This window comes from Gopherus evgoodei, chromosome 15 (assembly GCF_007399415.2).
Source record: "Gopherus evgoodei ecotype Sinaloan lineage chromosome 15, rGopEvg1_v1.p, whole genome shotgun sequence".
Lineage (NCBI taxonomy): Eukaryota > Metazoa > Chordata > Testudines > Testudinidae > Gopherus > Gopherus evgoodei.
Window position 1 is genome coordinate 12,806,497 of NC_044336.1, and position 131,814 is coordinate 12,938,310.

General features: G+C 47.6%; 3 protein-coding genes and 1 long non-coding RNA gene across 9 annotated transcripts; all 4 read left to right on the top strand.

Moving 5' to 3' along the window:
• Positions 1 to 7,647: 7,647 nt before the first annotated feature.
• On the top strand, positions 7,648 to 60,454 carry MXRA7 (matrix remodeling associated 7). Of its 3 annotated transcripts, none has more exons than XM_030534566.1 (4): positions 7,648 to 8,394; positions 30,881 to 30,941; positions 38,430 to 38,526; positions 58,746 to 60,454. In XM_030534566.1, the coding sequence occupies exons 1-4, from the start codon at positions 7,897 to 7,899 to the stop codon at positions 58,858 to 58,860; spliced, it is 771 nt and encodes a 256-aa protein (XP_030390426.1). In that variant the 5' UTR covers positions 7,648 to 7,896; the 3' UTR covers positions 58,861 to 60,454. The 3 variants fall into 3 exon arrangements, with proteins under 3 accessions (XP_030390426.1, XP_030390425.1, XP_030390427.1); XM_030534565.1 differs by having other exon boundaries at positions 7,651 to 8,394; positions 38,427 to 38,526; positions 58,746 to 60,453; XM_030534567.1 differs by lacking the exon at positions 58,746 to 60,454 and adding an exon at positions 52,244 to 53,633 and having other exon boundaries at positions 7,658 to 8,394; positions 38,427 to 38,526.
• A 2,838-nt stretch (positions 60,455 to 63,292) lies between these two features.
• LOC115635630 lies at positions 63,293 to 69,397 on the top strand. Of its 4 annotated transcripts, XM_030534668.1 has the most exons (4): positions 63,293 to 63,372; positions 63,462 to 63,883; positions 63,932 to 64,844; positions 67,418 to 69,397. In XM_030534668.1, exons 1-4 carry the CDS (start codon positions 63,303 to 63,305, stop codon positions 68,020 to 68,022), a joined length of 2,010 nt encoding a protein of 669 aa, XP_030390528.1. In that variant the 5' UTR covers positions 63,293 to 63,302; the 3' UTR covers positions 68,023 to 69,397. The 4 variants fall into 4 exon arrangements, with proteins under 4 accessions (XP_030390528.1, XP_030390527.1, XP_030390531.1 ...); XM_030534667.1 differs by having other exon boundaries at positions 63,462 to 64,844; XM_030534670.1 differs by lacking the exon at positions 63,293 to 63,372 and having other exon boundaries at positions 63,809 to 63,835; positions 63,884 to 64,844.
• Positions 69,398 to 69,456: 59 nt separating this feature from the next.
• On the top strand, positions 69,457 to 75,228 carry LOC115635583. The gene is made up of 2 exons (XR_003996639.1): positions 69,457 to 73,582; positions 74,197 to 75,228. It is a non-coding gene; the product is annotated as an uncharacterized LOC115635583 (long non-coding RNA).
• Positions 75,229 to 101,324: 26,096 nt separating this feature from the next.
• Positions 101,325 to 126,166, top strand: LOC115635548 (alpha-N-acetylgalactosaminide alpha-2,6-sialyltransferase 1-like). The gene is made up of 9 exons (XM_030534474.1): positions 101,325 to 101,474; positions 106,992 to 107,541; positions 116,679 to 116,847; positions 118,391 to 118,562; positions 119,472 to 119,607; positions 121,722 to 121,825; positions 122,840 to 122,929; positions 125,202 to 125,301; positions 125,919 to 126,166. Exons 1-9 carry the CDS (start codon positions 101,344 to 101,346, stop codon positions 126,087 to 126,089), a joined length of 1,623 nt encoding a protein of 540 aa, XP_030390334.1. The 5' UTR covers positions 101,325 to 101,343; the 3' UTR covers positions 126,090 to 126,166.
• Positions 126,167 to 131,814: the final 5,648 nt, after the last annotated feature.

The following is a 131,814-nucleotide window of genomic DNA, read 5'->3' on the forward strand; positions in this document are numbered from 1 at the left end:
CTTGTTTTCCAGCTAGCCTGACTCAGGACTGTTGGGTTTTCTTCTTAAGTCCACCACTTTCATCCTGTGTGATCTTGGCCAAATAGCTTAGCCTCTCTGTGTATTTGATGTTCTAGCTATCAAATGGCAATAATACGTAGCTTGCAGGGATGTTGTGAGGCTACTTTGAATTAATGGTTGTACAACACCTTTGATCCTTCTGCAAAAGGTGTTACAAATGACTGAATATGGTTAAGCCCCTATTAAGCAGGCTAGACACTGCTTTCTAAACTGGCTCTAGCTCCTCCCACTAACATGCTACAGTCAAAGGTTCAGTGCTTCTGGGCACTTGCTCAGCGATAACTTCAGAAGTGCCCACTTCAAAACCAGTTCACCCTACGTGAACTGTGCCAAATGTAGGGGTAGGTTTTATTGAGCTCTGGGATGAAAATATTGGTGCCTAAACTTGCTCTATTAGTATCCCAGGTTTGCTACTGCATGTCAGCTTTGCTGTCCTCTTTGGCCAATGAACATCTGAGATCAGGCACTGCTTTTCTACCCGTTTAGCAGCTGATGTGAATCAGTTGTATCCTAAGTTCACCTCTTCCCTTGTTACAGGTTAAAGGGACTGACTGGTGAAATCTTGTCAGTAACATAGCTACAGTTCATAGGATGCATGTTTCTTTGAAGATACCTGCTCCATACACATAGGGCAGGGAGAGCCTGTGGCTTCATAGAAGCTAGTAGTAGTCTCCCTTCCTCCTTTATCTAACTGTGGTCAGACTAATGCCAACTTCTCCCAACTGCTTATTAGAGAGATGGGCCTCTCAATCTTGCCAGAGGCAGACTTTTCCTTCCTGAATTCCCAGCCATCCTGTGGGGACAGATGGGTGGCACTGTGAAACCTCTCTGCGGGCTGGACTCTCAGAGACAGTGCTGTGTGCCCCTTTTGGGAGGGGGGCGGTGGAGCCTGCTGATTCATTGGACAGTTCAAGCCCTATCACTGCCACTAACTTATCCGTCCTCCGCCGGGCAGAGCTGCAGTGCTCTGAATTTTGTCTAGATGATGATTGCGGTTTTTTGCTTTTTATTTTAAATAAAATGATTATTTTGGATTACTCTATTTGTCATGTATTCTTTTTTATCTAGCAATCTGGAAAAACTTCATGGCTAGCAGGTGCCTCTGTCATCTGTTGTGCTGTAGCAGCAGACAGATTAGTTACAGTAGCAGTTAAGAGGAGCCTCCATCATTGAAGTGTGTGGGGCGGAAGTGTCAGTCTCTTTATCTCACAGTATCCCTGCTACTGCCTGTGGTCTCAGTCATAGCCCTGTGCAGCATGCTCATATCCGATGAGGACAGCACATGTTTTGGAGGCTTGTGTCACCATGGAAAGCTACTGGGGACATGATGGTGGCCCGGAGAGGGACCCTCATATCTAATCATTATCAGACTGCAATCAGTGGGAGGGAGGGGGACAAAAAGGTGAATTGCTGGAAACTTGCCTCCCGCTGCATGTCTCCCTTGTCACAAAACAGCGGTGGGACAGATGGGGTTGTGTTGGAGCCAATACAGCTGACACACGCAGTGTAGAAGATGACCAGGAAAGGTTAAATTCAAAGTGCAGTGCAGTGATTTGCCCCCCTCTGCTTCTTGTTAAGTGCTTTTTTTTTTTTTTTTTGTGGTGGACTAATGGAGTAGTCCTTCCTGGAGGACACTGGACTATCCTAGTTGTCACTGGCAGAAACTACACGGAACTCATCTATATGTTAAGCCTGCCCATACACATGTGCATGTATTGGAACAACATTTGGAACTTATCACAGGATTTGTTAAGTTTTATCACGGGCCTTTTAGGAAACCAGATTCCTAGGGTCAACAAGTTAACACAAAGCACATGTCAGCAGCAAGGGAGAGAGAGCCCTGAGAAATCTAAGAAACTTCTTTTTAAAATATTCCAGAAATTGTGGAAAGAAAAAAATCTGAAGGGGAAATGAATGTGTGGCGACGCCGGACAAGAATGTTGCTGACTTGTGCCTCAGGCTTGGTCCATTCCTATGCAGTTTGCACCTCTCCCTGCCGAGGATTGATTTGAAAAACAAACTTTCTATTCCTTTTCCCTGAGTGGAGCTCTTGCAATGCAAGAGATGCACAATTGCTCTCGCTTCCCTTGCCTGCTGGAACTAAACAGTGAACCAACAGCAACCCATTGTTAAATAAATCCAGGCCCCCAGCACATGCCTTTCGGGAGAGTTAACATCTTGATGGAGCGATTGAAATGCTAACATTGTTAAGAGTTGCAGTTTCGGTTAATGCTGAGCTGCAGACGTTATTTTTGCAATCATTCTGCTTTTCATCCCTAGAATTCCCATGATATATGCTTTCATATGTCCCCAAATGTAGGCTGTCTGCTGTTGTAGCCTGGAAGGACTGCTAAGGCCCTGCTCTGGTCTTCCTCAGATTTCTTTTATCCTTTTAGTGCAACTGCACCACAGCTCCTCCCTCTAGCATAGAGGATGGGCACATTGATCCTTTGTTTAATTGCTGCTAATGAGGTTACATCAGTTGGAATGTAAAGCTGTAATTACCATGTGACAGTCTGCCTAGCTCTGCCATCTTTCCACTATTCGCCTCAATTAGAGGCACACTTGCCAAATAAGGTAAAAGTGGCTCCCTCCTTACAGGGTCTGATGTACAGTGAATGTTGTCATGGACCTCCGAAAGACTGTTAGAAACAATGATGTTTCACAGTGAATCTGGAATGCAGCATGTGCAGTACCCTCACAACAGTATGCTAGAATGGCAGTGTTCCCACACAGCTGCTTAGCAAGGGCCGCCTGAACACCACTAAATACAACGTGGCTGCTATGGTTGGGTTGGGAAAATCCCTGTTATTAAAATAATATAGTGCACAACAGGCCCTTCCATGCAGGGTTCTTACAGTGCTTTACAAGGCACCACCCATAGCGCACAGCTGCACCTGGCTTGTAGATTTTGGACAAGGGCAAACTAAGGCATGTCTGGCCACTGTTTTCCATGGACTTTGTGAGTTTGGGGTACCCAGCATGAGACTCCTGGTGCCTGATTTTCAGTGAAGCAGAAGCTGGACTCTCATAACTCCTACTGATGTCAATTGGAGCCATGGGTGCTTAGTAGCATGAGAATCAAAAATGAAGGCACCCAGAATGGGTGGACATTTGAAAATGGTGGCTTGAGTGTCTTGCCAAAGTTTATACAGTGAGTTGGTGAAGTAAGCACAGAATCTGCTGTGAGCTGAGACAGATGATAGGGTGGAGATGCTCTGGTGCAAGAGCAGAGTAGGAGAATTTCAAAAGCACCTCTGGGCAGACCCAATCTAGGGCCTTTTCTTTGGCAATAGATGGGGCCAAATTCCTCTCATTGCTTGTTACAGAAAGCAAGACAGGCCCCCAAATTATAAGTCAGTTTGATTCTGTCCCCAAAGGGAAGGCTAATCTATTAATTTATTTTAAATTGTGCAGCAAATAACTATAGTTCAGGATCCTGTGCTAGCAAAACTACTATGTTGGAAGATGATGTTATAACAATGTATGGCTGGGACTGCTATCTGTCCTCATCAGAAAACAAGTGCTAGAACTCTCTCAGCATCAGCCATGGGAATTCACCCAGAGTTGGGGGTAGGGATGACTGTCCACTGCCATTGCATCCATCAGCCCAGACTCAAACTATTTTCAACCCTCACCTGAGAAAAGGAAGGGTTGCTGGTGGGGAGGGGCTGTGGTTGACACCTAGGTCATTTCTCTACTACAAGGGCCTCCTCTGAAGATGTCCCTCGGCTTCCAGGAGGCCACATCAATCCTTACGCACTGTTATCTGTAAGGTAGGAAACTGACATGGCCCTGGTGGACTGATTAGATAAACTTACCTCTTTTCAGAACAGTGTATGCAACTGTTGCAGGCAGCCTTGCTAACAATGGTGTTGAAGCATGGCATTTGCTAGCAGTTTCCTTGGCTAGCAGGATATTGTTCCCATCCATGCAGGGAAGATTTTCAAGCATGACCCAACCCCCACCCCAATGTGGCAGTTTTGAGAATATAGAGCCCTTAAGTAGGGTTGTTGCTAGAACAGTTTTCATCCCACGTGGGCAGTAATCCATCTGATGTATTGAGCCAGGATTATACCTGAATAGAGCAGGATCTTGTCTCGCTAGAGTGAGATGAAACTGTGCCAGGTTGCTTTAGCTTTACTGTGAATGGGTGTGCCCTTCTGTGCCAGAGGCTCCTGAGGGGACAAGTAGATCTAATTCCTCTGCCCAGGAACTGAATATATAGCATTGGGAGACTAGCAGCGGGTCAAATTCTTAAGCACCTCAAATGGATGTTCTGTTCCTGGGGAAATGCCCTTTAAGTCATCTCCTTTTGGCTTTTCTCTTCCGCTTTTGTTAGTTAAAAATACCTCCAGCTTTTTTCAGCCCCTGATTAGATCTATCTACAGATAGTTGGCAGAGATGGCTCCTCTTAGTCTGATGATTGCTATGCTTTTACAAAGCCACTGTCTGCCTTTCGGTGTCAGCTAGCCCTTTTCCATGGATTATGTCATACCCCTGTTGACAGCTGAGTGTCTGGTGTAGAGCCAACCTTTTCCCAGTAGAGGGTAGCATGCTCTTCAAAGATGGCTCACAAATATATGGCGGCTTTCTCAAAAGCTAGCCCTGCCCATTGAAAAAGAGCTGTACCCATTAACAAACAATATTTTAAAATGAGGGGCAGTCTTAGCGAGTGAAGTCCTGGGTGATATATGTCACCAGAGCATTAAATACCATCATGGTTAGCAGTACCTGATCCCTTGGCGCTGGCAATGGCAGCAGAGAAGTCAAAGATTGAATGGACGCACACAGAGTGAGGGTAAGACGGTTGATTGGCCAACTGTGTTGCACCCTTGAATACCCATGCTGCCAAGCCTGGCAAGGGCCCTGCTGAGTCTTTTTACATGGTGAGCAGGAGCAGAGCTAGAGCAGGGCAACAATCAACAGGGATGGGAACCTGAATGGCTAATTTGACAGATAACGTGAAGATCAGCCACGTTCAGCAAGCTGAGTGGTTCCAGCCTGTGTTTTTGCTATGTGAATTCTTGGCTTCCTGACCCTTAGTCTGCTGCAGGCAAGACAAGAGCCAGGGGCATTAATCCTGCTGCTGGCTTGGAATTCCCCCTCTTCTTGGTCTCCAAAGGCACAGGAAGATCTCCCCCAGCGGCCGTCCTCCTTAGGGATCCAGGAAAGGAGGTCCCTATGAGCCTAGAACTTCAGGGAGGTCAGTGGAAGAAACAGCTGGTTACGTGAGCTAGGTTTTTCAGGGGCTTAGTGCATCCTCAGTTTAAGGGACAGAATTTGTTAGGAGGAGATGAGGGAGCTTGGTAGACCCCCCAGCCTGTCCTCCCCACCCAAAAAAAATGCATGCCCCTTGAGAAAAACAGAGAAGAAGGGAGGGTCACCAGCTATCCTCAGCAAATGGGTAAATGTGTGTGGTGTATTCAGGGCTCATTGTGGGAGATTGTTATTCGAAGGTGGAGGGAAATTATATTCAGGAGACCAAAGAGCATCTGAAGGGTAGAGGGGGAGAGCAATGTCTAGTGGTTAGAGCCAGAGGCTGGACTCAGGAGATCTGAGCTCTGTTGCTGCTCTACTGCTGACTCACTGGGTGGGCTTGGGCAATTGCATTGGGTGACATTTTCAAAGATGTTACCATTACCATTATTGGGTGCCAAACTTTTAAGACCTCTAGCTGGTTTTTCAGAGGTGGTGAGCCCCTGCAGCTCCCACTGACATTAGCTGGAGTTGGGGTGCATGACATCTCTGAAAATCAGGTTCCAGGTGTCTACAGTTGGGCACCTGAAAATTGAGGCTCTCACATCAGAGGCTGCTATTGAACAATTTGGCCTTTAACTGCTTTGTGCCTCAGTTTTCCCTTCTGTAAAATAGGAACAATGTCCCTGGATCACTGTGGGTTGTGAGGCTCAGCTCATTTGTAGTGATGTAAGATCCTGGGATGCAAAGTGCTAATTGAGGCATGACCTCTGCCTAGGAATATCAGCCAGAGCCGAAGAGTGGGGTATTCGCCATGCCCTAATAATCAATATTCTATTCAGTGCCAAAAAGGGAGCTGACAGAAGTCAGACTCTCAGCCTGGCAAGGCCCACCTGGGGAACAATGGGCCATTATAACAGGAGACAGCTTGAGAAAGAGGTAGCCTCCACCACCTATAGCCCACAAGGACAACTGAGATGATGGAGGATTCATTCTATGGCATATCACATTCTTTTCCCATTACCTCTATTTAATGAGTCAAAATTTCTGATGCTCATAACATTACCAGCCTCAAGAGTGGAGGGGAGAGGTAACAAAAAAATGTGTTTGAGAGGCCTGAGATGCTGCATTGAATCTCTAAATCCCACCTAGTAGCTGTAAATCATTCGTTATTGTTCAGGTTGAGCTGTAGTGTGGCTATGATGATCTCCCATGAAACCTAAAGCACACAGAGAAGAAGATTAAGTGCTGTGGTTGTTTGTTACTAAGAATACTATTATCCATAGGCTAATGAGCTCCTGTTTGATAGGATTACCTAGAGCAGCAAGAATCAGCTCCAGTCCATTTCTCCCCTCCCTTGGGATTTAATTTGGATGAGGGGAAAGGGGGCTATTTTTTAGTCAATTAATAAACTGCCCACTCACATATGCAACCACAGAATGTTTACTGGGGTAGATTTGGGAGCCATTCCCATGTCTGCTCCCCTGATGCTCCACTGTGGCAACAATAATTAGCACTTATAGAGCACCTTCTATTTTCAGACTGTTTTACAAACCTTAACTGAGCCTCCCACAGGCAGGGAATCCTGGATGGCAGAGACTTAAAAGTCCTGACAAATCACCCTGTCCAAGCTGGGTCCCCAGGAGGCATTTGCCCCAGTCTAGCTTTAAAATGTTTCACGCAGTGTCCCATCACTCCCTTCAGGTGACCATTCCACAGCCTAAGTATAACCAGCCCCATTTGACAGATGGGAGTAATACAGGCATCCAATTTCCCCTACTAGTCCTTTTTATCCTTGCAAAGGGTGGCCTGGCCAGTCCACAAACAAGGGCTTCCTGTCACTTCCAGCATGGAGGGAGGGAGGAAGAGGAGGCATTCTGGAGCTCTGGCATCCTCTTACCTCCAGATCCACCTTTCCCATAAGCAGCCCTTCCATTACCGAACAAAGGGACAATATGGTGCAAACTATTCACTACAGGGTCCCCCAATCCTGCAGTCAGATCCAAGCCAGTAGGTGCCATGCAGTGAATGTAACTGGGCTCCAGGAGGGAGAGGGAGGGGCTGAGTGCCAGGTACCCTACAGAGAAGGACAAAGGCGCTGCCTCAACACTGCTACAATCAAAACAAGGCTCGTTTAAATCAATAACTCGATGAGTCCCCGGAACTTTCTGGAAAGAGCCTTTTGGCCACAGCCCGCTTCTAGCAGAGCTGATCATGTGCAGCTCGCTTGGCTGTTCCCAGCATCACCTCCCCCCCCGGAGGGCGAAAAGCCCCCTTTCCCAGGGGAGTGGAGACATGGTACTCAATGCTCGGGGAGGGGGGCTGGGCCTGGGCTGAGAACACCCTGAAGGAGAAAGGGGGAGAGAGAAAACCTCATAACTTGGGCTGCCTGCGCGGTGGAATGGCAGCTGTGGGCAGGGCCCTGGGAAATGACGCTGCTGCTGTGTGTGTTGTGAAACCCTATCCAGCTTTAGCAGAGCCGGGATTTCGCTAACAGCTGCGGGCAGATTGCGCTGCCCGTTGAAATTAACCAGAGCTGGTCAGCTGTTCCAGGCAGCAGCAGCAGCAGCCGCCGCGCAGGGGAGCCAGACAAAAAAACAAGCAACGCCCTTAGTCCATTGCAACTCGGCTCCAGAGATGGATGTGGCCGTGGATCTGTACCTGGCGGTGCCGCTGCTGTTCACAGTCCTGGCCGTGATCCTGGCTTCGGTCTTTGTGAAGCTGAGAGCGACTGAAGGGGACAAAGCTGCCGAGACAGCCAAGGGGGCAGGGTCACAGGGCAAGGAGGCAACCGAGCAGGGGGAGGAAAGGAAGCAGGGCGAGGGGGAAGGGAAGGAGGGAGACGCGCTGAAGGAGGAGGGGATCCCCAAGGGGGAGAAGGACGAGGAAGGAGCGAAGGACGAGGGGAGAAAGATTCCGGTGGAGGAGATTGAGGCTGAAGAGGGGAAGGCGAAGAGAGCTGGGGAGAATGAAGAGCAGCAGCCCAAGGAGGAGGCGGTGGCAGTGGCAGCGGCAGCCAGGACTGCAAAAGCAGACAAGCAGAGTCAGCCTCAGGAGATGAGCATCCCCCGCCAGGCTGCTGAGGCGGTGGAGGAAGAAGAAGAGGAGGAGGAGGACGATGACGACGAGAGCAAGGTAAGAGTGGGGGGCTCCGGACAGCTCGTCTTCCTTGTGCAACTTTGGGAAGTTGGGTTGGATCCTGCTGCCTGGCCCTGTGGGGTAGGTGCTGGAAGTAGGGGAGCTGCAGCACCCCCTGGCTTGAAGCGGTTTCCATTATACAAGGTGTACAGTTTAGTTCCACGGCTTTCAGCACACACACACCCCCAAATTGTGCCAGCCCTCCTGCCTGTGGGAATGACGTCTGTGCAACTCCTCACCTAGAAATTGTGTTGCTGGGGTGTGTGGGTGTGTGTGTCGGCAGCAGCAAATGGTGTTTGTCATAACTCCCGTCAGTCCAGGCACACCCATACAGTGCTGAGTGCACAGAACTGTGCAGTTACTTCTGTGCTGGGATCTCACGCACTTTGCACAGACATGTCTCTAACCAGCCAGTTTTGTTTCTCTTTGTGGCCCTCCAGATCATCCCACCCTGTCCCAAACCTCAGATCTATTTAATCTCTCTCCTTCCCACCTCCTCTGATCTAATGAGTTATGACAAGCTTGTTGCTTCTCAGAGTGTGAGAACAAAATGCTGCTTCATGTTGCTCCACTGAAATTTTGATTTAGGATTTTAACTCCCAACCGTCCAGTCCCCCTGGCCTGCCCCACTCTGCCCCGCCTGTATCTCTTCTAAAAAAAAAAAAAATAGATTCTGAGAATTGAATGCAAGTCAGATTAATCTTTGCTTGAGTGGACCTGAGTCTGCAAATCTGGTTTGTGAGGCTCCTCCCTCTCTATCACTGGCCTCACTAATCAAGATAAGGAGAAGGGGTTCAGAGGGTTCCCCCTCAGTCTCCTTTTTGCACCCTTTATCTAGATGTCTCTGGTAGAAGCTGGCTTCTTGCAGCTTTGAATATAATGGGGATGAACCCTTGTGAGGCAGCCTACAGTGCCCTTCCTCCCCCATGCCAAGGAAGGATAGATCTGAACGTGCTGCCCGGCAGTCTCAGCATGAGATGACTCTCAAAGTCTAGACTCAGTGTCCAGTAGCCCTGAAAAGTGCCCTGGGTATCTCCAGTGTGTGTGGCAGTCACCCAGTGTCATGCAGCAAAAGTAAATCCTCCCACCGCACCAAATCTTGGCTGTTTAAAAATAAATGAGCAATGCAAGGTGCGTGAAGAGTTCATGCTTCATTGCTACCCCACCTCCAGCACAGCCAGGACTCCAGGGAGCCAGTTGCCAACGGATAGTAAACTTGGCCTGATGCTTCTCTCACAGTCTTTTAAACATGAATTGCCTGAACCTGCTGAATTGCAGTTACCAAAAGCTTTCCTCCAGGGTTTGTCTGGTGGTTATTTTCAAGGTTATTTTCTGTGGGTCATAGGGTGAGTAGTTTAAGGGTGGCTTTAAAAAAAAAAGTGTGTGTGGGGGTGTCTATTTAAAATCACACTCCAGATAGGATGCTCCAGTGGAGAGAGCACAGGCCTGGGGGCCAGATATGCCTGGTTATGTTGTTGTTAGCTTTACTTTTTAAATGTTCTGGCCGCGGTACAATAGACACAACAGAGCCAGCCAGTGCCCTGGAGAATTTACAATTCTTGGCTCACTATGTGACCTTGGCCAAGTCACACTATTCCTTCATTTCCCTACCTGTAAAATGAGATCAACAAGCTTTGAGCTCTATGAATGGAAATGTGCTAGATGATGTGCCAAGCCATATAAACTAGTATGGAAAGAAGACTGAAGCAGGCGTGGTGACTTTGACACATGAATGCAGGCCTATATTTTAACCATGCTCTTCCTGATCTGTAACATCTCTGTAGTGGGGCCTGGGCAGTATCCATGCTCAACTTTTTACTTAGCTTCTCACTTTCAGAGGTGCTGAGCTCCCATCACTCCTGAGTTCAGTGGGACTTACGCATGGGCAGCACCTCTGAAAATTGAACTACTCTTGCTTGGTCGTGTTGTTCCTGAGGTGATCCTTATCTCTTGTTCCATTGAGGATTGTCCATATTATTGGTCTCATAATGGGAGTACTTTGCCTCTGGAATAAACAGGATGATCCCTGGAGGCATAAGTTGGGGAGATACTAGCCCTGGTGGTAGCCACCCTGTTCACTAGGTTTGCTGTTGAAAAGCTTATTAGCCAGGTTTCTCTGCACTCCTCAGTCAGCTGCAGGGTCCAGTATGTGTCCCAGCTTTTCTGGCTGGAAACGGGCAGCATCCCATTAAAGCAGCTGACTTTATAGAGGATTCTCATTGGTACCCTTGGCTTCCATCCAGGCTTATTGCTGCTGTAGCATGGCTCTTGTTTGGAGGGCTTTTCATCCTCTCTCTCATACATATACATACCTCACCCCACACACAGTCCCTATTTCAGAGCTTCACTAACCAAAGCTGCTCAGATCCTTTTAAACAAACACGACTCTGTTGGGGTTGGATGCTCATGCTCAAACCAGTAACTCGGTCAGGGTGACCGTTACCATGCACCTTGGTTTGTACCATCCCCCAGCTTCCTCTGCATTCACTGCAGAACCTAGCTGGGTTTGGTCAGTGGGCGGAGAAGCTAGCCAGGATGTTTCCAGACAGAGTGACAGGAGCCTGCCGGTTTTACTCGCAAGGAAAGTGATTGCAGCTGAAGGCATTTCTTCATTGCTCAGCGATGGGGCTGGGCAAATGAGATGAGACCACCACCCACAGTAAAGGTGTCTCAACCAGCTTGTCTGATTTCCTTGCCCACTTGGCTTGTTGTCTCCACAGTTCTTTCTGGGCTCCATAGGCTTGTTGGCAGACTACAGTTATATTTCTCTGCCATTCTCCTCGACCCCATCTTCAAACAAGGGTTGTTTCCCCAAAACTTTTGTAACCCTTTCAGCACCTTGCACTCTTGAAGGATAGGAGCCCATAGGGTGGCATGGCTGCCTCCTTGTAAAGTATGTCCGGAGAGAAGGGGTGTTGTATGTGTCAGGTACTGGAGAGACCATAAAGCATGGGGCATATGTGGGTAGACTAGGGTAGTGGTTCTCCACCTGTTTTCATGAGTGGACCCCTAAAAAATTTCAAATGGAGGTGCGGACACCTTTGGAAATGTTAGACATAGTCTGCAGATCCCTAGGGGTCCATGGATTACAGGTTGAAAGCCACTAGACTAGGGTCCAGTGATGTGTAAACTGGAGATGTCTCCTATACAAACTGGCCTCTGACACGCTCTAGAGGGAGAGGCATGTGCAGGTGAGATGTGTAGAGTCAGTGAGGGGGAGTCTGTTTCGAACAGCAGGAGCTGCGGAGGAGAAAGCTCCTGCACCACCAGTGTTGAGCTTGTGGGAAAGGATAGAGCAGGGAGGCCGATTCTAGATGAGTGCCCAAGAACGGGGAGGACAGCAAGAGAAGGGCCATGAAGCAGGCAGAAGGCAATGGAGGGCTGGTCCCTGAAGCGATTTAGGCAGCCAGGGGGGTGGCTGATATGAATAATGCCATCTTGCAGGCCTACAGGTGGGCAGCTTGTGGTGCTGCTTGAAGGCTGGTGCACTTGGCTCCCCCAAAAGAGCCCACCTTGATGACTAATCAGTTAGAGGAGCACAGCTGGGACACTGACACCCGCCGCACAGCGCTTCCTTTGACAAACCACAGTGAGGGAAACTGCTCTGTGCCACCAGGAACCCTGCCCCAGGCCAGCCCCACCTGCCTCCAAGAGCAAAGCCCAGTTCCATGGCCAGCAAACTCCCAAGGGAAGCAAACTTGGGACAATAGCTTGGTTCCCTGCTCTGCTCCTTTCTCCTCCCCCTGCCCACCCTGCTCCTTGGCAGGGCCTCCATCACCCTCTGCCCCCCCCCCCCCGGTTTCCAAAGTGAGTTAAAATAGGCCCTCTCTGCCATGCAAGCATTGTTTTTTTCCCCCTGGGAAGAATGACTTCATTCAGATCACGCTCCAAACAGCCTCTCTCTGGTGGACCTAAGGCTGTGGACAGAGAGGGTGGGTGGGGGACATTTTTCTGTGCTGAGTGAATGAGTGTGTAAGAGAGAGAGATCTAGCTTGTGCTAGGACTCCTCTGAGCTGTCCGTTTAGTTTTACAACAAAGGCACTAGCTAAACAATCTGATTCAGCACAGTAGAGTGGAGGGAAGATGATGTGCCATCCCAAAGGGGCGTGTGTGTGTGTGTGTGGGGGGGGGAATGGGGGAGAAAGGGGGGATGGGGACTTCATACAAAACAGCTAATGACCCATCACTGTACTTCTTGGCAGCTGCTCACCTAGACAGAGAGGCGTCTTTCTCTGGCTACTGTAAGAACGACAAGGTCTCTGTTTTGTAGGGTGACCAGATAGCAAATGTGAAAAATCAGGACAGGAAGTGGGGCAGGGCCGCCCAGAGGATTCAGGAGGCCTGGGGTCTTTGGCGGCAGGGGGTCCTTCCGCTCTGGGACCCGCTGCGAAAGTGCCCTGAAGACCAGCGGCGGGAGCCCCCCGCTGCCGAATTACCTCAGAAGACCTGGCACTTCAACGGTGGATCCCACTTTGGCGGTAAGACCCAGAGCGGAAGAATCTTCAAAGGCCCAGGCCCTGCAAGAGTTTTCCGGGGCCCCCAGAGCGAGTGAAGGACCCCGCTCCAGGGGCCCCAAAAAACTCTTGTCCCTATAAAATTGAGACATCTGGTCACCCTACTGTCTTGGGGGAAGGTATTTAGCTCTCCCCACACCCCCTCTCTCAGAGGAATTTTCAGAACATGCTACATACCCCAAGGTCAGGGTGTAATTTTTGCCAGTGACTAGCCTCCCATCAGCAGACTGAGATTCTCCCATGAGCAGACTGTCAGAAGTGCAAGAGCTGTCATTGTCCTTGGGCTGCTAACCTCACCGTGCACCCCTGGAGGAGAGGGGCTGAGAGAAGAGCTGTAAGTCGGGGGGATGTCAGTTCTCGGTTGTATTTGTTGTTACAGCAGAGTCCGTACAGAAGAGGCTGGGAGCAGACCTAGGCAGTCATGTGCCCCATAACTTCTGTGTATCATAGAGGCTTTTAGTAGATGTGAAAGGTGCCCCAGGAATGGGCAGGGGAACTGGAGAGGTAGAATGGAGGTGAGCTAAGCTGGTGCTATCCAGACATCACTAAGGTTAGACTCTGGGGTGTGGAGCTGTCTCTGACCCTCAGTAAGGATCTGGGTCTAGATTCACGTCCAACATCCTGGCCACAGGCATCTTATGGGCAACTTCTGGTGCTGGTAGAAATGTGTCCTGTTCAATGGGGCCAGTCTAATCTGGAAAACTGCAGTCCCCCAAATGACTCAGCACACATGACTCCCAGATGCAGTCAGCTGGGCTGTCTGTTCCGTAGTAATGGCAGGGGTTTGCTATGTGGGCTGAGAGCTTTATAAATGAACCAGTACATCAGACTGGGGTGCGGGGGGTGTTCTGCAGTGCCAGCGTGGTTTTCTTCCCTTGAGCAGCAGATGTACTGCCTCGGAGTGGTCCAATTTCACTGCAGCCATTAACCAATCAACCAGAACATTGAGGGAGAAACGTTTTTCTGAGCAAGCAGCGCTGCCATGTCTTAGTCTTAGTCATGCATTCTGCTGGCTCCGATTATTTTTCCCTAGCATATGCTCATGCCATGCTGAGCTTTCCCTTAGTACTGCCAACCAGCAGCGTCTGTTTAACTGTCTCTGCTGCTCTTCCTCAGACAGCTTCAGAGCCATATGCAGTGGTGTAACTGTGTTGGTCCCAGGATAATAGAGAGACAAGGTGAGTGCGGTAGTATCTCTTTTACTGGAAGAAGCTGGTCCAATAAAAGAGATTACCTCACCCACTTTCTCTCGCTTCGGTGTACCGAGATGATATACGGTCTCCTGGCTAGAGCAGTGAAACTGGGCACCAGGACTCCTGGGTTCTGTGCTTGCCTCTGCCGCTTGCTTGCTTACTGTGTGAACTTGTGGAAGCCCCTTAGGAGTTCTGTGCCTTCGCTTCCCCTTTTGTGATATGGCTACAATAGGCCCCACCTTCTGGGGTTGCTATGAGGCTTAGCTAATGTCTGTAAATTACTTTTATATCATACGAAGGTCTGACAAAGAGATCTCTTTCCTTCCTCCCCCAAAGGATACCAAGACTGCCTGGCTTGTTTTTTTCACTTGTTTTGATCTATATAGTCTAGTAGGATGGAATGCGGTGACCCCTCACCCCATAGCAGAGGGAACATACAGCAATGGCTCGGGACCTCTGGTCTTGCTGGCTCTGGCTGCCGGGTGAGTTGGGGTAGGGGCCAGGTGGCCAGAGGGGCTTGCGTCAGTGCCTTACCGCCGGGTGAGCTGACTTGGGCTGGTTCAGAAGCAGTTCAAGCTTCCCAGCTGCTTGTCAAGCTGCAAAGCCTTGACGTGGAAGTAGTTTTAAAAGGGATCTAGCGCCTGGCCAATAACTGTCATGGATCAGACAAGAGGGGAGCTGCATCCTAGCAAAGAGTAGAAGAGACAAGGCCTAGGGTAGCTTGTTGCTAAGAAAGGCCACGCTCATCCTTTCCACACTAATGCCCCTTACAGACACCATCTCAGTTAATGCTAGCGGAAAGGAACAGACATTCAAAAGCTATTGGGGCTTTACAGGGTGCTCACCATCCCTAGATCCTCAAAGTGCTTTGGAAAGAAGGGTGGGGGAGAGGTATTCCTATCCCACAGAAAGCTGGGTAAGAGGGTAAGTGACTAGCTTAGTGGCAGATCTGGGAACAGAACCCAGGCCCCTGACGCCCAATCCAGGGCGCTTGCTACCGGACCCCCCCTTGCACGTGAGAATCTCCCTCTCCTTCTGATGACTTGAAGGTTATTACAGAGAGTTTGTCCGTATGTTGTTTTGTAAGTGAGCTCAGTGTGTGTTTTACGCACACACACACGCTCCCTGATGTTGCCTTCTCCAGGTGTTTCCAGCTGCAGGTGTGAAAATGTACAGGCTCTGGCCCAACTTCCTTGGGAAGATCCTAAACCAGAGCAGCTGAGGCCAGCACTGAGTGAACAAAAGGGATCAGATCCTTGCCAGCAGTGCAGATAACTGCTCCAAATGGTTTTATCATTTTGGCTGTCATAATCTGCTTTGCTGGCAGGATCCTGAGAGCTGGGACGTATAGGAAATGGGGGAGCAAACTGGCTCCGTTCTAAAGGAGATTCTTATGAGTTGCCCCATCCTGTAAGGTGCTGAACGTCCTCGAATCCTACTGAGGTCAATGGCAATGTGCAGTACTCAGCACCTTGCAGAATTCAGACCAAGGTGAACAGAATGCTCAGCACTTCCTTAGCACCTTTTGTGGAAGGATCTCAAAGCGTGTTCAGATTCATTTCACAGATGGGGACATCAGACTGAGGTGAAGTGACTTTCCTGAGCTCACAAAGCAAGTGAGTGGCACAGCTAGGGAAGAGAACCCAGGAGATCTGACTTCTTTAATCACCAGTAACACTTCCCCCTTCCTTGGATTAAAAACTGATCCTGCCAAAGTACTTGATTTTGATTGGTGTCTGATCATCTGCTCTCTGATAACCACCCACTGGTCAAGCTGTCAGCTCCATTAACACAAGATGAGTTTATATCATGAGTTCTTTCCAAGTGTGAGAACCAGACCAAGCCATCTTTGAAATTGACGAGTCTAGTTCCTGTGAGAAATTTAATCAGAAAATCCCAATTCTGTTCTTATTACAGTAGCCCCAACCGACATTGGGGATCATTGGTATGAGGTGCTGTACAAATACCTAGTGAGAGAGAGTTCCTGCCCTGGAGAGCTCATGATCCAAATAGACAAAGGGTGGGAAGGGAAACAGAGGCTGAGACGGGAAGTCAGTTGCCCAAATTCACCCAACAGGTCTGATGGCAGAGATGGTAATAAAGTCCAGGTCTCCTGACTCCCAATCCAGTGCCCTGGCCACTAGGGAATGCTCCTCCCCTGCCGTATGCCCTAAGGAAAGTCTCAGGGCCATCATCTGAGATGAGAGAGAAACATTACAAAGCACTGGTCCTCCCAGAAAAACTGCCCTTTGCAATTTTCCCATGCGAGCAGCCCTGGTAACAAAAGCCAAAATAGGGAAGGGGTGTGGGTGTGGGGGAAACAGATAACAACTCTGGCAGAACAGCCTTTTAAAGGGGTTGTTTTCCATGAAGCAGCAGAGAGGCTGTCTGAAAGTTTTTGGATAGGAGCCATCCCAGGACAGAAGTCTCCTGCATTTACAGATATGGGGAAGGTAAACAATCTCCTTTTCTGGGTACCTCTGCCTGAGGCTGGGCTCAGTGATCTCAAGTCAAGGGGAGTTTTTTTTTCCAGTGGGCTTTGGATCAGGCCCATCTTGTAGAGCGTTAACCAACAGTCCAAGTGCTGCTGCCTTGCACTAGAAACCGCCTGTCAGACCAAGCAATCAGAGCGAACAATAGCACTAGACTGCAGAGCAATGAGCAGCCTTGGGGTTCTTGCAGGGAGCCCAGGCTGTGAGAGGGCAGGCCACATGGAAGGTGAACTGTGCTAATACAAAGCTGGCCTTCTTTTCTGGATAAACTGACACTTCCCCATGCCAAGGCAGCTGGCCTCCCACCTGGGGTATCACTTTGCAGGCGGACAAGGCCTTGATTTATGGCTGGGGGTGGATATTAGCCCAGCTGCTCTGATGGCTCTGCTGTGTGGGTGGCTGGGAGTCAGTGATGGCTACCCTGGCATCAGCTGGGCATGGGGGTAGCTCTTCTGACTATCCACTTGGTACGCTAAGACCAGGATTTGAACAGGGCAAAGGGAGAGAAGTGGAGAGAAACTGTAAGGAGGGAGCAGAGTTTGTGTGCAGGGGAAATCCAGCTGCTGCTGAGTTTAAGCCTCAGGGCACAGATCAGCTTGCAGGACTCTGTGGAGCCCATCAGTTCAGCCTGCAGGATTGGGACCCAAGTTGCAGCAGCTTTGCAAAATAATAATGAAAACGTACCAGGTCAGGCACAAAATGGTCTTGTCCTGATGCTACCGCTAGGATAATGAAAGCACTGAAGAGATTTTTGTCTGCCTGTGAAGAAAATCCCTTCCCCTGTGAAGTGAGGTTTTGCAAGACTTTTTCCCCCCACAGCGTGCATCATGCCAGCATCTTTATTACCATGTGCATGCTCTGACCCACAATGCATTGCAGTTTTTATTTTCTTTGGATTCGCATGAAACATTGCAAAGCACTCATCCAAGGGCTCTGGATGCCTCTGACCTCTGGTATGTTTAAAAATACGATAAACCCAGCAGCTTCCCCCACACCAGGAAGTAGCCAATTCCTCCCACGAATACCAGCACTTGTCATGCTCCTCCCTTCCCGAGTACCTGGGGTGAGATCTCATCTCCCCGTCATATGTCTTATGAGACAGGCTTTAAATGGGTACCAGCAGCTCTTTTGGGGTGGATTTGGGTTCGTCCCATGTTGCTGAAGGAATATGGTGTCTGCCCTTCCATTCCATGCTCCTGATTCTGCCTGGCCTGGTGTGGACTTCTAAGGAAAACCACATTCAGCCTTTTCCTGTAGGATTCTAAATCAGAAGTTTGGGACATGAGCAGGACCTGAACGTTGCCTCCCCTTTGTGTGTGTCTGTCGCTTTCTCTTCTTTGTGTCCCTGTCTTTCCCCCAAATCTGGGATGTGCTTCTGAGAAGGTGCCGGTTCTGGGGACTCTAGAGCTGTTACTGTGTTGTTCACTGTAGCCACTTGGAACTTCCTGGAGACAGCTGTGGGGATAAAACTCTGATCCTCCTGCTCTAAGAAGCACAGGCCCCACCTTCTGAGGCTAAAGGAAAATCTTCATTAGCAGTATAGGGTCTATGATGCCCCATCAGACAGTTCCGATTCCATCCAGTAGAGGGCAGTGGTTCACAGAAACTAGCCAGTTCATGACACTACTATATAACTAATCCACTGGGCTGGGGTGGTGGGCTAACATATATAAGCTCCCTCCTCCCTTCCCAAATTCAATTTTGTTGCTAGCCACTTGCAAAGTTTTTGAATCTAGTTTGGCCATAGCAGTTGCAGATTTCCCTGGAGGAGGAGATATACTTTGCACTTACAGCCCCTTTCATCCAAAGATCGTCAAGTACTTTTAAATCAGTGGGTGAGGGTTATCCCAGCTTTACAGGTGGGGAAACTGAGGCATGGAAAAGTGCCTCAGACTTGCCTGTGCTCACACAGTGGGGACTAGAATCTGCTGACTACCAGTCCTGCCCTCTAACCACTAGAGACACAGCCTCCTTCAGTTTCTTAAACATGGTAGGGACATGTCAGTGCTGGCTGGCCAACCTGTGACTACACTGACTTAGCGAATTGCAGGGCGAATGTAGCCAGGGCCCTGATGCTGACCAGACACAAGACGTCCCAAGGAGATAGAGGAGTCTGACTGCAACGCTCACAAGGGAGATCGGAGACCTCAGGTAGGGAAGGGAATAAATAACCTGAGATTCTCACAGCCAGAAATCTGACTGTAAAGGAGCTGCCTGAGCGTGGTGCTGCCTTGGTGATAATTCCCCACCTGGGATACTGCAGGGGTCCCAGGTGCAGCCGGCAGGGCGTGTGACTAGCTCCTGAGAGTTGTGTTCCCCAGGGTTCCCAGTCTGCCCTGAGGGGAACAGTGTGTGCAGAGCGCTCACTGCTTAAAAAACAGGACAAGCTTCAGAAGGGCCTTCTGCGCTGAGCCATGGAGTCTCCCCTAGGTGGACCTGCCCCTTTGGCTGGTTCAGGATGCACCTTCGCTGTGAGCGCAAGGCCTTTGGCTGGCAGGCTGCAGCTGCTCCATGGCAGTAACTGGCGGGCGGGGAGGGGAGCAGCTGAGCCAGTTGTCCTGGAGGAAAAGGCTCTCGAAGGCAGGGAAATGTGTAATGGACACATGGCACCGGGGTGAGTGGGAGCTTGCTCGTGTTGTTGCTAGCTGAGCGCTGGGAAGCAGGGGAGGAGAGGTCAAGTGGGCCAGTGGTTTAATCAAGTGATTTACAAAGCAGATTGGCTAAAGCCGAGAGAGGGCTTTAGCATCTAGACTAGCATTTTTCTCCTGGCTCCACCCCTATTGCTCTAGTCATGGTGCTGCCCCACCGGTGCGAGCAGGGAGACTAGGACAGACCGGCTGCTGGTGTTTAGCCCCCATGCCCAGAGTTGATCTGCATGATGCTGGGGTTCAATCCCAGCAGCTGGTCTACACTAGCACTCCCAATGTTGCCACCAGCAGTACAACAGCCCAGAGGAAGGTGCTAATGCAGATGAGGCCTTAGGGGGACATGGAGGCTATTGAGGATTGGGGGTGCAAAGGAACAACAACCCAGCCGGGCAGTTGGACTCTCCCTAGAAATGTTTTATTAAACCTAGTAGGCAGGTGGGAGCTGGGCTAGGTCACCCAGCCATGGAGGGATTTACTCTCCAGAGAGGGTCAAGACCACTAAAGGCAGGGAAGTTCTCGCCAGCTTTCAAGTCTAAATCTGCAAGAGCCAGCACAGTGAGTGCCTGGCTTTCCCTGCTGCTGTGGGAAGGACTCACAGGATTGGGAGGCCACCGGCAGGGCTCTTCTGCCACAGGAATGTCTATAACAGGAGAACAAAAATAGGTCAATTCAAAACCACCCTGGCTTAGGGCTCAACCCCCATCCGGGAATGTGGCTCCTGCCTCCTTCCCAAAGGTATTTCCTGGCACCCTAAGCCGCAGTTCATTGCCCTTGCTTTGAGCACTTGGGCAAGGGGAAGAGGTGACTGAGCTGAGGATTAACCCCTCAGTTAATGCCTCTGCCCCCTGTCTCACACCCACAGCAGCACTGAATGTGGCTCAGAAGATAGTGTAAGTCCCCAGGTCTGGGCTTCACAAAGCTCTGGCCTCGTGGTCCTAGAAATGAGAGGTGGAAAAGAAACATCCAGTCATGGTGTCTTCTGCCAGCGTACGGTCCAGCCCAATGCTCCACCCTCTGTTACCTCAGGATCTAGCACAACAAAGTGCTGTCTTGGCTGAAGGGAATGGCTGGTGCAGTAGGAGAGCTGGCTGGCCCTGCCCTTTTGACTCCCTGGTGGCCCGCTGACTCTGTCTCATGCCACCACAGCTGTGAATAGCTTTGGCAGGTGGGGAAGGCATGGAGAGTGACCCACTAGCGCTATCTGCACTTCTGCTCCCCCCTCTGAAATAATTGACAGCTCCCCCGGGCCAGGTTTTGAAAGCACCAAGCTGGAGAACGCTGCCCTGTCCAAAACGGCCACTCAGCCCCTGGCCCGAGAGGCCCTGCTCCCCTCAAACGCTCAAATTCACCTGCTCTCCAGCCACGTCCATGATTTCCACTTGGAAGAGCCGCGCTGCAGCTGGCAACGTGTTTCTTTGCATAGAACCGTGGGGTCCTCGTCCTTTCGTCTGCTGGAACTAGACGACTGTTTGGCTCAGTCCTGCCTGTGGAGAGGCCTGCAGTGCCGGTTCCCCATCCCAGGGGTGTGAGCTACTTTTTCCCACCTGCTCCCTACTGGAGGGTAGCCTTGCCCAGTCCCTCCACCCTCTGATGCGCATGATTAACTTACCCAGGAGCATCTCTCCCACTCTGTGTCTTCCCTGTCTTCTCAGTACATCTGCCTAACACAGGAGCTGTTTGAGTGTCTTGGTGGTGCCAGCAGCTGATTCCCAGCTTCCAGGGCTGCCTGCTAAAGGGGTGAGGACATGCGGGGGAAGTGCATTCCCCAGCACTGTCAGGGGGCTGCTGAGGGAGCCCAATTGCATGCCTAGACCCAGAATGCTCCTGTAGCTCACAGCTAAGCTAGGACCGGGTGCTGCTGCTGGAGCCTAGTGGGAGGTGCAGCTGAGCCCAGGGAGGAGCAGAGGGTCTGAAGGTGGGATGTGGGTTGGAGTGGCTGGGTCACTTGCAAGTCAGGATGTGAAACAGGTCCAGGCCACTGAGGACCTGCCTCTCCTCGTTCTGTCCTCTACCCTCACCCCTTCAGAAACTTCCCCACCATGACCACTCCATCCCCACACCAGCCTTTTCACCCAGCCCATGGATACACGTATATTTTTGCCTGTCTAGGTGCAATCGGACGGGGCAAGGCAGAATCTTCTGCCTCCCTGTGGGCTAGAAGGGAAGAATATTAGCTTCAGTGGGGTTCCTCGTCGGAGGCAGCTGCCCAGTTGCTTCTGCAGCTGTTTCCTGGTGCATGGGAGAACTGGAATTCCCAAGCACGTGTAGCTGGGGATGGGGGCAGCACTGAGCTAGCGATGGGGTGGGGGGGAAGGGGGCCTTTATGTGCTGAATTGCAGACAGGCCTGAGGTGGCTCGCATGGCATGTCCCTCATTGGCCCCTCAAATCCTTGTTGGCCAGGATTGTTTCATGGGGGAGCAAGGAGGTTTTACGCTGTAGCAGCTGCTTTCCTAGACGCACAAATGAGGCTGAGTGGCGTGATTAGGGTCAGAGGGGACAGGCTGGTCAGTGACCATCTGCTCGGCCAAACTCCGCAGAGAAGAAGCCTCTTCTTTTTAATTCCCTTTTCTCTCTGTCTGCCCCTTTCTTTCTCTCTCTTGCAATGTCTTGCATCAGGCTTGGATCAGAAAGCGCAGCCATAAATGGCAATATGTTACTCACGTCTGCGTGGGGCCTGGGAGGTTATTCCAAAGCAAGCTTCTCCTCTCCTCTCCTGTAGGCTGGCTGCTCGCTTCTCCTCCTCCCCCAGGGGTAAGAGACGCACTGGGGCAACTGGAGCTTTGCCTTCCACCAATGAAGGGCAGCTAGATGCACCAGCCCACTCGGCCAGATTTTGGTTGCCCTCCTTTGCTAAAGGGAGGGGAGACGAGGGCTTGAGGGAGCTCCTGGCAGAGAGGGTTTGGGCTGCGCAGAGGAAATAGGAAGAGGTGAGGTAATGGCTTGCATCGTCCAGCACTGAGTTTAAAAACAGGTTATGAGACGACTTTGCCAATGGTGGGGGGTGGAGTGAGGAGACAGATTTGTACAGCAGAGAGCAAGCTGGGTCTCCCTCCCTCCCAACAATCTCTTCTTCTGAGCCTTCCCATTTTCTCTTTCTCTCTCTCTCTCTCACTTCCCGGTCCAAGGGTTAGGACTCTGAGTGGGCTAATCATTAATAGCTTTGTGCATTCAAAGAACTCTACAGGTATTAAGTCAGTCTCACCATAAGTGGAAGGTGGGTAGATTACTATTGTTATCCTGATTTTACAGGTGGGGAAACTGAGGCAGAAGGTGGTGTGACTTGTCTATCGTAAGGTTTTACTGCCACCTATCATGTATCCTGACTGTCTTTCACATCAGAGCAATAGCAAAGTCCCTAGCAGACTTCAAGGCCCCAGACTGGCAGAGCCAGGACTAGAACACAGGACCTCCTAGCTACCTCCTCTGGACCACCCTGCCTATATTTGTCTGTTTAAAGGCCAAACTTTGCTCTTAACTTGTTTCAGCATTGCAGCATTCTTGGGATTTAACTGCAAATCTCATGATAATTGGTGTTTTTCTTAAAGCCCCAGCTGCTGGAGTCATGTGAACACATAAGAAGCTCAGCTGTTATTAAAAAAATTCCAGGAAAGGAAGTTTCTAGCTAGGATGACCTAAATTCACCCTAAAGGTTCAAACACCAGAAGGCAAATAACAAATAATTTTGGTTATTTTTATCTCTCATGATTTTAAGTCAAATGTATGGTTTTGGGGGTGCCTGATTCAGGGTATTTTTCACATTTGGGGTTGGCGAGACTGCCTTTGGAAGCATGCTATCCTTTTGTTTTTTGGAGGGGTGTGTTGGAAAGTTGCCTTGTTTTTTGGAGACACTGGGAGTCAGGATGCTGGGTTCTGTTCCCAGCTGGAAAGCTGACACTCTGTGACCTTAAGTGGGTGACTTAACCTCTCTGTGCCTGTCTCCTGGGGTGTTGTTATAGCTCCCACCCCTCCCATGTGTGATGGGAAGTGTGAATGTCTGCCAAGTGCTTAGAGACTCTGGAAGAGAAGACATTTCACTGCAGTGTTGTTATTGCTTGGAGGCACCAGCAGGGGAGGTGCTGTAGAATGGGCCAGGTATGGCAGGGGAGCAGGAGCAGGCAGGGGTCACTGGGAGCTGCAATGGCCAGGGTGGCTGATCTATGTCTCTGGGGATGGGCAGCTGCTGCATAACCAGGCCCCTTGTTAAGGCTGCAGTAATGTGATCTTTGTCTGTTACAGCAGCTGGCCCCAACTGCCTGTGTAGCTGTCCTCCAGATGCTCCCAGATAATTATCGCTGTGTCCCGCCTCCCTAAGGCAAGCAGGGCTTTTCACTGTGGGGAGGTGTCCTCCCTAGGAGCCTGTGCTTGCCGTCTGATGCAGCCAGCGAATTGTGGGGAGATGAGAGGCCGGCAGAGCACGGGGTTTATGGGCTCACCTAACCAAGGTGCTTCAGATTCTGCTGCCAGCTGGGTTCATTCCCTGCTGCTGATGCCTCCCCTTCTCCCAACTCTAGTGCTCCCTTTGCTGGGAGGGGCAGCTTCCCTGGTGGCCCTAAAACGTCTCCTTGAGCCTCCCCTTAGCTGCTTTTCAACTGAGCAGGGCTCGGTGGCCCAGCTTTGCACAGAGCCTGGGCCGGCTGGGCTGTCCACCTGCCAGAGCTGCTGCAGTTGGCTCGGCTTCAGCAGGTTCTGGGGCCTCAGTCACTGGGTTGGGGTTAAAAACCAAACCCCATCTGCATCTGCAGTGTCCAGGCCGGGCAGCCGCCCGCTCTGAAAGCAGGGTGAAGCCCCACCCCTCTATTTCCCACTTTGGGAAGTGAATGGGGTCCAGAGTGAACCCTTTTCACAAGCTGATTATTCTAGACTGGGATTCAGGCACTCTCGGTTCAGTGCCTGGCAGGTTAAGAGCAGTATCGAGAGCTGCACAAAGGAAGCCAAAGCTGCTGTTGGAGCAGTTTCATTGGTCCTGCAAAACCCCAGGAGCTGTGGCAGGTATCCTCGTGCACCCCCTGCTTGCCCCTTCTCTGTTAGCTAACTGTCCACATCCCTACGGACATGGAGCAGTTCTGTAATGTCTCTGACTCCCTGCGTGACCTTGGGCAAGTCACTTAGCCACTATGTGCCTCAGTTCCCCACCTGTGTAGTGGGATCATAATCCTCCCTTTCTCCCACCCTGTGGTCTTGTCCATTTAAATTGGAAGCACTTTGGGGCAGCAAGGAAGGGCACCAAACCCGCCAGCTACTCCCACTTTCCCACTGTTGCCTCACTAACACCCCTGCTCTATCTACTGGTTCCATTCCCCTGCCCTGAAGGCCTCCAAGCACAACCCGTACCCCCCTGGGGAAGTAGGGGTGTCTTCAGGCCTCCTGCCATTGGGTCCTATCTGTCATGGAGCTCCCCTTCCTCTGTGAGGCTACAGGCTGTGCTTCCTGAGCCCCTTCAGCTGTCAGTATCCCCCTCTCCTTGCCTTCCGTCTTGTCACAGGGGCTACACGGTGCAAGGGGAGAGCTGTTGCTCCGGTGCTTGAGATGCTGTCCCCCTGGTATCCCCCCACCCCACCCTAGCTGGGGACTGTGGCTCTCAGCTTCTTGGCATGTCTCCTCAGAGAGGCAGGGAGCGCTCATACCAAACTCCCTGGGAGAGGCGTGGGGAGGGTGGATGGGGACATTTCTCCGTTATCCCGTCCTATCCCAACGCTGATACCTTTGTGAGCCTCTCTTCTAGCCAGCAGCTGGGCAGGATTTAAACAATGTCTGCGCGGCTCCACTTCTGAAGCTGGCAGGGGTCTGAGCAAACGGGCCACACGGAGCTCTGTAGCAGGCTGGGCAAGTTGGCAGGTGGCTGCAGGTCTGCGAAGACTCTCTCTGGAATGAGCAGCTGTCCAGGGGAGGTGAGTCTGCCACACAGCCTCTGCATGTGCTGGCAGGGTAAGAGGTTGCTTGCCTTTCCTCTCCAAACTCCTCCTGCAGCCTGCTAGCCGAGATTCAGTGCACTGGCATCTAGGGGAGCGGTTCTTATCACCCTGCCAGGAAATCCAGACAGGCCAAGCCTTGCAACAGCCGCAATGCCTTTGCCTTAGATATGCTTCCAGCTGCTTTAACAGGCCCTTAGGAGCCAGTCATTTAGCTCGGACCCACCTTCATACGGGCTGTTGGAAAAACTCTCAACTATAGGTTTGTTTGGTTCCTTGCATTACCTGGGTCCACCCTGGCTTGGGTCACAAGTGAATCAAGCTTTTTAGGTCTCAGCTTGGTATTCACCAGTGAAACAGAGACAACGTGTAACGGTTGATAGTGGGGTGGGGAGGCCCCACAATTTAAAGGTTCAGCAGGGTTCAGGGCAGGGCATACAAACCCTGGCAGAAATCTGAGGGGGGGGGACATGTGACCCCAGGTGCCTCCTCCCCCACATATTGTCTCTGAGCTCAAAGATCAGTCTGTGCTCAGGAGAGGCCCAGGAATGGAGTAGTGGGAATGGGTGGGTGGGACTGCAAGTCCCCTATGGGTTTTACCTGTCTAATACAAAGACTGGTAACTCTGCCATGGGCTCGCTTTATTGGGGTTTGCCACATCAGTCCAGGTGCTGCAGCATCTCGCGTGCTTTTGTGATCAGGCCTGTATGTATCCAAATAAGGGTCCATGTCACCATGCTGACAGCTTTCAAAATGGGCAGAGGCAATCCCAAGAGGCGTGGGAGTGTGGGATTGCTCTCCCGTTAGGGCTATTCTGAAAAAGTCCATTAGAGCACAATGAACCAAGTCGTGGGTGGGCCTGGGCCTGGGCCTGGGCCTGGCAGCAGGGCTGCTGCCGGGGCTGCCTGTGAACAATGGTACCTGCCCGACATGAGAGAGCAATGCTACCCGAATCACGTATTGTTTCAAGCTAATACCAGCTGCAGAGGGGCGAAGCCCATGTGGTCGGGTGATTAAAAGCTGGGAGGTTCTTGGCTGCACAGAGATGCCAACTACTTTATAAAGAGGAGCAAGGCTCTGGGGTATGGAGTCACTGCTTATAGACTGTGCGCAGACCCATGGCTCTGCTAATGGGCCGAGGTCTCTTCCCCACGTTAATGAGTTGGCAGGTAATGCAAAGCACCAAGGCCCTGGAACTGTGTCACAGATCTAGCTCTGGAAGTGGGTTAAGAAGCCTGTTGTGTCAATCCGAAGTGCACCCAGGAGTCCAAGAGTAGCGGATTTGCTGTCAGCGATGCAGAGTAATTTCTGAAGCACAGTGGTGGCCATGAAAACCGTCAGGCCACATCCTCGGCTGGGGTAAGCTGCCATAGCTCTCATGGAGCTGCACCCACTGAGGAGCTGAGTTTAATGTTTGCTTCCTGGCTGGCTGCTCTCTACCTAGAGTGGGTAAGGGCTTGTCTACATGGGAAAACGGACGGGCCTAACAGCTCCCATGTGGATGCTGCATTCCAAACAGGGGGGTGCCATCTATGTATGCAACACATGCACTGCGTGCCCATGTAAACCCTGAATGTGTCTTCCTGACCAGCTGTGCCCACCGGACGATTCCATCCGGTCCCCGAAGACGCACAGAGGATGCCATTTTGGGATCCTTCATGCAGCATGACCTCACAGGCCCCATACATGCGAGGTCATGCCTCGCACGCATGTGTAGAATTGCATGCATTACTAAAAATGCCCTGGGATGCTCCGGAGTCCAAAAATAAGAGTGTCTTTATTCCAGAATAATCACACCACTGCCCACCGTCTGTATTTATTCTGGAGCTGCCCCTGTGATGTGAGAGTGGGAGGATCTTGGAGATAGGACGGGGGGCTATCTCAGCTAAGGTGTAGAGAATGGTGAGGAATCAAGAGCAGGTGTGGAAAGGTTGAAATGGACACAATGAGTAGCCAGGATGAGACCCTTGGGGGCAGACTAGAGAACCCTTGTGGTCCTTCTAACCCTCTCCACCTACAACACCAGGCATTTCCAAGTCTTGGGTTTCCTGATGCTGGCAGACAGGAGCTCTCAGATCTGGCTCGACGCAGTTCATGCAGGATAATGTTGCACCTCAGTGTGCAGAGAGGGAGGGATAGGGCTGTGCTTGGATGGGTAGTGCCCTCTTCTTAATGGGAGCCGGTGCTGGTCTACTGCTGGCTCTAAGGATGCAGGGCTGGATCAAAAGCCCTCATTGTTCCCTGCTGCAGATATTTCTTCCTCTGAGCTGGAGCTGAGAAATTCTTCTGCACGAGGGTTTATTGGACTGCAGACTCTGGCTGGACCCAGGGCCTCAGGATGTCCTGCAGGGCTCGGTGGGACCCACAGCTCCTGGTAGAGAGGGTTTTCCCCACTGTTGGTACCTTCCTGTGCAACGCAGGCCAGGGGGAACTCCCAAGGAATACCTGGTAATCTGACCACTAGGCCCGCTTCTCTCCCCACCTACTATCCCCTCCCAAAAATATGCCCATCTACACACAGGCACCACTGTGGCTTCATTGCTAACTGGGGGACTGTGACTTTGCGAAGGAACTGCTCCCAGGAGTCCCAGGGCAGTGCTAGCCAGCTGGCTTATGCCAGTGCTGGCCTAGGGCTCAGCATCGCTTTGGAGGGGATCCTTCGTGAGGGAATGGAGAACAGAGACCATGAGGCTGAGGGATAGTCTCTTGGCCCATTGCTGCAAAACTAGCCAAAAAAAATCAAGTCAGTCCCTGATTTTTCCGAGGACTTGAACACCCCGGGCACCCATAGAAGAGCCAGGCAGCTCTGAAAAGTCAGGCACACAACAGCAACTCTGTAGCAGCTCGGAAATGGGCTGGAGGAGCCCAGTGGGCCTCTTCCATTGCCCCTTCCTCTGATTGAGTGTGGTAGCCCATGCCAAGGATGGGAGCTACAACGGCACCAGCCTCCCTGCAAGGAGAAGACACCTCTGCAGTGAAGCTGTTGGCATTCCTGGGACCTGAGCTGAGTCATCCTCCCGGCAGTGCTGCTGACATTCTTTCCGCCGCTGTTCATAAAAGAAAGGGCTCTGTGAACTCCCCCACCCATGCGGGCCAGGGAAGAGATGAATGGAGACTGAAAGGGAGCTTCCATTTTTGGAAGTGTGGACCAAAATAGCTGTGATGGGATGTGTGTGTGTGAGAGAGATGCTGGGCGTGTGCGCTGTCCGCGAGCCAGGGACCGGAGGTGCAAGATGAGCCCAAATGCTGTGAATAATTCTCATTCCCCACTGGTGACATAACGTGTGCAGTCCTGGGCTCTGGGCTACATCCCAGATTCCTGATGTTTATATAAAACTGTGCTCAGAAACCCCACTGGCCTGTCCTGCAAGGGGGCAGCTCCTGTCCCATCTTTCATCTCTGCATTGCTGACTGAGCTCACCTGACCAACGCCCGTGGCTCAGCGAGTCGGCCCTCCCGGCCATCTTGTTTCTCTTTGTCTCCTCTCCCGTGCAACTTCTCAGCCCCCTTCCTCCCTAACTGAGCTTGGCAGCTTCCCCTGGCTCTTTCTGCTCGCACGCAAACCCGCCCCGTGCCCTTTGCCCCCCACCCCCAGCAAGCTGGGGCAGCTGTGAAGGAGCCGTCGCTTTAAATCAAACTTGGGAAGCCAGACGAGTTGGGGTGGAGGCAGGAGCCAGGACTGCTCACCTTCTGGATTCTGACAAACTGCAGATCTCCTTGCCGGTCCTGGGGAGACAGAGAGAGAACACTCTGCTGTGTGTGTGTGTTGGAGAGGGGATGGGAGACACTCTGGAGGCATCACTATGATTTTGGAGGAAGGCAGCTGTGGTTTTCATCTCCCTTTTTCCAGCCCATTCTCCGTGGATCAAAGTCCAGGACGGTTTTCTTTCCCATGGCCCGCACGTTTGGGAAAATCCCAATAACAGTGGCTGCATACAGCCCTCTCTGAGGTGCCACTGATTTTTGGATCCTGCCTCATGGTAAATTTTAAAAAATATGGTGCCGTTTGTTTGTTCCTTTTTGTGGCTTAGTTGTTAGCCCTGGGCTGGCCTTTTGGACAGAGAGGATGGGCTGATTTCGCACTGTACAGGACAAAGATGAATGTGGCAGTGCTTCTACCCTTGCAGGTTGTGAGTTGCCTGACTCTTCCCTTTACAAGACCCCGGGTTCCGTTGCTTACGTCTTTGCCAAAATGTAATAGTTTGGGCTGAAGTTTTCCCAGCTGGGCGTCTGCCTGAGGTTAAATTTTTTTTGGAAAATTTCAGCCAATCTAGTTCAGCTGTTTCCAAGAACGAGGCTAGGGAAGAAATACATTGCTTTGCTGATGTGAAAGTCTGGTGATTGGTTTTTAAGACGTTCTAGCACCCCCATGTGTTAGAGCAGGGTCTTGAAATGGAGCAGGGAGGTGCCCTTTGTATCAGGGAGGTACCTGTTGACATACCTGTGAAAATTGCCTGTATTTGGCCAAGTGATAAGCCTTTGAAAACTTGCAATTTGCTAATGCATAGTAGAGACTTGCTAGAGCCTCCCAGCTTAATTCCCCAAAGAGTCCATCCTCACTGCAAAGGCACCAGCCTGGCATTGAGCAGGACTTTCCCTGCCATTGCAATTGCTGACTTCTGGGCCATGCTGGGTCTAGTCCAGGCCTGGGAAATTAGAGGATGCTCCTGCATAACATCATGTGGAGGAGGACACTGTTTGAATCAAATGCAGAGTGGACAAGAGTCAGACTTGGGAGATACGGGGGAAACTGGGACTGGAGGCTAATGGAGGGGCAGCTGATGGAGGGAGCGTGAGATGGAAACTGGCACTGGAAGTTGAATGGAGACTGGCACTAGCTGGGCAAGGAGACTGGGCAGAAATGAGAGTGGCTGGCCAAAGAAATTGGGACTGGAAGCCAAGGAGGGAAATGGATGTGGGCTGAGATTAGACTAGGGGAGACTGGGAAACAGTGGGGTAGAAGAAAGAAGGTGGTGGGTGGGGGAGAGCTGACAAGAAGCCAGGGTCTGACTTGCAAAATTGTGAGCATGCTCAATGGCACCTGAAGTGACTCGGCGCGGTGCTTGAATATGTCAAGTACTGTGAGAAAACAGGTGATGGCTCCTCATCTCACAGGAGTTCCAGGAAGATAAATGAATGTATGTGGAGTGCTCGGATACTGTAGTGCCCTAGAAAATCAAGAATTCTCCCTTCCAAGCAGGATTTGAATTGTGTGCTGTAAATAAGACCGAGGGCCACACATGGAATAATGAAGAGAAAATAAAATATTGAGTAGCTGAGCATTAAGTGAGCACTGGCCATCCCGGGCAATGAATGGGGCAGGGGTCCTGTGGAAAATATAGCATGTGACAACATAATTAAAGACTGTATCATAATGTATGTGCACAAGGGAGGCAAAATAAGGATGCTGCACAGGCAACGGTAATGTTCTTTTACTGTACTTTGTGTCTGTGGAATATACAATTTTATTAATAAAAACTAGCTCTTTTCATCTATAGATCTCTGTGCAGGTCAGGACCATTACTCCTGTTTTACAGATGGGGAAACTGAGTCATAGAGGGGCAGTGATTTGCCCAAGCTCATCCAGCAGCCAAATGGCTGAGCCAGAAATTGAACCCAAGTCTGCCATGTCCCAATCCATTGTCTGATCCACCAGGCCATGCCGCCTTGGGGAGCTCTGCACACGGTTCTCACCTCTGAACTTCTCTGCTCTTCATCCTCTCCAGGAGGAAGATCAAGACTGGGAAAAAGAGAGACTGGTGGTGAATGAACCAGATCTGAACGATGGTAAGTTCTGGCGAAGCAGCACTCGGTGGGGGAGAGGGCGTAGATAGCAGCCACGCTGCCAAGGGCCAGCTTGAGTCTGAGCTGGACGCGCCTGAAGGCTGAGAGTGACATTTCCCTCTTCTAGAGTTCTAGGGAAAACAGGAGACAAGGCCACAGTGTCCAGGGTCATAAAACACAAGGAGGAAAAACTGTATTAAAAAAAACTCCAACACACATTGTGGGGCCTTTTTTCATACGCCATAAAGAAATAATCCTCCTGCCGCCCCCGCAAAAAAAATAGAGTGGCAGGTGACATCCTCTCCTCCCCCATACAGATCACCTTTCAGTTTGGGGGGGTGTTTCCTCCCACCCATAGGTGCTGGAACTAGGGGTGCTGTGGGTGCTGCCATACCCCTATCTTGAAGTGGTTTCCATGAGAGACAGGGTTTATGGTTTGTTTCAATGGCTCTCAGCATCCCCACTAATACACACTGTTCCAGCGCCCCTGCTTCCACCAGACCAAAATTGTGTTCAAACACACTCAGTGCTGCAGTCACACAAGGGGCATCTGGCTTTAAGTGTGCACGGTACAATCAGACCATAGGGAGCGGTAGGGGGTGTTGAGCAGATTGACAAATCTCCTTTCTTGGGACTTAGGTCTCTGTCCCTTTAAATTCCCAGCTGGCAGAGAGAGTGGAAAGAGAAGGGAGGGCTGCAGGAATGCAGTGGCCTAGGCATTCCTCACCCTGCTCATTGTGTGCCAGGCACAGAGTCAGGGGTGGGAGGACCTGTTCTAGGACAATGCTGGGGGACCAGGGCAAGGCTGTCACTTGCTATAAATACGGCCCCTGATCAGCAAGGCCTGAAGCTGCTCAGCTGCAATCCTCCGGGGGAAGGCTGGGGATTAGCTCCCCTCAGCAGCTGACGGCTTCCTCTTCCTCCTGATTGTTGAGCTGTTAATTCGTTCAGTTGGGCTAGAGTCAGCGGAGCACAAAGAACAGATAGCATCGCTGGCATTTGTCATTGCGGCAGCAGCCTGGCAGGCCCCGGGCGGGGGTGGCGGAGGAGGGGGAGGGAATCAGGATGAGCCATGTTGCTGCTGGGTTCCGCGGTGCAGAGAGGATGGAGAGCTGGGGACAGGCCAGCAACCTATGAACACAGCTGCCCCCGCCCGGGGCTTAATCCTTTTAAGACTGCGTGTGGCACACCAGCTCCATGGCTGGCTCTTGTGGGTTCTTCTCACCTCCCTTCGCCTTACATTGCTTTCACGCCAGCAGCCCCCTCCCCATCCTGACAGATGTGCTGTGCCTTCTGCCTCCAGCCATTGGCATGACATGAGAACAAAGCCTGACAAAAAACTCCTTGAAGGCACAGGGAGATCTCCAGAGGGTTTAGCTAGAGCTGTGTTTAACTGATTAGTCAATTACTTTATTAGAAAATGATTAATTGACTAATTGGGACAGCAACACAGGAACCTTGCTCATAACTCTCCCCCCCCCCACCCCCAAACTGATGATGGCAGGCAAGTGTGTGTGTTGACTGGCAAGACTGTCCCACAGCATCACCGCTGTCAGTGTGTTGGCTTCCAGAAAAGCCTCCATCCTGGGGGGTTAGGGTAGTAGGAATCCCTCCTCCCTGTCCCACTTCCTTGCTCTCCTTTGCAGCCCCCCGTCACAATCCTTCTGGCGCAGGAGGCTTATGATGAATACTAATAGGCAAATCCTTGCAATGTGCCTTCAAAGCAGGGAGCCGCGATTGCCGTTTCGTAGAGGGGAGCGTGGGGGACGGAGCCTGGCACAGCGAGCTGGCCTGACTTGCCCCAGGAGGACACAGCCAGTGGGTGGCGGAGCAGTGACTAGAACCCAGGTGCTCTGACTCCCAGTCTAGGGCGCATGCTACTGAACTGTGATGCCTTTTATCCTGACAAATTCCCTTCTCCTCCTGCAGACCTTCAGTGCTGCTGTCTGAAATGCAGCTGGCTCTGGGGTGGTGGGAGAGGGCACCAAGCAGGCCACACATGGGAGAGGAGTTTGGGCCCAGGATCCTGCAGCAAACTGCAGCCAGGGCCGGCTTTAGGAAGTGCGGGGCCCAATTCAAACAGTTTCGACGGGGCCCCGGCAGGAATGATTTTAAAAAAAACACATGTAAAAAAACATGGGGGCTTGCACTCACTGGACGGTGTTCTGAGTCTTCAGCGGCACTTCAGCGGCAGGTCCTTCACTTGCTCCAGGTCTTCGGTGACACTGAAGGACCTGCTGCCGAAGTGCCACCGAAGACCCGGAGCGAGCAAAGGACCCACCGCCAAAGTGTCGCTGAAGACCTGGAGCACCACCAGGTGAGTAAAAATTAAAAAGATGCCTCTAGCCAGGGAAGGGATTCTCACTGGGCATGAGGCCCTCTTAGGCGCGGGGCCCGATTTGGTGGAATAGGCCTAAAGCCGGCCCTGACTGCAGCTGCTCTTGCAACCAGTCTGTTGTTCAAACTGTACGAGAGCCCTATCAGCCGGCCTCAGAAGGTCAGCCTGGGCTAAGGACACAGAGATTGGAACCTGTGCTACCAAGGAGTCAGACCTATGGCAAACCCACGCTAGGAATGGGGCTGAATTTGGAGTCCCTTTATTGGCCATTGGCACCCCACTTTAACTGGCTAATGGGGTCAGTGTTGAGGGGCTCAAGGCTCTTCCCTATCTTCTCACACCTGGAAAAAGCACCCCCTCCTCCTGCTCTGGGCGGACTGCACTGCCCCAGTCCCTGCAGTGCCAGGCTCCATGCATGGTGTCTTCTCCTGGCCGCCTGCCTGGCAGTACCTGCTACGTTAGCAATAGGCTGCCGCACCGGCTTGTTTTGCTAAATGAGGACCTTTGCAATGCTGTGCCCCCGGCCAGCATTACGGTAAAGAATAAGGCTCCAGCCTTTTCCAAGCTGTAAAAATTCTCTTGCTCAGTTCTCCTCCTTTCTGCCTTCAAGAGCCTTGGGCCAACATTAACAAAGCGCTCAGGCCGTGATTTTCCGTGCTAAATTCCTCTGGCTCAGTTGCAAAGCTCAGCCATGGAAACTGATCGGAATCTCACTAAGCTGCCCATCTCCAGCCTCTGCATTTCCCTTCCCAAACTGCTGTTTGCTCAGGCATTCACCCGACGGGCTCAGGCTTGGGTTCTTCAGTGTCAGTGACATTGTTGTTGTCATCATTATTTTATTAGAAGAAAAGAAAAAACAGAACCTGAACCATTTTCTCTCTTCCCTTTTTTTCCCTTCTCCCCTCCTTGTTCAGTGGTAAAAGGGAAAAAGGAAGTGAGATGGGTAGCCCCATTCTGCCTGCCTGAATTCCTCCAGCGGTTTGAAATAGATGCTATGATCTTCAGTTCTTGTCCTAAACTGTATTGCTGGGTGCTGTTAAAGTGTTACTGTGTTCCACCCCTGAAGTGGCTGCATTTCAGGGGTAGGTTAAGTGATCCCTTATCCGCTACTGGGATGGCGGGGGCAGCGGGAGTTGTGAGGCTTAACTAACTATCCTGTCCTTGGATAAATGGTACTGTAGACATGCAGGCTGCAATTCATTCCCTTTTAAAGGAATGTTCTAAATAATTCAGGCATTTTAGTAGGCTGGATAAGATGATGACTCAGTCTGGCCAGTGAGGATACTAAGCCGTGTGTATGCGTCTCAGATTGCTAGTCAGCTGCCTTTTTTTTATTTCTTTAATGCATTTTCCATCTAAGCACTTATTTGGCCTCCATTGCACTAGTGCCTGAGCAACTCTCACTGATTAATGAATGCATCCTCACATCTTCTGTGAGGTGGAAAAGTGGTGGTGTCCCCATTTTACACATGGGAAATTGAGGCACTGTGTGATTAAGTGATTTACCCAAGAACATGCAGGAAGTCAGTGGCAGAGCCAGGAATAGCATTCAGGTCCACCTAAACACTAGTTGGATGGCCTAAACACAAGGACATTCTTTCAAGAAGTCAAATTGTACAGAAACCTCTTGGGAGCTGGCAGGTTCCTGGAGCCAGAGCCAAGGTGTCTGGTGGAGAAAGAAGTGCTGGGAGTGGAGAGGTAGATTTGAATTAGGACTCTTTTCTTTTTACAAAATGACAACCAGTAAGTAAATACCCTGCAAACCCAGCGTCTTGGCAACCAGTGCAGACATTGGCAGTGGAAATACACAAGACAAATGTCTTTTTTAAAAACTCACCTCACGGCTGTTCTATTTAAGTAGGTCACTTTATACTCTTAAATATTTTGCAGTTCATGGGAAAAATCATGCCTAGAATTTTCAATGTGTTTCCTGAAGTTTGTCTCCAATCTGAAGAGAGAGAGAGCCCTTGAGCACTGAAAACTTCCAGTTCTTTCCTTCAAAACCGACACACACACGTTGGCAGTCAGATGGCTATTCCCCTTCTCCTCAATTTCTAGAGTCCCTTCTTCATTCTGATCTGAACAGCCCCTGTTCGAGGAGGGAAAACTGGCTTGGTTTTCCATCAAGCAAAAAATGTTAAGAATAAAGATTTCTGATGTGAAGAGTGCAGATGAAGCCTGCTTCTCCTTTCACGTACCTTAGTGAAACTCCACTGCCTTCAGAGAAATGACTCATGATTTATGCCAGTGCAAGTAATAGGAGACTCAGGCCTAATATCTCCCCGAGCAACAACCAGGTAAAGGCACATTTCAACAGCATTTTCAAGGCTCTTTTTTAGTGCCTGGTTAATTGAGCCTAGTCTCTGTTTGCTTCCAGTTGGTCAGGCTTGTTTGCCTGCCAGTGCTGAGGGAAATGAGACTTTATGGAGCTGCGTTTTCTGGGATGTGGAAAGAAGGCCCTGTGGCAGGCTTAGGTTTGCTGAGCTCTTGGGCGATGGGTGTCGCTTTTTACAAGAGGCCAGACAGCGGCCTTTGTTTTCACTCCAGCGCTACAGCTAAGTGATTAGCCCTTGACTGGGGACCTTCCCCAGTGGAAAACTGACCAGGATCAGTGTGAGGCTTGTTGACACGCTGAGGTGCAGCGACTGGGCAGTGAAATGTGAAATATTTGTGGAGGTGGGGGGTGTGTGTGAGGAGAAGCTCTGTCTGGGAACCTCCGTTTCCTGTTAAGTCTGCCGTTTTAACAGGTTTGTACCAGTAAACACTGCTTCACACTAAAACCTGGATGCAGCCTCTGTGGGATATTTTTTGCTTAGCAATGGCTGTCATGTAATAAACAGGACACCTGAGTTCTATTCCTGGCTCTGCCTGTGTGGTCGTGGGTGAGACCAGGTGGGTAAGGCGATATCTTTTACTGGACCAACTTCGGTTGGTGAAAGAGACAAGCTTTTGAGTTATACAGATCTGCAGAAGAGTTCTGGGTAAGCACTAAAGGAAAGCCTGTCTCTCTCACCAACAGATGTTGGTCCCATAAAAGATACCACCTCCCACCATGTCTCCCTAATATCCTGGGACCCACATGGCTACACAACACTGTAAGTGACCTTCAGAAAGTCATTTCACATCAGTTTCCCCACCAGTAAATTGAGGCTTGTTCTTGTCTACCCCATGGATATGCCGAGGCCTGGAAAGTGCTTTCTGTCCACAGAAAAGCAATGTGGTGGCAGTTTTCAATCTCTGTTTTTCCAGCCCTTGAGCTTAGGAAATAGGAGAAAATAGCTTGATGAAGCACGGACATGAGGATTAGCAAACAAAGCCTGGATCCTTCCAAGGTTCAAAAGTTCTGTCTTTCTCGCCCTAGCGAGGGCAGGTTCCAGGGATATTTACAACACCTCTGGTCTGTATCCTTCTCCTGTGCCGGAAGGAGCCATGCTAGAGTATCTGGCAGGAGGCAATATGGTCCCTGGAGTTTCGCCTTTATCTCAACACAACCGGTAGATGTTTTATTTATTTTTTTATAAAGCCAACAAATATGCCCAAGCCCCGTCCTGCATGGGATGCATTTTGGGCTGACTTCATGCAGGATGATAACCCCGAGGAGTGGTTTAAAAATAAACAAAGAGCTCAAGCAAAATCTGCTTGGAGAAGCTAAAGCTCTGGCTCCACATCTGTGAGCTACAGAGTTTTAATTAGCACAGAGATATGATCCAGGGGCTTGGGCAGAGGAGAGAGCGCCTGCCATAGAGCAGTGGTTTTCAATCTTTTTTCATTTGCAGACCCCTAAAAAATTTCAAATGTAGGTGTGGACCCCTTTGGAAATTTTAGACAGTCTGTGGGCCGCCAGGGTTCAAAACACTGCGCTCTAGCAAAGGGCTGCTACCCAAACAGTTTAATAAAGAGGATCCTTTTCCCATTGTGTCTAGCCATTGGCCACGGAGGGACTTCAGCACCACTGTACTCACAGCTGTTGATCCGGTCGAGAATACTTTGGACCGTCTCTGTTTGCAGCCCAGGAGTTTGCCGCATGGTGTCTCCCTTTCCTAAAGCCATTTCTCGAGCTTTCTTGCAATGCTCTTGGCTGCTGGAATGTTGTGATTTCAAAGCCCAGGGCACGGCCAGGGTGACTGGGCCATCGTGAGTTTGAATAGATTGTGTGGCACATGCCCGGTGTGCTTACAGCATGGTCTCCTGAGCAATTAGTCACAAACCCAAAGTAGGAGCACAGGGGTCCTAGTGCCTGGGGAAGAGGGGAAGGGAATGTCCAGACAGAAATAGAGATGAATTCTGCAGGCTAATCAAAGTGGAGGTTACCATCCTCCTGCTGAGCCCAGTGAGTCTCCAGAGCTCTGACTCTAGGGGAGAGAAATAGCCCAACAAGGTCCCTATGCGCTAGAATTTAGTTGTCTCTCATTTCAAAGGTCACTAACGATGGACCACAGATTGTTGCCACCTCCAGGTGAGGTGGGCAGACTCAGTGACACCAACACTGGAGAAGGACCAAGCTGGGCTTGTAAAGAGCTGCTCTAATGGGAACTCTAATGACATGTGTGTCTCTCCTTCCCCAAGACCTGAAAAACGCATTGCTACAAAAACCACCACTGACCCATTTTGTAGTGTGGAATCTTCTTGTTCTCCCCTCTCTCTCCCCTGCACCTCCAAAAACAAAACAAAACCCAATTGCAGTCTTGACAGATAACTTGAATAAACTCTTTGGAAAATTATAACTGAAAAATGAAGCCTCTGTTCAGTTAGTGTTCTTTATTTCTGTACTCAAATATATTGACTTAATTTGTATTGCCAGTGTACAGGATTGTTAATAAATGTGAGCATTATTGATCCTTTGAAAGAAAAAAACCCAGCATTAGATGGTTGTGATGTTAGTCGGCTGTAGGTAGGACTCTAACCCTCTCCCCGAATGACCAGGCCAGGGTCTTGTTACAGGTACCATTGGTCTTTTTCTGGAATCATGTAACTTTGTTGAAGATGCTCTTGTCTCCAACTGGTGTTTAGCTGTCAAATGTGTTTCCAGGGTGGCACATCTCCCACTCTAGGGTGCGGAGGGAGGAGCACAAGGGATCTATCCATCCCATTGGCCGTCTGCCAGAACTCACTGAGGTCTCCTTTCTCACATGACTGCTCTCTCTCTCCAGCAGCAGGTGAGAAGATCTCCTTTAAATACAGCCCCGGGAAGCTGAGGGGGAACCAGTATAAGACAATGATGACCAAAGAAGAACTCGAGGAGGAACAAAGGTACGTTGAGCTTCCTCTTACTTTGGGCACAAGGCCCCTTGCGGCTGTCCCCTTGCAGCACTGTGTCGATTTTAACCCCGCCCCTCCATGAGTCACAGCAGGAGCTGTGGTGTGAATGTCTGGCCAGTGCATTTGGTCCGGCTCTGTCCCTTTCAGAGAGGCTGGAAAGCTGTTAGAAGCAACCTGGACTTGGAAGGTGGAGAGACCATGACACTGAGTTCCCTTGTATCTGTTCAAGCTACTTCTGTAGATAGTTTGGGTCAGATTCTTAAAGGTATTAGGTGCCTAACTCCCACGGAAATGAATGGGAGTTAGGTGCCTAAATACCTTTTGAAGATCTGGGCCTCAGAGGCAGATCCTCATCTCGTGTAAATCAGCACAGCTCCCCTGAAATCAAGGGCCGGATCCTCGTCTGGGTTAAATCAGCATAGCTCCACTGACTTTATCAGAACCATGTTGATTTAGTCCCGCTGAGGCTTTGGCCCACATCTACGTTGCTCCATCACTTACCTACTGTGTTTTCATGGAAGGTCTCAGAAATGAGTGTGTTCAGAGATTGACTAAAACCCAGAGATGCTGGGACCCGGAAGTTAATGTAGGGCTGTAGTAGAATTTTCCATGAATACAATAAGATTGTGCCCTGCAGCCTGAATGTAAAGGGATAGTAATAACCATCCAAGTCATTGTAAAATTACATGAGACAATCCTATGATACAACCTGGAGAGGGCAGGGGAGAACCAGACATTATGAAGTGCTGAACACTTACAAAATTGAATGAGGTCATTGGGAAGCACAGGTACTCGGACATCTAGGGCCTGTGTTTCATAGCTGACGAGTGGCTTTTCCCCCCCCTCTGATTTCTGTGGATCAGGTTCACAGTTGCTTGCTGGGAAGGCCTGAAGCTTGCTGCTCCTCTAGAATCCACTTGGGGTCCTTTTCAAGGCTCTTTACTCCCCAGGTCTTGCCACATTTTCATAAAATGAACTTGGCAGATTGAGTTTCCATCTTGCAATCTGATAAAGCCCACACTAAGCCCCCACACCAAACCTCAGCTTTTTTATAAAACCCCATTTTGAATGAACACTGCTCTCAGTGACTACGAGCAGTGGCACCAGTTCAGATATTTCTTGGGTGGGGGGGAGGCAAATTCCATTTCCTTCCTTCCTTCCCCTCCATCCCCCCCTTCCTGTTCCTCCTCCCCCCACAGAGACCCCGGTTCTCCCTCAGCTGAGGAGTCTCCTCTCTTTCTTACCTGCTCAGTGCATGAGCTGGTGGTGCCAGATGTCAAGTTCTCAGTGACTCCTCTGCACTCCGCAAAACAGGAGGAGACTTCCCGTGAGCCAAGCTGCAACCCCGTTTGGCCCAGCCCGCATGTTTCTGTGCAGTGTGGGGGGGGAGCTAGGACAAATTTGAGTGGCGTTGCAACCCCATGCACCAGGTCACGAAGCCTCTCATGGGTCAGTTTCAGTGGCACTGTGACCATGCAGCCGAAGCAATGCTCCATGCTGCTCCAGCACAGCTGTATGATTTAGTACCAAACCACTGCTTAAAAACCACTGCACGGTCAGGCCATGACCCATCTGCCTCTGCAGCCTAAGAAATTTTGAGCGAGTGCGAAAACTTTGGGGATGGGGGCATTCTCTCCCCTCCTCCCCTCCCTGCGCCAGTCCCTCCTAGGTTCCACTAACTACTAGCGAACTAGTGTGTACATTGCTGAACAGTCACCAGCTCTATGGGGCTTCTCTGCTGAGACTGCATTCTATTAGCTGCAGTGTATTCTTAACAATTACCTCCAGTGTCTAGAGTGGTAACTACTGGTTCATCAGCCTTCTGTTATCTCTCCCAAGACCAGGGGAACTTGACTTATGACACACATGTCCCGAGCTGGATCCTTTGGTAGACTAGCTGTGTCACAAGTTCTCAATTTGCTTTCAACAGGTCTTCACTAGACCACGGCTCTCCCATGCCCCAGCACACAGGGCGGTGGGATAAAACAGAGGGCTTGCGTCTCCGTTGCCCTGCATTCTGTGTGGGCAATTACACCAGTACAGAGTAGGTGTAAAATGTTACCCTTCTGATTTAGCAGCTTTTTATGCCTTCTCTGCACTAGCGTACATGATTATCCGAGATGCAGGGCAATGGAGAATCAGGCTCCAGGGCTTGCACTACAGAAGCAGAGGTGGCTATTTGCTTCGCTATAGCATAGGAGAAGTAGACTTTATAGTGAAAGGACAATGATTTGAACCCCACTCGCCACATCACGAAGGCCAGCCCATTAGCAATGGAAGAGAGCTGCCTAACCCACTACCCTGGCAGTCAGTAAGTTAGAAAACCAGCATTATCCCCAACCCTGGACACTGAACGGCAGGAATCACAAAGGCCCTCAAGCTAAATTTGCCTGACTGCTAAGTCTGCGATTCAGTGATAAGGGTATAAACTTCCTTCACTTCACTAAAGTCTTTAGTAACTATAGCTCTACCATAGGCTTTTATATCAGACCTGCCACCATGGCATTGACCCAAAACACTGGGCCTGGAAAACTTTGCTCCACTCTGATTGTCCCAAGAAAATTCAGTCCATCAGACAGCTGATGGACAAGGCCGGCTCCAGGCACCAGCTTATCAAGCAGGTGCTTGGGGCAGCAACTCCAGAGCGGGGCGGCACTTTCAGGTATTCGGCAGCAATTCGGCGGAGGGTCCCTCACTCCCGCTCGGAGTGAAGGACCTCCTGCTGAATTGCCACAGATCGCGACTTTTTTTTTTTTGGCTGCTTGGGGTGGCAAAACCCCTGGAGCCGGCCCTGCTGAGAGGGGTGTGTGCGCATTTTCACAGCGGATATAGACTGTTCATTCCTATTCAAATGACCCAGAGACAAGAGTCTCTTCATCAGCCTTTGAGAATTCATCAGCGAAGCAACTTTCATCACTGTTCTGAAAAGGCAATGGGTAAACTCCAGAATATGTTGTGTTATGAAGGGAGAAAATCTGGGCTCTGTTGTTTTGAGATAAGGCAAATCTTCCCCCCTGGCCTGAATGAAAGGGAACTGCAGAAGTTGGGTGGGTAGCAGGGGACAGTATCATGGGTTGCTGCCATCTTGATCCTCGCAAAGCTGAGCCGGAATCAACCATCTTATGGGATTTTCCCCTCAGGAACCCTCTGAGACTGTCTCTTCTCATCTTGAGATTGCAGACAGCATCCTTTCAGTGCCAAGCAGTGAGGGAGGGGCCTCACTGGCTTTGAGGAGGTAAAGGAGCAGTGAATGACCTGCTTTGTTCCTAGTCTTCTAGAAAACTGATATGTCCACCTTGTAAAATGCATCTTTGGGATGAGATGGGCCCAGTTCAGTTGGTGATGTGTCTCTCTGGGCATGAGGGTTGTAATCTTAGGGGAAGAAGTGAAGGATAAACTCCTGATTGCTGAGCTATGTGCAGAGAATGCCAAACAGAACCAAGCCCCCACCCAAACAAGAAAAAAAACACTCTCTAGGATTCCCATTGAGTGCCCTGGAGTTAGGTTCCCATGAGTGAGCCTTGCTTTCCCCTGGCTGTGTACCCTTTCCAGCTCACTGGGTGGAGATCACCTTTAACTGTTATGTTGCACTGGAGTTAGAAACCTTCAGGTTACCTTGCAGCCCGATGACATTTTACCCACATCCTTCTTACCGACACACTGGAAAAGTTCTGTAGTCAAAAGAGTGACTCTCCATGTAGGTGACACTGTGGGGTTCAGACTTGCTCCATTTATAACTCAGCAGAGGATTTCTACTCTCCCGTGCCTCTGAAGCTTCAAACTTCCCTGGGGATCTGAGAGTCATGCTGGGCTCCTTCTGTCTCTTACACCATCCTCAGTCGTAAAGAATCTGGAACAAAACTTTGTTGCTAGTTTTGTTGCTGATCCATGAGGCAGAACAGGCTCCAGCTAGCTCTGCTGTAGCTGTAGTGACCCTGTATTGGTGACAGTGGTAAAAACTTGATTTGCGTTTCCCCTTTCTTTATATTTCTATCTGCACCAAACTCTCCACTCACTAACCTCTAGCAAGTTGGTCATGTCTGGTTGCTTCATGCCATCATTTCCACTCAGACAGAGCCCTTACAGACAAGTTCTGTAGAACTGAAGTGAATGACACCAATAGGGTTCTATAGAAATTACTCTTGGAAAACCTATTGAACCGAAAGACTATCCTACTCTACAAGTGTTTAAACCAACCTCTATCGTACTGTGTGCTCTAGCTCAACCAAAAGTTATGGGCTGGATGCAGGTATTGTTTGAAGTTATGGCCTGGAATTCCTGTTCTGCAGGGAGTCAGACAAGGTGATCAGAATGACTCCTTCTGGCGTTAGAATCTGTGGCTGAAATCCTCGGCCACTGAGGTCAATAGGAGTTTGACCATTGACTTCAACAGGCCAGGATTTCACCCCGTGAATCTATTAATTCTGGAGAAAGGTTGATTCTACAGGATGGCTTCCTCATCAGGTGCATTGACATCCGGCCCCAACTTTCTGGGCACACACAGGCTCCAGCATCTATTTCCATTTAGTACCTTTTTAAAGGGGTTTCCCATGAGGTATCGTCACACCTTGAACCTGTCGAGAACACCTGGCGTTGGGTCTTCCACTTGGAGGTTCTTTTCAAAGTTCTGCTCAGAGTTCCATGTGAAGGGACATTGGCCGACTGTTGTGTTTCTCCTAACAGCTCCTTTATTTTCTTGTCAATGTTCCATGTTTCTGTGTGTTTGTCAGAAGCTTGTGTTTTGTTTCTGGTTTCTTGTCCTCTGGAGCTCGGCTGTGGCATCAGCAACTTTTCATTTCAGGCTTCACAGCTTCCTCTTCTCTAGCTGCTATATTGGGGCAGAGTTGCCCGCAGGTAAGATGCTAAGCAGATCAGCTGAGAGTAGCAGTGCAGCTCAGCCTCCTCCTTCGTCCTGCCCCATACCCCTTTATATCTTCATCCCCGCTGCCAGGCACCTCCCGACAATGCTGCTGTTTTGATATGACCCAGGTTTGCTGCGTTTATATTGCAGGATTGAACTGACCTCTGACCTCACATCCCTGTAGCAAGTACCTTAGGTCCTCGGCCACAAACATTCTTGCAAATCTTTTTGGTAAGGAGATGATGTTTCTTAGAAGTAGTGGTACCACCTGATAACCTCTGCTAGCGGGTATTTTTTTTTTTTTGGTTTGTTTTATTTTTTTTTAAATGAAGTAACCATATCTGTCCCACCTCCCTCCTCCCCCCCTCCTCATAACAAATTAATAAATCTACTCTCCTCCATGCCCCCATCTCATTTTCCATCAGCACCACAAACTGATCTAGAGAAATGGGATATACAGACCTCTGTCCCCTCTAGCTATGGCCTGTACTGAGCAGCTGTGACCTCTGCAGGAAAAGCCACATGCGCTCAGCACCTCTTAGGCTCTGTCCCTCACACCTGTGTGCTCGGCCTTTGAAACTTGGATGTTAGGCCCCTAAATCCACTTTTGTCCGCCAAGTTTGAAAACTAGGGTCACAGCTTGGATGATGGAGCCATGGCAAATTGTGCCTTAGGTTGTGCAGGCTAAAATCACATAGAAAGGTGTTTTGGTTGTTTTTCTGATAGCATCTCTTGTCTGTGCCTGGAGGAGTTGTCAGCCCCATGCAGGAAAGGGGAAGGGCGTGCAGCAGAAATGGTTATTTAATAGAAAACCAATTCTGCTTCATGCCACCCTGCATTGCCTCAAAACTGCAGATAATTTTGCACCACTTTGCTTGATCCAAATTGAGGATTTATCCCTAATCTGCCCTAAATGCCCTGATGGGGGAGGAGTATGTAATGTACTAGCTGCTGCAATTTCCTGTCTCTGATCATTTCGGTCTTAAAAATAGAGGCACTTCTCAGAAAGGGAGAAGGATGGTGACCAGACTGGTGAATGTCTTGGCTAAATGTGGTTTATCAGATCCTGTTTCTTAAACTTTGTCTTCTGCACTCGGGATTTGCTCCAGTTATGGCCATCAGTTGCCAGCCATATGTGTAGCTGCCCCAATGCAAACCACTGATGCAAACAGGCTAATCCACAGTTTGTACTAGTGTGGTTTACCCCAGTTTCATGCTGTACCTGTGCAAATCACTGCTTGTAATGGTTTAACCTGGCTACGTGAGGTGCTTGCACTAGTGCAGCTGTCCTGGTGGTGGGCCACAAGGGGGAACAGGCAATGCTCTTAAATGCAACTGCAGTGACCGTTTGACACACTGACTGTTTTTAAAGTAGCCTTTGTCAGCTGCTTCCCAAACTTTTTGCTCCAAGTCAAAATAATTTTTTTGCAGCTGGGCAGGAAGATGATCAGGACTTCACCCAACTCTGTAAGCTTCTGCAGGGCTGGCAGACAGGTGTTTTTAAAGAGGAAGTAATCCAGGAGTAATTCCATTTGGTCAATTAATCCTTTTGTGACCTCTTTCATTGGCCCGGAGCCTGGTCCTTTTAAAGTGCTTGGCAAAACTAGTATGGACGTTAGTGGGACACAAGAGTCAGGCCCCAGGAGTCTTAACACGCCTCCCTTCCCATATTTATTGGCTGACCTTGGCTAGAGAAATGAAAGAGCATGAGTGTTGTGGGAGGGTCTCTTCTCCCTCCTCCACTCCTCATTCCAGGGGTTTAGGAGAAGGTGAACATAGCCGGAAGTACTCTGTAGGGTCTGTAATCCTAGGGGGGAACCAGGGTAATCGGTGCGAGTTGGAGAGAGAGAGGATGGCAGCTGTATTTTCAGCATTATCACCTTTCACTGGTGGGTGTCAACTCAAGCATTATAAATGCTTCTAATTCTTGCTTGGGCTGCAGGGTTAGAAAGGGGCAGTCCATACGCTCCAGACATTTTTGGCAGAAACTTTAGGGTGTCAGCTAAGCCCAGCTTGTATTAGTGTCGGAATGGGATGGGGGGAAGGCATTGGAAATGGAACGGGAAGGCGTTTGCCCCCAGATTTGCTCAAGGATGAGGTTGGTCAGGAAGGAGAAGCGGAACCCTGATCCTGAGCGTGCCAATTCCTCCCCATTCTTTGAGCTTCAGGGGTTATTTTTCAGCACAGCCATAATGTGCCTGGAGTAGGAGCGCCCTCTACAGGGCAAAGTGAACCGTTTTGATTTGGATCCCGACTTCAAACGCACACGTAGCACAAAGTAGTTGGGAGGCAAGATTCCTTAGTATGTGAGTTTGCTATTTAGTGGGACCCACTGGAATTGGGGACTAAATGATCCACTTGACTCTATCCCACCTTGCTTATTTCACATGCGTTGTGCAGCTGAATCTGCCATTGCTTTGAGAAATCCCTGCCTTGCTCAAGGTTGGGGAGGCTGCAGAAAGACTGTGAGGGCGCAAGGGGGGAGTGATTGTCCCATTTAGGGGAAGTGGGCTCATTATCCGACCAACCAGCTGAACTCTTTGGGGGGAAATTCTCTCCCTCCTTCTGAACGCCCCCCTTCCCTCCTCTTTCCTGGCCAGTTCTTAGTAGAAATGAGCTGAGGGGATGATGCTTGGATCTGGCTTAGGCTTAGGCTAGGGTTCAAGGCTAAACTGGAGTCCAGCCCCAGGGGAGTCAGAATATTATGAGCTGATCTCATGAGATTTCCATTCTCTTGGGCCTCGATTTAGAACTGGAAAATTGGCCCCTTTCCACTTTGGGTCCAGTCTGGAATCTGAAGTTTTAGAGTACTGAAAATCAAAGGGACCTGGTGGGAGAACAAGTTTTCCAATCTGCGCTCACCCCTAGTTAAGGATGAGGAGAAGAGACTCTGCCATGACATAACATCGCAACATGAACCTAGTATTGAAATGGGGGTGCAGTCAGACACACAGAGTTCCCTCTGTTTTAAAATTTGGACTGGAGAGCAGTGGTGGCGACTCCTCCAGAACGGACGAGGGCTGCAAGGGGCTGGTTGACGGTCTGACAGTCTTAGTCTATTTGCTGCATATATCTCAAACCCCTCCATTACTGTTTTCCCCTCAAGGGTGCAAAAAGGGTGGGGCTGTAGCTGGACAGGTCTCCATTAGCATTCTCAGCCCCTGGGCTCTCCTAGCATCTCCATCGCATGTTCCCCTCTGCTTGCTCATTGGTGCCTTCTGCTTGCTTTCTCCTTTGTGTAGCATGGGGATGGGGTGGGCATTTTCCCTTCCTCCTTCATCTCTTTGCCTTTGCTGCTTGCTTTCTCCCTGGCCCCTTCCTTGGCAGCTGTGCTTTCCTGTCCAGCATGGCGCTTCTTTTGGATGAGAGAGGCTGGTAAGTTTTTGTTGGTCCTTTTTTTTGCTTTTCATCTTCTGCAGCACGATATGTGTCCTGGGGCGAGGAACAAGCAGCGAGGAGAAGGGGTTGGCACCTGCTGTTTTATTTAGGTCAGAATGATGGCCCTGTCTAGCAGCAGAGAGCATTATGGGCAATGCAATGCGTATTGCCAGTCAGACAAAAAAAAGTTCAATGCCAAGAAATGTTTTTCCGTCCCTACCACATCCCTAACGGGAGTTGTATGTTTCTCCAGTGGGTCTATGTTGGGCCCACACTGCAATTGGGGCTAACCTGCCCCCAGGCACAGCTGGTAGTGTCTGCCATCCCTCCCCTCCCCTTTTCTGGCCAAATATTTACCTCTTCCCACTAAGTCCCTACCAAAAAGGTCTTTTAATCTAAAAGAGTTACGCTCTGACCCATTTATTGTTTTCCAATGTAGCCACTAATCTCACTGCAGCCTTAACTATGGTCCAGAGCCACAAACAATGCTTCCATAGTAGAGAGCCAACAACGTAATGTTTCCCTCCCCACGCTTAATACCCAGATTTAAACTTTTGGGGCAGCTCCCCTGTTTGGTAGAACACCCTCTACAAATGGGGTACTGCACATAAAACAAACATCAGAGTCACATGTAGAAAATATTGCCCTTGTCCGGTGTGCAGCAACAGGGGAGCTTTGAGAGCTCCTGGCAGCTTTTTCCATAGGTTTAGAATCTCTTCTCTTTCACTGTGTTGGGCTGAGAATACGGGCCCTGCTTTGAGCTGCTGGATTCTCTTCCTTTCTCTGCTTAGCTCCCCAGTTCTCCTCTGGCTCATGGCTCTTCTCTGTGTATCCCTGGTCCATTATTCATGACATGTCTTCATCAGCTTCTGCTTTGCTTAGTCCTGTGTTCCCATGGGCAGCTTGCCATTCTCCATCTGCTAACTCACTGGGAGTCTAAGACCTCTGACACGCCTGCATTCTCCCATAGCAGGGAGCAGCACGTGCCTGTAGAGGAACTTGGGTTGAATACCAAGACAATGCATAAGTTACAAGCCAATAAGTGGGTGTAAAGCCAAAACCTGGTGTAATTTATATGCCAAGGGGCCAGAAGTAAGCATAAGTCTGCCTCTTGCTCCACTTTACTCATCACTTTGGAGTCTGGCCCTTTGGGCAGGATTTTCAGGAGCTGAATGGACGTAGGCCTGGTCTACACTAAAAAATTCAGTCAGTTTAACTGTCAGTCAAGGATGTGAAAAATCCACACCCCTGAGCAATGTAGTTAAACAAACCTGAGCCCTGGTATAGAAGGCACTAGGTCAACAGAAGATTTCTTCCATCAAGCTATCTACCACCTCTCAGGGAGGTGGATTAACTACACTGACAGGAGAATTCCTGCTGTCAGCCTAGGTAGTGTCTACACTGAAGCTCTGCAGCTGTGCTGTGGTAGCGTTTTATGTGTAGACAAGCTCTAGGAGCACAAATCCTACTGAAAGTCAGTGGGGCTTGTGGTCCTAAATCATGTAGACTCTTTTCAAAATACCACTTGCCTAGTGTCCCTGTGAAATGATGGACAGGATGGGTACTTCCAGAGGTCACTTTGTGTGTTTAACCTTTTGACTTGTTAACTCCATGCTGCAGGATGCATTTGGACTCCCGTTGATTAAAGCTCATTCCATAGCCCTTCACCTTCCCTCTTCATCTCTCTTTCTAAGCATAAATGGACTCTGTTTTCTCTATGCTGAAGCAGTCTCTCCATGCCTCACCCACTGGCAGAAGCAGCTAGAGAACTCTGATTCGATGTGTCCTTCCTCAGCCTCAGCAAAACCTCAGAGTGCTGTGGTGAATGAAGGAGAACAGTTAAGGTCCCAGCCGTGGGAGGCAGTTAGATTTACTGGGCACCCCTTGCTAGCTGGACCCTGTACCAAATTTAAGATGGTAATTCAAAAGGGGCTCAGTACCTGCAAGGGATGGTATGGAGGAAAAGTGGTGTTGAGAACATCCCTCACAGGAGGAACTGGGGGGCCAACGGTGGGTTGGGATGCTGAGAGAAGCTCTTCCACTCAATGTCCTGATCTACCCAGTTCCAATGGCCCTTCCTCATTGACATCTCATCAGAATCGAGCGTGTTTTCACTTTGGACTGGGAGGGGGTTGGCCCTTCATGGAGCTAGCCAGGCTTCTGCTTCTCCTTTCTGAATTTCACCGACGTCAGGGGCTGAGCAGCTGGCGCTCCAGGCAAGGTCAATGCTTCTGAAAGTTGGGCCCTAAGTGAATCAGCTGCTACCGTATTCAGCCTGCAAAGGCATTCCTATCTCCTTCAGTGAGCAAACGGGACCTGCGCTGGGAGCTACACCATATCCCCTGAAAGTCTGCGTCTGCACCTCGATGTTTAGCCAGGGTTAATCCAAGTGCTTAGTAGCTGGCCCATCTGGTGTGGTTTTCATGTGTCTGAGGGACAAGCTGACCTCACAGTGCCACACACCTGTCCCCTGCAGCCAGTGCATGGAAACTGCCTTCCCCTTTGCTCAGTCAGCACTGCTTAGGCTCTCCTGCTCTCCCTGAAGGCTGGTAGTCAGTCCCATTTGGATGAGGAAACAGAGCCACAGAAAGCCTAAAGGACTCTTCCCAAAGCTCCAGAGGAAGCTTCAGGTTTCATGTAAATGCCAGTGCTTTCGGGTTGGAGGGTGGAGGAGGGAGGCATTTGAAATGGAAAAGGAATGAAAGGGACTTGGAAGCTTTTGGCTCCAGTCCCACTGGCCAGATACTAGATAGTGCTTCTCTCCTGATTCTGTCCTCTCTGGGTAAGCTATGGTGCCACCATTTCCACTCCACTCAGCCTAACGCCTGGACTGTTGGAACTCCCCCAGCGGGTGCATAGTATGGAGTCCTGTTATCTCACATAGACTGGAGTGACTTCTACACCCTTCCTGCTGCGCCCTAGCTGTGCCAATCAGCTGTGGGAAGGGGCAGTGCTGGAGACCCCACCTCTGCTCTACCTGTGAAGCGGGAGGTCCATGACCAGAAGTCTTGATTCCCTTCACTCAGAAGGGACCAAAGAGCAGACCAGAGCGCTTCATAGAGTTCTAATGGTCTGGCCAGCAGCTGCCCTCATCTCTATTTGGGAGGTGCCACCCATGGAGACTGCCTGTCCCTGCCTGACAGGATTCTGCTGGGATCAAGGTGGAGCATGGTCTTCTGGGACTTGCAGCATCCAAACCTCCCCTCGTGCTAGGTGAAGGTGCCTCTGCTAAACCAGCTGGGCACAGTTCTGAACGAGTTACCAATCTGGCCCGTGAGCAGGGGGTGTCTGGACAATCCCTGCCCCAGCTGTGGGGATAGGCCTCCCTGTAAAGGAGCAGCATAAACTGAGCCGTTAGCACCATGTGAATTCACGTGCAATCCGGTTAATGGCATTTGGCATAGAGAGACTTTGTAGCCTTGAGATGAAAATGTAGGGTGAGGGATGTGGACCTCCATTAGCGACTCTGTTGAGGAGACTCAAGCTTTGATGTCAGGCCCAGACAGTATGTGGCAGCCTGACTCTCCCCTTCCCTGAAGGGCAGTAAGGGAGGGGGCTGGAATATGAGACATTTAAACCTGACTGCTTTTTTAAAGAGATGGTTTGTGCTTTAATCATCTAACAGCTGCAGTGGCCAGGGTCCTAGATGAAGAGTTCTGCTGAGAGGCTCCCCCGATGTGTTCAGCCATGGGCCAGTCCAGAACAGGGAGTCTGGCTTCCACCTGTCCACGGGAGTGCAGGGCAAGGTTCTCATTTATGTTACAGTCCCTTTACCACATGCTGGCACCTTAAAGAAGATGTAAATGTGATTTACTCCTACTTTAAAGCCAGAGCAGAGTGGTGTAAAGGGGGCTAGTGTAAATGGGGACCTGGGCCATAGGGTTTGCCCTACCAGATGACAACAATTTCCCATCTTATCAGCCACTGCCAGTGACAGGATTCCAGACACCTGAGGCTTTGGATAAAGGGGAACCCCGCCTCTGGGGATCCTCCCCACCCAGATACTCACAAATTGATACACTTAGCTAGATGGACAATGCTGTACCTTTCTGGCAGTGGAGAGGAAAATCCTTCTTGGCCCTTACAACAATCAGCTTATCCCCTGAAATATGGAATCTGATTCTCCTTCTCTTCCCAACCACGGCAAGATAATGACCTGAACCCCCACACAGTGAATCCCCCAGAGCGATTATCCCCTCTGAAGTATTTCCTTTTATTCTAAACTGGGCAGCTGCTGAGCTTGCTTGTGCTCAGCCTGGTAGTAGAGAAGCTTGACTAATGCTCAGTGTGCATCTCCAGTCTGGATCTAGCCCATAAACTAGGCTCACTTACCTGTTGGGAGATGAAGGCAATTTGCATGGAGGGTCTGTACCCCAGCCTGATGCTGAAGACACTACTACGCTAGAGGTGTGGCGACCCATTTCAACTGAAATTAGGAGCAGAAATACATCTATGAAAGAAGTGGGTGTACAGCTGAAGGGCTGAGAAGTGTTTGGGCTCCCCTTCCTACCCTTGAAGGTTATCCCTGCCTGCTATGACGGGCATCCTATAAAAAGTATGACCAGTAGGCTAGAAACAAAGCTAAGCCTTTCCAAGAATGGAGAATTCTTAATGGTTCGAACTAGAGACCAGTGACAGAACTACTGTGTTCTAGCCCTGGCCCTGGCAATGACTTGATATGAGACCTTGGGAAAATCAGTTAACCTCTCTGTGCCTCAGTCTGTCCATCTATAAAATGAGTCCAATGCATCTTCCCTACCTCCTTTGCAGGTGCTGCTGAGCTTTACTGCTCATAAAGCAATTTGAGATCCTCCAATGAAAAGGAGAGTAGTCGTGTTTATGGATTGCCTCTCTCTCCCACCCGGCCTGCAACGTGACTATGTCCTGTTTAATTCAAAAGGGACAGGCAGCGCTAGAGCAATAGGTATTTATTTTTAGAGGAAGATTTGAGAAAGAACAGTCTTATTCCTCTTGTTTTGCATGCTCAAGCTCGCTGCCGATAGTATGAGAATGTTAGTGAAGCAGTCACGTGTTCACCACAAGGCTTACTTCCCCAGTTGGCTTGACGTACTGAGGAATATTCAGCCAGGCAGGTAATCCAGTTGCTCTGGAATGCTCTGGGTGGGACAGTGGGTCCACTCAGAATAGAAGCTGCTGCAGCACCCAGTTTGTAGGATCAGAAGGGTCTGAATTGGATTGGGTACCAATCAAGAGGGCATGCAATCATTTGGCTTACTCTGTTGTTTGGGTTTAGACTATCTTGCTGCAATTGATGAAGCAAAAGGCCTCTTACTTTGAGGCTCTACAGTCTGCAAATGGCTCTTTGTGATTCAGAAACTTTCTTTGCCTCCCCCTCCAGCACTAAGTCCTTTTCCCTTGCTCGTTACAAAAATAATTAACAAACCAAACTCAAAAGGTGAAATGACTGAAATGAATTCTCTTCTTTTCTCTTTGTTTCTCTTTTTGCAGAACTGAAGACTATATGAAGTTATCCCTAGCCTCCTCCTAAAGGCTTTTCCCTTGGCATCTTAAAGGCTTGAGAGAAATACCAAAACCAACCAAACACACAAACAAACGAAAAAACAATAAACCCTCAAAACTCGGGACTTTCTCCTTGGCTGAAGTTGGGGGGTCTTCAAAATAACTCCTTGTGGTATGAGGGTTAAGGAGAATCTCTTGCTTGGGTCCCTGGGCACAACCAGGCTAGAGTCGTGACTGGAGTTGTGTTTGGGGGGTTCAAGACCTAATATGGGACTGAGACCCCCCCAAACAGAACCCAGAGTGGACACCAAAAATTCAGTGAGTCTATTGAGTTGTGTTAATTACACTCTGTCTGCCCTTTCCTGACACCTGTATTGTTCCTTTAGAGGAAATGGGCAAAATCCAGATGTTATCTTAGATCCATCCAGATGTTGTACCCGAGTATCCAACCCATTTCTTCCGGGGACCAAACTCATCCTTTAGCTTTGAAAATTACATCTGGAGATTTAAAACATTGTTTAGCATTGGGGGTGGGGGGTGGGGAAGAGGGTTTGATAGACTATCACTGGATTGACTTAATCTTGCTCTGTAATCGTTTCAGCAGAGAGCTGATCCTTTAGTTTAGGTAGAGGGAAGACCTAAGAATCGAGATTGGTTTGTCTTGTAGCTCTGCTGTTTGTGGTGACTTCCCGTTTAGGATTCCAAGCTTTGTTAACAACTGGTAGTGCCTGGATTTACTTTTCCCTGCTCCAGTTCCCGAGAGGGACAGGGTGGAGGAGGTAGCCCTGAAATTGAGGGCTCCCTCTGGATTATGATGAGTTTCTGGGGGTGCCAACAGCGTTTCCCATTCTCTTCTCCACACCACCTTGCTGTTCTAATACCCCCTTCTCTTTCCCATTCCTTTTTGTCACTGTGGCTGGCCTGCCTGCTTTGCTCGAGGTTCAGCTCCTCTTCTGAGACTTGTCATGTACAGGAGATGAGCTCTGATGGGCATCAGCACCCGCTCCATTGAGATCTAACTTCAAATAGGGTCGGGTTGGTTTGCAGGAAGTCCTTCCATGGGAAGAGGGTTTTGAGTCCTCTGCTAATATCACTTCCTGTCCTGCAGCATTACAGCATAGTTGGAATCTGTCCTCCAAGCTTCCCTTCATTTTTGTGGAGAGGCTGCCTCTTAGCTAAAGCTTCAAACATATCAGAAACCAGGCTGCTTTGTTTTATTCCCACACAGACAATACTTGAAACTATTTACTTGGTCGTTCTTTGCAGCGCCTGGGTTTGGAGAATGTTTGTCTGTAGAAAGGGCTCATTTCACAAATGGCCAGAGGCTTCAGCTTTAAGGAAGCTGCCCCTTCCAAGCCGGTAACTGCTAGCACATTAAATGGATTGCTTATGAATCCTAGACACACAAGGCCGCTCTGCTTCGAGGTACTCAACATGACTGGCCATTCTGTCTCCAGTTCGTGCTGGCTGGCAGATTTGACGTTCCAAGCATGTGACTATGCAAAGAATGCCTTATATACAGATATCTTTAAGTTATATGGCAAAATGTACATCAAGCAAGCAAAGTCTATAGCCAAGCCCAGATTTTGCAAGTGGCAGTGAGTTAAGCTATCTCTTTAACAACAAAAAAGGCTGTCTAGGTATTTTTTTAACTTTTTTTTTTTTCATCCGAAGATGGCTCGTACACAGGACTGTAATTCTAGTGGCTTGAAACTGTAAATTGCCTTTGTTCAGTTCAATAAATCTTTGAATAGTTTATTTGGATGGGCATTGTGTTGTTTTTACCTTCTCTCTTCCACAGAACTTGTCTAGTGGTGATTTATAGTATTACAGCTGGATCACATATTTCACTGCTTTTGCTGCCCTAGCAGGGAATTCTTATTCATGTGAAAATACCCAATAAGGACTTGTTGTCATACAGAATGTGGAGGAAGACACTGTCCTTGCTGCAGCAAAATAATCATGGTGCTTTTACAGGGTGTTACTACTGTGGAAAGCAACAGAGAAATTGTAAAGTCTTACTCAGCAGATTTGCTTCCTATATGTGCCCAGAGTCAGGACTTTAGTGACAGAGGGCCAGACAGTGATGTCACTCTGTGAATAAGGGTATCTTACTACACACATAGTCCCATTGACTTCAGTGGGAGCAGAGTTAGGACAACACTGTTAAAAATTACACCCTGAAACCTTTTGATTTTACTTCTGTTGGAGCTAGGCAGTCAGTGGAGCTGGGAGAGATGAGCTGGACTCTATTTTTGCTCCTTCACCATTTGTAGTATCCGTGAAGTTCCAATTGCAGAATCTTTATCCAAGATTTTCAAATGTGACAAGTTTATTTTGGGACCCTCCATTTTTGCCAAGCCAAGATCTTGTAAAGCAGGGGTTCTCAAACTGGGAGTCAGGACCCCTCAGGGGGTCATGAGGTTATTATATGGGGAGTTTGCGAGCTGTCACCCTCCACCCCAAACCTCGCTTTGCCTCCAGCATTTATAATGGTGTTAAATATATTTTAAAGTGTTTTTAATTTATAAGGTGGGTGGCACTCGGAGACTTGCTATGTGAAAGGGGTCACCTGTACAAAAGTTTGAGAACCACTGGTGTATGGGGACGTAATTTTCAGAAGGTGAGTGCTCAGCACTTTCTGAAAATCAGGCCCATTTGCACGGTCTCAAGTTGGGTGTCTCAAATCATTAATTACTTTTGAAAATCTTTTGAGTTGGAATTTTCAAAGGGCTAAGGGAATAAGGAGCCCAAATACCATTGATTTTCAACAAGAGTTCAACAGTTTTGAAAATCCCAGCCTTGGCCTATTTTGTAAGTGATGAGTGAAATCCAAGTGCATTGATATTGGGCTGAAACAAAAACAAAACAAATAAACAAAACATGTTGAGACTTTTCTGTGACCATACTAGAAAAAAAGTGTTTGGTCACTGAAAGTTGCAATTGTGTTTAGACATTTTCTCAATCTATTAAGCTTTTTGGAACAATAAGGAAGAGAACCAGAACTAGTTTTTATTCCCAGCTGGAATAAACTTCAAAGATGCCCGTGTAAGGAGAAGAACACATACTGGTTTTCTCCAGACTAGATAGGAGATATGCCCCCTGGAATCCAATTAAGTTCTGAAATAAAATATAAAGATCTGTAACTGCTCTGCCTCCCTTCCTTTTTCCTTTTCTGAAAAGGTTAGTTTATTGTGTTCTCATGCAAGTGAGTAAAGTATATAAGAGATAATGGCATTCTTGAGGGTTATAGATTTGAGATGCCATTGGTTCAGTAGGGGTATAACGACCGCTCCAAGCCACGGCTGTAGAGAGAAGCTTTCATTTCATAACAAAATGATCCTAGCTCATTAACAGGACATATATATATATATATATATATAGTCTTTAAATGCTACAGCCACATGCATTTTGATTGTAGAACAAAGTAATTGGCACAATAACTGCTGCTGTTTGCTAAGCTCTGCTTTTTCAGAATTCTGTTTCCCCTGCAATGTTAAAGCAGGGTGAGAAATGCAGCTTACTTGTCACCACTTCTGACTGGTATTCGTGTTTATCAGTAGATGTAAGGAACATGCATAACCCTTCCAGTTCCAGGTTGTGCTTCACAGACTGAAAGCACCTCCATTCACCTGTGACTATGGCACATCTCCTACCACTGATTTTGTTTTTTAATGCAAAATTCCCAGTGGGATTGCTGTTGATGGATCAGTGCTGTGCTCTTTTGTTTCACACACAAATTGAACCTGTTTCTGTCTTCTCTAGGGAGAGCAGGGAGGTGAGGTAATATTTTTTTATTGGTGAAAGAAACAAGCTTTCAAGCTACACAGAACTTTTCAGGTCTTTTTTCTGCTCTAGACACTTATACCACTCCCATTGCTACAATTTCTAAGCAGCTTCTCCCTTAAGTCTTAAGCTGCAATATTCCTAAAACTCTGGTTTTGCTACCAAAAAAGTTGTATTTCTACATCAAGGTAACTAAGGGCTTGTCTACATCAGAAAGTTGCAGCGCTGGTGAGGGAGTTACAGCGCTGCAACTTAGGAGGTGTACACATCTGCAGGGCACCACCAGCGCTGCAACTCCCTGTTTGCAGCGCTGGCCGTACTCCCGTTTTGTCTCGGGTGTAGAGGATCCAGCGCTGGTGATCCAGTGCTGGTAATCAAGTATAGACACTTACCAGCGCTTTTCTTGACCTCCGTGGAATAAGCAGGTATCCCAGCATACCTGAGGAAGCCTCTGGTAATCAAGCTGGTCTCCTTCCCCAGCTTGCTCTCGCGTTCCCCGAACCCCGAGCAAGCAGGTCTCCTTCCCTGAGGTTTGCTGGGTGGTTCCGGGAACACGAGAGCAAACCGCGGCGAAGCTGGTCTCCTTCCCCGGTTTGCTATCGTGTTCCCCGAAGCAGGTCTCCTTCCCTACGGTTTGCAGGGTGGTTCGGGGAACACGATAGCAAACCGCAGCGAAGCTGGTCTCCTTTCCCGGTTTGCTCTCTCGTTCCCCGAACAAGCAGGTCTCCTTCCCTACGGTTTGCAGGGTGGTTCGGGGAACGCGAGAGCAAACCGCGGCGAAGCTGGTCTCCTTTCCCGGTTTGCTCTCTCGTTCCCCGAACAAGCAGGTCTCCTTCCCTGTGGTTTGCAGGGTGGTTCGGGGAACGCGAGAGCAAACCGCGGCGAAGCTGGTCTCCTTTCCCGGTTTGCTCTCTCGTTCCCCGAACAAGCAGGTCTCCTTCCCTGCGGTTTGCAGGGTGGTTCGGGGAACGCGAGAGCAAACCGCGGCGAAGCTGGTCTCCTTCCCCGGTTTGCTCTCGCGTTCCCCGAACCCCCCTTGAAGCCGCCCAACAGCGCTGCAGTGTGGCCACATCTAACACCACTTGCAGCGCTGGTTGCTGTAAGTGTGGCCACTCTGCAGCGCTGGCCCTATACAGCTGTACTAATACAGCTGTAACAACCAGCGCTGCAAAATTTTAGATGTAGACATGGCCTAACTCAAGATAACTATCTAGATGTAAAATCCTAGTGGAGACAAAACACAGATACATTTTAATTCCTTGTATCTAGTTGAGGTTAACTCCAGGTTGGGAGGGGAAGGGGAGGTATCATAGGATCAACCTCATCTAGCTATATTGACTCGTCTCCAGTAGGATTTTACATTGATATTACTATCTTGATGTAAAATCATATCTTTTAGTGCAGTGAAGACATAGCTTAACGCCGGCTGAGTTCTGATCTTCCATCTACCTGTGCTTGTGAGATTGCCACTTGTAATATCTGTTTCCCAGCACAACCTGCGGATGATGGTGTCGTCACCATGGAGTGAAACAAAATTCTCATGCTTTCATTTGTTAGTGAAAACTCTTGCAGCAAACTCACCCGTTGTCTGTCTTGGCTGCAGCAAAAGAGTCGCTAGAGTTTATTACCAGGGCCAGGTGCCAGAATATCTGGCAGGTAAGGAAGAGACTTGTCAGGATAGGTTTGGCAACTGAAATGAGAATGAGATTCTACTACTATAGACAGGAGGGCTGGCTGTGCCAGAAGCAGAGAATCCTGGGAAGGTGGGTTTTGGGACGGCAGAGAGTGAAGGCCAGTCTTCCACCCACTGTCAGCAACCTGCTCCAGGGACCAGTGATGCTGGGGTGTGTGTGTTTGAATCTGTGTGGACAGCACCAGTTCTGCATTTCTGACCTGCTGTGTGTCGACAGACTCTGTTCTCATGGGGGATGGAAGGGTAGTAAGAGCTTTGAGGTTTAGATAATAATAGCAAAGCCTTGTTTTGCCCTTGTTACAGTCATAACACCATGGCTCCTTTAGTTCTTATAATCCTAGGCAGGAGAGCCAAGGACTGCGTGTAATAGGTGGGGAACTTGCTGCACTCTCAGGGAGACTTGCAGTGAGACCACATCAGTCCTGTAACCAATCCGAGATAGTAATGAAACAGTACCCTCCCCTCCTTCCCACTACAAAAAATTAGGAGTACGTATAACAGACTATGTCCGTGTGCTAGGTCCAGGGCCAACTCCTGATGCCCATTACTCAACACTGAAAAAAAACCTCGTAAACCCCAATGCAAGATTGACTTCTCTCTCTGGTCACTCATTTCCCAGTAGCAGACTAATGGCTTGTGTACACTTGAAAGTTAATTTGGATTAAGGTAATATTTAAAGTGCAATAACTATTCTAGCATAACTCCATGTGTGGACACTTATTCCAGAATAGGAGCATCTGTAGACAAGCCCTAAGAAAGCTCAAAATAAGGGGGTATGTCTTGGAATAAAGCTGGAATAAAGAGTTGGATCTTGTGTGTGTGTGTGTGAGAGACAGAGAGAGAGAGAGAAGTGGGTATTAAGGGTCAAATCCTGCTCATTTTATACATGCAGGTTTGCTGAAGTCAGCAGGACTCGTAATGTGAGCGTCCTATCTCATTTGACTCCATCATTGCTGTTCACAGTGCCTCTTGGACAGTGGCTATTTCTCCTTTTACTTTTCTTCTTGACAGGGTTCAGAGAGAGCAGCTGACTGCCATCTTCAGGCTCATGAAGGAAAACAGTGAGACATTTGGAGAGATGTCTGAAGGAGACATGAAGGAGCAGCTTAAACTTTATGATATGTAGGCTCACAGCCACTACAGTCTGTGGCCTGCCTACTGCCTCAGCCCTTGTCATTCAAGACACTGGAGACTGTAGTGCTATAAAACTGTCACTAAATGCATAGTCAGTTTCATATTTTGGATGGTTTGCAAAAATGTATAGGCCTCTGAAATATTTCAAAGACTTGTAATTTCTATCCCTTTTTACTGGTTTTCCTAAAGGAGCTATTGCTGTATTTTCATCTCATGCAGAGATATTTCAGCTTTTTCTGGCCAGGTAGTAAGAGCCAGACCATGCAGCATTGTGAAATTTTTAATTGTATTCTGACTATGCTTTGTAAGTAAGCATTTCTTCACTCTGATCCTCCATCATCTTGGTGTCTAAAGGAATCAGAATAAAATAAAACAGCAGCTGCTGCACACGCTAAGATGGATAAAATGGGAGGTTACCCTCTCATGGTATATCTGCAGCTGAGAGTGTGCTTCCCACTGTGCATAGACAGATACACACTAGCCTGAGACATGGTGGTACAGGAAGCAGCTTGGGCTAGCCACACAAATACAATCAACTCCCTGTGTACATACTTGGGCAGCTAGACTGAGCCACTGCCCGGGCCAGCATAGCCACCCTGCTATTCTTGGTGCATTAATTCAAGCAGAGCTAGCATGTATCTGTCTTTCCACAGTGGAGAATATGCTCCCAAATGCAACATATACACTTAGTCAGGATCATCCCTATTGATTATTCAGACAGTATGGGGCTGATGTCAGATGATTCACCAAGTTTTTTGGCTGGAAACCAGTGATTCTGAAGGAGAATAAAGCTACCATGCACAGTATGTGAATAACTTCTGTAAGTGCATTTTTGCAGTCACCCAGACCAAGTATCTCCTTATGGGTATATATACTGCATCTATAATCACCATCGAAACCTACGTGGAACAGAATGTTCAGTCAAACTATGTTTCATGCAAATAACTTTTCCATTCCAGTTTGGGAAATTTCATTCCCTCTCCCACCCCAATTTTGCTGCTCCATAAGAGTGTGGGGCAACTGCTGTTTTTCTCATCACATAATGCAGCAGCAGAAAATGCCACTTCCATTAGAATTTTTGAGTGAAAGCAAGACAGTGGCCATCTTTGAAAATGATCTTTGGTCAGAAGCAAGAGGATGGGAAGCACAGTGAGAAACTGATTTACATCTACGTCATAGTCCTTTGTGAGAGAGAGCAGGTTTTAGATTTAGTTAAGGTAGGTTGTAGTTGTAGGTGGAGGATGAGTGTCAGGTCAGGTGATGTAGCTAATGGTGGAGGAGACAGGGAAGAATGTCCAAAGTTTGGGAATACTATTCCTTGGATGAAAAATGGGCTTGTAATGTAATATTCAGTGTGGATCCCAGGCATGGTCCTGGGCCCCATGTAAGGAACAGAGCATACTTCAAGAACACACATAAAATGGGGTATTCGGTCCTGCTGCTGGGTGCCCAGCCATGCTCTGCCAAGAAAGGAGAGCCACCAACATAGATGCCAGCAGGCAAGAACACATGTTGCAGATTGTAAGGTCTTTGTAGAAGAAACTGTATTTGTTCTGTGTTTGTGCAGCCCCTAGCACAATGGGGCCTGGTCCATGATTCAAGCTCCTAGGTGCTATCATAATACAAATAATAATAATAATAATAATAATTAATAAAGGAGCATCAGCATCAAGAGGGGCTGAATTAGACATTTCTCTCACACTCTGGTTCCCAATCCCATTATTTATTAAATAAGTAGCCAAATCTAATGCATTGGTACTTGGATTAGGAATCTGTTTCAGTTTCTCGTATCTTTTATGGGCACATCCCTTCCTCCTCCAAACACTACCCTTTCAAAACAGGTCAAGATGGTTCTTGCTGATCCTCCTGAGTGCATAGGCTCTGCCCATCAGTCAGCCTGAATAAATACCATGTAACTTCAACCAGGTAACAAAATTCACTGGTAAACACACTGCCAAAAGATGCATTGAAATTATTAATAGGAATTACCATGCCCAATTTGGATTAAATTTTCCTTGATGCAAAATGTTTGTGGGAAACTCCATTTCATAGAAGCTCTGTGAATTCACAAAAAAGGGCACGTTTCAAATGTGTTTTATTTCATTATAAGTATTTTGAACAGCTCTGGCCAGACCTCGGCACTTTTAGTTTATCAAGAAAATTGTAGTGCATTCCATATATTTGGTATGTACCAGTTTCTCTCTCATTTTACAAAATCTTCTAAAGCCCTTGACATCAGGGGACATTTCCTAGTTTATGCCACTGTTGATGTCACCCAACATCCATTTAACTTCTTCCAGCCCCAATCTAAGGAATAATCGCTTTAAAAACAGATTTCTTTATACTAGCCCTTTAGGTTTGAGAAACCATCTCACTAGCAGAACACTTCTTTCCCATGTATATTCCATAATACAATAACATATAACTTTTTAAAAACATCTTCTTTCTAATTTTTTTCACTTGGGTGGAGGACTTGCCTGCAGGCATATTTACTACAAGATCATGCTGGCTTAACCATGAAATCATGGTTTAATTTGACTTTCATGTCTGAAAATCCTGTAGTTTCAGGATTATTCATCTGGCTTTTTTTTTGTTTTTTTCCTTTACATTTGGGCTGCTTCTACACAGATGGAGTTCTGAAAATCTCCTAACAATACACTATCCCTGATGACAGCAATGGTAGAAGCACCAGCGTAGCCCATCTGCTGGCATTTTAACCCTTGTCCTGTCTAACCCTGTTTAGAGGTAGTTGACATGGATAGGTAAAATTCCAGCACTGGTTGTGTAATGGTGAAAGATTCTCAGAAATTTGCCAGAGCTAACAAGGCCCAAATTTAAAAAGAAATGAAGCCAATTAATCTACGATCTCCCTGAGCTACTCTAAGAGCATAATAGTTAATAGGATTGTGAGATTAGAACCCTTTGCCGTTTTAATGTTCAGTTTCTTAACGTGTGGGGAAAACAGTGTACTTTCTTAGAAAGCTTTAATAAAGATAAGCCTGTTATACATCTATCTGATAGTGGTTTGTCTTGTAGAATAGAAACACAGAGTTTGAAGATACAAAAACTCTGGGGAAATTCCCTTCTTTAATAAAGTGACTACAAGTGACTTCCTCTCCACTTCTGATCGATCAAAAGGGGCATGTCCGCACTGGGAAATTTACCAGAATTACTATACCAGTATAATTATAGCACTGTAGTTATACTGGTATAAAGGCACTCTTATTAGGAATAATAGCCATTTTCTCCAAAGCTAAATCGAAAAAAAGGCCACTGTTCTGCTGAATAAGTGTCTTCACAGGGAGCTAGACTGGTATAAATATAGGAGTATAATTATACCAGTATAGTAATGCTGGTAAATTTTGCTGTTTGGCAGGCCCTAAAATCCAGAGGTGGGAGTTCAAGGAATGGCAATTCCCACTTGACAGGCTGTGGATTCAATATTACAGATTTTCCTTTTTAAATCTACAGGCCGTATCTGTGTAGGGTATGACAGGCTAAAGGACACTGTTAATTTAAATTTTAAAAGAACTAAGATTCCACTTTAACAGCCACTTTGAAGAGTGTGCCTCAATTCTTTTTGAACTCATTAAAAATTATATGGGGTTTTCAGCTCCCGTGTTGATGTTGATAAGGAGTTTTCAGCAAGGAAAAAACTGATTAGATGATTTTGTTTTATACTAAGACTGTATAAACTCTTTGCATCAGGAACCCTCCTTTGATTATGTTTGTACAGCACCTAGCACAGCGGGAAGCTGATCCACAGCTGAGGCTCTGCCACTATACAAACGATGAATGACACCAACAGGTAGGAGAAACAAAACTGATTGTACACAGGAGGATGGCAAACACACAGATTAAACATGCAGCCTGCCAAAGAGCTGCAGTGAGACCCTGCCATGGGAATCCCCAGGTAAGACCCCATGTGGCTGCCATGAACTGGTCTGTCACCATGGCAACCCCGCTTGCGACCCTGCGTTGCTGCCATGTCAACACCGACCTGCGAGGCCCCTGGACGCCCCGACTTCACACAGGCATGCATGGGGGGAGGATCGAAGGAACTCCGCATTCCAAGGGCGTGACTGGCTCCCTTTTCCCAACTGCACTGTGGCTTTGGTTTAACTGTCCCTGGCAGGCTTCCGTAGTCAGCCCGCGTAGCAGAAGAAGGACCCAGCTAGAACAGCTCCTGAATCCAGTACAGCGCATGCGTGTTCGCAGAGCCGCTCCTGACGAAAATATGTCTTGCGTCAAGAAGCGGCTGCGAGAACCGTTACGCACCGCGCGTGAGCCGTTTGGGACGCCTAAAGCGCCCTGTGCGCATGCGCCTACACGGAGCTCGCGACGATGCTCATGCTTTGCGCATGCGTAACATCTGGAGTCGTCCTGGATTATCGCTCTACACTCTTGCCATGCGCGGACCCAGAGACTGCCCGGATGGAAGGGCACGACGTTGCCCCGTGCGTTGTGCGCATGCGCAGTGTCACGATGGTGGGGCTGGATATGGGTAAGTGATAGCTGTGTAAATCCGAGCCAGGTTATTAGGTGGCTGGCCCCGCCCCGCGGCTAGTTCTCACCCTCTCTCCCTTCTCTCAGATTTCAGGGACCGGCAGCTGAGGCGGGGGTGGCAGCAGCGTCGTCAAGGTAACCAGGTCTGGCGCCTGCCCCGCTGCCCCGCAGCCTGGGCCCCGTTCCAGGGCCAGCAGCCGTGGCCAGTCGCTCGCGGGAAGAGAGCGGCCGGCTCTGGGCAGCGGGGATGGCAGCCGCGGCCACGGACCGCAGCCGCCGCCAAGGTGAAAGCAGCCGGCGGGAGCGCGGCATCGGGCCCTAAGGCTAAGGCGGCTGGAGCGGCAGACCCCAAGGTGGCTGGCGGGAGCGTGGGGGCAGGGAGCGCGGTGGGCCCAGCAGTGACGGCGGCCTCAGGCGGGAGCGCAGCGCAGACGGCGGCGGCCTCAGGCACCTCGGCGAAGGTGGCTGGCGGGAGCGTGGCCGGAGCGGCCCCAGACCCCATGGTGAAGGTGGCTGGCGGGAGCGTGGCCGGAGCGGCCCCAGACCCCATGGTGAAGGTGGCTGGCGGGAGCGTGACCATGGTGATGGCAGCCTCGGGCCCCATGCTGAAGGTGGACGCTGGGAGAGTCGGGGAGGAGTTGATGGTGGTGGGTTTGGGCCCTGACGGGAGCACAGCAGAGACGACAGTGAAGGTGGCTGGTGGGACATTGGCAGTGACAACGACGGCAGCAATCTCAGGCCCGATGGTGAAGGCAGCCAGTGGAAGCATAGTGACCTCAGGCCCTGCGGTGATGTCGGGGGCCTCAAGCTCCGGAGTGACGGGCCCCGTGGTGAAGGTGGCCAATGAGATCATTCAGTCTCCCTCTTTTGGGTCACAAAGGGCCACCCCACTGCCAAAAGACAACAGTGGGATATCTTTATCTACAGTGGAGTCCAACAGTAGCAGCACATTGGCTTTCAAGGGTTCTGTGGTTTCAGTGGTAGCCACAAAGAGGCACAACAACAGCAATGTCCCTGTGTGTGGGACTCCAGCAGCCAAGCTCCTCAAATTGCCTAGGCCTGACAACAGCCATAGTCCAGCCCTTTTGGAAGCCTTCAAGGCTGTGGTAGCAGCTGGTGGGAGTGGCTGGCTGGACCCAGTGGCGGTGGCTGCAGTGAAAACAGAACTGAAAGTGGGCTGTTCCTCTGAGGAGGACCTTGGAAGCAGGAGCGGAGAGACAAGTGGCAAGAGCAGCGAGCCACAGCAACTCACCTCGATCCCCACCCTACTTGTGACAGAACGCAAGAGAAAGAAGAAGCCTATTAGTCAGGAACGCACAACCTTAGTGAACCTTGTACCATGCACTGAGGATAGGATAAAGGAGCCTAAGCCCAACCCCCTGGAATCAGAGGACCCAGCAGAGGCTTACAATATGGAGCCCCTGTTGTCATTTTTCCCACCAGATTCCCCCATTAGAAGCATGGTACCAGGTGAGTGGAGTGGGAGGGCTTCAGCCTATGGAGTTCTATAATGCACTCCGTGGCAACAGAAGATGTTGACTGTGGGTTCCAGGGTATGATGCTTTATCTTTAGAGGTAGTCTGAAGATCATTTGTGTATGTTTTCCTGCTTCTTTATGATGTATGGGAGGAAAAACCCTAAAAAGAGATTGATATACTTATAATGGTGCAGGAGAAGTAGAAATGATTCTGTGATTTTCTGTAGATCTCTGTTTCTTTTGGAAGACTAGGGGTGATGAGAAAAAAATTAAGACTAGGACATTTGAGAAGCCAGGCAACAAAAAACATAATTAACTGAGAAGAGGTAGTGTTTTTTATTTATTTTTTATTCAGACTGTTTAATATTTCTCGTGTTTGTTAACACTTTTTTTTAACTCAAATATCTGACAATCCATTAGGAGAAAATAGATCTTAAATTATGGACCGGGGGAACTCCAAGCTCATGCCTGAGGCTTCCAAGGAATTCTCCAACAAAGGCAGGGAACACCTGGCATACTGCTGACTGTTCCTGCCCCACTCCCACTGCTACCCCTTCTCCATTTCCACATTGGCTTTTCAGTCTTCCTCTGTTCTTCTTCTTCTTTTTTGGTAGTGACTCTTCTTTTTTGCTTACATGACTGGGGTACTTTGGTACTTTGCAGCCTCTAACGTCACTGTGGAATTACTACCAGGGAAGATGTTGATCTGTAAGCAGTAACTAAATAACAGAAAATCTTAGGCAGTTTGCATTTGGAGGTGCAGGAAATGTAAACTATTAATTGTCAAAAGAAGTCATCCGATGAGCTGGAGATTACTTGTATGCAGTGTCATTGTAGTGGTTTCGGTCCCAGGATATTAGAGACGCTCTCACCAACAGAAGTTGATCTAATAAAAAATATTACCTCACCCACCTTGTGTCTCTGGAGGTTACTTGAGTTTCAGTGAATGAAGCAATGTCAAGGAACTGTAGCAAGGAGTGCATTGCAGCTGATTCGGAATGAAAAGGTGGAGGTGAGTGAGACAAGCAAACATATCTAATGTCCTGTGGATTCTAATTTCATAGCTAGGGGAAAGTGAGCCCTCATCCTGATTGCTCTTTTGGAAAAATGTAATGTATTTGGAAATCATCTTAATGCTAAAACAAAATTATGCCTTTCCCCTTTTGATTTTTCAGTATCTGTTGTTGTTTTCTTACCTGAGGTTATGTGACTTAATCTTTCTCTAATGCTTGATTTCAATCAGGAAATGTGGGAATTGTAGGAAGTAGTGATAGAAGTCATCTGTTCAATCACTTAGTTTACACACCTGCTACCTGACTAGGGCAGGATTGTTTGTTTGCTACAAGACTTTTTCCCAGTGCTGTCTATAGGTCTGAATGTCCCAATCGATGGCGTTTCCACTTCCTGGTGGCAACATATATTAGGCTGTGTAATAGGAAAGTACTTACTTGTATTCAGCCTACTTTTTTAAGCTTTGTTCCATTCTTTGCTGTTAGTTATTACTTGAATTCAGGTAATGGCCAGAGGCCTCAGTCAGGATTGGATCCCTGTTCTGATTCATTCTGTACATACCCATGGAAGGTGGTCGCTTTCTTAAGTGTTCAGTCCCCATGCACTACTGTAAGTTATTTATCTTCCTCCTTAGTGTTTATATTCTTCACATACTTCTTGATTGAGTACCTCCTGTTGTGGCTGAGGAGTGATATCTGTGGTTGGCTGGATTTTTCTTTTTCTTTTCTCTTCTTTTTTTTAATTCCATATGAGTTCTTCTAATTAAGGCTCTTCTTTCTTTTCTCCTTCATCTGTTTTTGACAACCTTTGCTGTTTCCTGGTTTCTATGTCTCCCCTTCCCAAACTCTGCTCCCTTTCCTCTTTGTGCTCACATACATCCATGTGTCCAATTGTCCGTCTTCCAATTCTTGCTTGTATTGTGGGCAGAATTGGAACAGGAGTACTAATAGGCAGAGTGTGATTTGGGAGTGAGTGACTGGAATTAGCATGCACTCTTGCAATATGAGAATGCATGCAGGACAGCAGTCCTACTGATGGGATATGAAGAATTAATACAGAAAAGCAGGAATGTTCTGTGAAAATCTTTGCTTAAACTTGGTCATGGCAAGAAAATCGGTTTAGTGACCCTTTATAGAGATTAACAGCCTGAACAAGAAGAATCATTGGGGCGGACCCTCCCCTCCCCCCATCCCAACCTCAAAAACAAATTGACAGCATTGTGCATCTTGTATGGGAAAGACATATGTGACAGTAGAAATAGGATTTAATTAAAACTCTGAGCCTGTCAGTGAAGGATGTTTGTGGGGAGTTTGCTTTGAGCTTTAAGGGAAGTAAGGTGCAATTTAAAATATAGATCTAAGGGAAAACAGCCTGCTCATCATGGGGTTGGTTTTTACTCTTTTGTTTGTTATAGTTTGGTACTTGAAAAACTGTCACACTTCTTAGTTTGGATCTTTATAGTTTTTAGTCAGCAAGGACTGGTGTTCCTGGGGTGGTGGGATATAGACCTTATAGGGTCTGTAAAATGATTAACTGTATGGTATTTTATTTTTAGGTGGTGATAACTTTATGAAAGCTGAACCAAAGGAAATATGGATTTGCGGCCATTCTGTGATTTTGGTGACAAAGAGGAGGGCAAGCACTCACCCACATGGGCTGCAACTGGGTTTCCCAAGTTCAAGTGCCTTTTTGTATTGGCATGGCATACAGGCAATGCTGTGGGATCAGCTCTTGCCTCTTCTCCATGAAATTTATTATCTCAGGTCTTTTCCATCAATTATAGTAATTCACCTTGGGGAAAATGATCTTGTGCAACACCCTGGTATGTCACTCATTGTCAAAATGAAAAATGACTTGGGCATCCTTAGAAGGGCCTTCCCTGATGCCCATATCATTTGGTCTTCACTGTTGCCAAGGCGTTTTTGGAAAGGAGCTGAAAAACCAGTGAGCATAGAAAAGGCACGGAAGGGGATTAACAGGGAAATGTCCCATTACTGCAGTGAAAATGGCATAACATTTTTGAGACATGAATTAATCACTTACGATAAGCCAAACATGTTCCTGCCTGATGTAGATGACCTGTCTGATGTAGGAGCTGATGTTTTTACAGCAGATTTAAAAGGGGCCCTACATGCCTGCCTGGGCTTTGGTAAAGGCTAATCTGCTTTTGTCTGGGGAAATGAATTTTTCAGGACTGTTCCAGGACATCCCATCTGTGCACGGGAGTCTAGATTTTGGGGGGAAGGGAGGGAGATGGTCATACCAGTTTAAAGCAGCAAAGCTTTCACCTTCAACTGACAGGAAGGAGCATTTTGCAGTTGCGTCTGCATCCTGTTATCTTTGGCAAGTTCTCAATGTGGCGAAAGTTGAGGTGGGTTTGGGTTGCCCACCCATGGAGTTTTATAGGTTTGTCAGGTCTGTGCACAAAAGACTGTAGTAACTATGGAGTTACTGCCTCCCCTCCCCTGTGAAGAGGGGAGATTGAACAAATACATTAACTTGCTCATGAGGTTATGTTCATTGTGTTTAATTTTGTTCATTTTGATCCCTCATAGCAGTATTCTTGTAGACAATAAGATGTAATTCAGGATTAACAAGTGTCAAATGGCTTGTTTGCATGTTTCTAGCTTAAAATAGATGTGTGTGGAATAAACCTTTTGTTTATTTGGTGTGTGTATATACATGCATGCACCATAACACATTTAAAATGTAAGTGTGCAGCATGGTATGTTGTCTGTTATGCTTTGGCATAATAGACCATAATTGTTGGAAAGTTTGGGACATAAGCAGGGCTTCTGAGTGAAACAGTGGAGCTGCAGATTTTTGCCTGGAGCTGGAGCACAGCTCCAAAGCCCTGGACATTAGGGATCTGACTAAACAGACTGTTTCCACACACCCAGTAGCAATTGTATTCGGAGAAATATAGGGCTAGAAGAGACCTCGAGGTCATCAAGTCCAGCCCTCTGTGCTGAGGCAGGACCATCCCTCTGTTTAAAAACTTTCAAGGATGCCAATTCCACAACCTCCCTTGGAAGTCTATTCCAGTGCTTAACTACCCTTCTAGTTAGAAAGTTTTTCCTGATAACCAACTTAAATTTCTCTTGCTGCAGATTAAGCCCATTACTTGTTGTCTTACCTTCAGTTGACCTAGAGAACAATTTAATCACTGTCTTAACATCGGGGAGGACTGTTATCAGGTCCTCCCTAGTTCTCTTTTCTTAAGACTAAACATGCTTAGGATCTCCTCTTCTCTTCCCTCCTCCTCTCCCCACCCCATAGTTCAGATTTTTCCAAACTTTTTGTCATTCTTGTTCTCCTTTGGACTCTTTCTAGTTTATCTGCATCTTTCCTAAGTGTGGCACCCAGAACTGATAACTGTATTCCAGTTGAGGCCTCACTAATGCCAGATAGAGCAGGACAATTACCTCCGTTTTATGTATGGCACTCCAGTTAATACACTATAGAATGACATTAGCCTTTTTCATAACTGCATCACGCTGTTGACTCGTATTCAGTTTGTGATCCACTACAGTCCCCAGATCCTTTTCAGCAGTATTGTCACCTAGTCAGTCATTCCCCATTTTGTAGTTGTACATTTGATTTTTCCTTTCTAAGTGTAGTACTTTGCACTTGCCTTTACTGAATTTCATCTTGTTGATTTCAGACCTGTTTTCTAATTTGTCAGTCGTTTAGAATTCTAGTCCTGCCCTCCTGCGAGCTTCCAAGCATGGTGTCAACTACAAATTTTATAAGCATCTCTCCACAGCATTATCCTTGTTATTAATGAAAATAGTGAATAGTTCCAGACGTAGGACTAACTCCTGTGGGACCCCCTAGATTCATCCCTACCAGTTTGACAGCAAACCATTGATAATTACTCTTTGAGTATGGTCTTTCAATCAGTTGTATACTCACCTGATGATAATTTCAAATGGACCACATTTACCTGTTTTACTTATGAGAATGTCATGTGGGTCTGTGTCAGAAGGCTTACTAAAAATCAAGGTATATCATGTCGTCTACTTCCTCTCATCCACTAGGCCAGTAACCCTGTCAAAGAAGGAAATTAGGTTGGTTTGGCGTGATTTGCTATTTCTTATAACCCTACTATCTTGTAGGTATTTACAAATTGATTGGTTAATAATTTGTTCCAGAATCTTTCCATGCATGCAAGTTAGGCTGACTGGTCCTCTTTGTTCTCCTTTTTAAAGATAGGTACTGTTTTTGCCCTTCTCCAGTCTTTGAGTTATTCACCCAGCATCCATGAATTCTCAAAGATGCTTGCTTATGGTTACGAGGTTGCTTCAGCTGGTTCCATAATACCACAGGATGACTTTCATCAGGACCTAACAACTTAAATATGTCTAACTTATCTAAATGTGCTTTAACCTGTTCTTCTCTATTTTGGCTTGCATTCCTTCCCCTTTGTTGTTAGTATTGTGACCCAGTACTCAACACTATTAACCTTTTTAGTAAAGTCTGAAGTGAAATAGGCATTGAACACTCAGCCTTCTTGATGTCATCAGTCATTAGCTCTGCTTCCCTGCTAAGTAGAGGACCTACACTTTCTTTTGGCTTTCTCTTGCTCTTCATGGTTAATCCTGTGTTAACCCTAACAAGTACGTAGGGCTTACAAGTATCCTCTATCCCACTCTCATTTGAGTCTAGCTTCCATCTAGTGTCTGACTAGTAATGGAACACTGATTCTGTAACCTGCTCTGGAATAGAGGGTTTGACAAAACTGGCTTCCTCACCATCAGTTGCTCTGCAACCTGTCCTCGAATAACACATTAATTTCTGGCTATGCTCAAGAACTCTACCTTCCAGCACACCACTGGCTTGGATGCTGACCTGCAAATGAGTCACTTACCTCTTTGTGCCCCTCATCTTTCATAGTCCCATTTCAATTTTACCCATTTACCTACCTCAAGGGGTATGTTAAAGATATTAAGTGCTCAGTAGCTAGGGATTGTAATTTTTTTTTTGTACGTCTGTATAAGAACACATAATTAGTGGGAATTTTCTCATGAGGGTCCAGTGAGAAACGTTCTCTTGTTTTGAGATCATTTATATGAATAGCGATCAAAGAGCTGACTGTTGAAATGTCATCTAATTCTTTCCCTGTGTTTGTATTAAGCCTACAAGTCATTGCTTAGAGGGATCAGAATAACACTGTTGATGGTATGCTGGCCAAAACACATGTATATTTTCTTTATTAAGTGGCTTATACTGAGAGGTCATCAGACTGGGAATGGCAGTAAATCCATGACTTCCTGTCTTTGCATGGGAGTCTGGAATGGGGGTGAAAGGGGGTTGAAATACCATAAGCTTAATTGCCAGAAATGGGCAAGAAGAAAAGTTGTCCATGTTACCTGTGCATCTTTTGGAAGATTTGGGGTGGTCTAGGAGGTTTACAGAGCACCTCTCTAAGGCAAGACTGTCATAATGATGGAATCTCCCAAGAGTGGAGAAGTTGGCTGATTACCTCTTTCAATTGGCTGTACATAGTTGTTGAGCATTTTTGTAGGTGGAACATATTTGTAGTGTGAACAGCACTGTAACTTTTTGTACATTAATAAAGCTACGGTTTTTGTGTTCTCTTCAAAGCTGTGATATATCTGTATGGCTTGGTGAAGTGCCGACTGGTTTTAGTTTTCTGCAGAATAACAAAACCTTGCATGCGTTTTGCTTTGCACTGCAACCTGAAAGTTAACATGGAGGAGAGAGCTGTTCCCATCGTGGGGGAATTTTAAGTAAAATTCATTACTGCTTCATAAAAATAAGCAACAAACCCTGGCATTCCTTTGGTCTTCAGATACGACTGACACATGCTTACAATTTTTTTTTCACCCCATTTGGTTTCTGTAATGGCACTGGCACAATGCAAATCTTGATGTCTGTCAGTGACACTCAGAAATGATAATGCAATTAAAATTTAATTTGGCAAACAACTTAGTTTTTCTATAGTATGAAATGAAACTTCAGAGTAGTTCTGAGTAAAACTTTTAATATAGCAATGAAACTGCCAGTCTTTTCCCTGTGCCCGTATCTCTATGAATAAGGCTTTATAGGCCTAAATGTCAGTGCTCCATAGTGATTAATATGGTAGTAAAATAAATTACATGGTATTTCTTTGTAAATGCTGTGGTAGCCTTTCACTTAGAGGCTGGTACAAGCTAATGTTTTTGATGGTTCTAGTCTTGGCTAGAACTCGCATGTGGTATTGAGATATTACAATCGTTTTGATATACATACGTGGAGAAATGGGGTTCTCAAGGAGTTAACCCTTTGTTCCTCTGCTCCTTTTTCAAACTAGCATGATCACACCATTCCCCTTAAAGATTAGATCATTGGTAATAAATACTAATGAATGATGCTCCATTGGCTGTCAGGTGGCATTAACAAATTATTATTTTGTTTCCTTCTCTTTTGTCCCTCCCCAAAGGCCAAGTAGAGAATTAAAAAAAACAAATTGAGGGCAGTGTAATGTAAACAGAGTGTATCTTCATTTACTTTAATGGAGTTACTCCTGACTTGCACAGATTTGTAAGGGCAATCAGGCCTTAGAGATGCTGTTAGGTCATATAGTTTGACCTTCTGCTGTGTCTAGGTGACAGTTCTGACATCTCAATAACGTAATTGTCCCTCTAGCACAGGGAACAAAGGCCAACGGTGGCTTCAACTTTCCGGCTCAGGTCTTTGCCCATGGTTATGTTGTCATTGGTTTAGGTGTATTTAACCTTTTAAATGGAACTTTCAGAATGGAAATACATTACATTTGATTGTTTAACAGAAGTCTGATTCCCTAGACATATTAGCTGCATACAAAACAGATGTGGGGAAAAGGACAGTGTTACTGGTTTAGGCCAGAATTTTCAAACTGGATGCTTACATTTAGGTTCCTAAATAAGAGGCTTGCCCCCACTTTTTTGCTGTTGTAGAGCACTGAATCTTGTAAAATTACCTGTATTAATGAACTCTATGGAATTAATATTAGCCTTTAGTAAAATGCAGAAAGTGAGTTAGTTTCACAAGAAGAGGTAAGAAGTGGTATGTGAATAAAACTTAATTCTTTTTGTTTCTACACAAGTCAAATAAGTTTGTTACTCTTATGAACAGCTGTATTTTTTTTCTATTTATGAACAAGTCTGTCATCTTATCTGGTAAGATGTACTTTCCCATGGGTATATAGCATTAATTTTTTCTTGAGTGCTTGCATTTACTTGGGAAAGTCTAGAATATAGTTTTTAATGTCTGAAATAATACTTAAACTTACACAGAGCTTTTATCTGTAGGTTTCAAAGTACTTTACGGAGATGGGTAAGTATCAATGTATAGGAAAGAGAAGGGGAAAACTGGAACATCTTTGTTAGTGCATATATGTATGTGCTATATGTATCACTTCTGATTGTTGCTAACAATTTAATAGCTTGATCTTCAAAGACAATATGCAAACAAATCTTATCCAGAGATTTGGCTTTGTTCCTATAGTCTGTTTTCCTGGAAACTACATAGGGAATCCAAGTTGTCCCATAGTCCTTGTCTATGGAACGATTACTTGGAGGATACTGAATATGGGTATGCCATGCCCTCGATGAGGACCTGTGACATTATCCAGGATACAATCTGGACAGATGGACAGCTGTGTCGCCTCAGATCTCCAACCTGGGGTGTCTTTCATGCTGCTGTTCCTGCAGTGAGCATAGAGGAATGGAGAGAGGTAATTTGTGTTGTGTGTTTCTCTGTTTTACCTTTCTCCTCTCCTTGAAAGTCATTTCCAGCTGGGGTTCAGGGGGCAGCCAGTCTGTTTATACAGGGACCCCCAGCTGTTTTCTATTGCTAATATGTACACTTCTCACACATTTCTTCCTGCCAAAGAATCGTCACTTAACTAGGTGATAATCCACTTGATTTTATTGGCTTAAGCCACCCAGTTTAGTTGCTGGTTTGTCTATTTTGTTTCTGAGGAACTGGCTAGTGCCTCCTTTCGTAAACTTGGAGCATGTTACAGCGGTGTTATACAGTAGAAACTTATACTTCACCTACAATGTTGATACACCTATTTTACCAGGACAAAATAATGTCCAGCAGATTGAGTTGTCAAATAATACCTCACAAGGCATATTTTGTACAAAATATATCATGGTCATGTAAAAAGGATGGACATAGGGGTACAGTCTGTCAGAGGGTCACTGCATGCATAGGACCTGATCTAAAGCCCATGGAAGTTAGTGGAGTTTGACTTCAATGGGCTTTGGATCAGGCCCACAATCAGGTAAATCTGTTTGAGATGACCATTGGCTAAACTATCATCTCTTTTTCCTCTTATGTCAGTTTAGACTATACAGGAAAGCGCTTGGACTGACAGCTTTGGAAACAGACCTGTTCACAGAAAGCTGCGTCTGAAGCAGTGCAAGATGTGCCATGCCATCCCCCCAGTGTATCTTGTTGGACGGCATACTGGAATGAGAACTGGACAAATGTCAACCAAGACAGCAGAGGGCTGCAACTTTGTTTTGATGTTCACAATTATAGAATGTACATATCCCTGACCTCATAATAACTGTGCTATACTATAAATCTGGAGTTAATCCAGACAGATTAAGGGGCAGACTCCTGCTGTGGCGATCTGCTGGGTGCAACAGAGGGAGTGCTGGGAGAACCATGCTTGACCCTCTGATTCTCTCCCTCAATCCTGATGCAAATTAGAGTAACGCTTAGGCTACAGACTGCTGGAGTGTTATCCCTTAATATTCTCCCCTTCCCTGAAAGTGATGTTTCCTTTGCATTGAGGCTGCAAAGAGGGAGATACAGGAACTCTTTGCACATTGAAGATTCTCCCACATGGGGATTTGGCAGCAAGGGACTTGTGTGGATTTGCACTCCCTGAGTGCTGCAAAGGCAGAGGTTAGGAGTAGAGAATCTGCCCCTAGAACTTGAAAGGATCCTAGTACAATCGTGCTGTCAGAGCTATGGCCTACTGGCCATAAGTTATATAAAACTATATGTTGAGGTAACTAGGCATTCCCAACTTTCCTTATCAGTTTGATCAAATTACCAACAGTCAATCACAACTTTGCCTATTAGAGGAGCTGGATCACTAGGTAAGAAATACTCGGAATAACATTTTAGCATTTTGTTTGGCTGCTCTATGAAATTAACCATTTAGAATTTGTCAAGCAATGAATGGAGATTGAGGTGATCAAGTTTGAACTGATATCTGCAAAGTGCATTTTATCAGAATAAAATAGCCTAGGGCATAGGAAAAAGTTGTAATGAACTCAGGACATAAGCCTGCTCTTCCTTTTGCAACTTTTTTTTTTTAAAGGGAGAGTTCTTTTGGTAAAACCACCAGTGTTTGAAAGCCAGAATTAGCAAACGTGGAAGTGTGGGAATGCACATCTGTGGCCACTCAAGCAACCTTAACTCTAACCCTGTATCCTGCCAACTATCTATTCTCTTCATCTGTTGTACTTAACAAGTAAGATGGAAAAGTTTTAATGCAGGGCTTTCAGATGAAGGTGGTTTTGATGAGGACTAAGTTCACAGCCAGTGGCTGCAGATGTCTTAAATCTGCGCCTGTTTGCTCAGATGTGAAGTGCATGGGTTTGGTTTTGTACAAATGTATCCCATATGAAGGTGTGATCTGCCTCCTGCGTGGCTCATGTAAGCTACTTTTATTCTAGCTTTTGTAGTTCTAGGTACAGTAATTATGCATTTGTGCTAGGGGTCAAAGTAAGGCTCTCTTTGGGGTATTGGTTAATTTTCTGAATATGATCCATTTCAGTAAAGAGATGCAGTAGTGCTCTCTGCTGGCATGTGGCTTTAAGAAAGCAGGAGCCATTGTAGATGTAGCCATATGGCTTTCTTTCAGTCCTCCTAGACTGGCATTTGAGTGCTCCACATGGGTTTCTTCCTGTAGGCCACACCACTGTGTTTCCTGCCTGCTGCCTTCCCTCCCACACTCTCATATTGTGCCAATCCGCATTTAAGGCAAAAGAAATGTGCATGTTATTTTGAATAACTTCCACTAAGACGTTCCCCAGAATTAATCAAAGGCAGCGGTTCTCATTACGATACAACAAACTAAAACAATGAGGAGTTCCTAGCCAACCCATTTTGGAGTTATGATGAGCTAAAATTAGTTAAAGAAGTCAGATCACTTTTTTTAAATTATTCTTTAAATCCTCATATCTCCTAAACACCATATCCCGTTTTACTCCTGTTTTCCAGGGTCCTAAGATCCTGATCTAAAACAAATTTCGCAGTCAAAATCAGATCACAGGTAAATTCACCATACTGCAATAATTAGGATTGTAGTATACTATAAGTTTGCAGTCAGTTACTTCAATCTTATTAGGTCTCTAATTAGTCCTTTTATTAGCAATCAACAAGATGAGGAAAGATGTAATCATTGCTCTAATTAGCACCATTGGTAATCAGACAATAAGAAAATGCATGCTATGTGTAGCTAGCAAGTTGCAAAAACAGCACTTCTTTTTCACTGGCATTAAGAGGTTATCATCAGTGCCAAAAGAATCATTCATTGAAAAGATGGAAGGAGTGCACCAGGATTGAAAGAACAAAAAAGCTTTTCAGATGCTGCAATGTTAAGGTTATAAAATTATCTGTCTAGTTTTTTAGAAGGTGGTTGATCACTGTGGGGTTTGAACATGGCAGTCCTGGGAAAAATATTAGGACTGCTATTAATCTTTTTGTTTTTATCAACTATCTGGATTTAGTTTCTTGCCTGAAAGATAAGACTTATATGCATTATGACTGATTCTGTGGATATGATGTCTTCTGTAAGTCATCTCTAAATGTCAAATGGAGGAGCGAAGTTATTAGCTTGTGGGCACGTGCACATTTCCAAACTACATTTGTGGAAACAACACTGGACAATAGGAGTCTACAACGTTCAAGGTAAGTTCAAAATAAAAGTGAATGCTTTTTTCTGGCAAATGTGTCACGTATCCCAAACTGTGAATCCCTGAGTGTTCCCCACAAAGCAAGTGCTAAGGTTGTGGGTTGAGCTGAACATGTAACGTAAGGCAGAATATGGAGTTGCTGTTCAGATAAAAAGATCCAGTGCAGAGAAAACAGATTAAATTGTGACAATTATAATGAAGTTGCCACAGCAGAAATTCAGGATGATTCTGGGAACTAGAATGTCAGTAAAGAGGAGACTCAAATGTACAGGAGAAGGTGGGAGGGTGCCACCAGGTTATCAGGTGTGATGAAAGGAATTGTTTGGGTATAGATAATGCAAGGGATGACTAACAGAACTATGGGCATCTGCTACAGACATTCAGAAGAGGAAGACCGCAAGACCTAAGAATTGATGAGGTATTCTAACTACCCAGGTATCTGTTGGGTATAGAGCAACAGCAAAAGATTCCAGAGTTCTGCAGGACAAAGCCATGGTGCAGAATGTAGAGTTTTCTAGCACATGAGAAGGAATCTGAACCCTGCTCCTTTTTGAGGCAGACACTGCTTGAGATCATAAGAAGAATGGGGAGTGGACACACAACAATGGAACATAGGTTAGAAATACAGAAAATTAATGTCACTTGAACACCAGCAGTTTTATTAGGCACTACTCGGGTGGCTCCAGGCACCAGGGCAGCTAGCGTGTGTGGGGGGCGGCATGCCGGTCGCCGTGAGGGCAGCATTCGGGCTGTCTTCGGCGGCTTGCCTGAGGGAGGTCTGCCGAAGGCACTGACCTGCAGACCTCCCACAGGCATGCCACCGAAAGCCGCCTGACTGTCGTGCTTGGGGCAGCAAAATACATAAGAGCCGCCCCGACTACTCTAATGCAAATAATAGAGTCCCCAACTCAGACTGGGTTCCCATTTTACTATACACTAAAGGGAGAAGCTTTCAACAGAACTTAAGTCCCAAAAGAGACAGGCTTCTGGGAGCTGAAGTCTCAATGGAAATCAGTGGGACTTGAGCGTCTGTCACTTGCACTTTAAAAAATTGACCCCGTACAAACACATAGTAAAAAAATAACCTGTATCCCGAAGAACTTAGTCTAGCTAAATGTCTTTGAGGAACAACAATTACAAAATATGCAGAGGAAAAACAGGAATGTTGGAAGAGGCTTGGAAGTGATAATGGGCATCACTACAGATAAGGTTTTTCTAATGTGATGTGATTGCCAAAAAAAAAAGGAGGGGGGAGGGGAAGGAAAAAAGGCCAGTGCAATTTGGACTGTCTATACAGAGACATATCAAGAAGCAAGAGGTAATATTCTCTTATACATCTCCAGTGCAGCTGCAACTGGAAATGGCCCTTTCACTTTTAGACAGCTCAGAACCAGCAAACTGGTTGGAGTTTAGAGTAGGACAATACAAATGATTACGGTGTGCTAGAGGTGTGACTTAGACGAAAAGATAAATGTGTCTAGCTTTTACAAATGACAGCTAAAGGCAAGGTGATGTGAGTTAATTATTTGAGATGCATTTATATAATGTGATGCACAAGGATAGAACTATGCAGTTGAGAGGGAAACTTGCAGAATTGTAGGAAAAAATTCTAGATTGTGAGACACTTTTGGATTATGGATAGTTTTGTAAGGGAAGAGTTGGAAGCACTAGCACTTCAGACTAGGCCAGGTAAAGCACTGGAACATGTACTGTAGAGAATAATCGGAGATTGGCAAGGAGACCACATGGATATTCTAATAGGTCTTTTCTACCTTTACCTTCTATGCATTGATGTATTTAGGGAGATGTGTTTGTGAAACTGGGGAAGAAAAGATAATTTGCTTTCATTTACTATAGTCCAAAATGAGGTGTACTCAATCTTGTCTTCTGGACTTGGTTTTTGTACCCAAGCCCCTGTGCCAAATAGTCATGACAACACAAGTTTAACCTCTGAGAACTTTTATAGTCTATCACAAAATGAAGCCTGTTAAATAACTTGTCTCAAAGTCTAGTGGAAACTTAATGTTCATATCCACTATAGACTTAACATAGTAATTTTGTAAAAGCTGTTTAATTAAGAAGCCTGATATTTACAGAGCCTCATTTCAGATGTGCTGAGGGTCCGTAACACCACTGGAAATTGATGGGAGTTGTGGATGTATGGAGTTACCGAAAACCAGGTGCATGTTGACTTATAAATATTAAATACTTCCATTGAAAAACAGTCCTCTTAAGACTTATACCCAGGACTGTATCTATGTAATCATAGAATATCAGGGTTGGAAGAGACCTCAGAAGGTCATCTACACTCCAACCCCCTGCTTAAAGCAGGACCAATCCCAACTAACTACTAAATGGCCTCAAGGATTGAACTCCCAACCCTGCATTTAGCAGGCCAATGCTCAAACCACTGAGCTATCTTTTCCAGAACAGTGGGGCCCACTTGGTTGTGTCTTTTAAGCATTCCCATAATGTAAATGCTACCCTTCCAGGGGAGAAGGATGGGTGCACACTAGAGACCGTTGCAAGCTGGAAAAACTGGGAATAAGTATCCACAATTATAGGACATCAATTTTCGAACAGGTAAAATGGAATCCTGTCCTTTCCATGTGCTTTTCTCCCCCCAGTAGTAGACTGGGAAAGCTGTGGTTCAGCTGTTCTATGGGTAGTTAAAGAAATGGAAGTATCATGTGTTTCAGATTTTGAATGCTCCCAGTCACTGGCACTTCTTAACTCCCAAACTGTACTGAAAATGACAAACTAATAAAAGATAAATATCTTGTATTTAGTCCATGTGTCTCCTTATTTCCATTTCCAAAGAGGCGGGTAAACATAAAAACAATCCACGTTTTCTGTTGGCAGCAGCCTGCTCACTTTATTGTCTGTGATTGTGTTTTTTATATAATAGACCAAACTACTGGGGACATTAGGAAGGGAAGAAGTGAAGAAGCCAATCACCTCCTCTTGTGGGGAAAGGGAACCCATAGGATCTCACTGCAGCCCCAAAACTGGCAGTGCTGAGTGGGGGGGCGGGACATGTAGCAGGAGTACATGTTGATTTAACTCATGACCTTGATAGCTTCTGTTTGCGAAATGCCTGTGGAGCCCTGTCTGTAAAATAAATCTGCTCCCCTCAACTTGCAGAGGAAAAACTCAAAAGGAGGAATGTAGTGGCAGCATCATCTGCCCTCCCTGAGGATGAATTCTTACCTATCCCCTAGGTGAGGGATCCCAGGCTGGTGCAGTGAGGTGTGAATTTGTCAATCTCCACCAGTGGTAGCAGTGATGGAAGATGTAGCTGCAGGGAGGCTCAGGCTTTTGTTTTAATCACTTTAAAAAAAGCCTGAGATCTTTTTCCCACCATTGCTCAATGCTAGTGAAGAATTATGGGTGAGGTGGCTAGTACAGGCACAGACGTAGATTGACTGGCTGCCTGGGAAAGGTGGAAGAAATGGTTAAATTCCAGTTTATGTTCATGTTCTTATTGTCCTCTGGCTGGCTGTGGTTGAAAAACCAGTCTCTGCAAATATACAGCCACCTTGCTGAAATTGTAACACTTAAAATTCTGCTAGTGCTGTTTTTCCCCCATTATCTGTTTGATTAATAGCTATAATAGTAATTGTGCCATTCCCACTAGGTCAGTGAGTACCTGAAACTAATGACTTCAAATTTTAATTTTGATATATGCTGCAACACCATGAGAGATGAGCAAGTAATACCCCATTCTGTTTTGCATTGTGTTTTTTAAGCCGTTCAGTGGGGATAAGTGCAAAATGTCATTGTTCTGAAGATGGCAGCAGTGATATAGGGGCATCCTTGTTAGAAGGCAATTCATGCCTACGTGACTTGGAAAAGGATGGAAATAGGTAGCGTACATGCACTTTCCAGCAGGCAGTGAAATACAGCTAGGTGTTCTGCTACCTTTTTGTCACAGCTCAGCTGCGTTACCCTTTGAATTGGACCTTGCTGGCAACTGTAGAGAAATCAGAAACAATCCAAACAATGCACTGGTAATGGCTTGTTAGTCCACTGGATGGTACTGTTGCTGTGTACACTCTTCATTATTATTTTTAATCCTGAAGGTTCCTGTACAGTTCAAAAAAGTTTGTTGGGTTGGGTTTGTGTGTTTTGTGTTTTGTTTTTAATTCGAAGAGGTAAACTGGGAGTGGAGAGGAGAGAAGGGTGTGCAAACCTTTTCTATTTAAAATGTAGCTCACACTCTCCAACCCCACATGTTTTGTGATCCGCCTCTTAACCAAAATTCGTCAGCGCCTGTTGACTGGACTCTGATTAGTATACATGCAAACGGTAAGTAGTGCCCTAACCAGCTACCCTCATCCAGCCTTTAAGTGATTATGCAGCAACATGACGTCCAGCTGGGGTTTTCTTTTTTTCTTTTTCTTTTTAAATTAAGCTACTTGCAGATATTATTGTACCTAAAAAAAGGAAAGTAATGTGGTGTAGCTCAAGATTAAGTGGGAAGCTTTCCCCTCAAAAGTGAGCATTGCTCTGCTTTGGTGTGGATGTTTGCAGGATCAGTAAGGGGCAGTAAGTTAGACTAGAATCATCCTAGAAAAGCTTGCTGTGCATCATATTATTTCCTGTTTTGCAGCGGGAACCTTGCTTAGCCAGAGCCCAACACTTGAGTTTAGAGTGACCAGATGTCCCGATTTTATAGGGACAGTCCCGATTTTTGGGTCTTTCTTATATAGGCTCCTATTACCCCCCACCCTCATCCCGATTTTTCACATTTACTGTCTGGTCACACTACTTCAGTTTGGTGTTTGTTTTTGCCCCTGCAGTGTCAGACAGCCTCGCTCATGTGTGAAGTTAGGGCATCTGAAGATTGGTACTTGTGACTGTTGTTCTAATGTCTTGGTAAAATCTTATTAATGTGACTTAATTCACTCCAGCTTAATCTTTCCATTTTTAGTATCTCCTAGAGCACTCTTCCTCTGAACAAATGCTAAAGTATTTTAATAGGTTTCCTGCATCTGCAACTTGGAAGGTGGAGCTGTTCAGCAGCGCAGAGCAATGCTATCATGACTTATAGGAAAGGACGCAAAAATATATGTCCTGAGGCAACTGTAGCGTGAGCCATTTCTACTTCTCTAGCCCTACCTATTTCCCAGTTGCTGGAACTGGGCTGCTGATAATTAGCCAAACTGAAATTTGGTCAGGACGTTAGTTTAAAAGAAAGATGCTCTGAGTCTGTGATGACGACAAGTGACAAAGGCCTTGGTTAAACAGTGCATCCTAAAGATGGTACTTGTAGCATAGTTTCTTCCACCATCATGCTAGAGCATTGATTCTGTACTGACTCAAGGCGGAGTGCCACATATTGCATTACCAGCACACTTCTCTCAGCATGTTGGGTTTTTCTTCAAGGTCTCCCCTGCCAATATCAGCCAGACCTGACTCTAGCTTATGAGGTCAGACGAAATAGTGAGTAGGTATGGCTGCAATGGATAACACGATTTGATGTCCAGGATTTGATGATAGACTTCTACAAATGGGGATGGGGGTGTTGAGAGGTTGCTGCCTTTATTTATGGGGGGTTGTTCCTTACTCCAATTACTTCAATGGGAGTAGTGGGGAATAAGGCCCTATTCAAGATGGGAAAAAAGGGATCAGAATCTGTTCTTCTGCTTCAGTCTCTCACCTTGTGCTTAAGCCTCTCACTCAATGGAAAGTTCCATACTGGGATGTTTTAACACATGAATTCTAATTTTCTGCCTGTAATCTAAGCCAGAATCACCTGTAGCAGACAAATGTCTACTGAAAAATAAAATAAATCCTCCCTTTAATGTCAACAGAGTCGTTTTTTTTTTGAAAATGTCACTTTTCAAATGGGAATAAATCTGGTGTTCCTGCCTGTAATAACACTTTCAGCTACAGCCAGGACAGTTCTAGCGAAGAGGGAAATGTCAAAACCCAACAGTCCACGATAATAGTTATAAGTTTCAGAAAGAGGGAATTGATAGATTTATTTTATGGAGATGAATGATGGAGGAGATGTTACATGTACAGGAAAGAGCAGGACTGCCTGTGAATACTTGATGTGCATGTGTTTTGCACGTACTCATGAGTGATGGAATGACTGGCTGGGCTCGTTTAAAGATGTAATAAATCTCTCTGCTCAGAGAAGGCTGTTTCCTGCAGCCTGGGTGTGGGTTGCGGAAGCTGCTGAGACGTGCTCCCTGTGGTGATAAAATGGCTATGCAGTTAGGCCTGGTCTACACTATGCGTTTAAACCGAATTTAGCAGTGTTAAACCAATTTAACCCTACATCCGTCCACACAACGAAGCCCTTTATGTCGATATACTCCTCCCCGACAAGAGGAGTAGTGCTGAAATTGGTATTGCCATGTTGGATTAGGGTTAGTGTGGCCACAAATTGAAGTTATTGACCTCTGGGCGGTATCCCACAGTGCACCATTGTGACCGCTCTGGAAAGCAATTTGAATTCAGATGCACTGGCCAGGTAGACAGGAAAAGCCCCGCAAACTTTTGAATTTCATTTCCTGTTTGCCCAGCGTGGAGCTCTGATCAGTATGGGTGGCGATGCAGTCCCAAATCCAAAAAGAGCTCCAGCATGGACCATACGGGAGATACTGAATCTGATCGCTGTATGGGGAGACAAATCTGTTCTGTAACGTAGCTCTGATAGAAGATGAAATGCCAAAGCATTTGAAAAAATCTCCAGGCTATGATACAGAGTCCACAGCACAGTGCTGTGTGACAAGCATAACGGAAAGCTAAAGAATCAAATGGACGTTCAGGGAGGGGGGGGGAGTACTGAGGACTCCAGCTATCCCACAGTCCCCGCAGTCTCTGAAAAGCATTTGCATTCTTGGCCGAGCTCCTAATGCCTGAAGGGTCAAAAACATTTTCCCGGGTGTTTCAGGGTATATGTTGTCAATTTACCCTCCCCCCCCCAAAAGAAAAGTGAAAAAAATCGTTTCTCGCCTTTTTTCAATGTCACCCTATGTCTACTGCATGCTGCTGGTAGATGGGGTGCTGCAGTGCTGAACACCAGCATCCCCTTCCCGCTGGCAGATGGTGCAATATGAGTGATACCCATCTTCATCATCAGCCTGTGAGTGCTCCTGGCTGGCCTCGGTGAGGTTAGTCAGGGGCGCCTGGGTAAAAATGAAAATGACTCCCGGTCATTCCCAGCAGATGGTGCAAAACTGCTGGTAACCGTCCTTATCGTAGCAACTGGAGGCTGAGCTCCATCAGCCCCCCCCCCTTTCATATCTAAAGAAAAGATTCTGTACTGCCTGGACTATCATAGCGGCGGGAGGCTGCACTCCTCTCCCCCCCACCCCCAATTAATGTTCTGCCTGGACTATCATAGCAGCTGGAGGCTTCCTCCCCCTCTTTCTATCTCACTAAAAAGTCAGTGTTTTGTTATTCATTATTTATTACTTCATCACACAAATGGGGGGACACTGCCACGGTAGCCCAGGAGGGTTGCGGGAGGAGGGAAACAATGGGTGGGGTTGTTGCAGGGGCATCCCCTAGAATGGCATGCAGCTCATCATTTCTGCGGGATCTCTGGGACTCTGACATGTAGCAGCTGTGCTCTCTGGTTCTCTAGTACACTTGCCCCATATTCTAGGCAAGACTGACTCTATTTTTAGACAAAACAAAGAAGGGAATGACCCGGGTAGTCATTCCCATTTTTGTTCATGCACCCCTGGCTGACCTCAGCAAGGCCAGCCAGGAGCACCTATGACAGCAGCAGATGGTACAGAATGACTGATAACCGTCATTTCATCGCCAATTTACAGTGGCAGATGGTGCAATAGGGATGGTAACCGTCTCTGCTACCTTGCAAAGGCAAATGAATGCTGCTGTGTAGCACTGCAGTACCGCATCTGTCAGCAGCATCCAGTACACATACGGTGACAGTGACAAGGCAAAATGGGCTCCATGGTTGCCATGCTATGGCGTCTGCCAGGGCAATCCAGGAAAAAAGGGCGCGAAATGATTGTCTGCCATTGCTTTCATGGAGGAAGGATTGAGTGATGACATTTACCCAGAATCACCCGCGACACTGTTTTTGCACTGGGATCTCAACCCAGAATTCTAATGGGCAGGGGAGACTGCGGGATAGCTACCCACAGTGCAACTCTCCGGAAATTGACGCTAGCCTCGGTACATGGACGCACATCGCCGAATTAATGTGCTTAGTGTGGCCGCGTGTACTCGACTTTATACAATCTGTTTTACAAAACCGGTTTATGTAAAATCGGAATAATCTTGTAGTGTAGACATACCTTAAGTTCTCTCCACAGCGGATCTTTGGGTTGCTGCTAGCCATGGTTAGTTTGGTTATGATTACACAGATTATCTCCTTGCCGTCACCACCACTCCCTTGGACTTGGAAGCTGTTGTCAGTTGGTTGTGTCATTTTCTGGCATGATATGGTGATGTGATCCTGTTGGGTGAAGTGCACAGATGTGATAATCTGCTTAACAGCAACAGAGTGAGCCATGGAGATCTGATGAGAGAGATCTACATGGAGTAGGGCTGGTTGAGAAAATATTTTTTTTCTTCTACTGAACATTTTGACAAAATGTCTGTGTGGAGAGGAAGGCTTCCATTTCTCACTGAAATTTTTGGTAGAAAATGACTTTTTTTTTTTTTTTGCAAAACCCCAAATATTTTGACTCAAAATAGTGGTGCCTCATAGGAGTTGTAGTTGGATGCCTTATCCTCCTATTTGTAGTCATAAGGTAAGAAGCGATCATTGTGATCATCTAGTCTGACCTCCTGTATAAAACAGCGTATGGGTCTTCGCTGAATTAATTCCCATTCTCTATGGGCTTAGGTTCTTTGGCTGGACTACATCTCCAGTGATGTGTCATGGCTGGGGCTCCTATGATGCAGCCACAAAGATCTTCACCACAAAGATGGGGGGAAAGTGGTGCATTGTGGAAGATGTAGTCCAACCAGGGAGTTTAGCCCATAGAGAAGAATGGGAGCATAAGACACCCAAACAAAAACTTCCATGAGATGCGGTGGTGCCATTTTGAATCAAAATATTATTTTTCTTCTTGGGCATTTGGTATTGTGATCAGCTATTTAAATATTCTGCAGAAAGCAGACCTTTTTGTTGAAAATCCCAATCTTCCCTCAAAACAGTTTAAACAGAATACTTTCAGCCAGTCTTAATACACAGTTCTCTCTCTTTTTTTTTTTTTTCCCCCACTTGGCTGCTGGGCATAGTTCCCAGGCATCTAAGGGGTTTCTAGCATTCTCAAGGCTGTCTCCGCAATCTCAAGGTAAGGCCCCACAGGTGTAGAACCTAGATCCATTGTCAAGATTCCTTCCTCACTCTGAACTTTAGGGTACAGATGTGGGGACCTGCATAGACGCTTCTAAGCTTAATTACTAGCTTAGATCTGGTATCACTGCCACCATCCAGAAGTTTGTGTCTGGATCACTCCCTTTCCCCCCAAAACCTTCCCCTCCCTGGGTAGCCTTGAGAGACTCCTTCACCAATTCCCTGGTGAGTCCAGATCCAATCCCTTGGATCTTAAAACAAGGAAAAATTAACCATCCCCTTTCCTTTCTCCCACCAATCCCTGGTGAGTCTGGATCCAATCCCCTTGGATCTAAAAACAAGGAAAAATCAATCAGGTATTAAGAAAAAAAGGCTTTTAATTAAAGAAAAGAAAGGTAAAAGTCATCTCTGTAAAATCAGGATGGAAAATACTTAACAGAGTAATCAGATTCATATAGCCCAGAGGAACACCCTCTAGCCTTAGGTTCAAAGTTACAGCAAACAGAGGTAAAATCCTCTCAGCAAAAAGGAACATTTACAAGTTGAGAAAACAAAAATAAGACTAACACGCCTTGCCTGGCTGTTACTTACAAGTTTGAAACATGAGAGACTGGTTCAGAAAGATTTGGAGAGCCTGGATTGATGTCTGGTCCCTCTTAGTCCCAAGAGTGAACAACCCCCAAAACAAAGAGCACCAACAAAAGACCTCCCTCCACCAAGATTTGAAAGTATCTTGTCCCCTTATTGGTCCTCTGGTCAGGTGTCAGCCAGGTTTACTGAGCTCCTTCACCCTTTACAGGTAAAAGAGGCATTAACCCTTAACTATCTGTTTATGACACCCATAGAACTACCAGACAGCTGGCATCTCCAGGCTGCCATCCAGCGGCAGCTGTAACCAACTTGCATTCCACTTCCAATGACCTGTTGTGGACACAGACCCTGGGAAATACCGCCTCAAAGGTTTGAGAGACAGCAGCCCCATCATTCCTGATCAGCTCCCTGCTTTATATAAATGTCAGAGGCATTCCAGGAAGTGTCCAGGCAACAGCGCAAATCTGTAGTTGCCACGACCATTCCTGCTCTTTGCTCTTAAATTCCTGATTTGACTTCGGCTTGATTTGGTCTTCGCCACCTGACTTAGACTGACCCTTGGTATTGACCCTGGCCTGGAACTGACTACAAACTACTCAGCTACTCCTAGCCTCAGGTTTGCCCCTGCTCTGACCCTTGGCCTTGATTGCCCTTGCTGGGATTCTAATACTCTATTTTTGTTAGTGTCTCAATGGAAGGTATTACTGCTGTGATACTGGTGTTGAACAGAAGAACAGAGGAAGACTGGAAACATGACAGTTTTGAAAGTTGGGGCCCAGCTGTTATCTATGTTCACTAAATGTGATGGTTGCAGTCCTGACTTTAAAAAAAAATCTTCTCCATCCCTCTTCCCTGTTGTTTATTTTTAAAGCACCCCAGTGAAGAAACCATCTGGTGGAAGCTGAGAAGATCAGCAGGTCTACTGTAGTGGTGTGGCAAAACGTTTGCTGTGCTACAACCTTTTGCTTCTGAGCCATGCAGTCTGGACCTCGGATGCACACCCGCTTTGGGGAATAAACCCAAAGTAATACTGTCTTGTGCTGTACAGTGCAAGCTCATAAAAATTCTCCCTCAATGTGAAGAGAGAGATGCACAACTTCTCTTCCCGCCCTCCACCCCGCAGCTAGAGATTGTACTAACTGGGTTTAATAATAAACCATAATTTATTAACCCCCTTCCCAGCCTTAAAAGGGATTTACCTATGTCAAAGTCAGATTCAGGACTCACAATTTGTCAGACTACTTTGTTTTATTAGCAAACCGCTTTGCTAATACACCTAAATCAGGGGTAGGCAACCTATGGCACACGTGTCGAAGGTGGAACGCGAGCTGATTTTCAGTGGCACTCTCACTGCCCAGGTCCTGGCCACCGGTCTGGGAGGCTCTGCATTTTAATTTCATTTTAAATGAAGCTTCTTAAACATTTTACAAAACTTATTTTCTTTACATACAACAATAGTTTAGTTATATATTATAGACTTATAGAAAGAGACCTTCTAAAAACATTAAAATGTATGACTGGCACACGAAATCTTAAATTAGAGTGAATAAATGAAGACTCAGCACACCACTTCTGACCCCTGATCTAGATGATGTGTGAGTGCCGTGCAAGGCTTTACATATAAAAAGGGCGTGAACTTAACAAGATAACAAAGGGAACAGAACTGATAAGTTTACCTGGGGCTAGATGCACATATCTTATTTCCTTATTAACTCTTACCAATCTCCTGCTAATGTCCCACCATTACCTTAAGTGGACCCATTGTTCCATATCTTAATGTTTCTCTTCCTGACAACTTTTTCAACATTCCTCATTCCTGCTTAAAGGAACATACAACATTTCTTTAATCCATTCTACTTTTACAATCTAATTCATTCTACTTTCACATCTAAAGCGGGAAACCTTTGTTTGATCCCCCTCCCCCTCCAGTGGAAAAGTACCAGTAGTTTCAAGGTGATATTTTGTATCAGATCATCTTATTACCTGACCTTGCAGCATCAAAGCAACTATGAAACCAGGTTTATTTGCAATGTCCACAGGAAGAAACTCCAGGCAGATGGGAGATCCGCATTGCCAAAGACTCATTGTGTTTTTCTAATGGCCCATTAAGGCTGACTGCTTACTGTCCGGGCGTTTCCCCAAGTACACACACAATTGTAATTGTTAACTTCAGATACAGAAATGATGCATGCAAATTGGATAATCACATTCAGTATATCATAACCTTTCCAATAATACCTTACAAGCCCCATTTTTCATAAAATATATCTTAGGCCATATTCATATCATACACCCCATATTCTTCATAGAAATATGGTTAACATCACAGGAGGATAAAGAATTGTGGCGGGGAAGGGATTCGTCTCCCAAGAAACTTGCAGACAGAGGGCTGGGATATGAATGTGATGAAATGTGACCAAGATTTCATCCATTAGTACAAACCCCCTTCCCCATCTTCCTCCACTAAATAAATAAATAAAAATAGCACATTCCAAACAACAAAAGCTCTACATTAATGCAATAAAGTGGACTATTTAGTCACACAGGAGTTGGAACATTCAGCAACAAACATTTCCCTAATGTCCTTAACTCTGCCCCCTCATGTGCATGGATAGCCATGCAGTCTTTAATCACAGAATACACAAAGGCAGTACTACAAACAGTTGCATACATGAATTTAGAGACGAAAGCACCCCCTGAGGTTACTTACACAGTAGTGTTGGAAAGTACAAAGTCAAATTTAAGTGCAGTTGTGATCAGGAAAGGGACAATGAAAATGACACATTCTCATTCACCAGCTCTGCTCCCTGCATGTGTCATTTCCACCTGCTGATTTTAGTGACTAACTGCTTTTTATTGCTGTTAGTGCTGCAGAGCCAACCTGTGGGGTGGGAGCTGGCCCCTAGTCTGACTGGTGCATCAGCACTAGAACTGTGAGTTGTTTCCACTGCAGGCAGGGTAGCACAGGTGTAACTGAGGGCAGAATTTGTCCTGTGGGAGTTGGTGATGATGCACAAGGCAAAGAGCCCGGCTGGAGTCTGCCTTCTAGTTGGAGTTTGCAGAGCTGGCAATTAGAATAAACATCATTTTACTTCAAAAAAAGAACAGAGTACTTTTGGCACCTTAGAGACTAACACATTTGTTTGAGCATAAGCTTTCGTGGGGTACAGCCCACTTCTTCGGATGCATGGAATGGAACGTACAATAAGGAGATATATACACACATACAGAGAACAGGAAAAGGTGAGAGTTGCCCTACCAACTCTGAGGCTAATTAATTAAGAGAAAAACCTTTTGTAGTGACAGTCAAGATAGCCCATTTCAGACAGTTTGACAAGAAAGTGTGAGGATACTTAACATGGGGGAATAGATTCAATGTGTGTAATGGCTCAGCCATTCCCAGTCTCTATTCAAGCCTAAATTGATGGTAACTAGTTTGCATATTAATTCAAGTTCAGCAGTTTCTCGTTGGAGTCTGTTTTTGAAGCTTTTCTGTTGCAAAATTGCCACCTTAAGTCTGTTACTGAGTGACCAGGGAGGTTGAAGTGTTCTCCTACTGGTTTTTTGAATGTTATGATTCCTGATGTCAGATTTGTATTCATTTATTCTTTTGCGTAGAGACTGTCCGGTTTGGCCAATGTACATGGCAGAGGGGTGTTGCTGGCACATTGCATATATCACATTGATAGATGTGCATGTGAACGAGTCCCTGATGGCGTGGATAATGTGATTTAGTTCCTATGATGATGTCATTTGAATAGATATGTGGACAGAGTTGGCATCGGGTTTTGTTGCAAGGATAGGTTCATGGGTTAGTGTTCTTCTTCTGTAGTGTGTGGTTGCTGGTGAGTATTTGTTTCAGGTGGGGGGGCTGTCTGTAAGCAAGGACAGGTCTGTCTCCCAAGATCTGTGAGAGTGAGGGATTATCTTTCAGGATAGGTTGTAGTCAGTACTGTATCAACAATCTGGGGCATGGTGATAGAAGACACTGTGGCAATGGAGGTGCCATCTTTCATATGAAGTCCAGAGCCAAAAAACTTGTGATCATTACATATCCTATTATGCTTTTTGCAAGAACAGGACTGTTAACACTGCCCTGGCCAAATTCCAATTTGGCAGTTACATTATACCACTCAGTACTTTCTTCAGTTTCTCCTGGCTGTTGTCAGAGGTGTTGTCAGATGCTACCGGTGTGGTGCTCTGCTTTCTCCTTGTTGGTATCACTCGGCTGCGTGCGTGTGTTCCCTCTGTGTGCTGCCCCAGATCTGCGCAGATAGCTGACACAGCAGACCAGAAGAGAACCCCCAAGGACCACAGAGTCTAGTAAGGTACGAAGGCACTTCAGCCAGGTTTATTGCCTTATTGGACACAATAATAGTTCCTGTAGATTTCTTAGCCTAATTCAGGGCATACTACAAATATGTACCCACGGTCAATGGACTCAGCTCAGTTAGTGGCGGGACTTTCCACTGCCCTCTAGGCTGGACAAAGACACCGCCCCAGGGATGCATTCTTATACACAGGTACAAACAAGTTACACATCACTCTTGACGTATTGAGGTGCAACCCCTCTACGTAGTAAGGTGCCGCCTCTCACCTAGTACATGTTGCTTCGATCAAAACAACTCTATCCATCATTTTACCCTTTTGCCGCTGTCATTGGGATGGGTCGGCCTGTTCTTTCTTATCTGTGGAATGTTCCAGTATAAGGTGTTCTGGTATCGTGTTTATACTTCAGTATGCTAGGTGAATATATGTTTATGCATCATCAGCCCTTTCCTTGCCAGCTTCTGTGAACCAGGCCGGCTTCCAGCTCACAGCTTGACTTTGCGTTTTAGCTAAGTCTTGATCATTACTTTAGTTCAGGCCTCAGGCCTCATACTGGGCCTTTATCAGGGCCTTCACTTACTACACTGGCTATTGTATTTTTCTTGTGTTCCCCATGTAAAGCATTGGGTACTGTTAAACAGCTGTTGCATTCCTCCCCAGAGATGTCTGCATTTCAAGAGAGAGTTAAGCAACTGGAGTTTATGTGGCTTGTAAAATGCTTTAGGGCAGGGGTCGGCATGGCTAGAAAGAGTTAAATATCCTGCAAAATAAATACCCTCAAAAGACACGTGGGGAGATAACATTTGTGTTTTTGTGTGTTTGCATATGTATGAGTAGGGTGGACAATATAAATCAACAGTCCCTGTCTATGCTGTATTCTGATAATTCAGAGGGTACCTGGATGGAGGCCTGAGGCTGGATCCACTGTAAGGGAACGGTGTTGTTTGGACTTCTGAGTAACCAGTGAGGTAATAAAGGGCATGGCTCCGCTTGTGAGTTAGAGCGCATTAAAGCAGCCCAGTGTGCTCTAACTCATCACATGTCCACACTGGCAAGGCACATAGAGCACCCGGAATCCATGGCTAGAGCGTTCCTGGTACTCCACCTCAGCAAGTGGAATAACATTTGATGCACCCTCGCTGGAGCGCCGCGGCACCAGTGTGAAAGCCCTGGTCAGTTCATGCGCTCTGATTGGCCTCCAGAAGTGTCCCACAATGCCTGTTCTAGCCACTCTGGTCATCAGTTTGAACTCTACTGCCCTGCCCTCAGGGTGACCAATCATTAGACCCGTCCTTTAAATTCTCTGGGAATTTTGAAAATCCCCTTTCTGTTTGCTCATCCAGGCGTGAAGTGCTCTCAGTGCATCTTTTCAGGTGGCCACACCTCCATGCGCCAGGCAATCCCCAGTATGGAGCAATGGCGAGGTGCTGGACCTCATCAGTGTTTGTGGGGAGGAAGCTGTCCAGTCCCAGCTGCTCTCCAGCCGTAGGAATTACAATACCTTCGGGCAGATATCAAGGGACATTATGGAAAGGGGCCATGACCGGGACACACTGCCCGCTGGTAACATGGATTCGGCAGTGTTTCTGCAGGTTTAACCCTTTCAAGCCATTCAAAGCCCTCCTGTAGACAAGTCTGATTCTGTGCAAGGCCCTGCTGTGCCAGCAGTTACAAGTCACCACACAACTCTTTCCAAGCAGTACATTCATTCTGGAATGAAAACAATGCAAGGATTTAAATGTATCAGAAAGCGTGTATCAGTTCTATGGGGCCTTGGCAGGCTAAAGTCCATCCAACCCTTTAGCAAGGGCTGCTCCTCTCTTTGCTCCAGACAAAAGATAATGTCTGTTTGCTGGATTAGAAAGAAGGTCTGAGGCCTAGTCTACGCTACACAGTTAAATCGGTGCTCCTACAGCAGGTCTGGTGAAGACGCAGGAAGTCGACAGGAGAGCGTTAGCCCAGCGACATCTGTAATGCACCACAGCTAGAGTCGGAGCCTATGTTGCCAGGAGCGTGTCCCCCGTCGACGTAGCATAGTGTGGACTCCGCTGTAAGTCAATCAAAGTTACGTTGACTTAAATTCTGTTGCTTATGTAATGTAACTAGCATAACTTAGATTGACTTACAGCATTTCAGGGGCAATGAAGCCTTCCTAAAAGTGTGTGTGTGGGGGGCACGAGGCTCCTCTTCCCCATGAGGCCCAGCTCCCCTTGGCAAAGCCATAGCTGAGCTGGGGAGTCTGAGCCCCTCCACCTGCCTGGGGCGGGGGAGCCTGAGAGCAGCCCCCAGCCCACATCCCCGCTGTCCAGACCCCCTGCCAAAGGCAGGAGGAGGGTCCGCGGCTCCCCACAGCTGCCCACGCTGCTCTTACCCCAACCCAGATCTGGCTTCCAGCCTGGGGGCAGGGACTCGGGGCTGAAGAGCTGCCTGGACAGCTGTGGGGAGCTGAAGACCCTCCATCTGGGGTGGACTGGGGGTTACTCTTGGGCCTCCCACCCCAGGCAGGTGACAGGTCTGTGATTCCCCACAGTTGCCTGGGGTGGGCTCCAGCTTCCAACCTGGTCAGCGACGGGGCCTTAGGGAGAAGAGGAGGGACAGGGAGCCAGGCTCGACCACTTTCAAAAGTGGGAGGCCCCCCCAAACGCATACCCCGTTCCAGCGCTCCTGCTTAGTGTAGACCAGGTCTGAGTTTGCTTAACTCAGCCTCCATATCCCAAAACCTTTCCCTCCACAGGTAAAACCCATCCCTTCCCATGTTCGCTGGGTATCTGTAATTCCAGATTTCACAGGGCCTCCTCCTTACCCCTGTTGGGTCTAAACTTTTGGTGAACTTTGGGGAGCCAAAACACACCCAGACTGGCCATCTCTGCATAATCCTTTCTGAACCCTTTATCGAACAAAGCACTGACCTGCAAACTACTCATGACACCCCCTTTCTCAAGTAGCCATTAGCCTTTATCTCTATGCATTTACTTGTTATACTTGCTTTTCCTGTAAAATCTTGATTGATTATGCATGACCATTATCTTTTGTTAATCACTTTGTTTACTTCTGTGTATAAATATTGATGCTCACCCCTAATAAAGGGGCCACACTTAATCTAAAGCTTTGAGAGCTAAGGATAGTGTGAGCCCGTTGATCAACACATTGGTGTCTGGTCTCTGACAGAATTGTGTGCCCCATACCAACTCCGCACGAACTCGGGTGCTGGAGAGGTGAGTGAGGACTTGCTTTATTACCTAACACCCCCACCTCCCTGTGGGCCGGAAACATACAAACACAAGTGTCCAGTGTTGGTAGCATGGGCTATGCATGTTCTGTAGCTCATGCAGCTTGGCCCATCTCAATATAATAATAATTTGAGGTTTTCATGCTTTAAACATAAAAGACAATATGTCCCCCAAAACAGTGCAGGTGGTTGCAATACCTGTCACAGTATTTACTCAGCAGCAGGACCCGGTGGTGTTGGGTCATTGTGATGAGTCTTCAGTCATCGTGCAGAGCTGTACCCACAACCCACAGTGACATTGGCCAGGCATCAGTGGCTTGAGTTTGGTGAGTGATGTGAATAGTTTCCTGCATTCTGGTTGCAGATGGCTTCTTTTTTTCCTTTGAAATGATCCAGGAATGGCTAAGTTCACAGCTGGCTGGATAAATGTGCAGTGGTGCTATCCAGAGGAAGTGTGCATAGGTATAACTCCTTGTGCTTCCTTCAGCTACATTTTGAAAACTAAGCACCATTTCTAAATGAAAAGCTAAAAGGTATTTTGTTTTGAAATGGTCAACGCAAACCATTTTGACCTTTTTTGTTGTTGTTTAATCAATTGTTCACCTGAAACTATTCATTGAATTCAACCTCTACTTCACCAATAGTTTTGGTGCCCTGAAAAATACAAAAATTCCCCCAGCTCTAGGCTGGTGTACCTGCAGCAGATTCAGATACTTTACAGTCCCACCCTACCCTATCTAAATAGTCTTATCGCTGCCATCTCTGGCAAAATTCCTTAACAGAACAAAGAAAATATTTCCTTTCTGACTCCCACGAGCCTCGCTAGCGCTAAGGTGGCTGCTTTCTGTGCAATGACAAGGTGCAGGGTTAACATGGGATTGCTTTGATATCTATTATACTGTGACTACATTCCAATTTCTTCAGTAATTAGCTGCCCACTCTTAATTACTAGGAGGAAATTCCCAGATGATTTGGTGCCTGCAGCATACAGTATTTGCATGTGTGAAGAAATTCATGCTGGTAGAGATGCAGAAGCCCGAAGGTTTGCACAAAGGGCTGACTTTCATTCCTCATTTTTTTGGGTGCTGAGTTTTCACAGATGCAAAGATTTTAAGGCCAGAAGGGAACCATTATGACCAGCTAGTCTGACATCCTGCAAAGCACAGGCCACAGAACTTCACCCATTGATTCATATATTGAGCCCAATAACTTGTGGTTGAATTAGTTTATTTTTTAGAAAGTTTGAGACTCTGAGGGTCAAATTCAGCCTTGGCTTAACACCATTTGTCTCCAGTGCAATTATGCCTAATTATGTAAATTAGGTTCTTAGGTCCTGGTTTTCAGAGGGATCAGCCCCTGCAGCTACCAGTCATTCCACTTGGAGTAGTAAGTGACATCTGAACGAGTGCAACATAGGGTTTCATGGAGTTACACTCATTTCCCTGTAATTACTCTACTGACGTTAGTAAACTACCAGCTTCTCTTTTCTTTAACCAAACTGGTTCTTACCCAAACACTTATCCTGAATGATAGCTAGGCAAGCCTACTTTAACCTCACAATGCACATAAACATTTGATGGATTGATAGCTGTGCTTAATGACTAATAAGAATTCAGCAGAAAGCAATTTTTCCACTGAAACAACGCTATGAGCCTCTTCCCTCTAATCAGCAGGGTTAAAATTTAACCGTTGCCTGGAATCATACATATAATGCCACTTTATAACATGCAAAACTGCCTAGGCATTGGTGGTGAGGGTTTTGTTGTTGTTGTTGTTGTCTGTTAGAATAAAGCAGGTTAGAACAGGCTGCTTGTTGGAATAAAATAAATGCTTGACTGTGTTGAGAGATTTATTCTGAAATGTCAAGGTTCCTTTGTTCAGGTGGTCATTTTATACACCGATCAACTTGGGTAGGTGTGACGTTACCCAGGGTACAATCTGGACTGATGACCAGCTGTGTCCCCTCAGTTCTCCAAGCTGCAGTGTCTTTTACGCTGCTTCACCATGAGAGTTACCACTCCTAATCTCCTGAAACACAGTCTCCAGCATGTAAGTTACTCCCAGTTATACTGCATGAGTGCTATAGCCAGCCATGTGTGAATTACACTGCAGAGCAACAATGGGAAATTCCCAGTCCCAGACTTTTCCCCAGAAATATACATCTTGTACTGTTCATCTCTCTCCTGGACAAGCGCATACAAAGTATGTCACTTTGTTAATAGAAAATACTATGCACAAATCCTGTTATCCCAAATGGAGTTTCCCAAACACTTCAATCCAAACATGCTCGTTTAGCTAAAACAAGTTTATTAACTCCAAAAGAGAGGTTTTAAGTGACTACAAGTAATCAGGCATAAAAGTAAAAAAAGGTTACAAGAAAATAAAAGTAGAATGCAACTAATGTCTAACTTAGCAAGCTAAATGAATCTCTAATCACATCTTTTAACAGTCTTACTGGCTGAATCTCAGACTGGATCCCTCTCCAACTCCAAAGCTGCTTCCTTTGTTCTTCAGGTGTGGATGTCCTAGGTCGGGGTGGGCAAACTTTTTGGCCTGAGGGCCACATCTGGGTATGGAAATTGTATGGCAGGCATGAATGCTCATGAAATTGGAGTTGGGGTGCAGGAGAGGGTGAGGACTCTGGGGTGAGACTGGGGATGAGGGGTTGGGGGTGCAAAAGGATGCTCCGGGCTGGGACCAAGGGGTTCGGAGAGTGGGAGAGGGATCAGGATGGGATCAGGGGTACAGGCTCCAGGCAATGCTTACCTCAAGCAGCTCTCAGAAGCAGCAGCATGTCCCCGCTCTGGGTCCTACACGGCAGCTGCAGACGTTGCCCTTGCAGCTCCAATTGGCCATAGTTCCCAGCCAATGGGAGCTGCAGGGGTGGCGTTCAGAGCCCCTTGGCTGCCCCTACGCATAGGAGCCAGAAAAGGGACATGTCGCTGTTTCCGAGAGGCATGCGGAGCCACAGCATGCGTGGAGCAGGGCAAGCCCCTGGCTGGAGCACCAGAGCGGGGCAAGCCCTGGACCCTGCTCCCTGTCAGGAGCTTGAGGGCCAGATTAAAATGTGTAAAGGGCTGGATGCAGCCCCCAGGTCGTAGTTTGTCCGCCCCTGTCCTAGGTACAGAAAGGAAGGAATAATATGGGATGCCTCCTTTTTCCTCTTATAGTCCTTTCTCTTCTTCAAGAATCATCTGCAGCTTAGGTTCAAGAGACAGAAAGTCTGTGTGGATGGGAACCCCTAGCTGTTTCTTTGTGAAGATGTAGCTTTTCACCCACATCCTCTTTCCTGCCAAAGAATGGCCACTTAACCAGGTGACGGGCCATTTGATTTTGTTTCCACCTGGCTGAGGCATTGGCTAGCCTTTTGTCTCTGGGGAACTGGTCTGTATTTGCTTCTCCCCAGACTTGGAACATGTCTAGTAATACTGTACAGAAGAATCATATAACTTTACATGCAATGACATCACACACATTTTATCAGGACAATAATGATCAGCAAGGTATGAGTTTTCAAATGATACCTCACAAGGCATACTTTATACAACATTTATTATAGTCCTGGAAAAGGAGTGACCATAAGGGTACAGTCTGTCACAGGAGGTTAACTAGGGTAACATGGTTATCCTACAGAGGAGAAGAGAGATATGATGGAATCTGTGGCCAGAGAGAACATCACGTAGCAAAAATGAATCAGAAGCTGAATTCATTCTGAATCTGACTCTGTGATAATGTGTTCCATTGGTCTCTGATGTAACTCCATTGAAGTTGGTGGAGTCACATCAGGGATGAATTTGGCCCTGGGAGTTCAATGACTATATTTCACAACTGAAGCTGTATTTTGTATTTAATCATTCAGGCCCAGATGCTGCACTGCATAGTGGCTGGGTGGGGATGGAGCCACACCGAGCACAGGTGCCATAGTCTGCCCACATATCACACTGTGTAGAATCGAGACCTAAATCGACTCTTGGGGAACAGATAAATAATTAGGAGAGTGTCTCACCTGTGAGAATATACAGTAAGTCATTCTTTTAAAAAGCAAATGACTGGTTCTTCGGGGGTCGATTCTCCTCTCCGTGGTGGAGGCTGGGAGGTGGGAATGTTAAATTCCTGTGCAATGCATGGCAGGGAATCAATGGGATAAAGGTCTGATTGTCAGTGCTATTCCAAGGATCTTTGTGTTAGACCTTTACAGGGTTAGGAGTGTTATAACACAACAAGCCTTCATGCTGATTCTAGTTTTCAAGAGGTGCTATGCACATGGAACTCACGGTGGAGTCAGTTGAGCTGAGGGATGGGTAACAACCTTTTGGATCAATATCATTTTGAGCAATTTTTATAGGCAAAGAGTTAATGCTGTGTAAATGGAGAGCTGTGACTAGGTTGACTTGTGCATGAGTTTGAAAGGAACAATGTGTGACACTATGCCCCATGTTCTTCTTGGAAATATTGTTATAACATGTGACAAAGAGTCCTGTGGCACCTTGTAGACTAACAGATGTATTGGAGCATGAGCTTTTGTGGGTGAATGCCCATTTTGTCAGATGCATGACACGTTATAACATGATTATAGCCTATCTAAGATGTATTTTATGCAAGATGGGCCATGTGAGATATCATTAGAAAGGTCCATCACACAATGGACCTGATTTTCTATTTCCTTGCAACTGGTAGGGTCATTAACACCAGTGCATATGCACAAGATTCTCTGGAGAAGACATTGAAAGGACTGTGCAAAACGTGAGAGTCGCAAACTCTGGTAACTCCTGTTTACACCAGCAAAACATCTCGCTTGCATATGAAAATTGGGTGGCTGCATGAAAATGAGTGTTTGCATGGGCAATTACCTGATCCGGGCACACAAAAAAGGAGGTAGAAGGGGATTGCAGAGCTCAATAATTACACAGGGCTTTTGTCACTTTAGTGTCATAGAAAAGCCTTGATAAAGCATGGTGGTGCAGCGTTGTCCTCCTAAAGTTTGTAAGATATGCTAGGCATGCCACGTGTTCGGCAGTAACAGCCATGAAACCTGGATTAACTGCAGTGTTGCACTAAGGAGGGCCTCTTGTTAAAATGCCACTGTGAAAATGTGAACAACCTTGGACTGATTTCCCTAGCTCGTAAGGAGTTCACCACTCCCCCTTTCCAAACTGCTAAATTATCTCTGCCAGAGTTAATAATTCTCTGTGTGGCTCTTCGTTCCATAGAGCAGATAATTTTGCCTTTGGAATGGGGCCCATTGTATCAAGTCTCAGATACTCCTATTTCGAATTTCACTTGATTAATCCTGTTGTCCTGTCCAAACATCCGTGTATCCTTCAGGACCAGGATACAAACACTCCCTCTTCCTACTGGCCCTGTTCTGTGGCTGTAGCTAAGAAGAAATATTTTTTGTTATAATGGGAAAACAAATCCCTTCCCCCAGCCCCTCACCCTCTAGACTGTTGCTATCACTGGGGCCCGACAGGGAGAAATTCAGTATATTGTTCCTTGGCATGTCTGAACAGGGGACCAATCAAAATCTGACACTTCACAACAAAAATGTGTGAGGCTGGATCCGGCCATTTAGGGACCTGGACTTTCAAGGCTTGAACATGTCCAACTGGGTGATTTATGGGAGTGTTAGAACAGTGTAGACCTTTTCACTTCTGCCATAGGCCACCCAGGTTCGAATCCAGCCGTAGCCTAACTCAGTTGTGATCAAAAGTTGTTGTTCGGCGGTGGCCTCTATGAAATGGAGAGGTGGACGTTCAACACAATACCCAGTGGGACAGGAGCCCGTCCCTCAAAAACCAGTCCCACACTTGGACCTAGTGAATTAACAGTCTGAGTGGTAGGCCCAGCAGAGAGATCACAGGCCGTGGAGAATGTACTGGCCTCATATCTTTATAAGTGGCTCAGAGTTGAAGCATGTAGGCAGTAGAGCTGGGCAGATAAAGGTCATGCCATTTCATGGAGTATTTTGATATTTCCAAAGTTTTGGTACGTTTTGGAACATCCATTTTGAAATGTTCCACAGAAAGGAATGGAGTGCTGGCTCCACTGGTGTCCACCTGGTGGACTGCTCAGGAGCTGCAGATCCTGGTAGCCAGGGGTTCCTGACTCTGTGGCTGTCAGGCAGCTAGGCTCCCAAGAGCCAGCCAGACAAGCTGGCAGGAAATCAGGCAGAGTTTGAAATTTGCCTGGGTTCCACTGGAACTCGAGCAAAGGCACTCCGTCTCTGTAGAACGTTCAATTTTGACAAATTGGTAAACTCCAATTAAAAAAAAATTGGCGTGGGTTCGGAGATTTTCCTGACCAGTTTTAAATAGGCAGGGAAGCTCGGGAAAGCTTGCATTGCCACCACCGATATTATGCCTGCTCTCGAGAGGAAGAGAAAATTTTCACCTCCAGGCCCATTAATGTGACACTTTACCCAAGTACTAAATTCATTTTAAAAAACAAATTCCTGATGCTTTATAATGGATTTAACATTGGACTTGCTTATGGGTCATCTTGGATCATGTCTAAAACTATGGCCTGTGTAATAAAGAGGTTAGACTCGTGGCCTTGGCATCTATGTATCTAGCTATTGTGCTTTTGGGGGCAGGGACGGTCTCTTACTATGCGTCTCTACAGTGCTTGGCACAACAGGGGCCCGATCATAGTTGGAGCTTCCAAGCACTAGCGTAATAATATAGATATCGCTAGAACTGACCTGAACCCACACCTAGATGCCGTTCTGAAAACTAGTCTCTAAGTGTAGCTAACGTTAACCTCGTCATTCACACAGGCTTTTATTTGCTCCTGTTTTTGCCTGAAACAGATACAAGAGGGGTATTTATTTTACATCAACCATCAAGAAACGTTTGTAAAGCAAGTTTAAACAATAGGTATTTGCCCATGGACCTGCCAAGCACACAGAATCCTCACAAAGCAACACCCAAACTTTGTTTTGGCAAAGAAAGTTCAGCATACAGAATTTATTACTATCCCTGAATGTTGGGACAGAGGGTGTGCACCTACTGGCCAGGGATATCTGAGGAGTGACACAGCCGGCTTGTTCATTGTGCAATACACCTGTAGCGGAGCAGGAGAACAGCTCCAGTCCTGGCTAATGCGAGGCCATGCGATCTCTCCGGAGGAGATTTGCCAAGGTGCCCCGTTTGATCTTCTGGCCCATTTTTGTGACAGCCTTTCTGTTCCTCATTGTCTCTGTTAGCTCCTTCTTCGGCTTTGCAGAAAAATGTCTTCACAGGTAAGAGATCCAGCTCCTTCTAAGACAAACTGTCCATGTAGTGTACTCTCTAATCTCTCTAGCTCTAAGTGTGAAACTTTTTATATACTGGTGTGTGTGTGTGTGTGTACCCACACCCAAAACCTTGCGCTAGAAAGCAAGATCTGGGTAATATCAATACAAGAAAGATGGTACATTGTGTATATCATCACATCTCGACTAAATATTAAATTAAAACATTATTTATATAAACAGATATTCCATTAATACAATTGTTATTTATGCATAAAATATATTTAAAGTTTTCTAAAACCTCTAATTCAGGACTTATCTAATCTAGGGAAATTTGCATCAAAGCAAACCCTTAATGCAAACACTAGTGCAAAATAGGGAATCAGCATACAGGTAGTGCAAATGTCCTTAACCTAAACAAGCACTCAAGGGCTAAAGTACCATCCAAGCCAACTCTGCCACGCTCCAAATTCAATTATTTTAGGGAGCCAGGGAAAGAAACCTACCTCTGTGCAGAATGAGATGTAAAGAGCCCCTTTAGGTGTGGGGCAGCTGAATCATAACGCTTGCTCGGCAATCTGATTTGATTTGGAGTTTGAGCCAAAATTATACTGTTAATTCGAAACAAACAAACAAAGGAAAGTCGGACTCAGAATCAGGGCACTCATATAATGCAGACAATGACATTATAGAAAGCAACCCAGTAGTACAGTCGTGGGATCCTTCCCAAAGGACCTGTTCCATACAGCTTAACCCACCAAGATCTGTCCTCACTGGGGAAGTGAAGAGGTATTGGGTTGAGTTCAATGACCGGGGCCAGGAAGTTCGTTCAATATAACCTAAGGTGTGAATTTAAACTGACCTCTATGTGGACACTCTCATGCCAGAGTAGGTGTGGCTTTTTTTTTGTTTAGCTTAAACCCCATAAGCAACATAAATAAAAGTGTGTGGGTGGGTGGGGGGGTTGGTTTAGTTTCTTTTCTTTAGATTTCACCTATCTAAGGGCTCCAGCTGCCCAACGAAATCTTAGCAGTATTAAAATAATCATCCCAACAGGAACTCAACCCCAACAGCCACTGCCTGAAACTCGTTTCCACCCCTGCATCCTTATGGGAGGCAAACCCTCAGCCCTCTCCAACTCCCCTATCAAACAGATGGTTTATATTGGAACAACTGTATCCTCATGGAGGTTATTCTGGTAAAATTATACCAATTTCAGTTCACACCTTAGTTTATACCAAAGAACTTTCCTATGTGGACAAGGCTTGTCTGTCCTTTCAAAAGCATGCAAACGGCAGTGAATTTTCTCAAGAAAAACCTAAACATTTTGGCTCTGTTTTTTTGCCTGGAGATCACCCCAGCCTCCATTACTGCAGGTGGAAATAATGGCACTTCCTGCTGTATCCATTTAAAGACCTAATTACCTGGTTGTATCTGTAAATCAGAGAGTGGGGCTTCCAAACGGAGGTAATTATGCTCACACTGTATTGGAGGCTATTTCTGAAAATGTTGGCATTTTATACCATGTAGTTCAAAATGTAACAGCTCTAAAATTCCTGGGGACTTGCTGATGTGTCCCGTTGCCTGTTGCATGTCAAATGACACGTGTATGAAGCCATTGGACTGACGAGCCAAAAGACAGAACACTCTGCACTAGTATGTGGCATATGATCCAGGTAGTTATTACCTGTATACAGTAGAGCCACATGGTGCAATGTTTCCTTAAAACCAATATATTTTTAAAAGCAAGTGTCAATGTATAGTTTGCAAATCCCCTGTTCTGCACCAGTGCAAAGATCAATGGATAAGTGCCCTGCACAGCTGTTGTGAAGTCTCCCTGCATAGCCGCCCCATGACACGACACCCCACATGAACTGTGGAACTACCATGGTAATTTAGCTTTCTGAACCTGGTAGTCCTGCATTTGGGGTGGGGATAGGGGTCAGGATTAGCCCCATTTTATCTTCCATTTCAGGAGCATAAAGCACTTTGCAAACATGTTGCAAAAGTCTGGGATGGTCAGAAAACAAAATGTAGTTTTTGTTTCATGTGTTGGTTTTCATGTTTACTTTTCATTTGTTCAACAACAAAAATGTTTTGGCTTTTCAAGGGTTTTTAAGGATCTCCAGGGACGAGGGAGTTTTACAGAAAGTGTGTGTGGGGGGGAAACCCTCCATTTTTTTCCCACTTAAAAGGGAGTGAGGAATAAAAATATGGGAGAAAGTAACACAGTAACAGTGAGGGAACCTTCCAAAAATAGCAACAACAATTGTTTAGAATTTTTTTAAACCCACAAATTTTCATTTTGATCATTTTTCTTCAAAAACACAAAAGCACCCCTGACTTGAAATGGTTTCCATCATAGACAGGATTTACAGTTTCGTTCAATCCCACTCAGCACCCTGCTATACAGATTGTTCCAGCACTCCTGCCCACTGCATGTTGTGACAAGGTGACCTTGTTAGAGTCCATCTCTGCCTTCCTCTCAGGGTGCCAGCCATTTGCTCTGTTGCAGGGTACTGTAATGTGTGGTGTCTGTAGCTAACTGCTATGGGTTTTTTTTCATTGCATACTGCAATTCCAGTGTGTACTGGTAAATGACAAACGAGCACACCGGCTGCCTTGCTACCGGAGGGTGCAGTAGGCAAGCGCCTCTGCATGGTGGGTAGCTACAGGAGGCGTTACACCTCCAAGAAGTCAATGGAGCTTTGCCAATTCACCCAAGCTGAAAACGTGGCCTACTGACTTTATGTCAACCAGCTCAGCTGCCTCCATGCTGCTAATAGGGGTGGCTCCAGGCACTAGCATGCCAAGCGCGTGCCTGGGGTGGCAAGCCATGGGGAGTGCTCTGCCAGTCGCCACGAGGGTGGCAGGCAGGTTGCCTTTGGCGGCATGCCTGCAGAGGGTCCGCTGGTCCTGCAGCTTTGGTGGGCCTCCCGCAGGCATGCCGCCGAATCCATGGGACTGGGGACCTCCTGCAAGCAAGCTGCTGCCGTAGTTGGGGCGGCAAAATACCTAGAGCTGCCCCTGGCTGCTAAGTCAGTAGGACTTTCTGCCCTTCATTAGTCAGCATCAGGAACTGTAGGTCTTGAACCCTGCTCTACAGGACTCTTAGGAACTAGTAAGTTCCAACCTGCTGCCCAGGGACTTGCTAACAGGGTCTAGGGCAAAAGCTGAACCCTGACAGAGGACTCCAGTCTTGGAACTTGATTGACAGAATGCTGGAGGTCCTGATTGGGCCACAGGTTCTATATCAACCCAGCACACGGGGGCAGCTCCAGGCACCAGCGCAGCAAGCATGTGCCTGGGGTGGCAAGTCATGGGGGGCGGGCTGCCGGTCGCTCTGAGGGCGGCAATCAGGCAGCCTTTCTGCAGGAGGTCCGCCGGTCCCGCGGTTTCGGCAGCAATTCAGTGGCAGGTACACCGAAGGTGCGGGACCAGCAGATCACCTGCAGAACTGCTGCTGAATCTGCGTGACCGGCGGACCTCCCGCGGAAATGCCGCCGAAGGCTGCCTGACTGCCATGCTTGGGGTGGCAGTAAACATAGAGCCACCCCTGCCAGCACAGGAACAGGAGGTTGTCCATGCAGCTGAGAGTCACTCTGTTCTGGAATGGGTCCCTCTCGCTCCTGCTTCCCTGGCTTCGCTTCTTTGGATTCTGACACGGCTTGACTCCTGGTGTCTGACTTGTGGTTCCGATCACAGTTTTTCTCCTGCCTCTGACCCCCTGGTATCCTGACCCGGCCTGACTCTGGTTACTGATTCATGGTTCTGCTCTCAACTTTATCTCCTGCTTCTGATATCTCAGTATCCTGACCTGACCCACTGTTGACTCCTGTCTCGTGACTGTGGATCCTGGCTCTGACCACTAGGTCTGGCTGCCCACGAGCCAGCTGTGACAGTCAGCCTGGAGTGAAACTGGAACTGCGCGAAGAGGCAGAACTCTATGGAGCCAGCAGCCCTGAAGCCCATTTGTGTGAAAGATGAAGCTTTGTGACTTTCCGGCTGCTTTGCCCCATTGCTTGCAGGTGGCTGGAGATCCCTTGTGTGGCAGGCCCATCCAGTTGCTGCCACTCCCTGCCCTGGGCTAGCGCAGCATTTACAGTACACATGACAGATGGATTTTCACACGTAATCCCTAAAGGGCAGGATTTGGTGCTGTCTCTTTTACCCCTTGTATTGGCCTTCTGCTGCGCTGCTGTTGCCCATGAACACTCCATTGAGCTCACTGGAAGGCTGGGATGTACCTGGTCACATTGGGACTGATCATTAGAGCCCTGCAAATCTGCGGATATCCGCTTTATATCCGTGGCTATCCGCATCCGAGTACCTTGTTTGTGGATCGCATGTGAACATAAATTTTAGAACCATGCAGGGCTCTACTGGTGATTCTCCTTAAAACAAGCATTTGTCTGTGCTCTGCACCAGCTCAGCAGAGGTCCCTAGTCACTGCCAGACTACAAGGAAGGGGCAGTCAGTGTTCTCTGGCTCGGGCTGCTGTACGGTCCATACTTTGGAAACGCAGCCTGCATAGAAAGTGCCATTTCAGCTACAGGAACAAATCCTACCTCATTCCGACCTTACCTAGCTTGAATCACTTCCTTGTGTCCCTGATTTTGGCTTTGGGTTCCACATGGGGCTTGCTCCTGCCAGGTGTTGAGCACCGTCCCCTTCTATTGACTTCAGCATGAGTAGGGGACACCCAGCATCTCAGAATTGCGCCATAGTCTCCCACATTTGCACCTTGTTAGGTCAAGCGGTATGTAGCTGGGATCCCTACAGCCTGCGCAGAAGTTTTTCTAAACATCAGATAACTCTTTCCAACATCATGCTTGTTCTTCTAAGTGTTGAAAAGCAGCAGTGCCCGCAGTATAGTCAGCAATCTAGTCCATGAATGCCGAATCTGGACCAGGAGTCAGACTCATCCTGGCTGGGAACTGTGAAGTGTATCAACATTACTCGGCGAGAATGCAAGCTGGAGAGCAAGGGGGCTGCAGGTCGAGTGTTTGTCCAGTAGCCTGAATAAAGGTTCTGCTCTGTTTACTACACCATAGTCCTGTGTCTTTCAAGTGGGATGCGTCAGTGTCCTGGGATGATTGTCATGAATTGTGCCTTGCTGCAAATAGGTTCCTCCCTGCCCCTACCTTGATTTCCAGCTACCGCAGGTCATGAATATTTAAAAAACCATCTGTATAATAATCTGAATTACATATGCTTTATTTCATGAGTGGAGGGGAGCAAATCACATGATTCATCTCTGATGGTCCAAGTTGCTGAATAACCATTTTATGGCTAAATCATAAACAAGTTCAGGTAGGTGTCCTTTGAGCAAAGCATAACGACAATTCCCTGCAAACCCAGTGAAGGTTACAAAAGTAGAGCCCTGGAGAGGGTAATTGCTGTATTCAGTAGTGTCATAAAACATTTGGAGGATAAGACAGCCATTAATGTAGAAAAGGGGATGGAGGGGGCTTCATTCAGCTGAAGTACATGTAGTGTATTTGCCTTTCTTTTGCTTACATTTAGGCCAGTCATTTATTTGCAAGATACCAAAGACATGCCAGAAAAGGACATCCAACAGAACAAGCTCCACACTGCGCCCGTTGAAGGGGATTCCTTGAGCCAGCTAAATGTGATACTGGGCACAGACAGCAATAGGCTGGAGCAAGATATGGTTAAGAGAATGGCAGCAGACAAAGGAGAGGCCATGGAGGAGCAAGCAGAGGATAAGAATGTAAAATCAGCATCCAAGAAGACACAAACGCAGGGTAAGAGTGCCCCACCAGCACCCCGGGGGAAGGGAGCCAATGCAAAGACCATACACCAAGACCAAGCAAAAACAAAACCAAAAAAGGCCTCTGTGTCAACTAAGCCCAGTGCTCTGAGACCCTCTACAAAAGGCAAAGTTCATCCCAGCCTCCCGGTGCGGAATGTGGCCACTCCCACAATGCAGAATGTCACGACTCAGGCTCCTACAGTGACAGAAAAGAGAAAGCTGAAGATTGCCGACTTCAAGTCTGAGCCTCAGTGGGATTTTGAGGACCGCTATCTCTTGGACACCTCATCCTCACAGTCAGTAAGTGATTACTATGTGTTCTGGCCACGTATACAGCTGAATGGTCTCCTATATATCTACCTCGTTAGCCTCCACATTAGTTTTTCCAAGTCACATATTTTCATGGATTTCCTGATTAGACTCTGGCATGGACAGGTAGTTGCATGCACAGGAGATGCCCCAGCTCAGACGAAGGAGGCATGTGTGGATTGTAAGGCAGGGCAGAATTTGGCCTTCAAAACAATAGAGTTTACTATCTAACTACTGAGAGAGAGCAGAATTCACCTTAATACACCTTACCCAGCCCAATTCTGGGATTAGCCTCTGATACAGGCCAATTGTACATATTTAGGAGGGACAATCCTTATTTTTCTGAAAAAAAAAAATCCTTCCCCCCTCCCTCTTCTATCCCACCAGAAATAAATCCCTCTGCCCCGGTGTGCTGCCTGGTGGATCCCTGTTTGCCCACCCATTAATAAGCTTGAAATATTGGCATCTTTGTGTCTGGAGGCATAGTCCAAATCATAAAGGGGCATTGGGTAGGTCTCCCAGCAGGGAGTATTTGAAAAGGGAATATTTGCATTTTTAGAAGGACTATGGGATGAGATAGACTCAGAGCCTATTTATATTTGTGTATAGGTTTTTCCCAGTGAGTAAGTATTGGGCTCAAACACTAGCTCACCTGGTGGTCTTGCCACATTTCAGTTCTTGGTGTGTGGAAAGATCATGAGAAAATCAGATCTTGTAATTTCAGCCCCATAAATGGTGTCAAAGTTAGACTCAGGACTCACAGTTTGTCAGACCACTCTGTTTTATTAGCACAGCGCTCTGCTAATAACACCCAGATAATGTGAGCACCATGCAAGACACAAACTATCTTATTTATACAAATAAAAGGGCAAGCACTTAACAAGATAACAAAGGAAGCAGAATCGGATAAATTTACCTGGGCTAGGCATGCATATCTTATTTCCTTACTAACTATTACCGATCTTCTGTTAATGTTTTGCCATTAGCAGCCTTGTTTATGGCTAATGTTTCTTTTCCTGGCACCTGTATTTCAACATTTCTTATTTCTGCTTAAAGGTACATACACATTTCTTTAATCCATTCTTATTTTTACAATATAATTCATTTTACTTTCACAATGGCTTCCTGAGGCAAACCAATAAAGCCCATGAGAAACATGAACCCAAATGCCGAGTTTTCAGGGCTTATTCTGACGTCTACAGAACGTGAAGGCAGCTAGGTGTTTCTCCCATATTCAGACTGGCAACATCAAAGACTTTTACCTTTAACTTCTGCTTCTCCATCCCCTCCCTCCCTTGGTCACACTCATGTTTTCTGCATCTCTCAGGTCCTGCCAGCTCATAACAAATATGCAGAGAGCTCCCACAGGGCGAACCATGAGGGAGTTGAAGTCAGAACCTTTCCCCTGCCAACCCTGGGCAACCTAGCTCAGTGCCCTGGCAGAGAAAGCACTTACAGGAGCCGTGACCATCACTCTCTGGTATCTCATCAGATGTCTCCCTCTCCAGGTCTGTAATTACTTTGGAGAAGGCAGAGATTAACTTTTATCATCCACACTTGGAAATTATTGATGACTGTGGTAAGAAGAATGGATTCCAAGAGTCTAGTCGCTGAAATTAATTCATACTCGTAGGACGGGATGTCATGTAGAGCTGAGTTAATTTCTCCCTTCCCCCAAAAAATGCAATTTCAGGGTGACTAAAACCATTCCCCAGCTCCGGTAAAATGCAGCAACCAGTTTCATCTAAATAAATAATGAAAAGAATTAAAAAAAAAAGTCAAAATGGTTTTTGTTTTGAAATGTAGGGAGTTTTGTTTTAAAATCTTTGCACGGAGGTAAAAAGAACAACTCAAACCCTAACTAAGTGAAAAACTGGAAAAAAAAATCATTTTGGGCTGAATTTTGTTTTGGAGAGAAAACTGAGAAATTTCAGTTTTTGTGCCACCTGGAACTATGTTTTGTTCAGTTGGACACCCCTTCTGGAACCGTGTGTTGTATCCATCTGTACTTTTTCTTGCAGTGATGTCAGTGCCAGTGCCAAACAGGAGAGGTAAGAGAATGGCTGGGTTTTAGCACTTACGTATTTATCATGTGGTTTAAAAGTGATTCGTAACTGCTCTGGCTACTATTATATTACGATCCCGTTTCAATTCAGTCCCTTCTAGCAATGAAGTGGTGATAGCCATCACAATACAAATAAGATGCCTGTGTATTGAGTCACAAAGAAAGAAACAGCACCACCCAAGGATGTGAGAACTCTTCCAATTCATCCTGAAGGGGTGCTAAATGTGAAACTCAGTTTACTAGGTCAGTGTTAACTCAGGCTGTCTACACTGTACACCTTATAGCTGCACAACTGTGCTGCTACAGCCGTGCTGCTGTAAGATATGCAGTGTAGCCGCTCTTTGTTGGCAGGGTGGAGAGCTGTCTCCTGCCGACAAAATAAAGCCACCCCCAATAAGGGGCGGTAGCTTTGTCAGCGGGAGAGTGTCTCACACCAGCACAGAGCTGTCGTCACCAGCGCTTTTCATTGGTAAAACTGTTGTCTGTCAGGGGTGTGAAAAAACACCCCCCCCCGCCCCAATGACTAAACTGCACTTTCGTTGGTAAAACTTTTGTCGGTCAGGGGTGTGTTTAGAAAGTCGGCACCTAGGAGTAAGGGTGAGAGAAACAAAAGGTTACACATGAAATCATAGAGACTAAACTTAACAGGCTAATCTCTGTCTGAAGAAGTCTTTTCTCATCCAAAGCCTCCTACAGTGTTTCCAGCCAAATCTGGTTGTGATCCCATTTTCATGAATGTAAACGCACTGCCCATTTACTTCCTAGGTGCAGGATGCTGGGGTGTCTTTTTTGTTCCCCAAATATAGTTCAGCAAACCTTTGAAGCATATCTCCATATAAAGTTCTCTTCCTCCCACTGTATTTTTCTACTTGTTAGTTCCTTTCTGAAATTACTATCTTTCATCAGCATTCAGCATCGACAGGTCACGGAAAAACCACTGTGAATGCGACAATACTTTATTTACTTTTCAACACCAAACCCAGTGAATAAGCATCCCTTGTCTGACAAAAACCCTTGATCCAGACTTTAAAACATATTTTCAGTATATGGACAGAACTCCAATGGTATCTGTACATACATTTCACAATGATAAGAATAACCAGTAAGAACTCCCATGACATTTTTTGGTGACTCAGAATGTACATACCAGAAGCAGGATATTCCTGTAACCCGCCTTGCCAGTGGTTATTAAGGGGTTCTTGGGTCACAAATGGATCCCCAAATGAATGTATTAACTTTGTCCCTATAGAAATAGTGTTGCCCACTGTTCCAATGCAGCCATCTCTGCGGTGGAGAGCAGTGGCTGGCAGACCAGCACAAAGTGACACTGGGTGTTATACCAATTATATTAGACCAGTAAAAACCAGCAGGATCTTATTAAAGGGGACAAGACAAAGATGCCACATTTATTATGATAATTTGATTTATGACTAATAACTAATATCTTAATTCTTATACACACACATTATACCTAATACCTACACACACACACACACATTCACACACACACACACACACATCCATCAGATGTTCTGCAGCTGCTGAATAGTTACCAGTCCTGAAGATAGCTTAAGTTCATAGCCTGATTTTGTAGCTTGGGTTCGTAGCTTGTGGCAGCTAACTGGCCAGGAAAGCCAGGCACAAGGACAAGCTGGATCTCTGTTGGGCAGGCACTGATGTCCTTCCATGTTGGCAGCAGAATGTTACCCAGAGTCTCTCATCTCACCCTTCTTTTTTATAGGCTTTTAGGGTATGTCTACATCTACAATTTTGCAGCGCTGGTTGTTACAGCTGTATTAGTACAGCTATATAGGGCCAGCGCTGCAGAGTGGCCACACTTACAGCAACCAGCGCTGCAAGTGGTTTAGATGTGGCCACACTGCAGCGCTGTTGGGCGGCTTCAAGGGGGGTTCGGGGAACGCGAGAGCAAACCGGGGAAGGAGACCTGCTTCCCCGCGGTTTGCTCTCGCGTTCCCCGAACGACCCGAGCAAGCAGGTCTCCTTCCCCGCGGTTTGCTCTCGTGTTCCCCGAACCCCCCTGCAAACCGCGGGGAAGGAGACCTGCTTGCTCGGGGGTTCGGGGAACGCGAGAGCAAACCGGGGAAGGAGACCTGCTTGCACGGGGGTTCGGGGAACGCGAGAGCAAACCGGGGAAGGAGACCTGCTTCCCCGCGGTTTGCTCTCGCGTTCCCCGAACCCCCCTGCAAACCGCGGGGAAGGAGACCCGCTTGGGGGGGGGGTTCGGAGAACACCGGAGCAAACCGCGGGGAAGGAGACCTGCTTGATTACCAGAGAGGCTTCCTCAGGTATGCTGGGATACCTGCTTATTCCACGGAGGTCAAGAAAAGCGCTGGTAAGTGTCTACACTTGATTACCAGCGCTGGATCACCAGCGCTGGATCCTCTACACCCCAGACAAAACGGGAGTACGGCCAGCGCTGCAAACAGGGAGTTGCAGCGCTGGTGATGCCCTGCAGATGTGTACACCTCCTAAGTTGCAGCGCTGTAACCCCCTCACCAGCACTGCAACTTTTGTGATGTAGACAAGCCCTTAGTTTGGATTCAAAGTCTATAGGTCTTGCTGTGTCACGCTGCCTCTGGGTTTAGATTGATCACCCATCAATTGCAGGTGTGACTTTCAGCCTTGAACCTGGCTTTGATCTTCCTTCTGTTGTTCTGTTGTCCTTTTCTTTTTAGGGTGGATGCTTCTTACTTTGTTTAGGGCTGTTGTCTAGGTCTTCAGCCACTGGTATTTGAACTTTATCTCATCAGGACAGGCTGGGGCTGGAGGCTGATTCCGTCATTCATACATACCTCATTCACACATCTAAACTGAACTAATAAGATTACAGCAGGGTTTGCAAAAATGAAGGTTGGAGGAAGCTTTTACAAAATGGAGAGAGTGTTTTAAAATGGGGTTCGAATTACAATATGGAACAGAAGTTACAGTGTAGGCAAGTGTAGTGAATGGTGAACAGAAGTTACATTAATAAAGTGAACAATTAAAAACAATTTCATTTATCAGTTCTACATGGGTGGCAGTTTATGACAGGACGTTAAGGACATCTTATTCAGCTAAAACTACACAAAATTTCACTAGGCAGAACCTAATTGCTCACTTTGGATTTTGGCCAGCACATGGGGGATGACATCCCCAGAGTCTTACAAAATGTGGCAGGGGATCTTTAATGAACACCCGTGTCAGGCCCCCACATTTTAGATTTCACCCAAAATATGACTCATCGCTCAGCCCCTAAGGTTGCATAGGTTCTGACAGTGAGTCTCAGGGGAGAAGCAGCACTTGTTACTGACTCACCATCTCTTGCACATCTTGCTTCACTGGATTTTCGCCTAGAAATCATCCACCCACCTATTGTGGCACGCTGGCCCTGTGTGAATTTAGCAGCTGTGACAAGCCTAGAGCAGTGTCATGCAGCTGCTGGCAAAGAATGAATGACCTGAGTTCCTAGAGCAGGGGTAGGTAACCTATGGCATGTGTGCCGAAGGTGGCACGCGAGCTGATTTTCAGTGATCCTCACACTGCCCAGGTCCTGGCCACTGCTCCAGGGGGCTCCACATTTTAATTTAATTTTAAATGAAGCTTCTTAAACATTTAAAAAAACTTATTTACTTCACATACAACAATAGTTTAGTTATATATTACAGACTTATAGAAAGAGACCTTCTAAAAACATTAAAATGTATTATCGGCACGCGAAACCTTAAATTAGAGTGAATAAATGAAGACTCAGCACAGCACTTCTGAAAGGTTGCTAAACCCCATGCTAGAGGCCAAACCGCACTCCAAGTTAAACAACACTTTGCTGCAGGGCCGCCCAGAGAGGGGGGCAAGTGGGGGCAATTTGCCCCGGGCCCCGGGCTCCACAGGGGCCCCCAAGAGAACAGCTGAGGTTCCCACCCCGGCTCCTTACCCCCGCCTCCGCCCCTTTCCTGGAGCCTTAGCGCATCAGGCAGCGTCCCCGGACAATGCTGCAGCGTGGCTCTGGCGCGGCCCTTGAACCCCACCCCACTCAGAGCCGTGTGGTGAGGGGGCGAGGATGCGAGCTCCAGGCTGAGCTCAGCTCCCTCCGCTTGGCGTGGCTTTTAGCTCATGCTGTAGAGGCCAATGCTTTAAGCTCCCGAGGCCCCAGGTTTGATCCCGCCTGCCTGCCAACGAACAGGGTCTGTCGGTGTAGCACTGGCACACAGCATGGCTGTCCCCATTGCCTTTGTTATGCACCAGGCTGGATTTTGATCTCAGTGGAAGGCAGTGGCGTTTCTCAGAATGTGGGAGCTGTGGGTGCTTAGCACCACTGGTCCAATGCCTCTGTTTCCCCACCTGTAACATGGCTTAATACTCACCTAACTCAAGAAGCAGGAGGCTCTTGTGATTATAGCTGTTCAATGATAGGATTTAGGGGCTGGGGTTCTATGCCTAACTTTGCCATAGCCTTTCAGTGTGACCTTGGGCAAGTCACTTCATCTCTCTGTCTCATCTGTAAAAGGGGGATAATAAGTCTTCCTGTCTCCCGCTCTTGGTTATCTTGACTAGTTAGACTGTAAGCTCTTTGGGGGCAGGGGTTGCCTGACTGTGTGTTAGCAGCATTAATCTCTAGGTACCACGGTAATGCTGACTGACCCCAGTCGTCAGCAGGCAGGATTGAACTGGGGACTTCTAGTGCGTGAGCCTCTACTGCATGAGCTAAAAGCCAACAGGCTGTTAGCTAAGGCTGTAGAGCAGACGCATTTAACTCTCTCTCTCTAGGTGGTCTCGGTGCTACCAAATGGGCCAGAACACCACACTCAAGAGGTGTGTGGGTCACACTACCTGAATACAAATAACAATAACTCACATCGGTGAGGGGAGACCACAGTGCTAGTGAAATTGTCTGAGGAGCCTCGGACAGTAGATGCTGTCAGCGTGCAGAAGCAGGGATGAAAATCTCACAGACTCAGAACTATCCGGGCATCCGCCCAATCCAGTTTTCCTCCTATGTTCATGTGATGCTTGAGTAACAGACTCAAATTCTGTGTGGACGGGGACGTGTTAACTCCAGCCAACCCATGGATTAGACTCAACACAGCCCTCTTGTGGTTTCTTGACCTACCACTGGGCAGCAGTGGTGGGAATCTCACGGATCCAAAGGCAACTGGCTGTGAGTATCTGTGGCCCCTCTGTGAGCTTCCCAATAACGCCGGCTGCAGCGTTCACAGTCAAGGATATGTCACAATGATTTCCCTGCGTATCTGAAAAGTGCTGATGAGTACGAATGCTGGCGGGACTTGTGCAGCTGTCCTACAAGTCATTAAGGCGCCTTTAACTAGCGTGCTGCCTTGTGCAGAGTTGAGTTAATCTTCCAGTCAATGCTATAGGCTCAGAAATCAACCCATTTTGTACTGCAATAATCCTTGACAAGGCCGTAAAGCTTCAGGAATTCGGAGCCACAGACAGAAGCTTGGGGCTTACAGCCAACTTGCTGCAGGAAGTAACTAGATTTAGGGAGGTTTCTTCCTGCCACTCAGCACTCACTTTGCTGAGCTGCTCAAAGTGCAGCCTGAAGGGCTGCAGCGGCTTGTGAGATTTGCTACAATGCTAGCCTAACAAGGCCTCCTAAGCCCAGATAAGATCAGGGCCCTAACTTGCTGCAAAGGAGGAATTGAGCTCGCGCTGCAGTGAGTCCCATTGATGGAGGCAGCGTATTGTTCCTTCATTTCTGGTAGCACAGCTACAGAGGGATTGTAAATTCTTTGGGGCAGGGGCAGGACATGTCTTTCGGTTCTGGGTTTGTACCAGGCCTAGCCCAGTAGGGTCCTGGTCTAAGACTGGGGTTCCCAGGTGCTGCCACAACACAGATCAATAATAATACTCGTGTAACATGGCAGGCAGGATCAAAGCAGAGAACCGCTGAAACTAAATGCATGGGCCTCTACGGCGTGAGCTAAAAGCCACATGGCCCTTAGCTAAGGCTGTAAAGCAGGCTCATTAATCTCTAAGGGGTCTCAGGCCATGGCTACACTGGCATTTTACAGCACTGCAACTTTCGCGCTCAGGGGTGTGAAAAAACACCCCCTGAGCGCTGCAAGATACAGCGTTGTAAAGCCTCAGTGTAATCAGTGCTGCAGTGCTGGGAGCGCGGCTCCCAGCGCTGCAAGCTACACCCGTAAGGGATGTGGTTTATGTGCAGCGCTGGGATAGCTCTCTCCCAGCACTGGCGCTCCGACTACACTACGCTTTGAAATTTCAAGTGTAGCCATACCCTCAGTGCCGCTAGAGGGGACCGAAAACCACACTCAGGAGATGTGTGGGTTACATAAGAAAGGGCTGGCCTGTGAGTTGCAGGACAGAGCAGTGCTGCAAACAGCTCTATCGTTAGCTGGTGCTCAAGATCAGCCAGGCCACAGCAGCTCTCTGCCTGTAACTGCAGGTGGAGGATCGAACTGATCAGATGCAGGTTTCGGTTGCTCCTGCACACAAACAGTTGACTCCTGATCATTGCAAGTAGAAGCACACTGAAGGGAGTGATGCTTTTACCTTTGATTTTTACAATGGGGTCATTCAGAGCTGGCAGCATGCCGCCTGCACCGTGGGAGGCGATGCAGAAAGCAGGGAGGGGTGTAGCCCAGTGGAGGCAGCCGTAAGGGGCTGTGCACCACGGTGACTAACCGGGAGGGTGAAGGGGGTGTGGCTCCAAGGAAAGGAGGGATGGTTGGGGCCTGGGCAGATATGCCATTGGGAGCTGGTGCAAGGGGATGTCCTGCTGTGCATGGCGTGAGCTCTGTGTCGAGGAGCATAAGACCATGGAGGCCTCATTCTGGGCAGGGGGCAGCAAGCGAATTCAGCAAGGCCTGGTCAGCCTCTGCGTCATAAAACCATAATGGCATTTTTCTGAGGCAAGAGCAAGTGCCCCGGGTGGGTATTCTAGTGCACCCTGCGTCTGGGAGGGCTTGGCACTTAGCTGCTGCAACATGAAGGCCCTGGCTCAGTCCCTGGTGTGGCGGCCAAGATGGCGGCCAGCACGTAACCCTTGTCTGCTTCCTTACAACCCTATCTTCTGTGCTTCTAGCGCTGCCCCGATGCGGTGAGGGCCAAAGCCGCCAAGTCTGCCTGGCTGAGGGACCTTTTCCTGCCCAACATCACGCTCTTCATAGACAGGAGACACTTCAACCCCAGCGAGTGGGAACGCCTGGAGCATTTCAAACCACCGTTCGGCTTTATGGAGCTGAATTATTCACGTGAGTCCGGCAGGGGGATGGTGAGCTGGGCTGGACTGGGTCTGCTCCTCCCAGATGCTCACAGGGTGCCCCCTCCCCACTCCAAGTGCTGGGACAGAACTCCCAAGCTGGGACACACCCTCACTGGGCAAACACTGGTTCCTGCTGCTGGGACAGGGAGATGTCTTCCACTTCTTTGTCAGCTCCTGGAACAGGCCAGTCCCCTCCATTAGCTCCCAATTTTGTGCTGACCCTGAGGCATGGGGTCTAATTTACCACTGCATTACTCCCATATAACCCCACTGAAGTCAAACAAGAGTAATGCAGTGGTGAATCGGGCCCTTGGTTTCTTTTCATTGCAAAGACCATGGTTTTTTTTTGATGGCTCCTTTATTAGATGGATTCTTGAAGCAAGTAGTGTATTAAGTATCCAAGAAGGTATGGGCAAGTATACCTTACTGCTGCCTTGCCTATTGGTATACTTGCCCATACCCTCATGCTCTAGGCCATAAACTGATAGCCAGTTGGGATCAGGAAGGAATTTCTCTTCATGGTGTACTGTTGCATTCAAAAGATGTGAAGGTATTGCCTCTTAACAACCGGTTCCCTCCTCACCCCACAAGGGGGTTGTGGTCCGCCCACGCCCCCCAGGACTCCTGCCCCATCCAACCCCCCACGTTCCTTGATGCCCCCCTGGAACCCCTGTCCCATCCACCCCTCCTCCCTATCCCCTGACTGACCTCTGCTGCCCCATCCAACCCCTCCTCTCATTCCTGATGGCCCCCTGGAACCCCTGCCCCATCCAACCAGCACTTCTCCCTGTCCCCTGACTGCCCCTGGAACCCCTGCCCCTGACTGCCTCCCACTGCCTCATCCAACCCCGTCCTTCCTGACTGTTCCCCCGGGACCCTTGCTTCCATTCAACCTCCCTGTTCCCCACCCTCCGACTGCCCCAACCCCTATCCACCCACCAACCCCCGACCACCCCCACAAACTCCCCTTCCCTATCCAGTGCTCCCTGTCCCCTTACCACGCTGCCTGATTCGCAGCCCCCCCTGCTTCCCGTGAATCAGCTGTTTGCGCAGGTAGCCTGGGAGGGCTGAGAAGCAAGTGGCAGCTTCGCACTCAGGCCCAGGGAGTCGGAGGCAGAGACGGGGCGGAGGTAAGCTGGGGCCAGGGGCAGGACAGGGAGCTGGAGCACCCACAGGGTCAGCGCCTAAGGCGCCACTTTTGATTAATGCGCTCAAGGGGAGCGGCCGCTCGCCTTGCTCCGCCTTAGCTACGCTCCTGGGTCACTTCAACTTACTGGCCCGTGCAGGACAATCGGTTCTAAAAGGGCTTCTAAATTTAACAACTGATTCCCACGAACCAGTGCGAACCGACTCCAGCTCACCACTGGATGCATCCTGTGTGGCCGCTGTGAGAGACAGGATAACAAACTAGATGGCCCACAGGCTAGTTCACATATGACACTTTCCCTGTGTTCCCTTCCTAGCCCAAAAGCTCTCCAAAAATACACCATTCACTCATCCTCTTTGATGGAAACTACCTGTCTGTGTTTCAGTGGTGAAGGAGGTCATAATGATGCTGCCACCCAACCCCTACCAGCAGGTCCTCCTGGCCAACAATAGCAGGCAGAGGCCGACCTGCATCAGCTGTGCTGTGGTGGGGAATGGGGGGATATTAAACAACTCTGGAATGGGCCAGGAGATCGACTCCCATGACTACGTGTTCCGGTAAGAGGCACAGCTTCCTCTTACTTTCCTGTCTCCCTCATGCACTTTTCTCTATCTCCCCACTCCCCTCTACACCCTTCTACTCCCTCTACAGAGATGATCCCACAAAAAACTCCAGAGCCATGTTTTAACCATGATCTTATGCTCAAATAAATTTGTTAGTCTCCAAGGTGCCACAAGTACTCCTCATTCTATTTATGTTTTAACCATGTTTCCAAGTCATTGCTACTGGCCTGCGAAGTCCAAGGGGGGGCTGTGTGGGGCCCCAGGCCTCCGTGGGGGGCTGATCCCTGGCCCCAGCCTGCTGTGCTCCCCTGGCTCCCAGCCTTGGGGGGCAGGGAGAACCGCCCCCCAGCACTCACCGGTGGTGCAGCTGGGAGCCGATGGAGTGGAGCAGGCTGGGGCCAGTGAGTGCAGGCCCGACCCCTGCAGCAGTCCTCATGGGAGTGGTGAGGCAGGGCTGGGGCAGATCAGGGGTGGGAAGAAGCAGGGCGAGGCTGGAGCAGGGGTGGTGGTTTTGGGGAAGAGGTGGAGTGGGGGCTAGGCAGGGGCCCAGGAGAAGAGCTGGAGCAGGGGCTGGAGCAGCACACAGCTGCGCAGGGCACCAGGAAATGTGATGCCCCAAATTTCCTGGTGCCCTGCGCAGGTGCGTACTTTGCATCTGGGTAGGGATGGCCCTGCAAACAGCATGTTTCTGAGCCTCAGGGAAGGTTCAATCTGGATTCATTTCCCATCGTGGTTGTCCACCCCAGAGTATGAGGTGGTTCCTTGCTGGCTCAGGTTCAACGCTAGTTTTGGTTCAAGATTATTTTGGCCAAACCAGTTCCCCCAGCCCTGCTGTGAATGCCAGCCCAGTGATTAAACCAATATGCTGATGACTTTGCAATTCTGTTTAATTTTCTGGCCCAGGGTGAGTGGTGCCGTGATCAAAGGTTACGAAAAAGACGTGGGAACAAAAACATCCTTCTATGGATTCACAGCCTACTCCTTGGTGGCCTCTATTGTGACGCTGGGGAGCAAATTCAGCAAGATCCCAATGGGAAAAGTAAGTCAGGCACATGACATGTGTACACATGCCCTTGGCAAGGTGCTGCTTTGCCTGTGGCCCGCGTTTCTGATCCTGACCCATGTGAAGGGCAAGAGGGTAGAGGTAGCATCTCAGGTCACAGCAGAGTTAGCCCAGATTTGAACAACTGGGTCTGGGAGCCCAAGTTAGCCCAGTCAAATATCCACACTGGCAAGGCACGCGTGAGTCATTCCAAGTAGGTGTGGCCAAACTGGTGCTGCACTAGCCCAACTTAGATGCTAGGGTCCAGATCCCCAGAAGTATTTAGGCCCCTAACTCCCACTGAGTGTGGCACCTTGGAGGAGAAGGCTTAGGAGTGCTGGGGGTGAAGCTCAGGGTTCTGAGCACTGCACTAATCTGTGTCACTCTCAGGAGTAGTTTTGCAGTGTGCTGTGGAAGTGCTCTTAGCCAGCCAACACAGTAAAGTAAAGCACTTCTAGCTTGCTACGCTCCTCACTTCCATGGCCTCTGTCCTGGCCAGTAGCAAGGCATGGATCCAACTCAAGACCATGACCTGTTCCAGCTGTTGGCATTAATGCAACTCCGTTCTGCCCTATATCACTCCAAGGTAGAGGCTTTTAGCCTGCAGCCACCTTGTGCTGTGATTTTTTTTGTCAGCTCTCCTAGCTGAGCGGAGATGGGTTGGGTCAATACTTGGATGGAAAGTCTTCATGGAACATCCAAGTGCTGTAGAGAAGCTATGTTGGGTCACTCTTTCCCGAGTCAGCCCTGACGTGGCCTGGTGGTGGGTGCCGCGTGATGCTGGATGGCTGAGGCCCTGACCATTTGTGGTTATTAAACACCCCTTTACATTTATTTTAGCAAGAGCTAGGCACTAATCCCAGTGTCATGGCCGGATTATGTGTCATCTACCTATCTGTCCCTCTGCAATTTCAGTTTGAAATAGTATTCTTCACGTCCTGTTCTAAAGCACTAGACAATGTTGTTGTAAGCTGCTAGACAGCTACTGTAATTCAGCCCAGAGGTGGATGACGTCATCTGTGTTCATAGCTGAGTCATTGTAAAGTGCTATGGTCACCTTTGAGATGAAATTTGCCGTACAGGTGTGAGATCACGTTACTCTGGTGCACTGAATTCTGCTCCAATGGCTGGGTTATTGGGAAAATCCAGTGGAAGCTGCGGGGTAGAAGTTGGCCTCGGATCACTTTTCAGTTCAATTGAATCTAATTTTATCTAACTGATTTGAGAGGTTGTCAGTGTGGGGGTTGGGAACAGACATCAGGGTCATGACTAGAGCTGAGCGAACAATTGATTTTTCAGTTCTGGGGCCAAACCAAAAATCCCCCCAAAAACTAGTTTCTGGTAAACCTGAAACAGTTTTTGTTCATTTTCTCTGGGGGTGGTTTTTACTGTTTGTTTGTTCTTTTTAATAAATCTAGCTACATTTCTAAAGGAAACGTTGTTTTAAAATGAAAATTTGAAATGTTTCATTTTGAAAATGTTGAAACAAAGTGATTCAAACTTTTCTAATTTTTTATTTGTTTGGTTGGTTTTGGCGTAAACTATTTGTGAATTTGGGTCAAGTTCTTGAGTAATTTTGAATGACCCCAGACTTCATTCTTTAACAAATAAACTGTTTATCTGAAAAATTTCTTCCAGTTGTCAGTATGACAAGCCTGCCCTAGCTATGTGGCTAAATGGGAGGGGAAATCTGTAGATGATGGGAGTGTCCAGTATTGAAAAGGGGTCCTGTTCTGGCAAAGGGTGTGAAGTACCGAGTTAATGATTCTCTGTAGTTATAAATCTGGTCTAATCTGTCTTTTCCCTCTCTCTCACCTGCCTCTCTACCTAGGAACCTATGCCTTGCTCATCACTGTGGTATCACCTGTGTTAATCATTTTCACTCTGAAACTAACGGGTGTGTCTTTTGCTGTTCTTTACAAGTAAATGCATGCAAGCTACCTAACCATTTGCTGCTCAGTTACACCCCTGTTTTGTTTCTGGGGGATATAATTAGCAACAACTGACCTTGGCTCTGTGCCCAAGAAATCCAGCGAATCCGGGCTTTTGTTTGCTATTAATTTTTAATGCCCATCTCCCTCTGATGTTGGCCACTAACTCTTCCTTTCTAGGAGATCAAGTACCTTCACTTCCTGGAGGGCACGAGGGATTATGAGTGGCTGAAGGCTCTCCTGCTGAACAAGAATGTCAGGAAGGGATTTTTGGACCAATATGGGTAAAACAGGCTGCCATAGACCCTGTCCTTAAACACTGAAGCATGCTGCAGACTCACCTCCTTTTGTGCAGAGCTATGTGAAAAATTCACCTTGTAATTTCATTTGGAGAAGTCAGACTTCCCATCTGCTCCATTGGACATTGCTGCAGGAATGGCTGTCGCATGCTGCCCCAGAAGTGGCTACATTTCAGTGATGGGTGTCTGAATGCTACAGCCTGTGCATGAGTGGCTTGTAAAATACTTTGTGATTCTCCTGAATGAAATGTGTTGTTTAGAGCTGGGTGAAATTTTGCAACTGAAACTTCTTTCCAGCAAAAAACCTGCAGATTTGGGTCAACCAAAATATTTCCCAAGTTTGTGCAGATTTGGGCAAATTGTTTTGGTTGAGGAAAAACCACAAAAGGAAAAATCTAAACACATGGAAACATTTTGTTTCATGTTTTTTTATGTTTTCAAAATGAAATGTTTTGCCTTTTTTATTTGAATTAATCTTTAACCATATTCATGTATTTATTTAAACTGAAAGGGGGAAAATATTAACAAGAACCATTTCCTTTTGGATCAAACTAAACATTGTATTCAACCCCAAACTAGTATTTTTATAAACTTTTTGATGCATTGAAAATTCTAAAAAAATTCAGTTTCAGTTTGACACTATCTGAATTTTTTTCCTTGAGCTTTTCAAAGCTGCCAGTGAAACGAAAAACCCATTATGGAAACCTCTTTATTGTTGTTATTTAGTCCTTTATCCCCCATTGAGGGACCAGGGCCCCATTGCTTTAATACACGCATACCATGAAAAGATGGCCCTTGCCCCAAATTGCTTATATTATAAATCTCCAAGAAGGTGAAGATTTTGTGCTGTTCTGGGAAATGCTCCAGAATAAGTTGGCATCATTGCTATCCATTTCAGCTCTTAGCAGCATGCATGATGGGGCCTGATTATTTTCACAAAGTGAAACGAGTGGTTAGAGAACTCACCTATCCTGAATCTATTTCCGTTCCCTTCCTTAGGCCCAGACCACGGGACAGATTCAGTAAGGATTTCAGTCTGGACAATTACCTGGTCATTCACCCTGATTTCCTCAGATATGTGAAAAACAGGTCAGTAGCAGGGGGTTATTTGCCATGGCGAGCGCCAACTGTCAGGCTGTCTCTGAAAGGCTGCTTGCCGGATTCCGTCATCTTCGTTCTTTCATCCCCACCCTCTTCCTCACAACCCCAATCACATGGGGGTGAAATTCACCCCCATGCAGAGAGCAAACACAAGCAATGCTTAAGCAGAACTTCAGTGGCATCTAGCCCTCATGCTGGCCCTCTGCCAAGGGGTGGATTTCACCCATAAGAACCTGAGAGGCAGAGAGGGAATGACTGCAGGGCAGTTTGTTTTTCAACATACAAGAGAAAAGAGTATTGAATTTGCCATCAGAACAAATTAAGGCCTCGTTCCTGCCAACAGATCAGTGGGGTGGAACCCCTGCACCCACGCAGCGTTCCTCTGAGGTCAAGTTGCAGGATCAGGGCCAAATTGTCCAGTGTCCTGCCTTTTTCAGGGGCCAGTGCTAGATATTTCAGTGGAAACCATAAACCCCCTAAAATGAACTTTCTTCCTGACCCTGCCAGCATTCTATGTCCTGAAGGATGAGGGTGGATAATTTTTTATTACTACCCTAACTAGTGCGATTCTCACTGCTATTCTTTTATAATTGTCTAATCCTTTTTAGAAACCTACAAAGTGATTTGCCGTGGTCTGCTCCTTTCCATGCTAAAGAGTGCGAGGGCTTGATTGTTTCCTACCTTGTGTCTCAGATCACTGCATCATTACACAAAACATGCAGGCCCCCAACAGCTTTCATTCCCCTTCTCTGAGCCTCTTCTACAGCTGCTCTTTGCATCCTACAAGTGAATGGGCTCATGGGATACCTGACCCGTGCACCGCCCCGTAAATGCTATCCAGGGGACTCCCTATGTGTGTGTGCATCATACTGTCATGGATGAGACCAACTTAGATATCAGCCCCGCAAAACCAGTATTTCCGATGGATTGGGCACCATTGTGGCAGCCAATCAGCCATGCCTTGCAGTCCCATGTTGTTTTCAGAGGTGGTACTTCCTGATGGGACGCCATGCATCATGGAGCTATTCATTCACCCAATCTTCAGGACAAACACCCCACCCCTCTGTGCAAGGGAAGGAGAGTGGGTCCTGTTAGGCACCTGGGGGAGTAATTCAGAGCCCAGGTTCAGGATGAGTCAAGATGTTGGAGTGTACAGCGGCAGATTAGTCATAGGGCCCATGTTTGGGGGCACTAGCCAACTGGGGGCCCCCAGAAAAAAATTAAGCCACCGGGGGAAGCCCCCGCATCCCAACCATGCTCCCCAGCAGAAGCCGTGGGGGAAGAACCAGCACACCCCACTCTGACCCCATCCCTGGCAGAAGGTGTGGGACAACAGGGGAAGAACAGTGTTCCCCTCCGCCTCCAACCTTATCCCTGGCAGAAGCTGTGGAGCGGCAGGGGAAGACCCAGCACTCCCCCTGCCTAGCAGGCGGGGCAGGAGAAGCCCCAGTGGTCCGACCCTGGTCCCCTGCAGAAGCATGTGGACTGGCGGGGGAAGCCCCAGCACCCAGATCCCCGCTGCGGCCCTGGGACTGGAGGAGCTCTCACTCTCCCTGCTGCGCCCTGGTGTGGCACAGGGACAGAGTGTCTCCAGTCTTGGGGGCCACAGTGAAGGTGAGGTGGGGGGGAAAAGGAGCAAACAGGTTGGGGGCCACAGTGGGGGGCCACAATGGGGGTGACCCTGGGTGGCACAGGGACGGGGCCTGGGAGAAGAGGCACAAAGGGGTGGGGGCCATGGGCGGGGCTGCAGGCAGAATGGGGGCAGGACTGTAGGCAGAAGGGGTGTGGAGGGGGCCACTCACTTACTCTGTCCCAGGGCCCTAGGAAACCTAAATCTGCATTTGGGAGTGTAGCATCTCAGAGGGATGGAAGTGCATGTGAGTGCCAGAGACGCCCAACTTTTCAGCTGTCTGGCCTGATCTTGCTGTGGCTCAAATAATTTTTTTACTTTCATAACTGACGTGGCAAGCCCAGAGGTGCCGGGGCTATGAACTGCGAAGCCCCCAGAGGTGCTGGGGCTATGAACTGCCAAGCCTAGAGGTGCCAAGGCTCAACCCTGGCACAGATTAAGCACTGGATCAAACCCCAATCAAAGGTTGGCTGACCTGTATCTCAATGTTGAAATGCTCAACGTACTGTGGGCAGCACGAGCCTTCAGAATGTGTGCGTCATGCATCAGACACATGGGGTGGACAGGCTGCCCCACAATCAAGCCATCACACCTGGAGACCATGCTCCTCCTCCTTATGTCCTGCTGCAGGTTTCTAAGATCCAAAAGTCTGGATAAGTCCTACTGGGCACTGTACAGACCCACCACAGGGGCCTTCTTACTGCTGACTGCCCTCCATCTCTGTGACCGGGTAAGGACTCCATGGGGCTGCTGATCCCCACCACACTGCCTGGGATGGGCAAAAGGCAGTGTCCCATAGCCCTTAGCTGGTGGATTGAGATCATACTCCTGGCAGACCCATGAGAAGGGCACTCAGTCTCTGGGTATGCTGAAGGAGCGGGGAAGGAATGGGATGAACGGGCCTGGGACCCATCATGCATCAGCACCCGTGTTGGCCAGATAAGGAACTACATTGCAGACTGACCTGGGGCAGAGAGTCTGAGTGTCCCAGTGACTTGAGGATAAAAGACAAATGGCAAAAATGCCCCTACAGGTTAATACCTGACCTGGTCCTCCTCTTGTGTGGCTGGGAGCGTAACTCCCCTGACTTCCAAGGAGTTGGTGTGAGAGCAGAAGGATATTCTTTGGAGTGAAAGTTCCTAGCTTGGTCTGGCCGGAAACCTACATCTAGCAATGTGGGAGGCAAACAGCCCCTTGTCCCAGCTGCAGGGCCCCCAGACTTACCTCTCCATATGGAAACAGCTCCCTTCTGTGATAGCCATGCCTGCCCAGCTCTCTTTCCCCGCCACCCCTTGACTTCCCATTTCTGAAGCCCTCTAACCCACTGGACCCTTCTGGCTTTTCCAGGTGAGTGCCTATGGCTTCATCACAGATGGCTACCAGAAGTACTCGGATCACTATTATGACAGGGAGTGGAAACGTCTAATCTTTTACACCAATCACGACTTTGATCTGGAGCGAACGGTGTGGAAAAAACTCCATGATGCAAATGTCATGAAACTCTACCAGCGATCCTGACCTGGGGCCCAAGGGACACTGGCTGGAGAGTTTGACCCTCTCTGGTAAAAGGGTCATGTGGGAAAGAAACTTGAAAGGCAGGGGTCCATCCTGACTTCAAGTAATCTACTTATTTTCATGAAGGTACGTTAATTCTTTGGCACCAGAAATCTTCTGTCTCAGGGCGTTGGTTCCAGGAATATGCACCCCATGCACCTTAGCAACAGGGCAGGAAGGAAACACTAAGTAAACAGCATGAATCTCCCCAGCTCAGACCACACATGCAGCCGGTACAGAGCTAATCACTACTCTAGGGGCTACAAAAGCCATTGTAGGTTCTTTGGTTTGCAGCGCTGTCATTGAGAGAGAGGATTCCAAATTGGAGGGATCTTGAATGTTTCCATTTGGAAGCCTTTTGCTAGAAGCAGACGTGTCTGTGGAGGATCTGAACTGGCATTCAGCTGGGTTTCTTGGGAGAGGGTGCAGCAGTCATTGGGGACAGAGAGTCCGCTTGGACTGCTGTGGTGAATCCCAATTGCATGGTGCACTAGGAGTCCCATTTAACACCCCCCACCCCCCGCTTGAGTCCACAGACTAACTGTTGCTCTGCTCCCCACTCTTCTGCTGCTGCTCATGTGTCACCATCCATCCCTCCATGTAATTGGTGGGTGATTATTTTGGGGAGGGGGATTTGTGCCTGAGCTCAGTCCAAGCCAATCCAGCACTGATTGTCCCACTCTAGTTTAGCTCTTTTTGGCCTGTGTGCAATTAGACTGATCCCATCGAGATGGGGCTAGTTTTTCTCCAGGCAGTTACCAATATGGTCTAATGGTTAGTGCTCAGGATTCGGCACCAGGGATATGCTCCATTCCTGATTCTGCCACTGACTTGCCACGTGATCTCGAGTAAGTCACATATCCTCTCTGTGCCTTGGTTTATACTCAGTAAAATGGGAATAAAAAGGCTTTCCCGCTCAAGGGGCTTGTGACTCGGGCTGCATCAATAACGCTTTTTGGTTTGCTGGCTGAAAAAAAAAATCAGGTTGAAAAAATGTTCACATTAACCCAGCAATAAACATTTTTTCATTTTTGAGTTTAACCTTTAAAAAAAAAATGAAGTAAAATTCAAAATAAAAGTCGTTTTGAACTGGAAAAAAAAGTCTGTTTCTGTTTTTTTGGATTTTTTAGTTTGTTTTTGCTTTTTTAGACCAAAACAATTTGGTGAATTTGACATGAATTTGCTAAATGTTTCAGTTGACCTAAATCTGCATTTTTTTAGCAAAGAAAAGTTTCAGCCAAAAGATTTTGCCCAGCTCTCCATATGAGGCTGAACCAGCAGAATAGCTCTGGGAGCCCCTCTGGCAAAAGATGCTAAAGAATGATGCTGTATTATTAGTATAATACTCTTATCTCTAGACATTTAGGCCACATCTACATTAGCACTTATGTCAGCAAAATTGTTGTTGCTCAGAGGTGTGAAAAGGCCCCCTCCTGAGCGACACAGGTTTTGCCAGCAAAAGCACTTGTTTGCACAGTGCTGTGTTGGCGGGAGACGCTCTCCTGCCGCCATAGCTACCACTGCTCATTGGAGGTGGCTTAATTATGCCAATGAATGCTGTGCTGGGTAAGATGACCTGTTCTCATTGCTGTCAGTGGGCCCCATCTGATTAATCATCCTCACTCATTTGCGGCCCAGTCCTGTCCTAATGGGCGGCTGAGGTGCTCAGCACCTTGTCAGATGCACTCAGGATCTCATAGGATCAGGCATTCACAGCAATTAGCACCTTCCAGATATTTCAAGGCAAACGATTGTGGTAATTCCTTGCACCACTGCTCATCGCTGAGTGTCATATAGAGACGGCCAAGCTGGGACCTGCTAGCACTAGACAGGGTTTGCTGCCGAACTACACAGTAGTGTTTTGGCTAGGGAGGCTTTTGCTCACTGCAACCTTACACGTTTATTTCACTCACACATACACAGGCTTCAGCAAACCTAACCCCTTTAATGCTCTGCAGAAACTGGAGTGGAGGGTGAGGGGCAGGGATGTGGGGACGTTCCTATTAACATGATCCAGACACTTACAAAGGGCAGAAACCTTTCTCCCGAGCGGCAGAACAACTGCAAACCAAGGGCCTGCCCCGAAGAGCAGACAGGGGTCTTCCCACTGACCTCACTGGGCTTTGGGTCCAAACCCAATTGTGAATTCAGTCTGGGCACATGGGTGGAGTTTCTCTGGCTGCGAGTGACACGACTTCCCTTTGCCAGGCCGTTCTGCAAGGCCATCGAAATGCCACAGAGGGAAGCACCTGAGTTCTAAGGGGAGGAATTTCAGATCTGTTTGGCAACGCAAATAGTAACCATCATCTGACCAGCTCGGACCAGAGCTGTTTTATTATTTTTATACAGGTGCTTTACAAAGGGTGACCAGATTCACGTGTCTGTCAATCCATTTATTTGCTGCTGGGGGAAAAAAACTCTGAAGCTAGGGACACCAAAACGTGTTTATGGAGGCTGGGTGTGGCCTCTGCTGGCATCTCCCCGGGCTTCTCAGCTACCCTTGGGATCCCCATTGGAGTTGAGCTGAAATGTGCAGTGTCACCTGTTGTGAATATTTTGCACAGCCCTCAAAGCTGCTCTAAGGAGGCAATTCCCAGCAAACAAAATCTGCGCCTACTCAGATTGACCCTTTAAAGGTCTGATCCAGAGCCCACTGGAGTTAATGGAAATATGCCTATTGATTTCAGTGAGCTTTGGATTATGCCTTTAGCCCTTCTAGGGTATCGTGACTGGATCCTGTTTGTCTGTAACCATTCAGTTGTCTGGATCCACCCTGGGAGTGGGAGCAATGCACTGGTCTTGTCTACATTGGGATTAGCCCACCCTCTGGCCAAGCGTAAGCAGGGGTAAGTTCCACCAGTGCAAAACAAGGCTTTGCTTGTACTCCGCAGGACTTTGCCATGTGTTAATGGCAGGAATCAGGGCCTTCCCCAGTGTAGATGAGGCTGAAATAGGGCTGTGTAGGGCGCAGGTGAGGACAGATGATGTCCCGCCAAGGATGCCAGCATACTACTAGACCCGCAGGTCTGACTCTCCTCTCTTATACCCAGTATAGTGCCAGTGGAATTGTCCCTGATTTACGTCAGCATCAGAATCTGGCCTGACCCCCCCGCCACCCTCCCCTGCACACTCACTGGGACAAGCTCATCTTCCATTCTCAAGGAAGCCCTTCTCATGCTGACATGCCTGGCTTTCCCAGCCCCGGTGCCCGCCCCACTCTTCTTAGGAAGGCTCCCAGGCTTTGAGCTCTCAGGGGGGTAGCAAGGAATCATTGTTCCTTACCAGCAGCGTCTGGGCCATGCTGAATCGCTCCAGGTTGCTAGGTGACCATCTCTGCACTGCTATTCTTCAAAGTGAATAGGGCCTTTTTATTCCCAAGAAGTTCGAAGAAGTTTCTCTGTTGCCTGCCCTTCTCCCTCTTCCCTCCTCCTCTTCTTCCCTCCTTTCTTTTCACTGCTGGGCTGGCAGAAGGAATTTGGTGGGGGGAGGGAAGAGGGGTGCAGCCACCAATGAGGGCCAGAAAAGCATTAGCCACAAGGCCCAGCCTGAGTCAATGGCAATCCAGGGCAACCGGGGCTAGGAACGCTGCAAACGGCTGGTGCCCAGGGGCCTTTCCAATGCTGGGCCTCGAGCGCCATTTTAGCTGAGGCCCCAGGCAGGAAAGCTCCCTTTTTACACCTCACCACCCGACCCCCATTCTCCCCAACAAGGCTCACGGCAGCCAGTGTCTCCTCGCTGTAGCTAACCTGGGGGACACTCACTGTGGCTATGGGAGGGAGAAACTGGATGAGCAGGAAGGGGCCTTAGTACATGAGAGACAGACAGTGTTGGCTGGGGAAGGACATAAGTGCAAGCTTCTCCGTGAGCCAGTCCATAAGGCTCTGCCAATGCAGGCTTCAACCTGCATCCCTCCTGAACTGGACTCTGCACAGCTCTGGCCACACAATGCAGGTCTAAGATGCCATTCCAGTCCCGAAACCCCACACAGCTCTGCCAACGCACCCTGAATCCTCACCTGCAGTGATCCCCAGCTATGCCAGTCCTGAAACCCCACAAAGCTCTGCCAAGGCACCCTGAATCCTCACCTGCAGTGACCCCAGCTATGCCAGTCCTGAAACCCCACACAGCTCTGCCAAGGCACCCTGAATCCTCACCTGCAGTGATCCCCAGCTATGCCAGTCCTAAAACCCCACAAAGCTCTGCCAACGCACCCTGAATCCTCACCTGCAGTGACCCCAGCTATGCCAATCCTGAAACCCCACAAAGCTCTGCCAAGGCACCCTGAATCCTCACCTGCAGTGACCCCAGCTATGCCAGTCCTGAAACCCCACAAAGCTCTGCCAAGGCACCCTGAATCCTCACCTGCAGTGACCCCAGCTATGCCAGTTCTGCATGCCCCACACAGCTCTGCCAACGCACCCTGAATCCTCACCTGCAGTGACCCCAGCTATGCCAGTCCTGAAACCCCACACAGCTCTGCCAATGCACCCCAATCCTCACCTGCAGTGACCCCAGCTATTCCAGTCCTGCATGCCCCACACAGCTCTGTCAATGCACCCCTGAGCCTCACCTGCAGTGACCCCCCGAGCTAGTCCAGTACTGAAACCCCACACAGCTCTGCCAAGGCATCCCACGCCTGACCTGCAGCCCCACCTGCCACTCCAGTCCTGGGCTGTGCAGGGATGAAGCCGTGTGTCTGAGGCTAACACACATACAGGCCACTGAAGTCATGCGCCTGACCTCATCTGAAAAAAAATCACTCAGGTCAGATGCTAGAATCTGCCATCTCCTTGGAGACTATCAGCTACGCTTTGGGCTGGAAAGGGGCAGAGTCCAGCAGGCAGGAGGAGCAGAGCTGGGGAGCAGAGTGGGTGAAAGGCAGCAGAGACTATGTGAAGTGACTATTTCTCAAACACACAATAGGCCGAGCAGCACTGATTTGTCCAAATGCTTCAGTGACTAGTTACAAACAAACAACCTGTTTGAAAGGCTGCAGGATCCACTTGTGAATGATTCACTATGCAACAAAGAGGCTAAATTAGCAATAAATACCAAGCACGCTCCGCCATGTCTCATGATGCACTCCTGCGTAAAGTGACGGTCAAACATGGCCACCAGTGTGAGAACGGGCAGGTTGCACTGCACACCTACACCTACTTGGCACGGCCCATATGGCAACACAGGGTCCCAGGCAGCCAGGGATCAGGCCCAGCAGCCAGCATGTGTGGGTCAACCTGGTCTGATGTTATGCAGCATTCTGGTCTATTGTGGTGGACTGCTTAGCACAGTGCAACGCAATGCGCCATGCTGTAACACAAGCTAAAGCTGTGTCTACAGTAGCAAGTCTGTCAATAGAACATGTCACTCAGAAGTGTGAAAAACACCCCTCTGAGTGACATACGTTTCACCGACAGACACGTTAGTGTGGCCAGTGCGACATACCGCTCGCTGCTCCTTGGGGGTGGTTTAATTATGTCGCTGGGCGTGCTCTCTCTCCCATCGGCATAGCGCAGCTACACGAGCGAGCTGCATCGGTACAGCTGTGCCACTGTACGTTTCTAGTGTAGACGTGGCCTTACTCAGTGCGCCAGGGGCAGCCCAGTATGCAGGGCTGGCTCCAGGCACCAGCCGACCACGCACGTGCTTGGGGTGGCACCTTGGGGCAGGGGCGGTGCTCGGTTTTTTTTTT

Bases quoted from the DNA above. Each gene is read 5' to 3' on its own strand.
- MXRA7 (XM_030534565.1), top strand. From the start codon at position 7,897: ATGGATGTGGCCGTGGATCTGTACCTGGCGGTGCCGCTGCTGTTCACA. The intron at 8,395-30,880 runs GTAAGAGTGGGG...CATCCTCTCCAG, and splicing joins ACGATGACGACGAGAGCAAG to GAGGAAGATCAAGACTGGGA. The intron at 30,942-38,426 runs GTAAGTTCTGGC...CTCTCTCTCCAG, and splicing joins TGAACCAGATCTGAACGATG to CAGCAGGTGAGAAGATCTCC.
- LOC115635630 (XM_030534667.1), top strand. From the start codon at position 63,303: ATGGAAGGGCACGACGTTGCCCCGTGCGTTGTGCGCATGCGCAGTGTC. The intron at 63,373-63,461 runs GTAAGTGATAGC...CCCTTCTCTCAG, and splicing joins GATGGTGGGGCTGGATATGG to ATTTCAGGGACCGGCAGCTG. The intron at 64,845-67,417 runs GTGAGTGGAGTG...TTTTATTTTTAG, and splicing joins CATTAGAAGCATGGTACCAG to GTGGTGATAACTTTATGAAA.
- LOC115635548 (XM_030534474.1), top strand. From the start codon at position 101,344: ATGCGATCTCTCCGGAGGAGATTTGCCAAGGTGCCCCGTTTGATCTTC. The intron at 107,542-116,678 runs GTAAGTGATTAC...CTGTGCTTCTAG, and splicing joins ACACCTCATCCTCACAGTCA to CGCTGCCCCGATGCGGTGAG. The intron at 121,826-122,839 runs GTAAAACAGGCT...TCCCTTCCTTAG, and splicing joins GGATTTTTGGACCAATATGG to GCCCAGACCACGGGACAGAT.